A 133,955-nucleotide genomic window follows, 5' to 3' on the forward strand; every position below is an offset into this window, starting at 1 on the left:
CTTGAATTGCAAGCTGACTTAAAGGCTGGCCCCGGGTCCGAGTTACAGAGGAGACTTTCTAAGTATTCAGGGCTCGGGCCAGGACAAATGTCTTCCATGCCACCCTTAGATGGAGTTCCCCGCCTCAGCCCACCCTCCCACCGAGAGTCCAGTCCTTCCTGGTCTTGGAGTCTCAGTGCTAACCTCGCCCAGGTCCCGGCCTGCTCTCCCATGTCTCGTGGCCGCTGCAGTGCAAGCTCTTGGTGCCCCGGACGAGCGAGCAGCCCCAGGGCTGTGACATCAGTGCTACCCAGCACGCTGGTTGTCCGAGTCTTTTTCATTTTTGGCCAATGGACTTTTCTCTTCGCTAGGATCCCGATTAAGGATTAAAGGACTTTTGTTATAGTTCATCAAAAGTTCTAAATGTTTCCCTCAGGAAACTTCTTAGGGACCCCAACATCCCTGGCTTCTGGGATGGCATGTGGCACAGGTCTTGCAGTGGTGCCTATATGCTGTGTCTGGATGGAGGCCCTTTGGCAGAGGAGCCTGGGGGTGGGGGGAGTCCCCCTATGCATGGGAACTGAGCCCCCCAGCCCCAAACGTGCCCTTTCTCTCTGCAAATGCCAGCAGCTCCGCTGTCCACGCGCCACTGCCTGTGCGTCTGCAGAACTGCGCGAATGCACTTAAAGACTTGTCTGCTGGTCGCAATAGCATCGCCCAGCTGGATGAGACCTGGGGACCCTCCCCCACAATTCCCCAGCAAGCCAGGGGCCCAGGTCTCAGGCCTTGGGGACTCATGAGTCAACAAGGTCTTTGGACAAAGCTGTAGCTGGAGAAGCTCACAGCAGTGCAGGAGGCAGGTCCAAGGGAGCAGCCTGTGAGGATGCCTGTTTTGTGACCTGGCATCAGGGACTTATCCTCCTAGGCCACGTGAGTCATCAGAATCCCCGTGGGCAGGGCCAGGGTGCAAATCAGCCCCAGCCTCACCCGCAGGCTGTTCTGATTCAGTGGCTGCCGGGGCCTAGTTCTGGGTCCTGGAGGAGCCCCTGGGGTTCTGGAGCACAGCCCAGCACTGGGCCCCCGCAGCAACGAGCAGCCTGGGGTGTTTCCAGGGACTGAGGGTGAACACAAAACCACTGAGTCATTTCTTCAGGTCCCCCATACTCCTGGCACCAAGGGGGAAGGGAGAGAGCCTGACTTTAGGTAGAGTTGTCTTTGCAAATCTCCGGGCAGTGGCCACACACCTGTGCCATTGCCAAGCAGTGGAATTCAGTTGCTGGTGAACTGCAGAGTTCCACCTCTTAGTGTCTGGTTTTGTTTTGTTTTGTTTTGTTTTGTTTTTTTAGCTCTCAAAACTTGAACAACTGGTTAGAAAGAAAACTTTTCACTCTCTCATCTTCCTTTTGAAGCAGAAGTCATCAGTAATTTCTGCCAGTTAAGAGTTGAACAGAGTCAATTCAAATTTTAAAAGACAGGTTCCCAACCCCTTTAAAAATTGCACCAAAGACGAAAAACTTAGGAATAAATCTGACCAAGGAGGTGAAAGATTTATATGCTGAGAACTCTAAAATATTAATAAAGGAAACTGAAGATGATTCAAAGAATGGAAAGATATCCCATGCTCTTGGATTGGAAGAATTAAAATAGTTAAAATGGCCATGCTACCCAAAACAATCTATAGATTTATTGTGATTCTTATGAAGTTACCATGACATTTTTTTACAGAACTAGAACAAATAATCCTAGAATTTATATGGAATCATAAAAGACCCAGAATTGCCAAAGCAGTCCTGATGAGAAAGAACAAAGTAGGAGGCATAACTCTTCCAGACTTCAGATGATACTGCAAAGCTACAGTAATCAAAATGGCATGGTATTGGCACAAAAACAGACATGAGGATAAATGGAAGAGAATATAGAGGCCAGAAATAAATCCAGACACCTCTGATCAATTGATCTTCAGCAAAGGAGGCAAAAATATACGATGGAGAAAGACTGTCCCTTTAGCAAGTGGTTCTGGGAAAGTTGGACAGTTGCATATAAACCAATGAAGTTAGAATACTCCCTCATACTATGCAAAAAAATAAACTCAAAATGGCTTAAAGACTTAAACATGAGACAAGACACCATAACAGTCCTAGAAAACAACATAGGCAAAACATTCTCTGACATAAATTGTAAAATGTTTTCTTAGGTCAGTCTTGAAGCCAATAGAAAGAAAAGCAAAAATAAACAAATGGAACCTGACTTTTACTAATAAAAATATGTCTGCCTGTAAAAAAAAAAAAAAAAAAAAAAAGAAAAAGAAATTGCAAGCTTTTGCACAGCAAAGGAAACCATAAACAAAACAAAAAGGCCATCTACAGACTCGGAGAAAATTTTTGAAAATGACGCAACCAGCAAGGGCTTAATTTCCAAAATACATAAACAGCTCATACAACTCAACAATGACAGAAAGCAGACAACTCAATTGAAAAATGGGCAGAATGAAATAAACATTTCCCCAAAAAAGACATACAGATGTTCAACATTGCTAGTTATTAGAGAAAAGCAAATCAAAACTACAATGAAATAGCTTCTCACACCAGTTAAATTGGCCACCATTAAAAAGTCTACAAATAACAGATGATAGAGAGAAAAGGGTGGAGAAAAGGGAACCCTTGTACAAAAACTCAGCAGTGGCCACAGGACTGGAAAAGGTCAGTTTTAAGACGGTAGGCACTGAGAGAGGGCATCAGAGGGCAGACAGACTGAAACTGGGTGGCCAAAGTATTGGAGCTTCAGCTTCAGCATCAGTCCTTCCAGTGAATATTCAGGGCTGATTTCCTTTAGGATGGACTGGATTGATCTCCTTACTGTCCAAGGGTCTCTCACACACACACGTGTGTGTGTGTGTGTCTGAATCACTTTGCTGTACAGCAGAAATTAACACAACGTTGTAAGTGAACTAGAATTTAAAAAAAAAGAAGAAGATAGGCTCCCAGACTCTGTTTAAAAACAGGCTGGCTTCTCTGATGATGCGGTAGTTAAGAATTCACCTGCCCATGTGGGCCACACGGGTTCCATCCTTGTTCTAGGAAGATCATCCACGCCTCGGAGCAGCTAAGCCTGTGCACCACAACTCCTGAGCCCAGTCTCTAGAATCCACAAGCCTCACTACTGATCCCACAGCCACTGAAGCCCGAGTGCCTGGAGCCCCTGCTCTGCAACGAGAAGCCACTGCGACGAGAAGCCTGAGCACCGCAACTGGAGAGGAGCCACCGCGCGCTGCAACTAGAGAAAGCCCGCCCAGCAACGAAGATCCAGAGCTGCCAAAAAGTAAAAGTCAGCAAAACCAGTAAAGAACTCTTTCAGAAAAAAACAGGCAAGAGGACATCTGATCTTATTTAAGATGGAAGAGCAAGGACCAGGTTTATGCTCTGAACCAAACAACCGAAAACCTCAGCAAAGCTAGCAGACAACAGCTTTTAAGACACCAGGCACCACGCCGTGAAGGACAACAGAAAACGAGGGAGGTGCGCCCTCTGCTGTGGAACGAGCGCCAGCTGGAGTATTTCCAGGACGAGAGGCAAGGACGGGACCGGGCGTCTCGTGAGCGGAGCCCAGGAACCAAGCCCGGGACCCAGCGTCTCCTGAGCGGAGCCCACAGGGCGGAGTGCTGAAGAGGAGAGAGACTCACAGAGAGTTCTGGAGGCCTGCAGACGGCGCCCTGCAGTGTCGGCCGAGCACCAGTGAGCACAGGCCGGTTCAGGACAGGGGGTGAGGGGCCGGTGAGCCACCGGAGGCTGGGAAAGAACCACCACGAGGACTGGAAACAGCGCAGCTTGCGCTCACACAAGGTGGCGAGTAGTCGTTTGTACCATCAGCCAGAGTAGGCATGTCTCAACTCAGGAGCAGGGAAATTACCCCCGACCAAACGCTTCTCGGACCCCACCTGTGAAAAGTGAAAATGTTAGTCACTCAGTCGGGTCCGACTCTTTGCGGCCCCAGGCCCCTCTGTCCATGGGATTTCCCAGGCAAGAACACTGGAGTAGGTTGCCATTCCCTTCTCCAGGGGATCTTCCTGACCCAAGGATCGAATCAGTGTCTCCGGCATTGCAGGTGGATTCTTTATCATCTGAGCCACCAGGGAAGCCCTGGACCCCACCTAACAGAGCTTAAATGCAAATCCCAAAAAAGATCAGACTGTTTCCAAGTAACTCAACCGCAAACAGAACAAATACCAAGAATATTTGCAGGAGCAGAAATATCCAGCACCAAAAGATAAACTTCATATGGTCTGATTTCCCATCAGAAAGTATCAGGCATGCAAGAAATAGGAAAAGAGAACCATAAGGAGGAGAAAAAAAAGCCATCAAGATAGACCCATAAATAATACAGTTGAAGGAATTAGTCGATAAGGATGTTGTCACATAAAACTCAATTGTCAAAGATATACGCCCCCCCATACACCCAGAGTTCACTGCAGCACTATTTACAACACTCAGGACGTGGGAGCAGGAGCAGCAGCGGCGCCAGAGGATGAGATGGTTGGATGGCAGCGCTGACTCCATGGACATGAGTCTGAGCAAGCTCGGGGAGATACTGAAGGACAGGGAAGCCTGGCCTGCTGCGGTCCATGGGGTCCCGAAGAGCTGAACGCGACTTAGTGACCGAACACCAACAAAACTAAATAACTAATGAAAAAATTTAAACATTAAAACCCCAAAAAGTTGATAACAATGAGAGCCTACTGTAAAGCACAGGGAACTCTATTCAGTGCTCAGTGGTGACCAAGAAGGGGAGGGAATCCAGAACAGAGGGAATTGTTGTGTGTCTGTGGCTGATTCACTTTGCCGTACAGGAGACATTGACACGGCAGTGTCAAGCAGCTACATACTCTTTGAAAAAAAACCCCAGTGGTCTACACTCCTGTATAAAAGGTAGAAATTGTGGAATTGGTTTAAAGAAACAAGACCCAATAGTATGCTACCTATAAGAAACCCACTTTAAATGTAAAGACGCAGCAGCTTAAAAATAATAGGAGGGAGAAAGATAAGCCACATCAAATCAAAAGAAAACCGGTGTGACTCCTACAACATCGGACAAGATAGATTTCAGAGAAAAGAATATTATCAGAGACAGAGGACAAAGGAGTCTATTAGAGAACATGACAATTCTGAACATACGTGCACCTGCCAGCGAGCTGCAAAATATGGCATAATGAAGCCAAAACTGATGCAGCTACTGAGAGAAAGAGATGAATTCACACTTACAGCAGGACATCCCAGCACCCCTCTTTCAATACAAGGACACCGAAATTCAGGAAGGAAATAGAAGATATGACTAACACTATCAACAAATTTGACATTTATAGAACGTTATTACCAACAACAGCAGAATACACCTTATTGGCAAAGGCACACAGAACATTTGCCAAGAGAGATCATATTCTGGGCCATAAAACAACTGTCAAAAATTTTTAAAGTGCTACAAATACTTAAGTCATACAAAGCATGTTTTCTAACCACAGTGGAATTAAATTAATAAGCAATAACAGGAAGATCTCTGGACAAAAACAATCCTCAAATATTTGGTAATGAAAGTCATGCTTCTGGGACTTTCCTGGCAGTCCAGGGAATTCTGAGTAACTAGTAAACACACGCTATGATGCTACCCTCAGCACCACGGTGACCAGAATTCTGCGTGTAAACAAGATACAGATTTCCCAGCATAAATAAGGCACAAGGACTGACCCATGATCTTGAGGCAGTGGTCGGCTGGGTGACACAGAGCTCCAGCCCTGGGTGCTGTTGGCACCTCAAACGAAGCTTTTAAAATGACACCTATTCCCTTTGATATCTGGGAAGGTGTCCATTTTCTGCCTTGAGCAGGGAAAGGGGCACGTTCAAACCTCCCACTTGACAGCTCCAGCCCGTCAACTACAAACTGGCATTTGCCAAGGTGGTTCAGAGGGCAGAGAATCCATCTGCAACGCAGCAGAGCCGGGTTTGATGCCTGGGTCAGGAAGATGCCCTGTGGAAGTAAAGAACCGACTCCAGTATTCTTGCCTGGAGAATCCTATGGACAGAGGATCCTGGTGGGCTACAGTCCAAAGGGTCACAAAGAGTTGGACGCAACTTGGCAACTAAACGGCCACAGTCTGCCTCTCTAAGGATTAAGTCATGCCCTGCTGAACCTGCTGACCTGAAGGAGTTCAGGGTGCAGAGCGGAAATGTGGCACCCTCTGCTGCGGTGGGGGGAACTGCCAGGACAGGTCTTCACATAGTTAGATATTTTCCGGAGCCGATTTTACGAGCCCAGTTCTTGTATCTCCCCGTATGTGGAAAAGCACTAAAGTCCTCCATGGTGACCACTGTTCCGCGTGACGCGCAAGGCTTCACGAGACCTGTAGAGACTTTCCGGGAACATACGTGCGCCGTGGCGCGTATCCCCCTTCAGCAGAATCACATGCATCCTGACCTTCCCCCTTTCTCCTTGGAGCAGTCTCTCAGAGCTCTCTGAGGTGCTGGCTCCCAGGCTGCCATCCTCATTGTGCCCCAAGTAAAACTTCACTCCCAACTTTCAAGCTGTGTGTTTCTTAGTTGACAAGCCCTAAGGGCTCCTACTGCTCTGGTCACGATGGGCCCAGGGCAAGTGTACGTCCGGCACCGGGGAAATGGCCCGTCAACCTCTCAGGAGCCTGTGTGGGCCCGTGCTCCAGAGCCCCCTGGAGCTGGGGTTGTGGTGGCATTTCCTCCAGAACTGAGCAGCAGGACAAGCTCTGGACACCCCGTCCTCAAAGTCTGGACCCGCCCCCTCCCCCAGCCCTTTGGAGGATGCTGGGCAGGGAGCCCCAGGGCCCCTGGTCAAGGGCCCCAGATGTGCGTCTACCTGCCGCCTTTGGACCTGAGAAATGTCCTACATCCAGAGCTTGCGAGGAACCATGATTTTTCCAAGGACAAGCCAGTTACCATCAGCCTTCTGCTTGCTGGCTCCGGAAGCTGTTACTGTCCAAAATGCTACCTCATCGCTGGCACGACACTCTCCTGGACATCACTGGGGGCCCCACCGCGCCCTGACTGCCGCTGTGGCCTGCTCTTCATCTCAGTAATCGTGTCCATCCTGTCTCCAATGGTGAACCCAGGGCAGCCTCTCTTGCCAAGCGCGGTCTGCAGACGACAGCCATCTAACGGGTGCCGAAGCCCGTCCAGTTCAATGCCTGATGCAGAGCCTTCTCCAGGACCCCGGGTCTGGTGGAAGCTCTCCAGCCTCTCCTTGCAGCCCATCCTGCAGGGCCTTCAGCGCCCCGCACTCAGTCCTCCGCCAAGGAGGCCCCGGTGTCTCCACCTCCTTACTGAAGGCTGCTGTCACAGGCTTCAAGCCGCCCTCCCAGCGGTGAATGTTGACTGTGTCCTTGCCAGGCACTGAACTGAGTCCCGGGTGAGTGACTCCGTGTGAGTCATTCATGTCTATCCATCTGTAAATGTCCCCTGCCCCTCCCCCTGAGAGTCTCACTGCTCTCAAGCTCCGCTCCCAGAGTCCTCTTTCTGCAGTTCGGGTGCCTCGGCCCCTTTGGTCAGGAAGCAGTTTGCTCCCAGAGATGATGCTTCCCTGATGGGCTGCTTTCAAAGCTGACCCTGTTTATCTGGGCTTCCCTGGTGGCTCAGATGGTAAAGAACCTGCCTCCAGTGCAGGAGACGCAGGTTCGATCCCTGGGTCGGGAAGATCTCCTGGAGACCCGCTCCAGTGGAGCATGGTGACCTGCTCCAGTGTTCTTGCCTGGAGGATTCCATGGGCAGAGGGGCCTGCGAGCTACAGTCCACGGGGTCGCACAGAGTCGGACACGTCTGCGCATGCGCACGCATACGCTAGGTTAGTCCAGTTGATCCGCTTGGAGGTAACGAGGCACGACAGGGACAGGCCTGTAGAGAGACCCGTGACCTCCTTTTCCTTAGAGTATTTGCTCTGGAAGTCTTGTCATTGTACACCCTTTCTCTGCCCCCTTGAAATGTCTGAAGGTTATTCAAGTTGAGGAAGACGCTCAGGTTATCTCGGCCACCTGCCAGGGCAGGGAGTGGGCAGCCATTCGTGCGGGGACGAGCTGCCACCAGGGAAGCCCGCAAACATCGCATTGGCCAAGATTCCGTTCCTCAGCAGTTTCACCTACTGGTTTTAGCATTCCTCACGTCTTTGGTAGATCATTGTATTCAGGACTGTCCCCAGGGGACAGTTAGTGGTGAGGTGAAGCTCTCCCAGCAGGGCTGGAGGGGAGAGGGAGAGGTCTGCGGTAAGGATATACTGATTCCTGGGCGGTGGTGAATGGCTGGCTGTTGGTTTGGGATAAGAAAGGGGCGAGACTGGAAGACTAGTGATGAGGAGGCCTGGGGAAGAGGCATACAAGTGTGAGGGGGCTGGGCGGAAAGCAGGCAGATCTTTGTGCCACCCGAGCCCGCCTGAGACCCCTCCCCTCTTTTAAGGAAGTACTTGACCACGTGGTAGACAAGATGGCTTGTCCAATAGTCGTCAGGGGCCTCTTTCCTCAGCCACACCAGGGTTTACACAGGGGGCCATGACCAGGGACAATGGCAGCCAGGCTGGAGGCTGGGTGGGGGCTTCCTCTCCCTGAGACTTAGCTTACTGATGACCCTCCAAAGGCCGACATGTCATCATAAGAGCTGCTGGCCCTCAGTGTGACACTGTCCCTTGAGAAGACAAGCCACTCACTTGGCCAGTTTATTACATCAGACCTCTTCCAAGCAGGAGGCGGAGAAATGCTTCCTCAACAGAAGCAATGCCTATTCTGGATATAGATTTTTTTCTGTGCCCACAGTTGCTCTGCCAGGTTACCCGACATCTGATTGATCTTTCGTAACATCACCTCAGAGTCAGAAGATCTGTGACATCGGGGTGTGACTGCAGGCTCTTCTGTTCTGATACAGATCATATCGCTGAAGCAGCCGGTCAGAGAGATCAGGATTACCTTCAGCTAAGACATGGGGCTGGGGACGTCACCCTGCAGGGTTGAGGCTCTGTCCCCCAGCGTGTGGGGTAAGCCCTGAACCGATGGCCCATATATGATACTACATCCAAGTAGCTAGAGGCACTGTGGGGAGGTGGGAACAGCCACTCTCATCACTCCTGGAAACCCAAGGGAAGCACTTTTACTTCTGGTCCCCGAACATTTAGGTCCCCCTACACTGTTATCCAGGGGATGAAGTCTTCCCCCAGGAACAGTGTTCCTCTGAACTTAAACCTGTGAACACCATCTGGTCACTTTGAGCTCTGTATTCTGATGGACCAGCAAAGAAAGGAGTTACTTTCTTGGTGGGGGTAGTTGACCCTGGTTATCCTGAGAAGGTACAGTGCTGCTATTCAATGAAGACAGAAAGGAACATATCTGAACTCAGGGCATTCTCTGGGGTATCTCTGGGTGCTTATATCCTAAGGGAAAATGGAGAATGGCTAACTGTAGCAACCATATTTTGACAAAAGAAAGGTGACTACGACTCAAGTCTGAAAGTCTTGGTCACCCTACGAAGTGAGCGACCTGAGCCAATATAAATGATTGTTGAAGGTGAGGAAAATCTCGTGGGAGTGGTGGAGGAGGAAGATGACTTTCAATTGCATCTCTAGTCCAGTTGCACCAGTGACTTGGCCATCATCCCCTAATTTTTGTGCAGTTAGCCTTTTGTGGAGATTGAAAGAAACTGAAAAATCAGACTTCAAATGTGGCATGAGAGGGTCTGAGTGGTACAAGAGGCTGACCGTACGTAGCTGACCCCTCTGATGCCCTGTGTCCCACCATCAGCCCCCTCTGTCTTCAGATGGAAGTGTAACAGGCAGTTCCATGCAAGCTCAGGGTGATAGCATCCCAAGTCAAGTGGGTACCATGCAACTTATCCACTTCTTATAACAAGGCTGTGCGTGCTAAGTCGCTTCAGTTGTATCTGACTCTCTGCAATCCCCTGAACTGTAGCCCTCCAGGCTCCTATGTCCATGGAATTCTCCAGGTAAGAATATGGAGTGGGCTTCCATGCCCTTCTCCAGGGGATCTTCCTGACCCAGGGAGAGAACCTACGTCTCCTGTGGCTCCTGCCTTGCAGGTGGATTCTTTACTACTGAGCTAGTGGGGAAGACTTTTTAAAAAGTACTTTATTTTATTTTTGGCCATGCTCTGTGGCATGTGTGGTCTTAGTTCCCCAACCAGGGGTCAAACCTGTTCCCCCTGCACTGGAAGTACAGAGTCCCAGCCACCTGGAGCACCAGGGAAGTCCTGGAATAGTTGCTGTTGAGGTTTTTGTTTTTTTTTTTTAATGACCACAAAGTCTTTCATGCTCCTCTTTTCAAAAAGCACATCTCTCTGCTCCTTGATTTCAGGCTGGACATGTGGCTTGCTTTGGCTGAGTTGATATTAGCCAACACATCATCAATCGAGGCTTGAACACTCCTTGCTTGTTGTGATTTAACTTTTTAATAATTTTGTACCTATGGTGTATAGGTTGCTGAAACTGAAACTCCAGTACTTTGGCCCCTGATGTGAAGAACTGACTCACTGGAAAAGACCCTGATGCTGGGAAAAAAATGAAGGCAGGAGGAGAAGGGGATGAGAGGATGAGATGGCTGGATGGCATCACCGACACCATGGACGTGAGTTTGAGTGACCTCCGGGAGTTGATGATGGACAGGGAAGCCTGGCGTGCTGTAGTCCATGGGGTCGCAAAGAGTCGGACACGACTGAGCAACTGAACTGATGGTTTATAGGCCAATATAGTCGGAAGAGTCAAGTAAAATCACCACCACCAAACACTTAAAAGATGCATGGATGGTGGTCTCTTCAAAACATTTATTTGATTCACCTTTCTGGCATCTACAGCACACATAGCCTAGATCAATCTTGGCAGATGCTGATGGGCTAATGGGAACTCAGACAGGTGTAGTTCCAATAACAGCTGATGTGCTGGGCATGGTTAGTTTTCAGCTGAAGCAGACTGACCAACCCTCTGGAATGTGATACACAGCTATTGATTCAGTGAGTGGTTTAGTCTCAATACTTATGAAGACAGAGAAGCAAAAGCAGTTCAACTCTATGCGCCAAGGAAATCAATATCCCTCCTCATCTCGCCTCAGCTCCATGTTATTAATAACTCTGCTGCCCTCTGTTCCACGGTCAGGAGAGCTCTAATCCTCTTGATATTTTGCATGATGTCACAGTGGTTCCTGGAGAAGGAAATGGCAACCCATTCCAGTATTCTTGCCTGGAAAATCCCATGGACAGAGGAGCCTGGCAGGCCACAGTCCATGGGGTCACAAAGAGTCGGACACAACTTAGCAACTGAACATGCACGCATAAGCTAATTCACTAGTACATTGACGACACCGTGCTAATTGGATCTGTTACACAGGAAGAGGCGGGACTGTGGGTATTCTAGTGGGTCTTCTGTGTGCCAGATAAGGGAACGTAAGGACTACTATTGGCACATGAGCCGTCGGTCAGGTCCAGTCTGAGCATGCTGAAACACTCTCTCAGGGAAGGGGAGGGAAAACTGTGCCTCTTGTGTCTCCACCGCCGAGGAAGAAGTACAGCTGGGTCAGGGGCTCTTTGTATTTCGGAGGCTACAGATACTGCAGCCCCTCACTGAGTGGTCCATAGACTTCCAGCTTTGACTAGAGGAGATCGGCACATTCAGGGTGCTATGGCCATAGACTTCCGGCTTTGACTAGGACCCAGAGCCAAAGCAGGCTTTGCGGCACATTCAGGATGCTTTTTGAGCCACAAGACCCAGGACATCCAGTGGAAATAAAAGCATCAGGATTGGACTTGAATGCTACTTGGATTCTCTGGTAAGAGACGCGGCAAAGCCCCCTCAGAGCACGGGGGGTGGGGGGGTCCACGCCTTCCCAGAACTTACACAACAGCTTCTGGAAGCTGTCAGCGCTGGTCGGCTGACAGCGGAGGGTCATGTCCACAAGGACTGGGCAGAAGAGCTCCCTGTCATGAACTGTTACCTGACCCACTGAGTCATAAGAGAGTCACGGGAGGCAGGCCCAGGAGCCATCTGTAATGTAATGAAAGTGCTACTTTTGAATCAGCCTCAAGCCAGGGGCTTCCCAGGTGGTGCTGGGAATATTGCATAGGAACCTGGAATGTCAGGTCCATGAATCAAGGCAAATTGAAAGTGGTCAAACAGGAGATGACAAGAGTGAATATCGACATTCTAGGTATCACCGAACTGAAATGGACTGGAATGGGTGAATTTAACTCAGATGACCATTACATCTACTACTGTGGGCAGGAATCCCTTAGAAGAAATGGAGTAGCCATCATGGTCAACAAAAGAGTCCCACATGCAGTACTTGAATGCAATCTCAAAAACGACAGAATGATCTCTGTTCGTTTCCAAGGCAAACCGGTCAATATCACGGTAATCCAAGTCTATGCCCCAACCAGTAACGCTGAAGAAGCTGAAGTTGAATGGTTCTATGAAGACCTACAAGACCTTTTAGAACTAACACCCAAAAAAGATGTCCTTTTCATTATAGGGGACTGGAATGCAAAAGTAGGAAGTCAAGAAACACCTGGAGTAACAGGCAAATTTGGCCTTGGAGTACAGAATGAAGCAGGGCAAAGGCTAATAGAGTTTTGCCAAGAAAATGCACTGGTCATAGCAAACACCCTCTTCCAACAACACAAGAGAAGACTCTACACATGGACATCACCAGATGGTTGACATAAAAATCAGATTGATTATGTTCTTTGCAGCCAAAGATGGAGAAGCTCTATACAGTCAGCAAAAACAAGACCAGGAGCTGACTGTGGCTCGGATCATGAACACCTTATTGCCAAATTCAGACTTAAATTGAAGAAAGTAGGGAAAACCACTAGACCATTCAGGTATGGCCTAAATCAAATCCCTTATGACTATACAGTGGAAGTTAGAAATAGATTTAAGGGCCTAGATCTGATAGACAGAGTGCCTGATGAACTATGGATGGAGGTCCTTGACATTATACAGGAGACAGGAATCAAGACCATTCTCAAGAAAAAGAAGTGCAAAAAAGCAAAATGGCTGTCTGAGGAGGCCTTACAAATAGCTGTGAAATAAAGGGAAGCGAAAAGCAAAGGAGAAAAGGAAAGATACACCCATTTGAATGCAGAGTTCCAAAGAATAGCAAGGAGAGATGAGAAAGCCTTCCTCAGCTATCAATGCAAAGAAATAGAGGAAAACAACAGAATGGGAAAGACTAGAGATCTCTTCAAGAAAATTAGAGATACCAAGGGATATGTGTATACCTATAGCTGATTCACATTGTTGTAGAGCAGAAACCAACACACCCTTGTAAAGCAATTATCCTCCAATTAATAATTAAAAAAGAGAGAAAAGAAGTAACTCAGGTGGCCACGGAGGGCCTGAGCAGGCATGTGCCCAGGAGCGGTCCATCCCTAGGTGCCACCACGAGGGGGCACAGCCAGCTCGCTGGAAGAGGAGCTTCCAGATCTTGGCTCCTGGCTGGAGTCCGCAATCCCAGGGAGCCTCCTGCGAAGCCCAAGCGGGCTGCGGTCCTCTCCCTCAGGGGGCCCTGCTCACCGAGGCGCTTCTGCTCTAGGGGTCCCCCACCCATGCCCCAGGGCCTTCTTTCCAGTCCTGGTCCCTGTTGACTGACATATGGCATCCAGAGGCACCCAGCCTGTGAAGCTGAGAGTCCCGCCGTCCCGGGTAGTCCCAGGGGCCACTGCCTGCTGGTCCCCCTCCCTGCAGCTCTCTGGCCCCGAGGCTGGCCCACCTTTTCCGGGACATCACTGGGGTCATGGGACTTCAGAGCAGCCAGGGCTGCCGGCCGCCCCTGGGCCACACACGGCACCCAGGAAAGGCTGGGCAGCATGAACTGTGTGCCCTCGTCCCCAGGGCCAGGGATCTGAGGGGTGGGTCATGGGAGCAGAGTGGGCACAGGGCGGACCCATGTCACCAGATGTCACCGCGGTGGCTTCTGGAGGGGGCTCAGAGTAACGACAGCCGGGGACTGACAGGGTGTTGTTGCCACTGGCCAGTAGGGGGCGTGCTGGGCGGTAGGGAAGGCACGTGGAGGGGAACAACGAAGCGGGGCCCGGCGAGCCCCCTACCCGGTCCTCTGTCCACCGTGTCCCGGGAATGACCCTGCCCGCTGACGCCCCCTCCTCACAATGTGAAGGGGAGGGGCTGGCCTGGGCCTGGCAGCCCCTGCCCTCTGCAGACACCCTGCAGCCCACCTGGCTCGCCTCCCCCCAGCTCGGAGTGCCCTGTGTCCTCCGTAAGTCCCTCTCAGCCCTTGCTAAACATTCGGGAGGAGTCCTTGGATTACTTTGGAAAAAAATCCGAGTTCTCATCCTCCCTGATTCCGTTTGTTGGTAGAGTGGTGTGGACTGGGATGCTCACTGCCCTCGGGGAAAGGCTTGAGGGGCAGAAGCAGTGACGGACACCCTCCCCCGGGGATGAGAAGCAGCTGCCCTCCGGGTCCAGGAGCCCCTCTGCTGACCAAGCCTGACCCCACCGTCCTTTCACCCTGTGACCCCAAGGACAGCTTCCTGGCAAACACTCTCCCCGCCCCACACCCCGGGGGAGCATGGCAGCCCCTCGCCTGGCGGCTCCTTCAGGGGTCTGCTCTTAACCCCCCACCCCCAGCCCAGGGCCCAGGCCTGGTGGAGAGGGGTGAGATTCCTGTCTGTTCTGGGGGCCCAAACCGGGTCCCCTCCAACTGCTCCTGGCTGCACTTTGGGAAGCTGCAGCCCTGGGGTCTGGCCAAGCTCTAGGGGGGCCCTGGCCCCCAGTCCCCCCACCTGGGCTTCCCAGCCCCTCAGTCCTCCACCTGGATCCACTCTCATGGAATAACTGGAGGAGGCATTGGCCAGTCACTCGGGGGAGGGGGGGGCAGAGTTCCGGCCCCAGCCTTGGGCCCTCACACAACATGCCAGTGTGACCAGTCTCATTTTTAAGTAAAACCTCAGGCATCCTTTCCTCTATTATGCAGACTTGAAAGTGAAAGTGTTAGTCTCTCAGTCATGTCTGACTCTGTGACCCTGTGGGCTGTAGCCTGCCAGTCTCCTCTGTCCCTGGGGTTTTCCAGGCAATACGGGAATGGGTTGCCATTTCCTACTCCAGAAGGAAAAAAAAAAAAACCCATTTTCTAGTTTCAAAAGTATTTCACTGTAGAAAATATTCAAGTTAAAATAGCAAATAAGAAATTTAAAATCACACATAATGCCAACAGACTCAGGCACTGCAGACATGACACATATATATGAAAGTCACTCAGTTTTGTCCGACTCTCTGCAACCCCACGGACCGTAGCCCACCAGGCTCCTCTGTCCATGGAATTCTCCAGGTAAGAATACTGGAGTAGGCAGCTGTTCCCTTCTCCAGGGGATCTTCCCAATCCAGGGTTCGAGCCCAGGTCTCCCACATTGCAGGCGGATTCTTTATCATCTGAGCCACCAGGGAAGTCCTGGGTACGTGCTAAACAAACTCTTATCCAAGCTATGTTTGTACAAACTACTTTTTGTTTTTTTTTTAATTTGCCAATGGGGAACATGGTTTGGATTCCTGGTCTGGGAGGATCTCACGTGCTGTGGGGCAGCTAAGCCACTGCACCGCAACTTCTGAAGCCCTAACCCTAACCCTAACCCTAACCCTAGAGCCTGTGCTCTGCAGCAAGAGAAGTCAGTGCAATGAGCAGCCCATGCACCGCAAGAGAGAGTAACCAGCTCGCCACAATAGAGAAAAGCCTGCACGCGGCAATGAAGACTCTATAATAATAAAAAAAATAAAGGATTATGTGAAGGACACACTGGACTGCACCCACTCCCCGCTCAGCCCGTCTGCTCCTCTAACCCCTCCCCAGGCGGCACTCCTGCCACAGATACTGTGCGGCAAATAAACATTTGTCACTTAAGGTCAGGTTATGGATGTTTTCTTCGATGAGTGGAAGTGGACCTAGCTCATTCTGCGGCTTGCAGGATCTTAGTTTCCTGGTCAGGGATCGAACCCAGGCCCCGAGCAGTGGAAGTGCAGAGTCCTACCCACTGGACCGCAGCTCATTTTCTACAAAATGGCCACACTGTCATGTGATTATTTTCCTCTTTCTCTCTTGCTGGATATTTTGAGATTTTCCAGTTTATCCTACAGCAAGAATCCTTGTGCATATTATTTCTGATACATAGATTTTCCAGAAGTAGAATCCTTACCTCAAAGATCTTGTTGAAGGTAAGATAAGAGTCTTAATCTCTTTATTAAGATAAGAAATCTAGCAGAGGCAAGCAGTCTACTGTTTGTCCGAGAAATGTCTTAAGTACTTAACACTGTTTCGGAATCCAGAAATGTGATTACACACGGTTACCAGCTAAGATCAGCAAGCAGCCTTCAGTTTTCTATGGAAAGTTGTTCTCATGAGTCATGGCAACAAATTCTAAAGTCTTAGAAACATTCTAAGATCCTTCTGTTTAAATAACAGATTCATTGTAACTGAGAAATGAGAAGCTGGTAACAGTATAAATGTTCAGACAAGTCCCATTTTATACCAGAAATCAAGACTTACACATGTGTAAGAGGTCTGAATTCAACACTTTATCAAATGGAAGTCTTCCATGAAGTTTTAAAATTCAGAATTATATCCTTCCCTTCATGATTCCGGGGGAAAGGAGACATCTTTAACTCTTTCTCAGCTTCCTTTTGTTGACTATATACTCTTTCGTTTTTCAGGCCAGGCTCTGGAAATTAACTAGTCGGCCTTTGAGAAGCAAAAATCAGATGTGTGGAGCTCCATTTTACTGAGCCAAAAAGAGAAATAAATGAATAAGATATTAATTAATAACAGCTGAATAAGGAGCGCACACGATTTCTCTTCATCAAAGAATAGAAAAGCTTTTTAGTGCAGTAATTAATTCAAAAAAGACTAAGGCCAATTCATTCTTCCACCAATAGGGAGCCAGTTTCCTCACAATTTTGCTGGTACTGGAGGCAATTATCTAGTTTATTTTTGGACAATCTGATGGGACACAAACACACCAAATATGCATGTTTTCATGCTTTTTAAAAGGGGGCTTTATTGAGATGTAACTGACATGCAACAAACTGCACATATTTGAAGTTCACAGTTGAGTAACCTTTCATATGTATCCTCATGAAACTGTCATGGCAATAAAGGTAACACATCCAGCACCACTAAAAGCTTCTTCATGCCCTTTGTCATCACTCTCCTCGCCCACCCTGCTCACCACCCTTGGGCGAGGACAGATTCCTTCTTAGCAAGATCAGCTACTATTTCCCAGCAGTGAGGCTGACAGCAACCAGGAGCTTCCCCTCCCGCTCTGGAAGTGTAATTTCAAACCCTCTGTGGAGGGCCCTTTGACAATATCAGTCAAGGTAACACATGCACAACTGAACGAGCCATTCTAGGAATGAATCTTATGAGCACTCTAATATCCATCGAAAATGACACAGGTGCCAGGATAGTCTCTTCAATCGTAGTAGCAAAACACTGGAAACTCCCTAAATGTCCAGCAGTAGACACCAAGGAAATAATCCAGTGACTCAAACAATGGAATAATATGCAGCCATGAAAGAGAATGAGGAAGCTTTATTAGTTCTGGTGCAGAAATTATCCCCAGATATGACGTAAAGGGGAAAGTGTGTGTGCAGAGCGGTGGGTCTTCATTCTTTGTGGACCATCATGAGAGCTATGACCCTGACCTCGCCTCTCACCCTCCCCTGTCCCTTGCCTCTGGAGAAAGAGGAAGCACTTACCTGGCTGGCAGTAGGGTAGTGGTATTAAGCCTCTTTCTCTCTGTTGTTGATTAATTTTGTTCCACTGTCTCCTTCTGTCTCCAAGCGGGGAATCTGCCTGGAGGGAAGCACCACTGCCCATGTCCAAGGGGCTCTGTGTGTCCAGGAGTGGTGGTCAGTGTTGTACAGCCCACAGCCTGAACTGAAAGCCACATCCTCCCCACCAGCTTTTTCAGTGGTCATGAGGATGATCTTCACCTGCCTGCCAGACTCAGGTTGAGCCCAGGCAGGTCACCCCCAACAATGAGGTTGTGTGCCAGCAGGGTATACACATGACATGCATGCATCCTACAAGGCGTGTGTGTATTTCATGTATGTGGGAAATGCACATAACATAAAACTTACCATCTTAACCATTTTAAGGTTACTGTGGTATTAGATACATATGCTCACATTGCTGCGCAAGCATCGTCACCATCCATTCCTGTAACTCTTTTCGTCTTGTAAAACGGGTACTTTATACTAAACAATAATTCCCCATTCTCTCCCTCAACCCCTAGCCCATGGCAACCACCATTATTCTTCCTGACTCTTTCAAATACTCTAAATACTTCATCTAAGTGGAATCGCACAATATTTGTCTTTTTGTGACTGGCTTCTCTCACTCAGCATGATATCCTCAAGGTTCATCTATGTTGTAGCATGTGTCGGAATTTCCTTCCTTTTTAAGACTGAATAATTAGTTTTGCTTTAATTCAATGGAACCCCTTCGAATTCAGTTTTAATTCCACTGTGTGGGTGTGCTGCACTGTGCTTATCCATCCATCCATCAGTGGGGCTGGGGTTGCTTCCATGCTTTAGCTACTGTGAATGCTGGTCCTGTGAACGGGAGTGTGAGAGTCTCTCTGAGCCCCTCCTCTCACTTCAGAGCATGTACCCAGAAGTAGAATAACGGAGCACAGGGTAGTCTTTAAAAAAATTTAAGGACCACCATATGTTCCCCCAGTACACTTACATTCCCACCCACAGTGCCCAAGGGTTCCAATTTCTCTACATCCTCACCAGCTGCTTTTTGATTTTTTGATAGTAGCCATCCTGGTGGGTATGAGGTTGATATCTCATTGTAGCTCTGATTTGCATCATCACTAAGGATTAGTGATATTGAGCGTCTTTTCATGTGCTTATTGGCTATTTATATATCTTCTTTGGAGAGATGTCTGTTTAAGCCGTTTGCCCACTTTTGAACCAGCTAGTGTGTGCAGGGGGGTTATTTCTATTATTGTTGAGTTTTAGAAGTTCTTGACATATCCTGGATATTAATCCCTTGCAATGCAGAACACCGGAGTTCAGTCCCTGGGTGGGGAAGATCCCCTGGAGAAGGGAATGGCTACCCACTTCAGTATTCTTGCCTGGAGATTTCTGTGGACAGAGGACCCTGGCAGGCTATAATCCATGGGGTGGCAAAGAGTTGGACATGACTGAGTGGCTAACACTTTCACTTTTTCACCAGATACATGGTTTCCAAATAGTCTCTCCCATTCTATGGTAGTATTTTTACTCTGTGGATAGTGACCTTTGAAGAAAGACAAATTTTAAAATTTTAATGAAGTCCAGCTTGTCTCTTTCTAATTTCATTACCTATGCCTTTGGTAATATGCCAAGAAATCATTGCCAAATCCAGTACCATGAAGCTTTTGACCTGTGCTTCCTTCTAACAGATGTATAGTTTCAGGTCCATCATTTAGGTCTTGATCTATTTTTAGCTAATTTTTGTAAATAGTGTTAGGTAAGTGAGTGACTGAACTGAACTGAAGGGTATAATTTCATTCTGTTGCATGTGGGTATCCAGTTTTCTGAGCATCATTTGTTGAAAAGACTGTCCTTTCCCTGTTGAATGGTCTTGGCACGCTCAGCAAAAATTATTTGATATATGAGGATGTATCACTGATCCTTTTCATGATGCCAGTTGTTTTGCTGTTCACACTGTCTGCACTGTTCGCTGAACCCAGCGTAGGCCAGGCTCAAACTAAGAGACTGGAAGGAGACTGGAGGAACCATAGGAATGTCTATTCTCCCCTGGCTGGCACGGCGGCCGTAATGCAGCCTCTCTCCTGGCTGATGCAGCAGTGGTAGCAGCAGCCATAGCTTAACCATAATGTAGCAATAAGGTAGCCACGACGCAGGCTCATGTAGCGTAACCACGGTGTCGCTCCCGTGCAGCCCCAGTGCAGCAGCACCAGCCAGGGCTTTCATGGTGAAACTCATACAGGCGAACCAGACAAAGCAGCCTGTGAGCAAGTGAGTGCCTCATGACACGCATGCATAGTGCTGTGAGTGAGCTTGGCTGTTACATAACCATGCAAAGTCACCGTTTACAGAGGGTGTGAGAGCGTGGGTGAGAGAGCATGACTGGCACCATCGTCTTAATTTCCCCACAGAGGGCTTCTATCCGCACTCTCCATTTTATTCCACTGACCTATGTCTGTCTTTATGCCAGAGCCACGGCTATTACTATAGCTTTGTAGGAAAGTTTGAGATCAGGATGTGTGAGTTCTCGGTTTTGTTCTTTTTCAAGGTTATTTTGGCCATTTGGGCTCCCTTGAGCGTTCATGCGCTTTTTAGAATGGGCTTTTCTATTTCTGCATATTCTACAGTGTCATTAGTTTGAAGAATTTGAGATTTTGGTAGGGATAGCGTTGGCTCTGTAGATCACTTTGGATAGTATTCGTATCTAACAATGTTAAGTTTTCCAATCCATGAACATGGGATGCGTTGCCGTTTATTTGTTTCTTCTTTAATTTCTTTTGACGGTGTTTTGTTGTTTTCACTGTACCCCTCCTAGGTTAGGTAAATGCTTAAGAACTTTCTAGATGTCTCGTAGCTCGTCTGTCCCTCATTTCCTGCACTACCGTCTTCTTTTATGATTGGTTGATTTTTTTTTATAATGAAATGTTTACATTCTTTTCTCATTTCCTTTTGCATATATTATATAGCTGGTTTCTTTGTGGTTACCATGGGGATTACATTTAACATCCTAAAGTTATAACACCCAAATTTAAATGTATACCAGCTTAACTTTAATAACATACGGAGCTCTGCTCCCTTACAGCTCTTCTTTCATGGTCAGTATCACAAAACTACATCATTAAAGGTTGTTGTGTCTGTCCCAGGCTGTTAACGCTCTTGGCCAGGAGGATCTGGGGCACTGGCTGGGGGCTGTGCTACAGTGAACACCACAGGCCTTCTGCCACCAGGACCAGTGTTGTGAGTGGGCTGGCCTTGTGTTTCTTGTTACAATTGGAGGACACACTTCAGCAAAAACCCACCAGGGAACTTTGAGGAACAAGCTTTATTACTCACAGGTCCTGGAGGCTGCATAGCACACCGAGGACCACACAGGTTGTGGGAGCGAAAGAGAAACAGAGACAGAGACCTTGGGGCCTTGCCCTTGTTGTGGTCTGAAGATGGTGTCTGGGGTTGTATGGGTCACTCGTCACTGAAACGTGAGAGCAGGAGTTACGGTTTAGTTTTCTTCCAGGTTGTAGGTTTTCTAGTTTCCCACAGGGCTCCGAAAGGGGAACTTCCTGAGTGTGGGAGGCCTAGTGCCTTAGCTTGTTGTTTTGATAGTAGCTGTTTCACACAGCTGGTAATATGTTTACTTAAAATGGGTGTCTTCCGAAATGGATGCCTCAGCACTTACATTGCAATCAAAAGCTTAATGTTATGTGCTTACACTACACTTGTCTTCCCCCAAATCAGTTCAGTTCAGTTCAGTCGCTCAGTCGTGTCCGACTCTGCGACCCCATGAATCGCAGCACGCCAGGCCTCCCTGTCCATCACCTCATCCTCTGTCGTCCCCTTCTCCTCCTGCCCCCAATCCCTCTCAGCATCAGAGTCTTTTCCAATGAGTCAACTCTTCGCATGAGGTGGCCAAAGTACTGGAGTTTCAGCTTTAGCATCATTCCTTCCAAAGAAATCCCAGGGCTGATCTCCTTCAGAATGGACTGGTTGGATCTCCTTGCAGCCCAAGGGACTATCAAAAGTCTTCTCCAACACCACAGTTCAAAAGCATCAATTCTTCAGCGCTCAGCCTTCTTCACAGTCCAACTCTCACATCCATACATGACCACGGGAAAAACCATAGCCTTGACTAGACAGACCTTTGTTGGCAAAGTTAATGTCTCTGCTTTTCAATATGCTATCTAGGTTGGTCTAAGCGTCTTTTAATTTCATGGCTGCAGTCACCATCGGCAGTGATTTTGGAGCCCAAAAAAATAAAGTCTGACACTGTTTCCACTGTTTCTCCATCTATTTGCCATGAAGTGATGGGACCAGATGCCATGATCTTCATTTTCTGAATGTTGAGTTTTAAGCCAACTTTTTCACTCTCCTCTTTCACTTTCATTAAGAGGCTTTTTAGTTCCTCTTCACTTTCTGCCATAAGGGTGGTGTCATCTGCATATCTAAGGTTATTGATATTTCTCCCGGCAATCTTGATTCCAGCTTGTGCTTCATCCAGCCCAGCATTTCTCATGATGTACTCTGCATAGAAGTTAAATAAGCAGGGTGACAATATACAGCCTTGACGTACTCCTTTTCCTATTTGGAACCAGTCTGTTGTTCCATGTCCAGTTCTAACTGTTGCTTCCTGACCTGCATATAGGTTTCTCAAGAGGCAGATCAGGTGGTCTGGTATTCCCATCTTTTTCAGAATTTTCCACAGTTTATTGTGATCCACACAGTCAAAGGCTTTGGCATAGTCAATAAAGCAGAAATAGATGTTTTTCTGGAACTCTCTTGCTTTTTTGATGATCCATCGGATGTTGGAAATTTGGTCTCTGATTCCTCTGCCTTTTCTAAAACCAGCTTGAACATCTGGAAGTTCACGGTTCACTTATTGCTGAAGCCTGGCTTGGAGAATTTTGAACATTACTTTACTAGCGTGTGAGATGAGTGCAATTGTGCGGTAGTTTGAGCATTCTTTGGCATTGCCTTTCTTTGGGATTGGAATGAAAACTGAGCTTTTCCAGTCCTGTGGCCACTGCTGAGTTTTCCACATTTGCTGGCATATTGAGTGCAGCACTTTCACAGCATCATCTTTCAGGATTTGGAATAGCTCAACTGGAATTCCATCACCTCCACTAGTTTTGTTCGTAGTGATGCTTTCTAAGGCCCACTTGACTTCACATTTCAGGATGTCTGGCTCTAGGTGAGTGATCACACCATCGTGATTATCTGGGTCATGAAGATCTTTTTTGTACAGTTCTTCTGTGTATTCTTGCCACCTCTTCTTAATATCTTCTGCTTCTGTTAGGTCCATATCATTTCTGTCCTTTATCGAGCGCATCTTTGCATGAAATATTCCCTTGGTATCTCTAATTTTCTTGAAGAGATCTCTAGTCTTTCCCATTCTGTTGTTTTCTTCTATTTCTTTGCATTGATCGCTGAGGAAGGCTTTCTTATCTCTTCTTGCTATTCTTTGGAACTCTGCATTCAGATGCTTATATCTTTCCTTTTCTCCTTTGCTTTTCGCTTCTCTTCTTTTCACAGCTATTTGTAAGGCCTCTCCAGACAGCCATTTTGCTTTTTTGCATTTCTTTTCCATGGGGATGGTCTTGATCCCTGTCTCCTGTACAGTGTCACAAACCTCAGTCCATAGTTCATCAGGCACTCTATCTACCAGATCTAGGCCCTTAAATCTATTTCTAACTTCCATTGTATAATCATAAGGGATTTGATTTAGGCCATACCTGAATGGTCTAGTGGTTTTCCCTACTTTCTTCAATTTCAGTCTGAATTTGGCAATAAGGTGTTCATGATCTGAGCCACAGTCAGCTCCTGGTCTTGTTTTTGCTGACTGTATAGAGCTTCTCCATCTTTGGCTGCAAAGAATATAATCAATCTGATTTCGGTGTTGACCATCTGGTGATGTCCATATGTAGAGTCTTCTCTTGTGTTGTTGGAAGAGGGTGTTTGCTATGACCAGTGCATTTTCTTGGCAAAACTCTATGAGCCTTTGCCCTGCTTCATTCTGTATTCCAAGGCCAAATTTGCCTGTTACTCCAGGTGTTTCTTGACTTCCTCCTTTTGCATTCCAGTCCCCTATAATGAAAAGGACATCTTTTTTGGGTGTTAGTTCTAAAAGGTCTTGTAGGTCTTCATAGAACCATTCAACTTCAGCTTCTTCAGCGTTACCAGTTGGGGCATGGACTTGGATTACTGTGATATTGAATGGTTTGCCTTGGAAACGAACAGAGATCATTCTGTCATTTTTGAGATTGCATCCAAGTACTGCATTTCGAACTCTTTTGTTGACCATGATGGCTACTCCATTTCTTCTGAGGGATTCCTGCCCACAGTAGTGGATATAGTGGTCATCTGAGTTAAATTCACCCATTCCAGTAATATAAACCATTAATTCTTTTAAATGCATTATTCTCCTAAATTTCATGGAAAACAAGATTTGGAGTTCCAAACCAAAGTTACAGTAATACTAGCTTTATGCTAGAAACTGTTTGTTTGTTTTTAGTGTATCCATCACTTAATTAGGTAGAAAACAAGCAAAGGTACAGGCACAAACCATTCTTACAATAATACTGGCTTGTATAATTGCTCATGTATTTATCTTTATTGAGATCTGAATTTTCCCATGTGGCTTCAGGTTACTGTCTAAAGCCCTTTCACTTCGTCTTGGATGACTCCTTTGAGCATTTCATGCAGGTCAGGTCTAGTGGTCATGGAGTCTTTCAATTTTGTTTATTAGGGAATATGATCATTCCTGGTCTTCCCAGGTGGTACTACTGGTAAAGAATCTGCCTGCCAATGCAGGAGACATAAAAGAAGCAGGTTTGATCGCTGGGTCAAGAACATCTCTTGGAGGAGGCCATGACAACCCACTCCAGTATTCTTGCCTGAATAATCCCGTGGACAGAGGAGTCTGCTGAGCTACAGACCATGGAGTCACAAAGAGTCCGACCTGCCGGGGTCCAGCCCTGGCTGATCCAGGGTATTCGAAGGAGAGACGGCATTGGCGACCTATTTATCTAAATATTCATCAAAGATATAAAGAGTAGTAGAATGAGGATAGTTCAGTGAGGAAATTCAGTGGAGAAAAAAGGCTGAATAATTCAGCCAGAAGGTAAGAGAAAGAACGACATGGGGAGACCAAGTTTCGGTGAACAAGGCCCACACTTTATTTTCCAAAGTAGTTTTTATACCTTAAGTTATGCATAGAGGATAATGGGGGAAGGGATAGAGTCATGCAGTAAGCCAGGCTTTCTTCCTGCAAACTTATCATATGCAAAAGTTTAGGTGATTTGCATCATCTTCTGGCCCAGAGGCCTGTTAACATTTTAAGACCCTTTCTTCAGAAAACTTATTTTTCTGTAAAGGTGATTAGGCAGGTGCCACCCTCCAAAAGCATTAAAGTTGCATTCCTATAGGGCAAAGGTGTGGTGGGCTACAACAAAAAAGAATTAACTCAAGGGTCCAAGATTACAAACATTAAAGCTACTACTTACACCAGTTATATTAATCAATACACTGCCAGGGACACAGCAGGTAAGGGATATGGAGACTTAGCAGCAAACATTGGCCCAATAAGTGAAAAACCCTTCACCAATACAATTTCTAATCAATCTTTTAACTGCTCAAAGGACTCTGTATTTAGACAGTTTAGAACATCTCATGCCTCTCACAGTTGGGAGGCTCTGAGCAATCACATGTGGCCGGAAAAACCTATTCAGGCAGGCTAGAGGACTTCCAAAGGAGTTTGTAGGTTGAAACACTATCACACCCAGGAACTTTATTAACTGGAGCTATAAGTTAACTCTTTTTTCATAGAGAGGTAGTGGGAGACAGCCACCCCCCCTTAAAGTCAGAGGTGTAGCTGAGAGCACAAAGCAGAAAGTAGGCAGACTCTGGTTTTGGGGGTAGATGCTCAAGCATTTCCAGGGGGACTCCTGAGGCTTGATCCCACCTTTACGTATGCCGAGCCTCCTTCCTCATGACCTTTGCCATGGGCGGAGTTCCTCACACTGGTTCCTGGCAGTGATAGACTTCCAGTTGAGCTATTCCAGATCCTGAAAGATTATGCTGTGAAAGTGCTGCACTCAATATGCAATATGCACTCAATATGCAATATGCTAGCTCCCAGCACCAACACAACTAAAGCAACTTAGCACATACCCACATGTTCATTTCTCTCTCTTTTGAAGGACAGTTTTGCTGGATATACGATTCTTGGTTGACAAGTTTTTAAATTTTAGCATTTGCATATATTGGCCCACTGTCTTCTGGCTTACAAAACTTTATATATATATTAGGCTGTGCCAGGCTTTAGTTGCAACATGTAGGACCTTTAGCTGTGGCATGTGGGACCTAGTTCCCTGACTCGGATGGAACCTGAGCCCCCTGCATTGGGAATGCAGTCTTAGTCACAGGGCCACCAGGGAAGTCCCATGGCCTCCAAAACTTCTGATAAGAAATCTGCTGATGATCTTATTGAAAATCCCTTGTATGTGATGATGTGATGATTCACTTCTCTCTTGCTGTTTTCAGGAGAGTGAAAAAGCTGGCTTGAAACTCAACATGGAAAAAAAAAAAGATCATGGCATCTGGACCCATCACTTCATGGCTAATAGAAGGGGGAAAAGTGGAAGCAGTGACAGATTTTCTTTTCTTGGGCTCCAAAATCCCTGCAGATAGTGACTGCAGCCATGAAATTAAAAGACACTTGCTCCTTGGAAGGAAAGCTATGCAAACCTAGACAGTGTATTAAAAAGCAGAGACATCACTGTGCAGACAAGGTCTGTATAGTTAAAGCTATGGTTTTTCCAATAGTCATGTACAGATGTGAGAAGTGGACCATAAAGAAGGTTGAGTGCTAAAGAATTGATGTTTTTAAATTGTGGTGCTAGAGAAGACTCTTGAGAGTCCCTCGGACAGCAAGATCAAACCAGTCACTCCTAAGGAAATCAGCCCTGAATATTCATTGGAAGGACTGACGCTGAAGCTGAAGCTGCAACGCTTCGACCACTTGATGTGAAGAGGCAACTCACTGACCCTGCTGCTGGGAACGACTGAAGGCAGGAGGAGAAGGGACGCAGGATGAGACGGTTGGATGGCATCACTGACTCACTGGACATGAATTTGAGCAAACTCTGGGAGATAGTGAAGGACAGGGAAGCCTGGCCTGCTGTAGTTCATGGGGTTGCAAAGAGGTGGACATGACTTAGCAGCTGAACAACAATAAATTGTACTTTTCAGCTCCAGAGTTTTGGGGAGGAGGGAGTTCTTTTTAGGTTTTCTCTTTACTGATATTTTCGTTTTGTTCCCACATTGTTTTCTTGACTTTCTTCACATCTTCCTATCTTTGAGCTTCTTTAAGATAATTGTTTTAAAGTCTTGGTCTAGTCTATCTGCTATCGGGTCTTTTCCAGGGGTAGTTTCTGTTGGTTTGCTTTTCTCCTGTGAATAGGCCGTATGTTCCTGTTTCTTTCTATGTCTTGTGATATTTTGGTTGTACAGTGGGCATTTCCATTTCATAATGTAGTAACTCTGGAAATCAGATTTTCCTCCTTCCCCAGGGTGTGCTGGGTTTTGTTATTGTTTTTATTTTTATTCTTGCCAGCTGTCTCTGCGCAGCGGATTAGCCCGAGGTGTGGATATAATATCTGTCTGATTCTTTCCTGGGTATGTGCTGTCACTTCCGAATTTCCCCCAACTATGCAGTTCAGGCTCCTAAAAGGGGAAAAAGCACAAAATGAAGGTGGGAAGGGCAATGGCTCTTTGAGTCCTCTGCAAGTCACTTCAGCTAGTGGGGCAGGTCTTACAGCAATGGAGAGGGAGGCGTGCAACAATGACTGCTGCCTCTTTGTGCACCTCTGATCAGATAGCATCCGTGATGAGAGCACAGGTTCCCAGTGTTTGCAGGGCAGAGTCCTTTTTGCCCACCTAAGCTCCCACGTGCTATGTGCAGGCTGCTCCAAGAACATGTAAATAGCTAGCTGCTGAATGGCTAAGAGAGGAGGATGGGTAGCCGCTACCGTGCTAAGAGCTGAAATTTCCCAAAACTAATCACCAACCAAAATTTATCATCCAAATATTCCCCTAGAACTTGGATACCTTCAACAGACTCCAGAGTTCCAAAATAATTGCATCAGAAAGACTCTGTCTGTGTGATTGTTGTCTAGGTGGGGAGACAGAGTTCTTGTTCTTCTTATTCTATCATCTTCCCAGAATCTTCTCCAAGGTGTATTTTGTATAGAGGTTACACAATGCACATATACGTGTATAATGTCCCCAGATGACAGTATTGTTCACTCAGAAAATCAAAGAAACTAAAAGCCCTTTAGAACAAATAATACAATCTGTTAAGTTCACTGATTAGAAAACAAATGTCTGTACAAAACTCATTAGGTTAACACTTTTTGCCCAGGACCTTATAAAATAATTTTTATAGGAAACGGTCTGCTTCACAATATTGGCTAAAACCATGAAAAGCCTAGTAACAAGTTTGAAAAGAATTGTTTAAGACCTATATGATAGCAACTCAGTAGAGAACACTTAAAACTAAAAATCAAGGAGGAGGACCAGAATTCACCGATAGAGTGAAAAGGGCTGCCTGTGGCAGTGAGGGTGGCAGGGGGTGGAGAACTGACATTTTAATTATAAGCTTAGAACTGTTATTTGATTTTTTTGAACAATAGTTGCATTGCTGACCTGGTAAAAATATAAATTGAAACTTAAAAATTTCACCAGACAGAACAAATCTGGTGAGGAAGTTACAAGATAATTTTGAAACCTTGGAACTAGATTTTTAAAAATAAGTATTCCAATGTCCTTGAGAAATTTTGTGCTAAGTTACAGTCACACCAATGGTGGGTGCATGTCTTAATTCCCAACACTTCTGTCATGTAACCCTGGGAATGAGTGTAATCTTAGGAGTGAGGTACCCAGGGCACCAGTTTTATGTGCTGGCTTAGTGTTTGTGTGATCCTGAGATGAGCAGCTCTTTAAATTTTGTGCCCTGGTGCTTCCCTGTTTGATCCTAGTTCTACCCCTCATTGTGTCCCTGGGCAATTGCAAAGATTACTGCCACCACTGGAGACTTGAAAGAAGCAGGAATGGGAATGCATATTTCATTCCAGCACTCCGAACTAGCCAGCTTAGCCTGTGAAAATGTTGAATGGATCTTGGAGAAGGACTCCGAACTGTGATAAATGGAATCAAGCAGGGACTCCACTTGTATCTGCTGTCCCAGATGTAGTGGGTTTACTGGGGCAAATCAAAACGGCCCTGGCACTAGGCATGTGACTATTAGACTCGTTATTGTCTTCTTCTCTGTACTAATTATCAAGGACCATCAGAAACAGTTTGCTTTTACCTGGCAGGGCCAACAGTATACCTTAACAATGTTCCCTCTTAACTATGGAAATTCTTCTGCTCTCTGCCACAATATATCCCACTGAGATCTCTACTACCTTTCTTATTATTTGTAACCGGTGCTTGCTTAAAAGCTGAGGAAAATATTTAATTTGCATATGAGTCACCTAGGAATTCTTCCTTTATGAATTCTAATCCAGAAAGTCTAAAGCAGGCATTCTGCATTTCTAAAAATGTTCAGGGGAATGCCATGCTGCTACTCTTTTGGCCACTCTACTAGTATCAAGGTCTTAACACACTGACTTTTAAAAATACAGTCACACAAAAACACAAAAATTTTCTATTTTAATCTATGCTTAGCTTACTTTTTCAGAAAGAAATTCTTTTTTAAATTGTGGTGATATATGCATAACATCTATTTCTGCTTTATTGACTATGCCAAAGCCTTTGACTGTGTGCATCACAATAAACTGGAAAATTCTGAAAGAGATGGGAATACCAGACCACCTGATCTGCCTCTTGAGAAACCTATATGCAGGTCAGGGAGCAACAGTTAGAACTGGACACGGAACAACAGACTGGTTCCAAATAGGAAAAGGAGTACATCAAGGCTGTATATTGTCACCCTGCTTATTTAACTTCTATGCAGAGTACATCATGAGAAACGCTGGGCTGGATGAAGCACAAGCTGGAATCAAGATTGCCGGGAGAAATATCGATAACCTCAGATATGCAGATGACACCACCCTTATGGCAGAAAGTGAAGAGGAACTAAAAAGCCTCTTAATGAAAGTGAAAGAGGAGAGTGAAAAAGTTGGCTTAAAGCTCAACATTCAGAAAACTAAGATCATGGCATCTGGTCCCATCACTTCATGGCAAATAGATGGGGAAACAGTGTCAGACTTTATTTTTGGGGTTCCAAAATCACTGCAGATGGTGACTGCAGCCATGAAATTAAAAGACTCTTACTCCTTGGAAGAAAAGTTATGACCAACCTAGATAGCATAATCAAAAGCGGAGACATTACTTTGCCAACAAAGGTTTGTCTAGTCAAGGCTATGGTTTTTCCTGTGCTCATGTATGGATGTGAGAGTTGGACTGTGAAGAAGGCTGAGCGCTGAAGAATTGATGCTTTTGAACTGTGGTGTTGGAGAAGACTCTTGAGAGTCCCTTGGACTGCAAGGAGATCCAACCAGTCCGTTCTGAAGGAGATCAGCCCTGGGATTTCTTTGGAAGGAATGATGCTAAAGCTGAAACTCCAGTACTTTGGCCACCTCATGCGAAGAGTTGACTCATTGGAAAAGACTCTGATGCTGAGAGGGATTGGGGGCAGGAGGAGAAGGGGACGACAGAGGATGAGATGGCTGGATGGCATCACTGACTCGATGGACATGAGTCTGAGTGAACTCCGGGAGTTGGTGATGGACAGGGCGGCCTGGCGTGCTGTGGTTCATGGGGTCGCAAAGAGTCGGACACAACTGAGCGACTGACCTGAACTGATGCATAACATAAAACTTCCCGTTTTAACCAATTTTAAGTATACAGTTTAGTAGCACTAAGTACATTTATGCTGTTATGCAACCATCACCACAAACTATCTTGAGAATTCCTCTTGCAAAACTGAAAGTCAGTTCCCATTAAATAATAACTCCCCATTCCCTCCTCATCCTAGCCCCTCACAACCACCATTCTATTTTTCATCCCTATGAATTGATCTTATTCAACTGAACATTACAACTGGTCGACCACATTGATGACATCATGCTGATTAGGTCTGATAAACAGGAAATAGGAAGTACTTCAGATACCTTAATAAAATACATGTGAACTATAAGATGGGTTATAACCCCTCCCCTGTCAAAAAAATTTAGGGGCCTGTGATTTTCAATTTCTGGGCATTATTTGGTCTGGAGAATTTTAAAACATCCCCTCTAAGATGAAAGGCAAATTGCTGCATGTTTTACCAGCTACCATGAAAAATGGGCTTCCCTTGTGGCTCAGCTAGTAAAAAACTTGCCTGCAATGTGGAGCCCTGGGTTTTTTCCCTGGGTTGGGAAGATCCCCTAGAGAAGGGAAAAGCCACCCACTCCAGTATTCTGGCCTGGAGAATTCCATGGACTGGATAGTCCACGGGGTTGAAAAGAGTTGGACATGACTGAGCGACTTTCACTTTCATGAAAAAAAAAGAGGCAAATTCTTGGTAGGTCTTTTTAGACTTTGGAAGCAACACATCTTGGTGTGCTGTGAGATGACCCATCTGCAGAGTTCCCTGTTGGTAGCTGGTTTCAAGAAGAGACCAGAGCAAGGGAAGGCTCTGCAGGTTCAGGCCACTCTTCCACACAGGCCGTTCTGCCTGTTGTATAGATTACCACCTATAATCCAGCAGATCCAGTGATGCTCAAAATACCCATGACAGCATCTGTAGGAAAAGCGCAGCCAGATCTCTGGAGCAACCCTCTGCTGTCTTCTTCAGCTGACTATTTTCCTTCTGAGAAACAGCTTCTGGTTTGCATTTGGGATTCAGTGGAGACTGAATCCCCATCCATGGACACCCAGTGACCACTCAGCATGAGTTTCCCATCAGGAGCTAAGTGTTATTAGACCCACTTAGCCAGAAGGGTTGATGTGTCCAGTAGCTTTTCCATCATCACATGGTCTGAATGAAAGACTCAAGCTCAGGCAGGCCCAGGAGGCATAAGCATTGGACTGGCCAAAAAGTTCATTGGGCTTTCCTGGAAGATGCTACAAATGAACTCTTTGGCCAACCTAGTAACAAGAGTAGAAAGTGACTCCAACACCAATTCCTGTTGCATCGCCTCGCCTCCCTTCTCTCAGCCTATGCCTAAGGCCTCTTGGGCTGTTGAGTAAGAAAAACTCAAGTCTGATTGTCTGAGCGTCTGTCGACACGCTGGGTCTCCCTGGAAGTGGACGGCTGCTGCTCTGCAGCCCCACTCAGCAGCGACCCTGAAGGATGCTGGAGAAGCGGCATCCGCCCAGGCTGCAGAGCTTGGAGCAACATGTTTGGCTGTCTACTATGTGTAGAGGGAGAGATGGCCAGAGAGACGGATTTACACTGATTTAGACAGTGGCTAACACTTTGGTTGGAGGACACCACACAGAATTGGGGGTTTGTTGACAAGAAAGCCTGGGGAAGAAGTGTGTAGATGGACCACCTCTCAGAGTGGGCAGACAGATCTGTTCCCCGCATGAAAGCGTATCAGAGGGCATCCACCTCGGAAGCGATTCGTTAATCAGGTGAGAGGACTCAGGTCTGTGTGGTTGTCATCAACCTCTGTGATAGTTTGCTCGAGTTTCCTTGACGAAGTACCACAAACTGGGTGAACAACAGAAGTGTGTGTCTCACGGTTCTGGAAGCTAGAAGTCCAGGAGTTGTTGCGAGGGTGCTTCCTTCTGAGTGCTGACAAGAAATTTGTTCATGCTTCTCACCTCGTTTCTGGAGGCTCTCTGGGGACCTTTGGTGCTCCCTGGCTTGTAGGAGCATTGCCCCAGCCTCTGCTTTCATCTTCACATGTATTCTCTGTGTATGTGTGTGTGTGTTTCCAAATCTCTCTTAAAATATATATATTAATTAATTTATTTTTGGCTGTGCTGGGTCATGGTTGCAGCATGCAGGTTCTTCAGTTGCACTGTGTAGGGCTTAGTTGCTCCACAGCATGTGGGATCCTAGTTCCCGGTCCAGGGATAGAACCCATGTCCCCTGCATTGGAAGGCATATTCTCAACCACTGGAGCATCAGAAAAGTCCCTCACCTTTCTACTGATATAAGATCAGCAGTCATATTGGACTAAGACCCACCGTAATGACCTTATTTTAGCTGATTAGGTGTCTCCAAATGAGGTCACTTTCTTGGGTACTGGGCATCGGGACTTCAATATGAAGTGGGGAGGGGGACACAAATCAAACCAGAAGAGCTTCTTTCCCCCCAGTCACCCCAGTGGGTTCGCTATGGCCCCATGAACACAGCAGCTATGGTGACAGGGATGCGGGCTCTGTTGGGGTCAGCAGCACAGACTTCCTCTTCCCAGGCAGCTCTGGCAACTGCCCAGTGCCTCATCTTCACAGTGGCGGAGGTCAGCACTTGGCTCTTGGTGGCACCATTCCCCAGGGACAGCAGCCGGCTGCCTGGCAGCAGGTGGCTTACACTGGCCCTCTCCCATCATGCAAGGGCCATGATTCATCCTCCTGGAATAGATGCATTCTGGACAGAGATGTGGCTTGGCTTCCTTGACTGTAACTCATCAGCACCACGACTCACGGACTCACAAAATGCCTTATCTGCCATCATGGTTCTCCACGCTGCATGGCTTCTCAGGGAGGGATTCATGTCACAGCCAAGGGGGTGCAGCGGTGTGGGCTCCCGGCCATGGACTTCACTGGTCTCATTGCACATCTGGAAGTGACCAGCCCAATGGAGGGGCTGAGTGACTTAAGGAAGATTCAGTTGTGGTGCCAGATGGGCGACAACATCCAGGAAGGACAAGGCTCTCTCTGCTTCACAGGCTTCCATAAGGGTTTGGGTCAGAGACAATTACATGGGTCTGTTTCTGCCGTGGCAAAATGCATGGGTCCAGGGACCCCCCTGGTGGTCCAGTGGCTAAGACTCTGAGCTCCCCATGCAGGAGGCAGGGCTCGATCCCTGGTGGAGGCACTAGATCCTACATGCCACCACTAAGAACTGGTGCAGCCAGATAAATAAATAAGTACTCAAAACGCACAGGTCCAGGGCCAGGGAGTGGAGCTGCAGTGGACCCTCTCTTACCCCCAACCTTGAGCTCTGCTGACTTGAGGGTCTCAGTCCTCCATGGGGAATACTGCAGCCACGGGGCACCCAGCCGCTTTATCAAATTGAAAGGCAATACTACCACCTGGCTCTTTGGGGTTCATTATGCAAAAGGCCGGCAAGAGATTGCTCTATGGCTGGCGTGATCAATTCTGTTCCCGGGGTCCACTGTGTGGCCACTTTGCAGTGAGGACGGGAGGGCTGGCCTGCAGAGCAGGGTGTTCTCTGGAGCTTTTCTGACAATTTCTACAACCTGCAGGAAGGGCTAATGGAAAACCACATCAACCATAGCAGGGCAGGAGAGCCAGGACTCAGACCCCTCGGGGACCTTCCTTCAGGTCATTTCATCACTTCCTTGTTCTGCAGCCAGCCCACCAGCTGAGGTTCTGGCTGCGGGTGGGGGAAATCCAGGCTGAGTAAGGAAAGAAGAATGAGTAACGGGAGAAGGAGACATGGCTTCCCAGCTGTTACAGAAACTAGGGCTGTGGGAGCTTCGCCTGAGAGTCTTTGCTGCTGCTGCTGCTGCTGCTAAGTCGCTTCAGTCGTGTCCGACTCTGTGTGACCCTATAGACAGCAGCCCACCAGGCTCCCCTGTCCCTGGGATTCTCCAGGCAAGAATACTGGAGTGGGTTGCCATTTCCTTCTCCAATGGATGCATGCATGCTAAGTCGCTTCAGTTGTGTTCGACTCTGTGAGACCCCATGGACAACAGCCCACCAGGCTCCTCTGTCCACAGGATTCTCCAGGCAAGAACATTGCAGTTGGTTGCCATTTCCTTCTCCAAGTCTTCGCTAGTTTAATGTGTTTGTCTGTTTTGCGAACTGTTTCCCTCTTGTCTCTCCTTGGCTTTGTGATTGTACCTGCCGTCTGTTGGAGGTTAACTCTACAGTTCAGACTGCAGGTAACAGAGCATCCAGGGGGCTGTGACTGAGTGTGGGAAGCATTTAGCACAGCCGGGACAGCACATCCTCATTCTGGGGAAGAGAGAGTACCCCCGCTTGTGGGAAGGCTGGGTGGATGGCGTTGAGTGAAAGCGTTCAGGGGAGGCTGAGTCCGCAGGAGGTGCATCTGGAAGCCAATCGCCTGTCATCAGTCCATGTGCCCCAGCTCCAAACTCCTCTGTCATTGCCCTATGTGAGGATTTTGGAATTTTCTCCCTTGCAGAGTGCTAAGCTTCATCAGTGGCGGGTGCCGGAGGGACCATGAAGCAGGAAGGGGATCGTCTGTGTCACACCCACCTGCTGGCGGCCACCTGGCGCATCTCGCCCTGGACCGCTGCCCCCACCACCTCCCAGGAGGCTCTGCAGCAGGTTCCGAGCGGAGCACCTACCAGTGCCTGGCTCACCTAGCATCCCAGGGCCTGCCTTTCCAGCAAGTTCTGCAGGCGGAGCGCCTCACTGAACTTTCCTGGGGCTGAAGCCTCCCCACTGAGGCCTGAATCCAGGCCAGGAGCTTGTGCGGGGGTCGGGGTGGGAAGAGGGGCTCTTCCAGACTCGCTCCTTCCTTGGGGCACTGCTCAACCCTCAGCACCCCGGCTCCGCCTGTGCTGTGGCTTCTCCATCCTCAGTAGCCATCTCCACACTCTGATCCCTGCTGCCGTCCCTAAGTGGCCCCCTCCCAATTACAGCGTGGTCCTTGACTGGACCCCGAATGATCCGAGACCACAAAGGTGCTCAGCTACAAGCCTGAGCCAATGTCACGGAAGGCTGCTCAGAGGGCAGACCATGAGCAGAGAGATGGTGGAGTCCAGAGCTGATGAGAAGAATGGATGCTCGAGGGTGCCGCACGCCTGTGCCTGCACCCCAGCCCCCTGGGGCCCCATCCTCTGACCCAGCCCCTCCCCTCTCACACCCCCCAACCCTTCCACCCTCTGAGACCCCAGTTCACTGTTCTAACCTCTCGTGGGGGTACCCTCACGTCTCAGCTCTGCTCACCCTCTGTGTGACCGTAGGACCTGAACCATGGAAGAAAGTTGCTCAGTCGTGTTCAACTCTGCGACCCCATGGCCTGGAGTCACCAGGCTCCTCTGTCCAGGGAATTCTGCAGGCAAGAATACTGGAGTAGGCTGCCATTTCCTTCTCCAGGAGATCTTCCCCACCCAGGAACCAAACCCAGGTCTCCTGCATTGCAGGCAGATTCTTTACCGCTGAGCCGCCAGGGACGCCGACCCAAACCGTGTTCTCCTTTGAAGCCCACTCTGTGACTGCAACCGGCCCCTGAGCACTGAGCTTGGTTGGACAAAATCACCGGCCACTGACAAAACCACTTCCACAGTCTCAGCATCGCTGGACCACCTCACACTCGAGACTCACAAGTCTCATCTCCTCCTGGAAACTACAGCATCTCAATGAGATGTTAGATTGTAAAATGTGCAACACATTCACATGTCTCAATAATTGAAAAAATTAAAGTTGGACACACAGTGACGTATCTCCTCCAAAACCTCTGCCTCCCTCCCCATCCCCTCCCCACCCTCTCCCCTCCACCCACGTGCACACACACACTCACCAGCAGGCACGCTCTGTTCCTGGTATGTTCTTCTAGGCCACCTTAAGGCACATACATTGTTGTTCAGTCGCTAAGTCGTATCTGACTGCAGCACGCCAGGCTTCCCTGTCCTTCACTATCTCCCAGAGTGTGGTCAAACTCATGTTCATTGAGTCAGTGATGCCATCCAAACATCTCATCCTCTGTTCCCCCCTTCTCCTTCTGCCCTCAATCTTTTCCAGCATCACAGTCTTTCCCAGTGAGTTGGCTCTTTGCATCAGGTGGCCAAAGTATTGGAGCTTCAGTGCAGTTCAGTCGCTCAGTCGTGTCCGACTTTTTGCGACCCCATGAATTGCAGCACGCCAGGGCTCCCTGTCCATCAGCAACTCCCAGAGTTCACCCAAACTCATGTGCATCGGTGATGCCATCCAGCCATCTCATCCTCTGTCGTCCCCTTCTCTTCCTGCCCCCAATCCCTCCCAGCATCAGAGTCTTTTCCAATGAGTCAACTCTTCACATGAGGTGGCCAAAGTTTGGAGTTTCAGCCCCAGCATCAGTCCTTCCAACAAACACCCAGGACTGATCTCCTTTAGGATGGACTGGTTGGATCTCCTTGCAGTCCAGGGACTCTCAAGAGTCTTCTCCAACACCACAGTTCAAAAGCATCAATTCTTCGGTGCTCAGCTTTCTTCACAGTCCAACTCTCACATCCATACATGACCACAGGAAAAACCATAGCCTTGACTACATGGACCTTTGTTGGCAAAGTAATATCTCTGCTTTTTAATATGCCATCAAGGTTGGTCATAACTTTCGTTCCAAGCAGTAAGCATCTTTTAATTTCATGGCTGCAGTCACCATCTGCAGTGATTTTAGAACCCCCCAAAATGAAGTCAGCCACTGTTTCCACTGTTTCCCTGTCTATTTGCCATGAAGTGATGGGACCTGATGCCATGATCTTGGTTTTCTGAATGTTGAGCTTTAAGCCAACTTTTTCACTCTCCTCTTTCACTTTCATCAAGAGACTTTTCAGTTCCTCTTCACTTTCTGCCATAAGGGTGGTGTCATCTGCATATCTGAGGTTATTGATATTTCTCTCGGCAATCTTGATTCCAGCTTGTGCTTCTTCCAGCCCAGCCTTTCTCATGATGTGCTCTGCATGTAAGCTAAGCAAGCAGGGTGACAGTGTACAGCCTTGCTGAACTCCTTTCCCATTTGGAACCAGTCTGTTGTTCCATGTCCAGTTCTAACTGTTGCTTCCTGACCTGCATATAGGTTTCTCAAGAGGCAGGTCAGGTGGTCTGGTATTCCCATCTCTTTCAGAATTTTCCACAGTTTATTGTGATCCACACAGTCAAAGGCTTTGGCATAGTCAATAAAGTAGAAATAGATGTTTTTCTGGAACTCTCTTGTTTTTTCCATGATCCAGCGGATGTTGGCAATTTGATCTCTGGTTCCTCTGCCTTTTCTAAAACCAGCTTGAACATCTGCAAGTTCACGGTTCATGTATTACTGAAGCCTGGCTTGGAGAATTTTGAGCATTACTTTACTAGTGTGTGAGATGAGTGCAATTGTGCGGTAGTTTGAACATTCTTTGGCACTGCTTTCTTTGGGATTAGAATGAAAACTGACCTTTTCCAGTCCCGTGGCCACTGCTGAGTTTTCCAAATTTGCTGGCATATTGAGTGCAGCACTTTCACAGCATCATCTTTCAGGATTTGAAATAGCTCAACTGGAATTCCATCACCTCCACTAGCTTTGTTCATAGTGATGCTTCCTAAGGCCCACTTGACTTCACATTCCAGGATGTCTGGCTCTAGGTGAGTGATCACACCATCGTGATTATCTGGGTCATGAAGATCTTTTTTGTATAATTCTTCTGTGTATTCTTGGAGCTTCAGGCAGACACAAATGTCTATTTTTTTCTACTTTTGTTTATCCATGGCTGCACACCATCAACTCTTCTACACTGTGTGTTTTTGGTTATTTTTCTCAACATTATATGTTGGGACAATTTTCAAATTGGAACCAAGACAACTTCCTCATTCTCTCTCGCAGGCACATAGCACTCCACTGTCTGCACCATGGCACTAATTTCCCTGGTGTCTACTGATGGACACTCAGGGAGTTCCCAGTGCTTTGCTATGACAATGGAAGTGACTGTCCTGCTGCCTGTCGTTTCTCATGGATGTTAGAGAGTTGATAAGATTCATTCATAGGAGCAGAATGGTTCCCAGGAATCTCTGTGGGTTTCACTGATCTTGCTGAGTGGCCCTCCGTGGGGGCTGTGAAATCACACGTCCAGAGTAGTTTTGGGGGTGGCTCCTGGTGACTGTCAGCCTCGCCAGACACTGTCGTCACCCACACACTAGGGGTTTGGGCAGTCTATTCTTTTTAAATATTTTTAATTTTTTGACCATGCCATGTGGCATGCGGATCCTAGTTCCCCAACCAGGGACCAAACCCATGACCCCGCAGTGGAAGCTCTGAGTCTTAACCACTGGCCCACCAGGGAAGACCCGGGAGATTTGGGCAGCCTAAAGAGCCACCCTCCCTTCCTGCGCATCTTTCAAACCAGAAACCCCAGGCGTCCCCCCAGGACTCCCCTGGCTGCAAGGAGGCCTCGAGGCCCCGCGGTCCCCGTTGGGATGGAAATAAGGCTTCCCCTGCCTCCCTGCCCTGGGCCAGTCTCATCTCCCCGTCCCAGCCCTCACAGACCAGGCCTCTCCCTCAGCACCCTGGCACTCCTCAAGGGCTCCCTGGCCTCCCTACGGCATCCCCGCTCTCCCTACAGCAGCCAGAGTTCTTTCCCAGTCACAGATCACAGCAGACTGCCTCTTCAGAGTCTCTAGTGCTCCCCTCTTTACAGTGAGTGGGGTGGAGTGAGTGGAGTGAGTGAACCCCAAGGCCCAGCCCCAACCAAGGCCCCCTCGGTGCCAGCCTGCCACTTCGGGGGGGCTTGCTTGACTCCCCACTCCCGGCCAACCCTGCCTTGAGCTCTTTCTTTCCCCAAAACCTGAGCCCTTCCCAGGTCCTAGGCTGTTTCCCTTCCGGTGCTGCCCCTCCCCGCTCTGTGCACATGCCTGTCCCCTGCCACGGTCCCCACCCCGCAGTGAGTACTGCCCGTGGCCACAGCGCGACTGCCCCACCCCATAACCGCTGCATCACCCCACGCCATCTGCTGGGCACTTGAACCTGGACTGTTTATTAACTTGCTCCCTGTTCCTTCCGGGCCTCCCAGGGATGTGAGCCCTTCAGGGAGAGCCCGGCCTGCCCTCCCCACTGCCCCCCTGCAGGGACGGGGCGGGGTTGGAGGGTCCCATCCACGCTTGTCCCACTGCTGACCATGGCCTCCCTCCCAGTTCACAGGAGCCTGGATGGGGGCCGGGGCTGGGGGCCCTCACCCACGACCTGCCCTCTGTCCCCTCTGCCCAGCGACCCACTCCGCGCCTCTGGGGTGAATCCTTCCCTTAAAGGAATTTTCCTTCCATGACCACAAAGTTACTGATGCAGAGCCCTTGGTGGAGGGGCCGGAGCTGGTGACCCCGCGGGACCTTAGCGGCTCTCCCCCTCCTACAGGGACAGCATGGATGGTGCCCCCCACAGCGCCAGCATGGAGTCCACCTGGCCTGCTCCAGGGTCCCGCCTCTGACCGCCGCTGTTCTCCTTGGACCCTGGCCCACCTTGCTGCAGGGAGGCTGGGGGGTGCATCTCAACACCCTCTGCATTTTGGGGCCCAAATCCATTCTCTTTGGTCCATGAATATCTGCCTGGATCAGAAACTTTCCATCTGGTCCTCAGCTTCCATGAGCTCCTCCCTCCCCCTGCCCCCTCCTCCCGAGCTCCGAGCTCCGCAGGGGGAACTCAGCTGAAACCCACCGGCCATCCCCATCCCCCTACCCCGAGGCTCCAACCTGCCCAGGGCCCACACTCGCAGCTCAGCCTGGGGCAGCCTATCCCTCCCACTCCCCTGGGTGCTCCCCAGGACCAGTGGGTCCATCCCTCCCGCATCTCATCCCAAAGGGCCTTCCCTCTGGCTCCAGCCGCTGATGTCCAGGCTTTTCCAGCTGGACTTAGTCATCCCTCCCCCAACCCCTCACCCCACACGCCTCCAGCTCTGTGGAATGAGTTCACCAAGGTTCCCCTTTGCCTCCCAGGGACTCTGCCCTTCTCCAAATCCTGGGCCAGGATGTGGGTGTGGAGGAGAGCTGGGGCCAGTTGTAATCACAGCTGAGCCCTTCGAGGTCAGTTCCAGGAATACAAGAGCCAGTCCCCGCTGGGCCCGATGCATAGAGCTGAAATGTCGCCATCCCCCTCTTCTGTGAAGGACTGCGGGGGAAGTCAGACAGGTTCGTGATCACCACCTCCAGGTGAGGAAACTGAAGGGTGGAGTGAGGGGCCTTGGCCCACAGCAGACCCTCCCAACGGTCATGCTCACAGGTGAGAGGTGGGCAGGAGGCGCTGGGGGACAGAGTCTGCCAGACCCCAAGAGGCTGAGAAAGCCTCTCCCAAGAGAAATCACTCCACAGCCACTTTTGAAATCAGCTTTATATTAAGCTATAAAAACCAAGAGTTTGTTCTTAAAAAAACATACAAAAGCATACTATCAAAAATAATAATAACATCAAACATGCAAAGTTCTACAAATGTACAAAGGCCTTCATGAACCATCTACTCGGGCCAATTTCTGGCCACAGTACCTGGAAAGAGGGGGACAAGTCCACGAGAGCCAGCTACAAACCCAGTCACAGAGGGGCGTTCCCGCAGGCACAGGCTGGGTGGGTCACGCCTGCATCTCAACTGCCCCAGGCCGAGGAGGTCGAGTGAACCTTTGCTTTCCTGGGTAGGATAAGGCACTCCACAGGGCAGGGGATGGGTGAAGGCTGTGGGTGGCAAAATAGTGTCCACCCCATAAAGATGCTCACATCCTAATCCCTGGGCCTGTGACTGTGTTAGTTTCCACGGCAGAGGAATTAAGGTTGTCAGGTGGAATTAATAATCAGCTGACTTTAAACATCAGAAAAGGATCCTGGAGTGCCTGGGTAGGTCAAAGGTCATTGTCCGGTGGGTTAAAGGTCACCACCAGGGGCCTTAAACCAGAAGAAGGAGGTAGGAGGGGAGTGCTGAATGCAAAAAGGATTTGACTGGCCGTTGCTGGTTTTGGAAATGGAAGGGGGCCATGAGCCAAGATATATGGGAGGCTGGCCTCTAAAAACTGGAACAAGCAAGGAACTTCCCCACAAGAGCTTCCAGAAGAACCGCCTGGGTCAGCCCACCAAACCCACGTCAGACTGCTGACCTCCAGAACTGAAAGCAAGTTCTCGTTTTAGGCTCCCAAGCTGTGGAAGTTTGTTAGCCTGGCAACACGGAACTGACCCAGAGCCCAGGGGTCAGGAGTCAAGATGGCCCTGCCCGGACCTCAGCCTGACTTCCAGGGCAGGACCCACAGAGGCATCCCCGGGTCTGCCCCTTGTCGGGGGAGGCAGAGCCCGAGAAAACCCAGCAGGTCCTGGCCCTCCCAGGCCCGTCCTCAGGGGACACCCGAGGGGAATCAGAGAGGGGGTTAGGGGCTCGGACACTGGCTTTGCCCCCACTTGCCTGTCATCCCACAGGCCCTTTTCCAGTCCCCCCACGCCTTCAAGATAAGAGCTCATCTTTTCCTTTTTCCTCCTCCAGTTCTTCCTTCTGTTCTACTCAGAGGCTGAGGCCGGCTCGACGCGACCCTGCACCACAGGAGGCAGGAGGGGTGAGGCTCGGGCCCCGGTCAGGAGCTGGGGAGGCCGGAGACCCAGCCTGAGCAGGGCGGTCCTCAGGCAGGTGTGGCAGGACCTCGCGGACAGGCGGTGATCCCGGAGCTGGGTCCCCGAGCCACACACCCTCCTGACCCCTTCTTCAGGGCGTGCAAGCTGCACTCTCATCCACAGAGCTTCCCCCCACGGCTCCTGCCCCACAGGAGGGGTCAACACGCCATGGCTTGTCCAGTTCCAGTGGCCCCGGGGCCCACACCTAGGCCAGGCCTGGGCAGAAGCAGCAGCAGAAGGCAGGACCCCCAGGGGGGCCGCATGAAGCTGACGCTGGTGCTGGTCTGACGGGCCCGACATGGAGTGGCACCCCATGCTCGCCAGGCGCTCCTCAGCAGGTCAGTACGCAGGAAAAGCTAACCAACCTTTATAAGCGAAAATAGGGCCTTGGAGGGCTCGTGTGCCCCCGTGTTGATGTCCAGAATGCTCCGGATGCTCTTGGCGTCACTGCTGGACAGGTTCCCCTTGATGGCCAGGATGGCACTCAGGTGGCCCTTGCTGGCAAAGAGAGGGTCCCGTCAGTCCGGCCCGCTCACCAACAACCCTGCTCACACCCCTCCCCAGCTCCCAGACTCCTGGCCGGAGCCACAAGGCCCGGCAGCCAATCCCCTTGCCTACGAGGGTGCCCCGATCTGCTTAACGCAATGTGCTCGGGTGGCACCGGCCACAGTGCCTACAGAGGGTGCCAAGCTCCTGCCCGGTCCAGCCTTTGCACTGGCTGTTCCTCCCAGAATGCTCGTCCCCAGGCCCTTGAGGGAACCAGCTCCTTCTCACCCCTTAGCGCTTAGCTAACATGTCACCTCCCCATCAAGAAGCCACCTGCCAGTACAGCAGACACGGGTTCGACCCCTGATCTGGGAAGATCCCAAATACCACCAAGCAACTAAGCCCTTGGACCACAGCTATTGAGCCTGTGCTCAAGAGCCCTCAAGCCCTAAAGCCCACGCTCTGCGATAAGAGAAGTTACTACCATGAGAAGCCCATGAGCTGCAACTCAAGAGCAGTCCCCACTTGCTGTAACTAGAGAAAAGCTCATGCAGCAACAAAGACCCAGCACAGCCAAAAGTAAACAATAAAAATTGTTTTAAAAAGTCACCTCCCAAGAGAGGATTTTCCAGCTCTCAAGTCAGGACCTCCTGCCATTCACAACCTTGGTTAAACAATCTTTAAAACTTGCAAATAGTACTCCTTCGCCGGATGACCTCATCATCGCTAACCCTCATCTGACTATCTGTCTGTCAGAAGGCCTGGTCTGTCTTGTACCTCCTCCCATCCTGGTGCCTAAACACAGCCGGGTAGCTAGTAGGAGACCACTTGATAACTGTTGGCGGGCTGGGTGGATACAAGGATCCATGAATGGATAGACAGATAGGTGGGCAGGTGGATGACTAGATGGGTGGGACAGACAGATGGGTAGATGAGTGAGTGACCAGATGGTTGGATAGCTAGATGGGCGTCCAGATGGGTAAGCGGGTGCCTGTATGATGGGTAGATGGACGGATGAATGTGTAAGTGGATGGGTGGCTGAACAGGTGGACTAGACCAGCCAGCGGCTGGACCAGGCTATGCTGGGACAGGCCAGCGACACCAGAGGACTCAACCCACAGAGACCACTGCCCTGGCTCACCAGATCCTCAAGCAGTCAGGGATTGAGCCTGCACTCTAGAACAGAGGCCCCAGGACACAGGTCAGCCTCTGAGGACCCCTAGGCTGACCGGCGGACCCCAGCTTCACTACAGATGTGCCACGGCCTCCAGCAGGTCCGTGGTCCCTCTGGCCTCGGATCCCCCTATGAAGGAAAGGCTCAGAGGATGCAGTTGGAGCCGGATGCCTGGCTTTGCTGTCTCGGCTCTACGGCTGACCAGCGCGTTACCCTGGACACATTCCTCACAGCCCCCGAAGTCTCATCTGGACGATGGAGATGAAGAGTGTCAGCCCCACCAGGCGGCAGCGAGGACCGAGTGAAGAGCCACTGTAAAGATCTGGGGACAGTGGCCAGTATCTATCTGCGCTCTGCCCACCCTCAGGGACTTACTCTAACCGCCCCCCCAGGCTCCGACCGCAATGGGAAACCACAGGGCCATGCTGCCTTGCCCGGGTTCTGGAGGCCCCGGTTCTCACCTGAAGTCAGGGTACAAGGTGGCGTAGGTGGCCACCTCAATCTTGATGGCACTGGGGTCTTGCAGGCGAATGATCTCTGCGAGCGTGGGGAGGGCGTCCTGCAGCCAGGTGGCCGGGGAGCCCTGCAGGCACAGGCTTGTTGAGAGAGGCAGGCCCTGTCCGGAAGTGCTCCCAAGGGCCCAGAGAGACTCAGGTTGGACCTGATCAAGTCTGGAGAGGCCCAGAGAGGATGTCCTAGCCCGTGACGAGCTTGGAGCAGGAGGACAGCCCACCGCCATGGGAGATTGGGAGAGGGGGCGGGGGCTTACGTTCTGGGTGCAGAACTGCTGGATGAGCTGGGCGTTGGCCTGGACGTGCCCCGCCAGCTGCTGCTGCTGCTCTGCCGTCTTGAGGACCAGGCGCCGCTTGCAGAGGCGGGCGATGTACTCCTTCACCAGGTGCAGATGGACCGCCTCCAGGAGCTCCTGGGTGGGCGAGCAGGCAGGGCCATGGGAACCCACCACCTCCCTGAAGGCCAGGGTCCAGGGAGGGGCGGTGGCCAGAGCAAAAAGCGCATCCGGGTGTGCGCACACACACGTCTGCCTGCGTGTCCCCCACCAGCAGCCCAGCACCCCCTCACCTCCCGGAAGCAGTCCTGCAGCTCTGAGAACTCAGGCATCCTCTCGGCCACGGCGGAGACGATTTCCTCCAGGGTCTGCTGGGGGGCAGCCCAGCGGGTCTGCGTGAACCTCTTGAACAGCGGCTGCGAGAGAGGGTCAGGCTGTGTGGCCACACCCGGCAGAGGAAGGGCCAGTCCAGTAGACAGGCACGCACAGACACACACACAGGGGTTGGGTTATATTAAAGACTCCCCGGGTGCTCCAGCAGGAAGTGGAGGCCGGATCTGCGTCCCTTTCTCCAAGGCCGACCAGCCAGGACTGCCATCTGCCTGCCCTGAGGCCTTCTCCAGCATCTCCCTCCTTAAATAAATACATTCCTGCATAAACAAAGCCCTGTGCTTGGCTGGGCCTATGATGATGGCCCTGCCGAGTCATCCAGGGTCACGGCCTGGCCACCCACAGCCGCCGGGAACTAGGGTCAAGGGGGGCTCCCCCGGGGGGCAGGCAGGGAGTGCCCCCGTTCCTCCCCTAGGACCCCCGCCTCCTCCTGCGGTACAGGCACTAAGGGTTTCTGGGGATGCCCTGGCCCCCTCAGATATGGCGGGAGCCGCCAGAGGCTCTGAGCCTCCTGGCTGGGAGGCAGGGTCTGGCAGGAGGGCCTGGGGGCGTCAGGGGAAACTACAGGCAAACTTGAGGACTAGGTGGAGTCCCAACAGGGAGGGGCGCTGAGGCTTCTCTTCTGCACCCCAGGGCCCAAGGCGGCCCTCTGAGGCCAAGCCCGAGGCTGAAGGGGGGGTGATGTCAAGGACGGATCACAGCCCCATCATGGGGGCCACCAGCCTCCCTGCAGCTGCCCTGTGCCGCGCCTTCCTCGAGCCAGGTCTTCATTTCTGTCACCGACCCCTCCACCCCACCCTTCCAGTCTCTCCCGCAGCATCCCCCAGCACTAGACTCAGCACGTGCAGCGGGGCAGGAGGCTGGACTACCTTCAGGTCCCCAAACAGGCTCTGGAGCAGGGTATCAAAGCCGCAGCTCTTGAGCTCATTCAGAGGCCTCAGCAGGGACCTCTGGAGGTCTGGAGGTGTCTGCCACCGCTGCTCCACGGACGTCCTGGAAACACAGGAGGCAGGGAGGTCACGCCAGCTCCAGCCCCCCCCAGCCTGCAGCCCTAAACCCAGAAAGCCCGGGAGCCCCAGGCCAATCTCCCTAAACCATTGCTCTAGAACCCTCGCTGGCTCTCCAGGCCCGGTGGGAGCAAGACCAAGGCACTCCATCCAGGCTCCCTAGGCGGTACCCAGCCTTCCCACCTAACACCCGCCTAACACCACATCCTGTTCTAACTGAGGACAAGTGGCTCAGCCTCTCCATAGCTCAGGGTGCTCATGGTTCAATGGACCCAGTCACTGTATCTACTTAACAAGGTTGCTAACAGGATAAATGAAACCCTTTGCGTGAGTGCCTGACCCACAGGCACTAGACAAATGTTTGCTGTTGCCGCTGTAAGCCTGGGTATTTCCTTTCCACCCTGCTCATTTTAATTCAACATCTCTGCTTAGGCCGCTCCTCCTCCCTCCCCCATCCCAGGCACCACCCCCCTCCTCTGCACCCCACCCCCTGCCGGCTTCCCCGCGCCCCCCACCAACACAGGCAAGCAGCCGCAGCGACTCCCCCCACTGTCCAGCGCCCTTACCGGAAAGGGAGGCAGTTGTTGATGTTAGCGATGACGTTGGCCCTGTAATTTCGCAGCTGTCTGCATCTCTCCAGAAACCCATCAAAGGCGCGCTGGTAGCTGGTGAAAGGGAAAGGGCACACGTAGGAGCAGCACAAACACTGGGGCAATGGCAGCCTCGGCGGCTGCCCGATCACCCTCCTGCTCCACACGTGGGCCCCACGGCAAACAGCGGACGCAGTAGGCATTCCGGAACTGGCTTCACACGCTCAGCGCTCAGCCAGGAGGGGCCAGGGCCCCTGCAGAGCTCTTGGAGAGGGTGCGGCAGAGCCCCCAGGCCCCTCTAGAGCTGCAGGCAGAGGCGGGGAGGCTGGCAGCCATGAGAACTCTGGGGTCGCAGACTGGGGCCATCACCTGAAGAGGGGGCCAGGGCCTCAGTCCCTCGGGGGGCATCTTTGCAGTTGGAGGCTGCTCTTCCAGGGGCTTCGCTGAGCGGGGTGGGGGCAGGGTGGTCAGATGACCTGAGGCTCAAAGCGCCCAGGTTTGTGGTGCAGGGGGACAAGGACTCCTGCTCACAATAACAGACACCCTAGGGGCAGGGAGGGGGTGCTGGTCTGGCTAAGATCCCCACCTGGGGCCCAAGGGAGGGATTGGGGCTCTGAGAGGTGGTGGCAAGGACCCCTCAGCCCCCAGCACCGCTCCAGGCACGTATGCCCATCACCCACCTCCTGAGGAACCTGGCCAGCTCTTCCAACAGCAAGGGCTTTATCTGCACGCCCAGGTCCAAGGTGATGCTCTCGGCCTTGGCCTGGCCCTGGGAGATGATCTGCAGGGGTAGGGGGTGAAACTGAGCAGAAGCCCGCCTGCTCTAGGGCTGGGACAGGGGTGGGCATGGGTAAGACATGGAGCAAGGGGGTGTGTGCTCAGTGGCGGGCCCGTCTGCCCACAGGGACGAGGCCGGTGCAGGCAGCGCAGCGGGCGCTACCTGGATGATGTCGATGGCCAGCTCACTGTGGCAGCGGCCGTCCAGCCTCTGCGGGGCCTCATCGTTGGTCCAGCGGTTTGACTCCAGCTCCAGAGCTCGGGCCGTCAGCTCCCTCACGCTGGCCTGGGGGGGAGGAGGGGCCCGCTCAGGGTAGGGTGAAGCTCACGGGGGCATCCCTGCCAGGCTCCCTGCCCGCTCCCCCGCTCCTCTTCCTTCCCACCACCCCTCAGCCCCGCCCAGCACAGGCCCTGGACTCACCACCTCGTTGGAGAGGAACGTGGCCTCTAGCAGCCGGATCTGGGTTGGGGGCAGAAGGGTCCCCAGTCTGACTCCCTGCAGCTCAGGTGCCAGCTTGGGGCTGTTGAGGATGTCACTGTAGGCAAATGGGCTGGCGTGAGGAAAACCAGCACCGTCCCCCCACCCCCAGCCCCACCCCGGCCAGAGCCCTGCACACAGCTCAGTCGCCTTCCCTCCTGTGCCTCCCACCCCTGCCTCTCCATCTCAGTTCGATCCAGGCCCAAACCCCGGAATCACCCTGCCTCCCTTCACGCTCTCGCCCGTGTCCACTCTTACTCCAGGTTATGCTCCCGAAACCCATCAGCCTCGAGCCACGCCTCCAGAGGCACCCCACGGCCCAGCCCCCATCTCCCGCCTGGCACACCAAGGACCCTCCTCCCGGGCTCCCTGCCTTGCCTCCAACAGTCCCTCCTCCCTGCTGGGGCGGGCAGAACCACATTTCCGGTCTGATCGTCCTGCTCCAAAGGCTCCCACTCCCCTTCTCACCCTCTGTCTCCTTCCCACCATCCCCCACAGTGCTCCCACTGCATCCCACCAGCCCTGCCCCGCCTCCCCCCACCCCCAGACCGGCTATGCTGCCCCCAGAGGAGGGCCAGTCCCAGCAGGAAGGGCTGTCTGCCCCTCCCCGACCTCACCCTGGACAGAGGCATATCCACCCATCCTTGTGGCACTTCCCTTGGGTCCCAGAGCCTCCTGGGGACTGCCCAGCCCTGGCACTTCCTCAGGGCCTTTGTCTGCCAGGAGGCTCAAGAATAGCCCATTCTGCCACCCGGCACCCACCCCCCCACCCCAGCCTGGATGCGCTGTGTCCCTTTGCTCCCCAGACTTCTGGCCACACGGGCCTCCATGGAGCCACCCTGGTCCCCCTCTCAGGGCTCAGCGTCCCGCTGCACTGACCCCAGGGGGCCCCAGGTCAAAGCCCCAGAGGTCACCGGGACAGGAAGGTAGAGGGGCAGAGGGGACAGGCCTGGCACTTCCTGGTGAGTCAGGACCAACAAGAAGGAACCGGTTCGGCTGGCGGGACTCTCCTGCATCCCCTGCCCTGGGCCAGCTTCCCTGCTCTCCTTGACTCCTCACCCACCACCCCTGCCTGGTCCTTCCTTGGGCCCCTGCTGGAGGCTGACCCACCAGCACCAACCGAGACCACTGACATCCCTGAGAGCCTCAGACATCGCTCACAGGGTCTACACTTCCAGGCTTCCTGCAGGCTTTATGCTACAGGCTGGGGCCAGCCCCGAGCTGATCCACACTGCAGTTTAAGTCTCTCCCCAACCAGCATGTACGAATGACAGACATGCTTATTGCAGTAAAATAAGGGAAAAAAGAAGAAAAAAGAGGTGTTGTGCTGTTTTTTTCCTCCAGTTCTTTACCTGTTCCTGATCTGCAGTCTGTAACTAAGTTTCTTTATCAAAAGATTAAACCTGATTTGAGAATTACATGCCGCACCTATCGTCCCCTCAAAACATTTTGTATCTGGGGCTCAGCTTCATAGCACCCTCTCTGCAAACCACCCCTTTGAGTTTTTCTCTCCTTCTGCATTATAGAAAGAAAGTCTCAGTACAGTCCACAAAAGACAACGGACCCAAATTGGACCAAAATGGCAGCAAGCAGACTGCCAGACCCAAATTACCAGGCGACCCAACGCCAGCCTGATGACTGTTTTTGAAACAGCGTGAGGAGAAGCACGCAGGATCCTTACCCCTCTGTTCATCTCCAACCCCAGACTGCGAGCCCCCAGCTATACGATCCCCTAGGTTCCTCATGGAGGCAGGGACACAGTTCTGAGGCAGGAGCCTGCTGTGTTCTTGCCTCTGTCTCCGGATTTTCTTATCCAGCTTCGGTGGGCAGAGAAAGCCAAGATACTGGCAGCAACATGCTCAGGGATGCATGGGGTCTGAGTGTATCAGGGGATGCCCGGATCTGAATACAGTTGGTACCAGGGATTCTCCATGGCAGTACCAGGCGCCTCCCAAACTGAGAGCTCCAGGCCTTGGTGGCCAGAACTCAGCTCTGCCACTAGGGGAGACCGTGCACAATGGGGATTTCCCCAACAGGCCCAGTGCCCCCCATCTTGCCTGGGAGTGCTCCCTAGGCCTGCTGGGTGTTGAACCACAGTGCTCCCAGAAGGCCTCCCAGCCCAGCCTTGGGCCCTGTAGGGCGGCTCCCTTTGCCAGGAACACCATCTCCCGCTGCCTCTCCCAGCCTGTCCTCGCTTCCCCTCCGCCTGACTCCCTTACTTCTATTAGACTGTCAGCAGCCCCAGAGCAGGGCCGCTGCCTCCTGCGGCTTGTAGAATCCTGCACCTCCTCCGAGCTGGCTTCCTGGGCTGACCCAGGCCAAGCCAGGGCCCCTGCTCCTGGCCACAGCCCTTCCTGACTCTGGATCACAGGCAGCTTCACCCCCTAACCCAGACTGGAAACTCAGCAATGAAAGATGAGGTCCTTGCCCCCATTCTCTGTGCCTCAGTTTCCCCAACTGTGGGATGCTGCTGAGGCCGGTGAGACTAAGGATTCCTGGGGCAAAGCAGGCCCAGCGGAGGCCCTGCCCCTTTGATTCCAGGCCGGCCTGGGCCGTTCTCCCAGGGGACTCCCTGCTCTTGGTGACACCCAGGCCCTGCCCGCCCAGGGAACCCCAGCCCAGCACCCCGCGCCCAAGCTCACTTGGGGTAGAGGTTCTGCACCCATAACAGCAGCATGTAGGTGTCTCGCGGGCACAGCTCAAACTGCGCCAGGGCTGCCAGCTGGGACGCGAATTCTCCGTGGTAGCTCTCGGCGTAGGTGGCCACCACGCGGAAGTCGGCGGGGAAGAGCGGCTTGAGGCGCTCCACCACGGCCTCCAGGTCCTCCTTCATGGTGCGGCCCATGTGCAGGAAGGCGCGCTCGGCCTCCGTGAGGCCCTCGGCGTCCGCGGCCGGCTGCTGGCTCAGGCGCTCCGCGGCCGCCTGCGCCACGCCGTCCCGCCACAGCTGCAGCCAGCCCCGGGGCCGCGTGGCCGCCAGCCCCGGGCACCCCGGGGGCCCCGCCGCCGCCGCCGTCGCGCGGTCCTGGCGCTCCTGCTCGGCCAGCACGGCCAGCGCCTGGCGCAGCCGCTCGGGCTCCGCTTCCAGCGGCCGGCGCAGCGGCCCTAGCACCTGGTCGCGCAGCAACGCGTACAGCGCCTCCACCTTGCTCTGGCGCCGCACCAGCTCCTCCGCGCTCGCGCGACCCGCCGCCGCGGCCTCCTGCAGCTCCAGCTCCAGCCCCAGCAGAGGCCGCGCCGCCTCCAGCCGCCCGCGCTCCAGGTCGGCCTTGAGCTCCTCCACTGCGGCCAGAACGCGGCATTAGCGCGGCCTGGGGTTCTGAGACCCGCCCCCCGCCCCGGTCACCTCCCGGCGACCGAGACCCCCCAAAACATGCGGGGTGTCCCAGCCCGGGCAGGGCACACCAGGCTCAGATCCTGAGATCAGGGGCAGCAGGTGAAAGCAGGGAGGGGAGGCCCTTCACGCCCACGTGCCCTGCCCTCTCTGTCCCGGCTGAGCGGGGCATCCACTCCAATGAGCCCCCATGCTGCCCAGACCCTGCCCACCTGGAGAGGGGCTCCCGCCTACCTGTGGGCAGCTGGGCAGGCGGCTGCAGACTGGACTCAGACTCGCCCTCAGTCTCTGCTAAGCTCGGTTGACCCTTCTTCTTCCTCCCTTTGGTGAAGACGCTGATCATGGTGGCCAGGCCTTTCGACTTCTTCTTCTTCTTGCCGGCCTCTTCTTCATCCCTGTCTGTGGCCACCTCGGCCTCCAGGGATGGCACTAGGTCCTCGGAGGAGGCCTCCGACATGGAAGCCTCAGACTCTGCCTCTGAGGTAGAGGGCAACTTCTGGGCGCTTCTGGGGAAGTCAGGGGCCCCGGACACAGGCTGCTGGCCTGGAAGTCCTTGGAAGAAGGTCAGCATCTTCAGCATCACCCCGACTCAGGCCTACAGGTTGACAAGCGGAGGGAATGAGAGGGTCAGTGGTCGCGGGGGACTGGCCCCTGGCTCCCCAGCCCAAGCATGCAGCCAGGTTGATCTCTTTTCACCTGTATGACCACCAGGGCTCTGGCTGTCTCCTGGCCCAGATGGATACCAACAACTCAACTTTCCCCCTGGGACACCACTTCCGCAGAACTCGCAGGCCCTCCCAGAATCTCCAGACAGAAGGAGACTTCATTTTGGCAAATCCTTCCTTGTCAGCCCATCCTCTGGGCAGGGAGGGGGACCACAGGCTCACTGGGGACCCTGGGGGAGGGGGCAGAGCTCGGCTGCTGGCCCATTGCACAAAGCGAGAACCAAGGTCCAGAACAGTCGCAGGGCACTAGAGGCTGGGCTGAGGCAGGAATCCAGCCCCAGCTGCATCCTCCATCCTGCTCTGTTTTCTTGACTCATGTGGCTTGGGGTCCCAGGGGAACGCGATGAGCAGAAACAGGGCTGCTCCCACTGGGACCACGAGGCAGGCAGGGCCAGACCCCAATTATGACCTTGGGGGGCTCAGGTCTACAGAAACCACAGTGCCCCCTCAAGCCCTTTCCCAGGTCGGAGGGACAAGAGGCCCAAGGAGGCACAGGCCTGTCTGAGGTCACACAGCAGCTCAGACAGGAAACGAGCTTCCCAGCTCCACCGCACCCTGCCTGCTCCCCAAGTGGGGTGACGTAACCACCACAGAAGCTTCCATTTCCTGGGCCCTTCCTGAGTGCCTGTCCCATCACTTCTGCACTGCCTTCCAGGAGGGGTGTTATTTTCCTCATCTCACGTAACTAGCTCAGAGAGGCTTAAAATGCCCCCATGGTCAACAGCTTGGAACTCAGCTCACCAGGCACTGGGCACCCTCACCATCCAGAGAGGCAGCACCTCCCCCAGCGCCTTGACCGTGGGGTGAGCCAGGCCAGGACCGGTGGAGGGGAACATGGCTGACCTGAAAGGAGGGAGCGGGCAGGGCTGGGAAAGGGGAGCAGAGGAGAACGGGCCTCCTTGGTAACTGGGGTGACCCATACAGGGCCTGCCCCACCACCCAAGAGTAAATACACCAAGTCGTGACTCATACAGCATGACTTCAACTCGCCCCTGCAGCAGCCCTGCAAGGCAGACAGGGTGATCCACCCCTGCAGAAAGGGAAACTGAGGCGGCAGGAGGTGGGGGGGTGGAATTAGGCCTGTCAGAGTTTCCACATCCCCTGCTGCCCTCCCAGCAGCCCAGCCACCTTCGCCCATCCTCCCAGGAATGCTTCCCAAAGCCCCAAGCTTGACCAGAGCCACTCAGTGGCCAGGAAGCCGGGCTTTCTCCCCTCCCACAGCCTCACCAGATACTGGGGCAGATTCCTACACTGCTGGGTCTCAGCTGCCATCCAGTGCCATTTGAACTGCAAGTTCCCCTCCAGAACCAAGCTGAGGGTCCTCCGGGGAGCCCCAAAGCCAGGGTCCCCAGGTGCAAGGTCACTGGGCACTTCTGCCCTGCCCATCCCTTCCCCCAGCATCCCTCCCAATCCATCTCGCTTTCATGCCGGACACCCACAGGAGCTGGTCCGGCTGGTTGGCAAGGGCCGCTCAGCCTCACCCTGGGCCCAGGCCCCACCTCTCCCCGCACACCCTCCCCTCCGCTGCCACAGGAGGGGGAGGGCCCTCCTGAGTGGCTGCGGACCACCTTCCTCACTTCTGCCCTCACTGCCCCGCCTCCTCCATCCCCCACGGGCGAGGCTCCCGCTAGACTCCAGACCTGGTTCCTGCAGGTCCCTGCAGGGCATAGCCACCTCCTCCTCACCTCTGGGGCACAAAATCTCCTCCCCAGCCAAGGTCCGCAGCAGCCCCTTTGGCCCCCACCCAGGCCTTCACTCTGAGGCCGCTGGTGCAGCAGAAAGAGAGACCATTGTGGGCTTGGCTGTACCATCCGCTAGGGTGTAGAGCAGACCCCACCCTGCCTTCATAGACCTCAGTCTTCCCATCTGTGCAATGGGGAGGAGAACCCCACCTCACAGTGCTGCTGAAAGCAGGATGTGAGGGAAGCTGATGGGCCTAATCCCACCCCACCAGGCCTCAGTAAGGGTCTGAGTCTTGTGTCCCAGTGTCTGTCAGGCTAACCCTGGTGGCCGGACACAGCAGAAGAGGGCAGGAGAGGCATTCCTTTCAGCCGAGGCCGGTGGCTGGGCACACTCGGACAGGAAGGGGTATGCTCCGAGTCACACCGTGTGGCCACAGCCTGGGGCACCTCCCTGGTCCACCCAGCTCCCCCAGTTTCTATGTGGGCACACACACTCTCACTCTCCTTGCCCGGGTCAGGGCTGAGGTCCACGCCAGCCTCCCTGGTCCCTGAACATGAAGACATTCAAGCTCAGGCAGGTGAAGTGACTCGGCCTCTGTCATACAGCCAGCCGCCCCCCCAACCCGCCCTGGGCCACTTCCGCCCCTCCTACTGCAAAGGAAGGGACACTAGGGCCCCTTCCCACAGCCCCTCCTCCCGGCTTCCCCAGGACAGAGCCCTCCGCTGGGAGCATCTAACCCGACCCTCTGCACCCTGACACAGCAGCTCAGCCATAGGGCTTCAGTTTCCCTAGAAGGGGGACTGAGGAAGACCTGGGGTTCTCCGCGCGGGGTACCCTCCATCGCGCCAGCCGCTCCCTACCGGGATCGGCCGGAGAGGCGGGTCTCGTCGGGGCGGGTGGGCGGCCGCGCGGAGAGTTTGGGGACGGAAGCACGGGACGCACCGCAAGCGCAGGTCACTTACTGTGTCCGGGCCGAGCCTGTCGCCGTAGAGCCGGGCGCCGCCTGAAATAGACGCAGGCTCCACCCCCGTCGGGCCGGCCGGCCCCGCCCGCCGCCCCCGCGGAAAACCCCCGGGCGGAGGCCAAAGCCGAGAGAGTGTGACGGCAGGCTGCCCGGGTCCCCGCGTACGGTGCCGCGCGCGCGCACCCCCTGATCGAGGCGAAGACTGCCAAGCTGGGGTGTCCGGGAAGGGCTCACTCTCTCCCACCAGCCTGGGCGGGGTGTCGGGGCTGGCTGTTGCCAGGCCTGAGTGGGGCCCCAGACCCGCACCCCCCAGCGGACAAGATGGGTTCGGTGCTGACCCATTGTCCGACAACAGCTTCTGATTGGCTGACTGGAAGGGGCCCTGCACTCAGGACCACTTTCCGAGCGTCACAGAGCCAGCACCTCGGGCAGCTCAGAGGACCTCCTAGCAACCCAGCTCACCCCTAACTGTGGGGAGTCCCCTTCCTCCCGCGAGGTGCTGGGGACTGTCCCACCTAACTCTGAGGCTGACCGCTCAGAGGATCACCCCTTCGGGAGAGAGTGTTCCCACCCTGGGGGTCACTGTGGCCACACACATCCCTGGGGAGGTGGCCCCCATGGAAGAGGCTCCCTAAGGGACCGGGTGCTGGTCAGCCTTTGCCAGAGCACCCGCGCTGGTGCCTGGCATACACTCTCATCACCCAGCCTTCCTTAAAAAGGGGAAACGGCTCACAGAGGGTCCAAACCCACACCCAGGCCTGCAGGACTCCCACTGAAGCGCTTTCCCTTTCTGGGACCCAAGCTGGGTCAGGCCAGGTTCCTAAAGGCACCAGGTGGGGATCCCAACAGCTCAGGCTTGAGTCTCACTTGGCCTGGCTTTGTCCTCATTCAACGCATCCTTGAGCAGGTCACACTGCTTTCTGGGCCTCAGTTTCCCATCTGAGGCCTGTTTCTCTGGGTCAGTCAAGGGGCCGGAGGGGAGCTGGGGAAGAGGACCTCTTCCTTGTTTCACATCCTAGAAATTCCTGCCCTCTGAAAAGGACCTTGCAGCTCAGGAATTTCCCGTCTGGGCACCGGCTTCCTTTTTGCTCCTTAATAGAGCTTCTGCTCCTCCCTCCCTTTTGTGTGCCCCCCTCCCCCCTCTCCTCTTGTTCCCTGCTCCCCCTGGAAACTGGGCACAAAGCTATGCAGCCTGGGAGGCACAGCCAAGTGGGCAAGGCAGGGGGGAGATGGGGGTGCCCCTTGGAACTGAAAACTTCCTCTTCCTCCTTGGGAAAGGCAGCCGGGGACCAGTTTGGGGCTTGGACATTGATCCTGTCTCTGGACAGGGTAGGAGGGGGGTGGGGGGGTTGTTGTGGGAAGAGGGGGCTTCAGGAGGCTGCAGTAAGACAGACTCTACCCCCTTCTCGCCTCGTGGCCTCAGGGGTGACATTTTTCAGATCTGAACCAATGGTCACAGGGGGTCATTCCAGCTGCTCCCAGTGCATAGAGGGGAAGATTAAAGGACTGCCCCCCGCACCACAGCAAGTTCATCCAGCCAGAGAGGGTGATGAGGACATGATCCAAGGGGTCCTGGCCCACTGCCTCCGTGGCTGTCTGCTGTGGCCTCATTGTGCAATCCTCAGTCCTCCCTGCCAGCCTCCTCTTTAACTCCAGATTGGGAAATCGCTGGAGAATCCAAAGTGCTCTGGGTCATGGAGGAGGGGACAGCGTCAGGCTCATAGACCCACCGCCCCCTCAGAGCCCCAGACCCTGATGGGCAGGGGCAGGAAGAACGCACCCGGGCAGGCTAGGCACCCCCTTACCCAGCTGCCATGATGCCTGCACTCCCTCCCCGGGGCCTCACCCAAGCTCCAGGCTGCAACTGGGGCATGGGAGATGCTGCCTCGCCCTCCTGTGGTTGCCCCAGTCACTTCCCCTTTCCCTGAGTTCCGGCATGAGGGTCAAGGGTCACTTCTGTGAAGCCCCCAGCTCAAGGGCAACCCTCTAACAATAGGGCTGCGTGGAGAGCCAAGGGGTGTGACCGTCAGTGGGGCCCAGGGGGCAGGAGCTATTCTTACCTGCTCTTGACAGATGAGGAAACAGTCCTCAGGAGACCAGACACTTCCAGAAGGAGCCACAGGCCAGCCAAGAATTCCACCCTCAGCAGGAAATGAGCATCAGATGCGAGTTGGGAGTGTCCCTGGTCAGCTGCTGTCCCATTACCCTCCTCCCCAGGGGACTGGGCCTCAGGCTGCAGGCCGGTTCCACCTGGCAGGAGGGCAGCAGGCAGGGGTGGACTGGCAGCAGACCCCCTAAGTCCAGCCCAGACATCAAGTGCCCCCACACCTGGCCCAGAGCTGTGGTCGGCTCCTTGCATGCAACCCAGGACTTGGGAGGACTTGTCATTTCTGCTTGGAAATGACAGGTGACTTTTTTTTCATTGTTGTAAAATTCTCGTAACCACATGCCGTGTTGGGACTATTGTCCGCCCACAGTGCAGCGGCGCTGAGTTACACGCTGTTATGCAGCCAGCACCGCCATCCATCCCCAGGATGGTTTTCACTTTGCAAAACTGAAACTCCATACTCATTAAACACCACCTCCCCTTTCTCAGCCTCCCACCAGCCTGGCATCCGTCATTCGACTTTCCATCTCTCTAAACTTGACCACTCAAAGTAGCTCATACAAGTGGAATCAAAGGGACAGTGTTTGTTTTTGTGACTGGCTTACATAACTTCACATAATATCCTCAAGGGTCACCCATGTTGCGGCATGTGTCAGAATGTCCTTCCTTTTAAAGCTTGAATAGCGTTTCGTTGTTTATCTTTTCATCTGTCCCCAGACACCTGGGTTGCTGCCACCTCTTGGCTGTTGTGAATAATGCTGCTGTGAGCCTGGGAACTCAACCAGCCCTGCCAAACCCTGCTTTTGGTTCTTTTGAGTAGACAGCTGACTTTTGTCCCCCTCCAGAGGCGTCAGGCTCTTTCCTAAGTGTTTGTATGCGTTAACTGGTTGCATCAGACAATCTGATGAAATGGGTGCTTCTTAATTATCTCCTTACCACAGATGAAGAAATCAAGGCACAGATAGGTCCAGTCACGTGACGTTCAGTGGTGGAGCTGGGAGCCCGCACTAAACATATTGTGGTTCGGTCGTTCATTCATTTTCCACGCTTTGCAACCCCACGGACTGCAGCACACCAGGCTTCCCAGTCCTTCACTATCTCCTGGAATTTGCTCCAACTCATGTCCATTGAGTCAATAATGCCATCCAACCATCTCATCCTGTCACCCTCTTCTCCTGCCCTCCATCTTTCCCAGCACCAGGCTCTTTTCCAATGAGTGTGCTGTTCAGTTCAGTTCAGTTCAGTCACTCAGTTGTGTCCGACTCTTTGCGACCCCATGAACCGCAGCACGCCAGGCCTCCCTGTCCATCACCAACTCCCGGAGTTCACCCAGACTCACGTCCATCGAGTCAGTGATGCCATCCAGCCATCTCATCCTCTGTCGTCCCCTTCTCCTCCTGCCCCCAATCCCTCCCAGCATCAGAGTCTTTGCCAATGAGTCAACTCTTCGCATGAGGTGGCCAAAGTACTGGAGTTTCAGCTTTAGTATCATTCCTTCCAAAGAAATCCCAGGGCTGATCTCCTTCAGAACGGACTGGTTGGATCTCCTTGCAGTCCAAGGGACTCTCAAGAGTCTTCTCCAACATCACAGTTCAAAAGCATCAATTCTTCGGCGCTCAGCCTTCTTCACAGTCCAACTCTCACATCCATACATGACCACAGGAAAAGCCATAGCCTTGACTAGCAGACCTTTGTTGGCAAAGTAATGTCTCTGCTTTTGAATATGCTATCTAGGTTGGTCATAACTTTTCTTCCAAGGAGTAAGAGTCTTTTAATTTCATGGCTGCAGTCACCATCTGCAGTGATTTTGGAGCCCCCAAAAATAGAGTCTGGCACTGTTTCCACTGTTTCCCCATCTACTTCCTGCTGTTACTTATCCCCTAATGTTGATCAGGGCTTCCCAAGTGGCTCAGCGGTGAAGAATCCACCTGCTGATGCAGGAGACTCAGGAGACATGGGTTTGCTCCCTGAGTCAGGATAAGCCTCTGGAGGAGGAAATGACAACCCACTTCAGGATTCTTGCCTGAAGAATCCCATGGACAGAGAAGCCTAGCGGGCTCCAGTCCATTGGGTTACAAAGAGTCAGATAGGGCTGAGAACGCGCACACACACACATCAACTGAAATACAGCTTGATGCATTTAAGCCAGCCGCAAGGAAGGACTGTCCGCCTGGCTTAGATGCAGAAATGGAAGGGTTTTTTGTTGTTTTTTTTTTTTTTTACTGCCCTCTACTCCTTTTTCATCTTTGAAAAAAAGAAGTATTTCCCAATCTGTTTCATGACCTCAATTAACCCTGCGGTCGGGTAATTGAGTCTTCGCCCTCAGCCTGCGCGGCAGCAAGAGGGGCTGATGCGGGCCAGAGAATATAACGCGGGTGGTGTGTGCTGAACGTCCTCCCTCGATTTCCACTCCCGGAGCTCCCAGGACGAGGGGGAGGAGACGGCAGAAGGGCGCGCATCCTGCCACAGGGCTCGGCAGGTGCCAGAAAGCCCGGTGCGTGCGAGAGATGGGACTGGAACAAACGGGGCTGTGGGTCGCTGGGTCTGGCCGCCCCTGGACGACCGCCGGGAGGGCAGGGCCGGGGGCGGGGCTCCTGCACGGCCCCGCCCACTTCTCTCCGGGCGATGACTTTGCACTTCCCAAGGCCCCAGCCCGGCTCGCGCGCTGCTTCACCCCGCACTTCGCAGGGTCAGGTGACCCGGGACCCTTGCTGGGGCCTCCAGTTTCTCGGGGCTGTCCCCCTTCGCTCCCGAAGTGCGCTGGGCAGAGCCATCGGATCCTCTGTTGACAGGTGAGGAAACCGAGCCTTGGAGGCAACAAGTGGACGCAAAACGCTGAGGCCTTGAGGCTGGGATCTCTGCTGCCACCCAGCCTCTCCCAAAGGGGAAGTCACTTGCTCAGGGTCATTGGCAGCTGCACCTGACCTCGGCCCGAGTCTCCTGACCACCCCGAGGACCACGAGTGGTCAGGCCAGCTGACCAGGAGCCAGCCTCCCAGGCCAGCCCACCCCAGGAGAGCCCCATCGGGGCAGTGCACGCGACAGGCAGTGTCCCCCCAGGCGCCCACAGAGCTGCCTCCTTGTTAATAGCCCGCCCTTCCTCCAGGGAGGAAGCCAGGCCCTGCACTCCCGTCTGTGTTTGGCTGATGGGGAAAATGAGGCCTGAGGAGAAAGGGCTGGAGGTGCTAGAGGTGGGTGGGGCCACATGGGACAAAGCAGGGCCCGCTGGGCATAAGGACCCCAATCCCAGTGGCCTGCTAAGGAAGACACCACCTCCAGGGCACCAGGGACTCTCCACACTGGCCCCAGTGCCCTGGGTTCTTTCCTAAAAGGGCCTGGCTTTCCACAGCAGTTTTTGGTGGTGATCCAAGATGACCTGCTTCAGACCCGGGACTGCCCCGAGCCGGCAACCCGGCTCTTCTCCTCCAAGGCACAGTTTCCAGGAAAACAGCCACATACAGTCCCACCAGGGACAGAGCAGGTCACGTGGCAGGAGTTGTGGGAATCCCAGTGCTGCGCAGGGCCAGCCAAGGCTGAGGAGGAGGGAACCTGCCCCAAACCACCACCGCGCCTTCCCTTTCCTCCAGTCTGGGTGCTGGAACACCTCCTCATCCGGGGAGCTCTGCCCTCTGCACTTTGGAGAAGGAAGGCACGATGGTGGGGCCTGGGCACGGACCACTTGGACCCTGGGGCATCCCACCACCTCCATCTATGGTTCCTGTTTTTGGCTGAACTGAGCAGCTTGTGGGGGGCTCAGTTCCCCTGAGGAGGGATGGAACCCGAGCCCTTGGCAGTGACAGAGCAGAGTCCTAACCACTGGACTGCCGGGAAGTCCCCCAGCTGGGGCTTTAGACACATTGCTTCACCCCTGTGGCCTCAATCCTTTCTGGAAACAGAGCAGACACTCGCTTAGGGGGCTGCCAGAAGGGCTTCAAGGAGAGGGAGCATGTAAATAGCAATAATTGCCATCCTGAGGGAGTGCAAACAGGCAGGCCGGCCCTGGTCCTGCACATTTGCACTTTCTCCCCTAATGCTCCCAACATTATACCAGGAGCTGGGGCCCAGAGAGGTGGAGTAACCTGCCCAACGTCACACAGCTAGCAAGGTGCAGAGCTGGGCTCCCAGCTCCCAGCTGAATCCACAGCCTAATCCTTTATTAAAAAAATTTAAATACAGTTGATTTACAATTGATCTGCAATCAACTAATCTATATTAATTTTGATCACCCTGCCCAGTACAGGCGCACAGGCTGGCCACCCAGCGCTCCACACTGGGAGATGGCTGGAGAAGCACCATCTAGCCCAGGGTGGCCCAGTCCCAGCTCCTCCCCCCGGGGCCAAAGGATGGTGGGCAGACATTGACCTTGGTGGGAGGGGGACCCTCTGACCTGCTAGAGGTCCCTAAAGGACTCTGAGGTAGAAAAGGAGGAGGCGAGAGAGGGGACAGCGCGGCCTTGGGCATCCTGCAGCCCCTTCTTCCCCCTGGGGCAGCGATGGGGGCTCTGTGAGGACTGCAGCCCGGCCGCCAAGGGGGCCGCCCAAGTGTCCAGGGGCCCATGAAGTCCAGGAAGGAAGGGGCCACGGTCAGCAGACCAGGGAGGAGGAGGGAGCGGCTGCGCGGGCACGGAGGTGGCAGGCCGGCTGCCCCTCCTGGCGCCCCAGCTGCAGGGTCTCTGGCCAATCCCACCTACCCCTGAGCTCCACTCCTGCTGGGCACAGCCTCCCAGCATCTCCTGTCACAGAGGAGGGGACAGAGCCTCAGAGAGGACCGGGCCGGCTCACCTGCTGCGGGAGACAGCAGCTGAGACCCGAACACCCTTGAGCAGGGTTGGCCCCAGGCTGGGCGAAGGGCCACAGAGGGAACGTGCCCAGGTGGAGTGAGGGGGACACCAGGTCCCTCCTGTCGCCCAGGCTGTCTTGGGTCAGCAGGTTGGGTTTCCTGTCCTTGAAGCTGAGCATCCTGCCTTGGGCAGGCTGGCCCCCGCACCCTCTCACCCCTAGCCTCATCAAGGAGCCACAGGCTCAGGGCCAGAGACGACCCTCCATCCACAAAGGAGCCGCAGGAAATGTGGGCAATGGCAAAGCCAAGCTGAGCCCAAGGGGGAAGAGCAGGGGGCGGCACAGGGAGAAGGGGGTGGCCAGGCAGAGGTGGGGCCTGGGACCCGAGCTCTGGGGGCATGCAGGGTGTCTGCTGCACAGAGGAACAGACACTGGGCAAGCCCCCCCCCTCCACCATCCCTGGGCGCTGACAGGGGCTGGCACCTTCCAGGAACACACACATACGTGAACACACACACACGTGAACGCACACACACACACACACGCACATGCTTCCTTATCAGCCAGACAACCTGGTCCGCAAGTCCGGAAGCAGCTCAGAGAGCCAGCCCTCTCCCCCACCCATGCTTGGCCCAGACAATAGAATGGCCAGGGAAACACTTGGCTCTTCGCGAGGCCTCCTGGGACCTGGCGGTGGGCAGGGTCCTGAGCACAGCCCCCCAGCCCGGGACAGAATGGCCAATGGCCAGGGCCCTGGAACCGAGCCAGCTGGGGTGCCCTGGCCTCAGCCCTCCTTGCAGTCCCCGGCCTCCCTGGCTGCACCCCTCATATGAGCTGCCATCTGGCCTCCTATTCACCCCAACTCGGCCTTGGGAAGCTGACCCCAGCCCCTCACGCTCTGCTGGGCTCACAGGAACACAGCCGGGGCACACAAGCCACCTGGGCACAGAGGGTCCAGCCAGGAAAACCCTGCCTTTCTGGCTCTGGGCCTGGGTCTCTGCCTACATCCTTCCCGCTGCCACTCAGAGGCTGCTTAGCCCCTGCTTCCTCCCCGACTCCCCTGGGGCTGTTCCCCACTCGCACGCCCCACCCACTTCAGGATTCACTGGTGGACCCCCCACCTCCACATCCAGGGTCTTTGCTGCTTTTTCATGCCAGGCCCAGTGGAACATGGGGTCATAGGTCCGCAAACCTGGCTTTATGGCAGGCCCTTGCTTCACTCCTGGCCTGGGAGGCACAGACAGCACCCCCATTTTGCAGCTGGAAAAAACAGGTGCAGAGAGGTGAAGAAACTTGCCTACAGTCTCCTGACTGGAAAGCAAGTGGCAGAACAAGGACTACGCCTGGCTCAGAAACCAGCCTGGACCCTCTGCCTGCAGCCCAGGGGCTCAGGCAGGGCCAGGCCCATCGGTCAGGGCCGCGGCCGGGGCTGCAGGAGGGGTCTCTTTGAGGGGCCGGGGACGCAAAGGTGTCGGGGGTGGCAGGGGCTCCCTGTGGAGAAGCTGGCCAGGACCGAACCAGGGCAAGGCTTCCTGTAGCACGGCCCTACTCGACCTCTGCCGGCCACCGGGCTGATCGTGGGGTCAGGCTGGCCTGTCAGTCCCCTGCCGCTCCCAGGGAAAGAGGCACCCCTTGGATACCTTCCCGCCGCCCCGCCAGCTATAGGACTTCAGGCCACCCGTGCTAGGGCCTGGTGTGAAGCGGCACAGACCTCCATCCTGTGCTGGCCTCAGTTTCCCCACTGACACTAGGGCTGGCCACCAGCGTCAGCACTCACACGCCCTGCCCCCACCCCACCCCAGTTCACGGGGCCTGGAACCCCAACCTCTCCTCTTCTTCCTTCTGGCCCTGTGCCCGGGCAGGCTGTGCCTGGCACTTGCTCCTGACCCCCCAGGATCCCAACAGAGGGGAGGGTGGGGGAGAGGCAGCTGGTGTGGCCTCCCTCAGCGCCTCGCTGTCAATCCCCATCTCAGCGCTCTGCTTTCCTGGAAAGCCCCAGGTTGCCAACGCAAACGGGGTTTCCTAGCAGGCTTGCCTGCAGGCTGGAGCCAAATTTCAGTGCCACGTGTTCGAGAGAGAAAGACGAAGAGGGAGGTTTGAAGGGGTCAGGCCGGAGTAAGCTCCTTGCAGCCTCACGTCCAGAGCCAGGACCTGCAGGGTCCACCTCCACACACGCAGTCCAGGCTGACACTTGCCCTGCAGCAGCACACAACTTTCACTGCTGGGAAGTCCCTCGCACATCTAACCCAAACACCTCAAGCTGTAGAACAAGCTTTGGCCTTTCCTTGTCTGCCAGGGCGCAGGCTTGCTTAGAACAGGACAGAGCAGTGCCCACCCCTGCTGGGCGAGGCTTACTTGGCACGTGAGGTCAGGGCCCCTGGGGATCCGGGGTCGAAGTTTGTTTTGCTCTGTAACCACAGCGGTGGGCCTTCCCGGTTCAGACCTGCCTCAGTCTCCCCGTTGGTACAGTGGGCAGGAAAAGGGAGTCACCACGGAACCTCTGGCCGGCCCCTGGGTGCGTGGGGACACAGACCTTCTGTCTGAAGTCAACTTGGCCCCCCCCCCTTAGAGAGATACCATTTTAATTCATGTTTATTTAAAAAATAAATACTCTGTTCATTTTCACATTCAGGTGGGTGGGACAGTTAGGCAGGGAGGCCTTCCCGGGTGGGCAGTACCAAAGGGAACTTCTGCGCCAAACCCCCCTCCAAATGCCTGGAATGCCTCTCAGGCTTGCTGGCATGCCTGGCATGACCTCCTCCTGGCCATCAGAAGGAGGAGGATGGACGGTCCACCACTGGGGGCTTCAGGCCTGGGGTTGAGCTGAGGCTGCCTTCCAGGTGTCCCAGCTTGGGGCTCGGTGCCAGGGGAAGGTGGCCGCCCCTCCGTCCACTGGGGTCAGCCCCTTCTCAGGCTAGCAGCACTATATGCAGGTAACCAGCACGTTTATGGAGGTGGACAACTCGATCTCCTCGAAGAGCACGCGGCCCCCCGCAGCCCCGGAGCTGCCGGCCTTGGCCGCAGCCCTCAGCAGGGCCTGGGCGTGGCGCAGGAAGTGCTGGTTCCGACGGCGGCCCAGTCGGCGCAGCGCCAGGATGGCCAGCACGTGGTCCCGCCTGCAGAGACACGCGGGCCCCCTCTGCAGACTCGACAGCTCCAGTGACACCCCGGACCCCAGGGCGAGGGGGACCCCGGGGCTCGGACTGGAAGCGTTAGGGCACCCAGCATTCCTGGGGGGTGCCGGGGTCTTGAAGGGTGCAAAGCCCGGCGGAGACGGGAAGAAGCAAGCCTGATGGGAACGGCCTCTGAGGCCCAGGCAGAGGTTCCGGAAAACTATTGCGCTAAGGGAGGCAGCAGGGGGCCGCGGTGCCGAGGCCTTGATGCCGGAGGGGGCAGGCAGGGGAGTCAGAGCCGCCCGGCCCAGCGGCAACAGACAGGCGCGTGCGGGTGGGAGGCTTGGCCCAGTGTGCCGCCCCTCCCGCCCCGAGCACCCCAAGGAGCTGGAAGCACTGTCTCCCGCAGCGAGGGAGGGCCGGCCAGCCTGCGCAGGGAAACCCCGAGGGTCCAAAGGGAAACCTTCCAAACAGACGGCGCGGGCTGGGATCAGAGGATTCTCCGGGGGGCGGGGCGAGGCAGGGGACCGGGAAGGGGCTAGGCCCGGGCTTTCTGTAGCCTCCCCATCCTGGAATCTCCAAGGCCATGGAGAGATTCAGCTGGGATTTCCACGTGCGTGATGACTCAGCACCCCCCAAACACACACCCTAGGATCAAAGCCTTCTTCCTTCTGGCAGGTGTCGGGGCTTCCAGAAAGGGCTTTCTCCCGGAGCTGGGGGCCTGTGCCTTCCCCTAAGACTCGCTGGAGGAAGGGCTCCGGCTCCCTTCAGACTCCAGGGACCACAAGAGTGAATGAGGACAGCGAGATTAGAACACCGGGGAAGGGCAGAGACGATCCCACCAGGGCCCCCGCAGCCTGAGGGTCCGGGCCCGCAGGTTGCGCAGCCCGCACCTGCGCACGGAGGCCGGGGCTAGTCCGAGCCCCGCCCGGCGGCTCCCTCCCCGTCTCCTGTCCCCAGAACCAGCTCCAGGGTATGAACCTGATGTCGGGGTAGCTTCTGATGAGCGTCTGCAGGTGCCGCCCTATATCGTCTTTGTAAGTCTCGCCCAGTATGTCAGCCACGAACGGGATAGCTTGGCCCAGCCACGTGGCCTCGGAGCCCTGCGGAGACGCGGGAGCGGTGGGCCACCCTCGCCCCCAGCCCCCTTCCCGCCCCCGCCTGCAGACCCTCGGTTAGTGCCCGGTTTAGCCCTCCTGCAGCCACCACCGCGGCCCTACCGGGACCGCCTCCGGCCCCGCGGAAGGGGACATGGCCCCGGCTCAGGATTCCTCTTCCCTCCTCACAACACGGCGCAGAGGAGGCTTTCCGTGTCTGCTCAGGTGAGTGAGCCCAGGCCCCGCGGGGAAGGCCTGCCTGGCATCAGACGGGGAGTCGGGGACCAGCGGCCCAGATGAGGGGTGTCTGTGTGGGGAGGACATGCCTGAGCTCGCTCTGCTGGGGGTGGGGTGGAGGAGAGTTCCGACACAGTCCCCGCCCATCGGACGCGGCTGCGACCCTCATCCCTCCCCTACACCGCCCTCAAAGTACATGCAAATAAACGCAAATATATGCAACGAGTCCTCCCCACCTGGCCCCTCCCCGGCACGCGGAAAGTGGGGCGATCCGCTTGTCAAAGCTGCCCACCGGGGGTCTCTTACAGAGATGAAACCAGATGAGGGGGGCGCTATTGCAGGGTCCGCGGGCTGGAGAACCCCCAAGAAGGCCAGCGCCCCGGGGCAATCGGGTGATGCTCCTACCAAGCCCTGGAAGGTGCTGCCGATGGCCTGCGCCTCGAGGCCCATCTTCTGAGAGCGGCTCCGTTGGTCGACACCCCGGAGCCGTTCGCAGGGTCTCAGGGTCTGCTCCAGGTACTCGGGGACGACATAGCTGTGCGCCTGCTGCAGAGTCTCCTGTGGGGGGCCCGCAGGGTCACAGGGAGGAGCCCTGGGCACGCCCCCACCAGCGCCCGCCCCGCCCCCGGATACCTGGGCCAGGGGTGGGGCCATGTGCTCCAGGAGGCCCGAGAAGGCCACCACCTTGTCCATGACAGGCTGCAGCAGGTCCTGGGTCAGCCAGGCCTTGGTGCACAGGTCCCAGAAGAGCGGCTGGGGGCAGAGTGGTGGGCAGTCTGCCGAGAGCTGACCCCCAGCACACACTAGACCCTCCCCTGGGCACCCAAGGCATGGCTCCGGACAGAGATGAATCAGGCCAAAGGGCAAGTTGGCATCAGGAAGAAAGTCTGGGGAGCTGACCCCCTTCTCTAAGGTATCTTGGGGACAGCCCCTCTCCTGGCTCTAGACCTTTCCCTGAGACTGCCTCCTCCAGGCCCGGAGGCCCCTCAGGGAAGGTTGGAGTTTGAGCCTCTAGCCAGGCCTCGCCTCGGGAGTTCTGGGGGCACCTTGAGGGGCTGGATGAGGCGCCGTTCCCTGGAGGCACCCTCTCTGAGGAGAGAGTCCTCAGAGAGTCTCAGAGTTTGTCTCTGAGAGGAGGAGACTGAAAGCGTTAGTCTCTTAGTCATGTCTGACACTTTGTGACCGCATGGACTGTACCTCCGTCCATGGGATTCTCCAGGTAAGTATACTAGAGTGGGTTGCCATTCCCTTCTCCAGGGGATCTTCCTCACCCAGGGATCGAACCTGGGTGTCCTGCAATTATAGGTGGATTCTTTACCATCTCAGCCACCAGAGAAGCCCAAGGAGAGTGAAGGATGCAGGTAATTGTTTCCCAACTGTTCTTGCTCAGCTGGGAACGTGTCTGGGTTCCCTGCCTGCACCCGAAACACCACCCCAACACGCCCCTATGGTAAATGAGTGCTGTGACTTGGGCCCCCAGGCTCCAGGACACAGGGCGCACCTGCTGGGCAAGGAAAGTGGGGAGAAAGGGCCCGCCCCCTCACCTGCACAGCGCCCTGCAAGCCCTGGAGCAGCCGCTTCTAAAAGGTATGGGCGGCAGCCCCCAGGGCCTTCTCCAGCTCTCCAAAGCTTTCTGGGAACTTGGCCAGAAGGTGAGTCCTGGGGAGGGGGGAGGGCCAGGAGGGGGCAAAGTGGGCAAGGGGTCACGGCCTGGCATACAGCCGTGAAGGCTGGGTGCCACCCCAGCTCCGATCACTCAGACTATAGTGTGAAGGGCAGCCCCCTGGGGCGGCACAGTGGAGAAGCCCTGGGAGCGGTCATGTGAGGGGGCAGCACTGAGCCCGGGAGCCGAGCACAGGGGGGTGGGCCAGGGAGTGATTGAGGTCCCACCGCATGGCAGGGCCCCCCTGTGGCAGGGCTGAGCCAGACCTCCATCCCTCCTGGTGACAGAACAGTGCAGCACAGCCCTTCCTGGCCCAGAGGCCCTGCTCAGATGCTGTGAGAGTCGCTCAGTCATGTCCGACTCTTTGTGACCCCGTGACTGTAGCCCGCCAGGCTCCTCTGTCCACGGGATACCCCAGGCCAGAATATTGGAGTGAGTTTCCATTCGCTTCTCCAGAGGATCTTCCCGACCCGGGGACTGAACCCAGGCCTCCTATATTGCAGGCGGATTCTTTATCCTCTGAGCTCCCAGGGAAGCCCTTTGAGCCTCATAACTGCCTCTCCAAATATCACAATGTCCCCATTTCATCATAGAGGAGGCAGGGCTAGGCTCTCCCAGTTTGCAGCCCAGGGACACCGAAGTGAAGTCTTTCAGTCGAGTCCAACTCTTGGTGACCCCATGGACTGTAGCTCACCAGGTTCCTCCATCCATGGGATTTTCCTGGCAAGAGTACTCGAGTGGGTTGCCATTTCCTTCTCCAGAAAGACAGGCTAAATTTCTACCAGGGGCTTGATCAGAGATGGCCTACACCAGAGTCCCCTGTGCCCAGGACCAGCCTGGCACAGTCTAGGGACAAAAGAGTGTTCGAGAGCCAGCACCTTATCACGGTCGTGCTTTGGGTTCCCAGATGCAGCAAGTACTGCCTGCGTGACCGTGGAGCAGCGGCGATGCCTCTCTGAGCCCCCACACTGCAGTCCCGTCTGGCCGTGGGGACATCACACCATCAGCAGTAGCTGATGCATCTTCAGTTGGGGGACACTACGGCTTGGCCTGGGGTGAAGGCTCTGGCCGCCCAGAGCGGAGGGCCACTGCCCCCTGGAGGCAGAGGAACCCAGGCCCCGGCACCAGCAAGGCCCTGGGGGTTGGGGAAGGGGGAGTGTCAGGGAGGGCTTCCAAGAAGAGAGAGGGTCCCTAAAAGGAAGAAGGCTGAGCGGGATGAAGGGAGGAGAGCATGGAGCCCTGGGTGGCAGGGATGAGCCGGGCAAGGGTGGCTGGAACCTTGGCCTCTGCTCAGCCCTGAAGCTTCCCGCGTCCCTGCCAGGGCCTCAGCTCTGCGGGGCCAAGGGAGGACCCCACAGGGGGGACAGGGACGGGGACGAGCACGGAGAGGGGGTCCCCTCTGGGAGGCCTTCGGGCAAGGCCACCAAGGGGCCGCAGGGTCTGTGTCTGCGTCGCGGTTTCCAGGGCTCTCTCGCCCCCTGCCGGTCGCGCTGGGCACCGCGGGACAAACCCACCTGAGCTCCTGGCAGGCATTGATGCTGGCGCACAGGTTAGGCTCGCTCACCGCCCCCGATTCCAGAAAAGCCTTTTCGAACCTGGGGGGCGGGGTACGCAGGGGCCTTGGAGACTCTCCCTGGCTGCTAAGACCCCGAGTCCGCCCTCCAGGCTTCTCCCTCCCAGTCGTCCAGAGTCTCGGATTCCGAGGAAACAGGATGTGTGGGTTCCTCCCCAGGGACAACCAGCGTCCACACCCTGGCCACCCCGCCCACCACATCCCGGCCCAGGATTCGCCCGCACCTGTGCAGGAAGAGCCCCAGCGCCCGCGCGCAGATCCCCAACGTGGTGGCCTCCAGCTCTGCGGAGATGGCGCCGGCCGCCTTCACGTGCTCCGCCATGACCTGCGAGCCAGCGCCTCTGAGCCCTCGGTCCCGATGTCCCCAGCGCCCACCTCGTGGCGCAGGGACGTCTCTACCCTCCCTGATCTGCCTCCCAGTCTTGGCTCCGACTTCCAAGGGGCCCGATTTCCAGAGGGTCAGCCCTCCCAGCTCCGGACACTCACGTGGTCCACCCGCCCCCCACCCCCGCTAAGCTGGGAGCTGTGGCCTCGCTCTCCCAGCTTGGCTATGAGACCTGAGGACCTCTGACCGTGCACCCAGGTGGGGCCTCAGGCTCCTGTGCGATTGGGAGAGGCGGTTGTGACTGTGACTTTTAAGAGAGTCTCCACTGCCCGAGGCCCAAACACACGTCCTTCCCTCCAGCGCACCATGCAGACGTCAAAGGACAGCGACGTGTGGTAGAGGCCCTGCAGCACGTCGGGGGCATCTGCAGCCGCCTAGGGCTCTGCTCCAGCTGCAGGATGCCATCGAAGCAGCTTGTGACCTTGGTCTTTGAGGGCCAGAGAAGGGGCCACGGTGAGTGAGACCCTCCCAGGAGGGAGGCCCCCCCCCCACCTCCAAGCCCTAGGGCGCGCCCTTGGAGGCAAGGGCAACCCTGCCGGGACACAGGCCCACGCCCGAGGCCGCAGGGCGCAGAGAGGCTCAGACTCTGGGCACTGCGCCTCCCTAGCCCACTGGCATTGACCACGCTCTACCTGGACCCCGGCCCCTCCGACCCAGCCCTGCCCTGGTCTCACCTCCAGGAAGCTGGTGTAGTCCTCCAGTCGGGCCCAGACGTCCGGTGCCAGGAGAGGGGGCAGCGGCTCCCAGGGCAGAGCCTGGTCCTGGGAGCCCAGGAAATCAGGACTGAAAGGCAGGGCGGGGCCTGAAGGTCCGGGCAGGACTCTGATGCGGCCGCGGCTGCCCCCACTGCCCTCTGCCTTGGCTCAAAGCCTAAGGCCATCGCTGTGAGGCCCGGAATCTGGGCTTCCGTTCACACGCCCGGCCCCCCACCCCGCCCTCCAGGATTCCGTGCCAAACGCCCCTTCGCCTGACTTCCCACCTCAGGATTTCCTGGCTAAGCAGTCGGTGGAGCGTGCCCCGAAAGCATAAAGATGGCAGTGCAGATGGACCTCGACCCGCTTGCTTCGGGAGTGACCTCCACCCTCACGCTCGGATTCACCCAGGATTGAGCTCTAAACGACCCCAGGACCTTGCAGTTCAGGGTCCAGCTAGGATCCAGCCCACACCGGGGCGGGTGCCTGTCTGCAGCCACACAGAATATTAAGGAGCCCAGCACTTTGGCGCCCCCTCCAACTGCCCGTCGTCCTGGGGAGCTGGGGAGCGCTCAGGGAGACGGGCGACCCACCCAATCACGTTCTGCAGAGCCCTGAACCTAGGCGTCCATCCAAAGCAAGAGTTGGGGTGAAAGCCAGCCCTCAAGGAGCGCGGTGAGCCCGTGGTTGTGTCCAGCCTGGAGGGGGCGCCCTTGGCCAGTTCACTCAAAGGCCCCGCGTGGACTAGGGGGGACTCATTGGGCTCACCGCCTCAGAAGCAACCCCGCCCGGAGCTCTTTCCAGCTTCGGAACCCGAGAGGGAGAGCACCAGGCTCTGGGATGGGGAAGAGAGAATGTCAAAGGGCTCCCGGATCTCGGATCTTGGGTGCCTAACAGCCAGCACTCTCCTGGGGAGGAAAAGGTGCCCTGTGCCCTTCAGAGCAGGTTCCTGAAGGCTTCGCGCGCGGGCAATGCCAGCCCCTCCTTGCCCTCGCCCCACCCCGCGGCCTCCGGCCCAGGCCTCACCTGCTGTAGACGTTGGCGGCCCAGTCCAGCAGCACGTAGAGCTACTCGCAGCCGCGGGTGTCGTGTGCGAGCTTCTGGAGGCGCCCGGCCACTGCGCCGTGGAAGGCACGCAGGTAGGCCTCCCAAGCCGGGAAGCCGTGGGCTGCATTAGTGGGGTGCACCTCCCGCTGCACCTTCTGCAGGTTGCAGCAAACCAAAGCACCGAGCTAGGCCAAGAGCCTAGCCAAATTGGGGGCAGGGTCGGCCGCCCCCAGGGCCTCCCTGGCACCCGCCTGCTGCACGGCGTCCTCCCAGTACTGGCGCTTCTGCTCAAAGCGGAGCTCAACAGCCCTCGAGGAGGACGTCCACCCCTTTTTCTGGATATTCCAGCACTGGACGGGGGTGAGGCCAGTCTGGAGGGGGCTGGCCAAGGCCACCGGGGGCTTATCGAGGCCTTGCAGCCTGCAGGGAAGGCTGTGGGAGGGGCCTTGCTGCTGATGCTGCTGCGGCTCAGTGGCTTCAGTCGTGTCCGACTCTGTGCCACACCAGAGACGGCAGCCCACAAGGCTCCCCTGCCCCTGGGATTCTCCAGGCAAGAACACTGGAGTGGGTTGCCATTTCCTTCTCCTTGGTTCTATATTTAACCAGGGGCTGATGGCTCCCAACTCTCTTCCCCACTGCACGCCCCCCCCCCAACCCCTCAGCCCCGTAGAGGACCAGGAGGGGGTCTCTAGGGCCTGGGGGCCTGGGCACAGGGCCCTCATCACCCCCAAGCTCCCCCAGGCTCTGCTCACTCCCCACCGACTTTCAGCCCCGGCCTGGCTACTGGGGAAAAAGAAGAGAAACTTCTTGGCCTGCTGGGACCTCCCACCCACCCCACTGTGTAAAGACAAGTTGAAGGTGGTGGGGGCCAGCAAGTTCTCACTTCAGCCCAAGGAACTAGGGCCCAAAAGAGGGCAGGATCTGCTGAAATCACAGACCAACCAGAGGCTGAGCCACCCCCCATCCCCAGGCCACCCCCCACCATGGGGACAAAGGCCAGGCTGGAGCCAGCACCTGACCCTTGGGTGATATTGGGCTGGAGCGGCCTCTCCCCAGGCCTCGGTGTGCCTGGGGTGATTGACACCAGGACGGGCAGGGCCCAGCCCCTAACCCACCCCCCTCCCCCCACCTGCCAGCAAGATTGTCCATCCAGGGGACAGACATGCAGGGGGTCACTGAGGCCTACCTTCCTCTCCCACAGGTGGCTGAGCAGCTGGAAGGAGGCTGCCTGGAGGGAGGGGCCGGCCCAGGTGCTCCATGCGGGCCTTATCAGCTCCGCTCTGGCCACAGGTCGTGGTTCTCCCAGATGCCAGGACTCAGGGACCGTGCCCTCAGATCAGCCCCAACACAGCAGGGAGCATCGTGCCAGCGGCCATCTGTCTCCCCCTGCACCCTGCACCATGCCCCCCAGCGCCCAGCAGGGGCAGGAGTGGTGATGAAGGATCCATTCCGGCCGGGCCCAGCCTGCCCCGCTCTGGGCTCTGTCTCCAGGGAGTGTGGGGGCAAGACGAGCCAGCCTACCTTGGTTGGCAAGAGCTCACACTTAGGAAGCACCTACTGTATGCTCGGTCCAATGCCTGGCACGTGTCAGATCCCCATGACAACAAAGTGACAGGGTGTCATTCACCCCACTTCATAGATAAGGAAACAGGCTCAGAGAGGGGCAGGGTCTTGCCTTAAGCCACACAGCTCAGGGGCTGGGAGTCAGGACCAGCCCGGGTCTGGCTAGGAACCTGGGAGCAGAGGCTGAACCCTGTCTCCCAATACCAGCAGCCCAGCATTGCTGCCCAGGGAACCCTTTCTTCTGGCAGAGGGTCCGAAGGTGGGCAGGCTGCCAGATGCCAGGAGTAGCATCAGACTTGAAATTCTCCCAGGAAGCCGAGGGGAAAATTCTGGGGGAAGAGGGGCAGCTGCCGGCTGGGTCTCACGGGAGGTAACAGAGGCAGAGACTTGAAACCCAGCCACCCTGCCTGACCACCTCGTCCCAAAGCCCATCAAGGCCCCCCTGGTGTTCCCTCTGTCCCCTGCTCCCTGAATCCTGCTTCAGCAGCTTCCCAAGTCATTCTTGACCTTCACGAGGCACAAGTCAATCAGGTCACTCTCCTGCTTTAAACCCTTCCGTGGCTCCCCACAGCCTGGCATTTGAAGCCCCCTCGCCCCCCATCATGGTCTGTACTTCCTCCAGCCTCATTCCTGGGCCTCCTGGGCCTGCACCCAGCCAGTCTCCCAGCTTCTGCTCAGGCAGCTCCTTCTCCCAGCCTCTCCCTCTGCTCCCCACAGCTGACCTGGGTTTCAGAGGCTGGGGTGCAGTTGCCTCCACCTCCGAGCAGTCCTGGGGCTGTGCTGTAGCACCTGCCTGCTCATCAGGCCCCCGGACTGGCCCCTGGCGATGGGGCCTCCTCACTGGCCTGGGGACCTCTGCCCATCCACCCCTCCATCTCCCCGGAGGCAGCCTGCGGGGGCAGTGAGCCTTCAGTGTGAGGGTCACCCCTGCCTGTGCGGGCCCTCTCGGGCATCAGGCTGGTGTCTTCTGGGCTGCAGACTCCCTGCTGGCTCTGCCGTGGCCCCTGCCCCGGGCCTGCCTCCCCACCCATGGGGCCTCTTCCTGGCTCTTTTCTCTCTGTTCTATTGCCCTGAGTGTTCAGAGGCCCTGGCCCCTGCACCTTGGCCTCAGCTGAGCTTCAGGAGCCAGGAGACGCAGGCCTGGGCTGCGCCCTGAGGCCCATGTTCTCCAGGTCAGGGCATCACCCCCACTGCAGGGCCAGGAGCAGGGGTGGGAGCACCACCCAGAGGCCATGCTTACTCGAAGCTCCCAGCTGAGGCCACCCTGTCTGTGACCAAGTCAGGTCTGGGCTCCCCTCAGCACTGGGTATCTCCACCCCAGCTTCCCCCCCCCCTTTTCCCAGGCCTGCCCTCCTATAGTGGCCCCTCCCAGGTATCCCATCGCAGTCCCAATCTTGCCACCTCCCCAGGGCCTGGGCCAGCACCCCATCCTTCAAAGCTCCAAAGTAGCCAGCTGGGGCAGAGGACGGCATCTCCCTCATAGTCACAGGTCCTAACTGTACTCCTTCCTATACCCCCTGGATTCCATCTCCTTAGAGGGGTCGGGGGTCTTGCCAGAATATAAACCTCCTTTAAAGCCCTTCTCTGCTGGGTAAGATTCTTCTGAAATAAGGAAGAAGACAAGCATGTGTGTTCTGAGGGCATTCAACATTTGCCTAAGGAACTAGTTAAGTCAATAAGGCAAGAAAAATGAATAAGAGGTATAAATATTGGGAAGGACCTGATAAGAATGTCATTATTTGGAGGTGCTATGATTACCTGCTTAGAAATAGCTTTCTGACACTCCAGAAAAGCCTATTTTCAAAAAGTTCTTAACCGGACATGGAACAATGGACTGGTTCAAAATTGGGAAAGGAGTGCGTCAAGGCTGTATATTGCCACCCTGCTTATTTAATGTCTAAGCAGAGTCCATCGTGTGAAATGCTGGGCTGGATGAAGCACAACTGGAATCAAGATTGTCGGGAGAAATATCAATAAACTCAGCTACGCAGATGACACCACCCTTATGGCAGAAAGTGAAGAAGAACTAAAGAGTCTCTTGACGAAGGTGAAAGAGAGTGAAAAAACTGGCTTAAAATTCAGCATTCAACAAATGAAGATCATGCCATCCAGTTCCATCACTTCATGGCAAATAGATAGGGAGAATGGAAACAGTGACAGACTATTTTCTTGGACTTCAAAATCACTGCAGATGGTGACTGTAGCCGTGTAATTAGAAAACGCTTGGTCCTTGGAAGAAAAGCTATGACAAACCTAGACAGCATATTAAAAAGCAGAGACATTACTTTGCTGACAAAGGTCTGTATACTCAAAGCTATGACTTTACAGTGGTCATGTATGGATTTGAGAGTTGGACCACAAAAAAGGCTGAGTGCCGAAGACTCGATGCTTTTGAACTGTGGTGTTGGAGAAGACTCTTGAATCCCTTGGACTGTAAGGAGATCAAAACCAGTGAATCCTAAAGGAAATCAATCCTGAATAATTATTGGAAGGATTGATGCTGAAGTTGAAGTTGTAGTACTTTGGCCACATGATGCAAAGAGTTGACTCATTAGAAAAGACCCTGGTGCTGGGAAAGATTGAAGGCAGGAGGAGAAGGGGACGACAGAGGATGAGATAGTTGGATGGCATCACCGACTCAATGGACATAAATCTGAGCAAACCCCGGGAGATGGCGAAGGACAGGGAGGCCTGGCGTGCTGCGGTCCATGGGGTCGCAGAGTCGGACACGACTGAGCGACTGAACAACAACAACAAAAAGGCACGTAAAAGCCTTCCCTTCTTGAGGCTTTCCTGGTAGCTCAGTGGGAGAAAATCCACCTGCCAATGCAAGAGAAATGGGTTCGATCCCTGATCCGGCAAGATCCCATATGCTGCGGGGCAACTGAGCCCTTGCACCCCAACTACTGAGCCTGTGCTCCAGAGCCCTGAACGGCAGGTACTGAAGCCCGCGTGCCTAGAACCTGTGCTCCACAAGGAAAGAAACCACTGAGATGGGAGAGGCCTGCCCTCCACAACGAGAGCGCAGCCCCCACTGGCCAGAAGCAGAGAAAAGCCCTGCAGCAGTGAGGACCCAGCATAGCCAAAAACAAATCAATAAATACCAACTTTAAAGGCTTCCCTTAGTACAGCCACCAAATAGAGCCCTTGTCCCCACCCCGCACTGCCATCCCCCTCAGGAGAGGCACTCACTCCTCCTTAGCTCGGCATGCAAGGCTGTACCTGGCCCCTCCAGTTTCTTCTACTCTGTCTCTCACTCACTCGCTCACCCACTCTGATCACTCGGATACACTCACATGTCCTCCGCACCTTTGTACAGACTGTCCTCTCTGCCAACAGCGACCTCACCCTCACCTTCTCCAGCTGCTTCGTGGCTCCTCCGGCAAGAAGCCTTCCCCGACCCCCTGAGCCCCAGACCACAGTCAGGACCTCCTGCTCCGCGCCTGGTTCCTGACCTGCGCATGCCTCCTCCCATGACGGAGGGGCACTTCCAGGGTCGGGGGCATCTTCCCCTTGACCAGGAGCCCCCCAGGGCAGGGAGTGGGGCTGACCCAGCGTCCAACCATGGCAGGTGCCCAAGGAACACAGAGAAGCAGTTTCATGCAGGCGCATCCGCCCGTGGGTGTGCAGCCACTTTTGTGACTGGTGTCCCCTGGTGTGTGTGCCTCAGAGGGTCTGTGAGTGGCTGTGTCCGTGCATCTCCATCTGTCTGCGTGTCTTCATGTCCCTGTCTGTCTGCTTCTGTGTGTGTGTGCACGTGTTCACTATGACTTGAGCTGGCATTCTGGTCTGGGCTCTCAGCTGAAGCCATTAGCCTGGAAGGCCACTGGCAGAACCGGAATTTTCCCTAAGCCCTTGAATCCCCGCCTCCTGCCCACAACACCCCAGAGGCCCTCCTCCTCTACCTGCGTGGACATACCTGCGGGGTGAGTAGACGCTGGGCCCCAGGCAGAGCAGGGCCACCAGGAGAAGCCGGCGGGGCCGGGCCCTCAGAGCGGGACCCGGGCGATGGGGCCTCTGGAACAGCCAGGGGGACTGACCCACAGCTGGGGCTTTCCAGCTGCGGTCACATCGGCCGGCCCCCGCCCCACCCCCAGCTCCACCCTCCACCAGGAGCCCCGCTTTCACTTTCAGATGTCCGCCCCCTGCCCCCCGCCCTGCTCAGAGGCAATCAGGCCAACCTTTGATTCCTGCAGCAGTGGGAAGCCCAGCCCAGGCTCAGGTCAGGGGCCCTGGTGGCTGTTGGCTTAAAAAATTGGGACTGTCCCAGACAAATTCAGACATTTGATCACTTAAAATGTAAAGTGTGCAGCAGAAACTAACACAGCATTTTAATTCAACTCTACTCCAACAAACAAACAAAACAAGGTAAACTGAAGAATTTGGTCTTTACCCTAAAACCAGCGGGGCATCTTTGGTTTTGGGGCACTTTTGTTGGCTTGGCCTTTTTTTTTTTTAACTGAGGTATAATACATGTGTTTGTGTGATGAGTTGCTTCAGTCATGTCCAACTCTTTGTGACCCTGTGGACTGTAGCCTGACAGGCTTTTCTGTCCACGGGATTCTGCAGGCAAGAATACTGGAGTGGGTTGCCGTGCCCTCTTCCAGGAGGTCTTCCTGGCCCAGGGATTGAATACGCATCGCCTGCATTGGAGGGTAGATTCTTGACCACTGAGCCACCTGGGCAAGCTCCATAACACACACAAGAGTACAAATATTTAAGAGCATGGTTTCTTGTTTTGTTTTGTACCCTGGTGGCTCAGTCAGTAAAGAGTCTGCCTTTAGCATGGGAGACCTGGATTCGATCCCTGGGTCAGGAAGATCCCCTGGAGAATGAAATGGCAACACGCTCCCATATTCCTGCCTGGAGAGTTTCAAGGACAGAGGAGCCTGGTAGGCTACAGTCCATAGGGTCACAAAGGGTCGGACAGGACTCAGTGACTTCTAAAAAAAATTTTTTTTTCCTTTTTCTTGATTAAACTTTATGTATGTATAGACCCATATAGCAAGATGGATCAAGATATAGAATGTTCCTAGTCCTGCAGCACATATTTCCCCTGACGTATCCACTACTCTGAGCTTTAACACCAAAGATTGTTTATGCCTGCTTTTTAAAAATTAAGGTATAATAGCAGTGACATGCCCTACTCAAGTGTACAGTTTAAGACTGTTCTTTATATGGAGTCCTGCATAACCACCATCCAAGTCAAATTACAGAACATTCCTAGAAGCCCACAAGGCTCGCTGCTACCCAGGGCACTCAATGCCTCCCCAACAGAGGTAGCCGCTATTTTGGTTTTATGTCCGTAGGTTAGTTTCCTCACAGGCTTCTTTAGTGCGCCGTCTGCAACGCTGTCTGCAACGCCGTCTGCTCGGCCTGGCTGGCGAGGCTCCTCCTGAAGCTGCCCGCTCGCCCCTCCTCCCACTTCAGGGATTCCCTAAGTTTGGGTGAACTCCGGGAGTTGGTGATGGACAGGGAGGCCTGGCGTGCTGCAGTTCATGGGGCCGCAAAGAGTCGGACACGACTGAACTGAACTGAACTGAACTGAACCCTACATAGTCACTGGAAAAGACCCTATGCTGGGAAAGATTGAAAGCAGGAGAAGGGAACGACAGAGCATGAGATGGCTGGATGGCATCACCGACTCGATGGACATGAGTTTGAGTAAGCTCCAAGAGATGGTGATGAACAGGGAAGCCTGGTGCGCTGCAATCCATGGGGTCGCAGAGTCGGACACGACTGAGTGACTGAACGGAACTGAACCCTACATCCTGGCTCCCCAGCCCTTGCCTGATCATCCCCACGCCTCAGTGACCCCCCAAAAGTTCTAGGCTGCCCCTCCTCTTCCAACGCCAAGGGTTTCTCTGGGTGCAGATATTCACCATCACCCTCCTTCCCCAGACACACGCATAAACCCGCAATCTGAGTACCAGCCCAGAGGGAACGGCAGGCCGCTTCCTACCAAACTGCCACCCCAAGGCATCTATCTGCGAGGAGGGGATGGTGGGCAGTAGAGTTTGAAGCGGCCGTTAGGGGTGTATCACGAATTCATGGGGCGCTGGGTGGCCCCTCTGCGGCAGCCCCCACCCAGCCCGGGCCTCAGTCTCCCGCCCGTTAAGTAGGAGCAGGGCTCGCCTTTTCCCAAAGGCCGCTCCCAGCTCAGAGGAGGCCCGGCTTTAAAACACCCCAACGTGCGGTCGAAGTCGCCAGCACTGCGGCAGCGGGGCAGCCTTGACGCGCGTCTCAGCGCACCAACCCCGAAGCCCCCGGGCAGGCCAGAGCCCGCGGGCGTCCCCTCGCGCGCCTCGGGGGCCCCTCCTGAAGCCGCGTCACACGGGCCCCGCACACAGGCGCCGGGTCCCTCACCACGTGCCGCGTAGCACTCCACTGCCTGCACCACGGCAGTAATTTCCCTGGCGTCTACTGATGCACACTCAGGGGGTTCCCAGTGCTTTGCTACGACAAGGGAAGTGACTGTCCTGCTGCCTGTCGTTTCTCATGGATGTTAGACAGTTGATAAGATTCATTCATAGGAGCAGAATGGTTCCCAGGAATCTCTGTGGGTTTCACTGATCTTGCTGAGTGGCCCTCCGTGGGGGCTGTGAAATCACACTTCCAGAGCAGTTTTGGGGGTGGCTCCTGGTGACTGTCAGCCTCGCCAGACACTGTCGTCACCCACACACTAGGGGTTTGGGCAGTCTATTCTTTTTAAATATTTTTAATTTTTTGACCATGCCATGTGGCATGCGGGATCCTAGTTCCCCAACCAGGGACCAAACCCATGACCCCGCAGTGGAAGCTCTGAGTCTTAACCACTGGCCCACCAGGGAAGACCCGGGAGATTTGGGCAGCCTAATGAGCCACCCTCCCTTCCTGCGCATCTTTCAAACCAGAAACCCCAGGCGTCCCCCCAGGACTCCCCTGGCTGCAAGGAGGCCCCGAGGCCCCGCGGTCCCCGTTGGGATGGAAATGAGGCTTCCCCTGCCTCCCTGCCCTGGGCCAGGCTGACCTCCCCGTCTCAGCCCTCACAGACCAGGCCTCTTCTTGGGCACCCTGGCACTTCTCAAGGGCTCCCTGTCCTCCCTGTGGCATCCCCACTCTCCCTACAACAGCCAGAGAGTTCTTTCCCAGTCACAGATCACAGCAGACTGCCTCTTCAGAGTCTCTAGTGCTCCCCCCTTTACAGTGAGTGGAGTGGAATGAGTGAACCCCAAGGCCCAGCCCCAACCAAGGCCCCCTCGGTGCCAGCCTGCCACTTCGGGGGGGCTTGCTTGACTCCCCACTCCCGGCCAACCCTGCCTTGAGCTCTTTCTTTCCCTAAAACCTGAGCCCTTCCCAGGTGCTAGGCTGTTTCCCTTCCGGTGCTGCCCCTCCCCGCTCTGTGCACATGCCTGTCCCCTGCCACAGTCCCCACCCCCCAGTGAGTACTGCCCGTGGCCACAGCGCGACTGCCCCACCCCATAACCGCTGCATCACTCCATGCCATCTGCTGGGCACTTGAACCTGGACTGTTTATTAACTTGCTCCCTGTTCCTTCCGGGCCGCCCAGGGATGTGAGCCCTTCAGGGAGAGCCCGGCCTGCCCTCCCCACTGCTTCCCTGCAGGGACAGGGCAGGGTTGGAGGGTCCCATCCACGCTTGTCCCACCGCTGACCATGGCCTCCCTCCCAGTTCACAGGAGCCTGGATGGGGGCCGGGGCCGGGGGCCCTCACCCACGACCTGCCCTCTGTCCCCTCTGCCCAGCGACCCACTCCGCGCCTCTGGGGTGAATCCTTCCCTTAAAGGAATTTTCCTTCTGTGACCAGGAAGTTACTGATGCAGAGCCCTTGGTGGAGGGGCCGGAGCTGGTGACCCCGCGGGACCTTAGCGGCTCTCCCCCTCCTACAGGGACAGCATGGATGGCGGCCCCCACAGCGCCAGCATGGAGTCCACCTTGCCGGCTCCCCGACCCCAGGGCCCCGCCTCTGACTGCCTCTGTTCTTGGACCCTGGCCCACCCTGCTGCAGGGAGGCTGGGGGGTGCATCTCAGCACCCTCTGCATTTTGGGGCCCAAGTCCATTCTCTTTGGTCCATGAATATCTGCCTGGATCAGAAACTTTCCATCTGGTCCTCAGCTTCCATGAGCTCCCCCTTCCCCCTGCCCCCTCCTCCCATGCTCTGCAGGGGGAACTCAGCGGAAACCCACCAGCCATCCCCCTACCCCAAGGCTCCAACCTGCCCAGGGCCCACACTTGGAGCTCAGCCTGGGGCGGCCCTTCCCTCTCCCTCTCCTGGATGCTCCCCAGGATCAGTGGGTCCATCCCTCCCACATCTCATCCCAAAGGGCCTTCCCTCCAGCTCCAGCCGCTCCAGCCGCTGATGTCCATGCCTTTCCAGCTGGACCCCAGACTCCGCCCACCCTCCGCTTAGTCATCCCTCCCCCGCCCCCCACCCCACATGCCTCCAGCTCTGTGGAATGAGTTCACCAAGGTTCCCCTTTGCCTCCCAGGGACTCTGCCCTTCTCCAAATCCTGGCCAGGATGGGTGTGGAGGAGAGCTGGGGCCAGTTGTAATCACAGCTGGGCCCTTCGAGGTCAGTTCCAGGAATACAAGAGCCAGTTCCTGCTGGGCCCGATGCATGGAGCTGAAATGTCGCCATCCCCCTCTTCTGTGAAGGACTGCGGGGGAAGTCAGACAGGTTCGTGATCACCACCTCCAGGTGAGGAAACTAAAGGGTGGAGTGAGGGGCCTTGGCCCACAGCAGACCCTCCCAACGGTCACGCTCACAGGTGAGAGGTGGGCAGGAGGCACTGGGGGACAGAGTCTGCCAGACCCCAAGAGGCTGAGAAAGCCTCTCCCAAGAGAAATCACTCCACAGCCACTTTTGAAATCAGCTTTATATTAAGCTATAAAAACCGACAGTTTGTTCCTAACAAACATACAAAAGCATACTATCAAAAAATAATAATAACATCAAACATGCAAACTTCTACAAACGTACAAAGGCCTTCATGAACCATCTACTCGGGCCAATTTCTGGCCACAGTACCTGGAAAGAGGGGGACAAGTCCACGAGAGCCGGCTACAAACCCAGTCACAGAGGGGCGTTCCCGCAGGCACAGGCTGGGTGGGTCACGCCTGCATCTCAACTGCCCCAGGCCGAGGAGGTCGAGTGAACCTTTGCTTTCCTGGGTAGGATAAGGCACTCCACAGGGCAGGGGATGGGTGAAGGCTGTGAGCGGCAAAATAATGTCCACCCCATAAAGATGCTCACATCCTAATCCCTGGGCCTGTGACTATGTTAGTTTCCATGGCAGAGGAATTAAGGTTGTCAGGTGGAATTAAAAATCAGCTGACTTTAACATCAGAAGAGGATCCTGGAGTGCCTGGGTAGGTCAAAGGTCATTGTCCGGTGGGTTAAAGGTCACCACCAGGGGCCTTAAACCAGAAGAAGGAGGTAGGAGGGGAGTGCTGAATGCAAAAAGGATTTGACTGGCCATTGCTGGTTTTGGAAATGGAAGGGGGCCATGAGCCAAGATATATGGGAGGCTGGCCTCTAAAAACTGGAAAAAGCAAGGAACTTCCCCACAAGAGCTTCCAGAAGAACCGCCTGGGTCAGCCCACCAGACCCACATCAGACTGCTGACCTCCAGAACTGAAAGCAAGTTCTCGTTTTAGGCTCCCAAGCTGTGGAAGTTTGTTAGCCTGGCAACACGGAACTGACCCAGAGCCCAGGGGTCAGGAGTCAAGATGGCCCTGCCCGGACCTCAGCCTGACTTCCAGGGCAGGACCCACAGAGGCATCCCCGGGTCTGCCCCTTGTCGGGGGAGGCAGAGCCCGAGAAAACCCAGCAGGTCCTGGCCCTCCCAGGCCCGTCCTCAGGGGACACCCGAGGGGAATCAGAGAGGGGGTTAGGGGCTCGGACACTGGCTTTGCCCCCACTTGCCTGTCATCCCACAGGCCCTTTTCCAGTCCCCCCACGCCTTCAAGATAAGAGCTCATCTTTCCCTTTTTCCTCCTCCAGTTCTTCCTTCTGTTCTACTCAGAGGCTGAGGCCGGCTCGACGCGACCCTGCACCACAGGAGGCAGGAGGGGTGAGGCTCGGGCCCCGGTCAGGAGCTGGGGAGGCCGGAGACCCAGCCTGAGCAGGGCGGTCCTCAGGCAGGTGTGGCAGGACCTCGCGGACAGGCGGTGATCCCGGAGCTGGGTCCCCGAGCCACACACCCTCCTCACCCCTCCTTCAGGGCGTGCAAGCTGCACTCTCATCCACAGAGCTTCCCCCCACGGCTCCTGCCCCACAGGAGGGGTCAACACGCCATGGCTTGTCCAGTTCCAGTGGCCCCGGGGCCCACACCTCGGCCAGGCCTGGGCAGAAGCAGCAGCAGAAGGCAGGACCCCCATGGGGGCCGCATGAAGCTGATGCTGGTGCTGGTCTGACGGGCCCGACATGGAGTGGCACCCCATGCTCGCCAGGCGCTCCTCAGCAGGTCAGTACACAGGAAAAGCTAACCAACCTTTATAAGCGAAAATAGGGCCTTGGAGGGCTCGTGTGCCCCCGTGTTGATGTCCAGAATGCTCCGGATGCTCTTGGCGTCACTGCTGGACAGGTTCCCCTTGATGGCCAGGATGGCACTCAGGTGGCCCTTGCTGGCAAAGAGAGGGTCCCGTCAGTCCGGCCCGCTCACCAACAACCCTGCTCACACCCCTCCCCAGCTCCCAGACTCCTGGCTGGAGCCACAAGGCCCGGCAGCCAATCCCCTTGCCCACGAGGGTGCCCCGATCTGCTTAACGCAATGTGCTCGGGTGGCACCGGCCACAGTGCCTGCAGAGGGTGCCAAGCTCCTGCCCGGTCCAGCCTTTGCACTGGCTGTTCCTCCCAGAATGCTCGTCCCCAGGCCCTTGAGGGAACCAGCTCCTTCTCACCCCTTAGCGCTTAGCTAACATGTCACCTCCCCATCAAGAAGCCACCTGCCAGTACAGGAGACACGGGTTCGACCCCTGATCTGGGAAGATCCCAAATACCACCAAGCAACTAAGCCCTTGGACCACAGCTATTGAGCCTGTGCTCAAGAGCCCTCAAGCCCTAAAGCCCACGCTCTGCGATAAGAGAAGTTACTACCATGAGAAGCCCATGAGCTGCAACTCGAGAGCAGTCCCCACTTGCTGTAACTAGAGAAAAGCTCGCGCAGCAACAAAGACCCAGCACAGCCAAAAGTAAACAATAAAAATTGTTTTAAAAAGTCACCTCCCAAGAGAGGATTTTCCAGCTCTCAAGTCAGGACCTCCTGCCATTCACAACCTTGGTTAAACAGTCTTTAAAACTTGCAAATAGTACTCCTTCGCCGGATGACCTCATCATCGCTAACCCTCATCTGACTATCTGTCTGTCAGAAGGCCTGGTCTGTCTTGTACCTCCTCCCATCCTGGTGCCTAAACACAGCCGGGTAGCTAGTAGGAGACCACTTGATAACTGTTGGCAGGCTGGGTGGATACAAGGATCCATGAATGGATAGACAGATAGGTGGGCAGGTGGATGACTAGATGGGTGGATGGATGGATAGATCGAAGGACAGACAGATGGGTAGATGAGTGAGTGACCAGATGGTTGGATAGCTAGATGGGCGTCCAGATGGGTAAGCGGGTGCCTGTATGATGGGTAGATAGACGGATGAATGTGTAAGTGGATGGGTGGCTGAACAGGTGGACTAGACCAGCCAGCGGCTGGACCAGGCTATGCTGGGACAGGCAAGCCACACCAGAGGACTCAACCCACAGAGACCACTGCCCTGGCTCACCAGATCCTCAAGCAGTCAGGGATTGAGCCTGCACTCTAGAACAGAGGCCCCAGGACACAGGTCAGCCTCTGAGGACCCCTAGGCTGACCGGCGGACCCCAGCTTCACTACAGATGTGCCACGGCCTCCAGCAGGTCCGTGGTCTCTCTGGCCTCGGATCCCCCTATGAAGGAAAGGCTCAGAGGATGCAGTTGGAGCCGGATGCCTGGCTTTGCTATCTCGGCTCTACGGCTGACCAGCGCGTTACCCTGGACACATTCCTCACAGCCCCCAAGTCTCATCTGGATGATGGAGATGAAGAGTGTCAGCCCCACCAGGCGGCAGCGAGGACCGAGTGAAGAGCCACTGTAAAGATCTGGGGACAGTGGCCAGTATCTATCTGCGCTCTGCCCACCCTCAGGGACTTACTCTGGCCACCCCCCCAGGCTCCGACCGCAATGGGAAACCACAGGGCCATGCTGCCTTGCCCGGGTTCTGGAGGCCCCGGTTCTCACCTGAAGTCAGGGTACAAGGTGGCGTAGGTGGCCACCTCAATCTTGATGGCACTGGGGTCTTGCAGGCGAATGATCTCTGCGAGCGTGGGGAGGGCATCCTGCAGCCAGGTGGCAGGGGAGCCCTGCAGGCATAGGCTTGTTGAGAGAGGCAGGCCCTGTCCGGAAGTGCTCCCAAGGGCCCAGAGAGACTCAGGTTGGACCTGATCAAGTCTGGAGAGGCCCAGAGAGGATGTCCTAGCCCGTGACGAGCTTGGAGCAGGAGGACAGCCCACCGCCATGGGAGGTTGGGAGAGGGGGCGGGGGCTTACATTCTGGGTGCAGAACTGCTGGATGAGCTGGGCGTTGGCCTGGACGTGCCCCGCCAGCTGCTGCTGCTGCTCCGCCGTCTTGAGGACCAGGCGCCGCTTGCAGAGGCGGGCGATGTACTCCTTCACCAGGTGCAGATGGACCACCTCCAGGAGCTCCTGGGTGGGCGAGCGGGCAGGGCCATGGGAACCCACCACCTCCCTGAAGGCCAGGGTCCAGGGAGGGGCGGTGGCCAGAGCAAAAAGCGCATCCGGGTGTGCGCACACACACGTCTGCCTGCGTGTCCCCCACCAGCAGCCCAGCACCCCCTCACCTCCCGGAAGCAGTCCTGCAGCTCTGAGAACTCGGGCATCCTCTCGGCCACGGCGGAGACGATTTCCTCCAGGGTCTGCTGGGGGGCAGCCCAGCGGGTCTGAGTGAACCTCTTGAACAGCGGCTGCGAGAGAGGGTCAGGCTGTGTGGCCACACCCGGCAGAGGAAGGGCCAGTCCAGTAGACAGGCACGCACAGACACACACACAGGGGTTGGGTTATATTAAAGACTCCCCGGGTGCTCCAGCAGGAAGTGGAGGCCGGATCTGTGTCCCTTTCTCCAAGGCCGACCAGCCAGGACTGCCATCTGCCTGCCCTGAGGCCTTCTCCAGCATCTCCCTCCTTAAATAAATACATTCCTGCATAAACAAAGCCTTGTGCTTGGCTGGGCCTATGATGATGGCCCTGCCGAGTCATCCAGGGTCACCGCCTGGCCACCCACAGCCTCCGGGAACTAGGGTCAAGGGGGGCTCCCCGGGGGGGCAGGCAGGGAGTGCCCCCGTTCCTCCCCTAGGACCCCCGCCTCCTCCTGCGGTACAGGCACTAAGGGTTTCTGGGGATGCCCTGGCCCCCGCAGATATGGCGGGAGCCGCCAGAGGCTATGAGCCTCCCGGCTGGGAGGCAGGGTCTGGCAGGAGGGCCTGGGAGCGTCAGGGGAAACTACAGGCAAACTTGAGGACTAGGTGGAGTCCCAACAGGGAGGGGCGCTGAGGCTTCTCTTCTGCACCCCAGGGCCCAAGGCGGCCCTCTGAGGCCAAGCCCGAGGCTGAAGGGGGGGTGATGTCAAGGACGGATCACGGCCCCATCATGGGGGCCACCAGCCTCCCTGCAGCTCCCCTGTGCCGCGCCTTCCTCGAGCCAGGTCTTCATTTCTGTCACCGACCCCTCCACCCCACCCTTCCAGTCTCTCCTGCAGCATCCCCCAGCACTAGACTCAGCACGTGCAGCGGGGCAGGAGGCTGGACTACCTTCAGGTCCCCAAACAGGCTCTGGAGCAGGGTATCAAAGCCGCAGCTCTTGAGCTCATTCAGAGGCCTCAGCAGGGACCTCTGGAGGTCTGGAGGTGTCTGCCACCGCTGCTCCACGGACATCCTGGAAACACAGGAGGCAGGGAGGTCACGCCAGCTCCAGCCCCGCCCAGCCTGCAGCCCTAAACCCAGAAAGCCCGGGAGCCCCAGGCCAATCTCCCTAAACCATTGCTCTAGAACCCTCGCTGGCTCTCCAGGCCCGGTGGGAGCAAGACCAAGGCACTCCATCCAGGCTCCCTAGGCGGTACCCAGCCTTCCCACCTAACACCCGCCTAACACCACATCCTGTTCTAACTGAGGACAAGTGGCTCAGCCTCTCCATAGCTCAGGGTGCTCATGGTTCAATGGACCCAGTCACTGTATCTACTTAACAAGGTTGCTAACAGGATAAATGAAACCCTTTGCGTGAGTGCCTGACCCACCGGCACTAGACAAATGTTTGCTGTTGCCGCTGTAAGCCTGGGTATTTCCTTTCCACCCTGCTCATTTTAATTCAACATCTCTGCTTAGGCCGCTCCTCCTCCCTCCCCCATCCCAGGCACCTCCCCCCCTACCCCCCTACCCACCGCCTCTCTGCACCCCACCCCCCCACCCTCCCCACCCCCTGCCGGCTTCCCCGCCCCCCCCACCAACACAGGCAAGCAGCCGCAGCGACTCCCCCCACTGCCCAGCGCCCTTACCGGAAAGGGAGGCAGTTGTTGATGTTAGCGATGACATTGGCCCTGTAATTTCGCAGCTGTCTGCATCTCTCCAGAAATCCATCAAAGGCACCCTGGTAGCTGGTGAAAGGGAAAGGACACACGTAGGAGCAGCACAAACACTGGGGCAATGGCAGCCTCGGCGGCTGCCCGATCACCCTCCTGCTCCACACGTGGGCCCCACGGCAAACAGCGGACGCAGTAGGCATTCCGGAACTGGCTTCACACGCTCAGCGCTCAGCCAGGAGGGGCCAGGGCCCCTGCAGAGCTCTTGGAGAGGGTGCGGCAGAGCCCCCAGGCCCCTCTAGAGCTGCAGGCAGAGGCGGGGAGGCTGGCAGCCATGAGAACTCTGGGGTCGCAGACTGGGGCCATCACCTGAAGAGGGGGCCAGGGCCTCAGTCCCTCGGGGGGCATCTTTGCAGTTGGAGGCTGCTCTTCCAGGGGCTTTGCTGAGCGGGGTGGGGGCAGGGTGGTCAGATGACCTGAGGCTCAAAGCGCCCAGGTTTGTGGTGCAGGGGGACCAGGACTCCTGCTCACAATAACAGACACCCTAGGGGCAGGGAGGGGGTGCTGGTCTGGCTAAGATCCCCACCTGGGGCCCAAGGGAGGGATTGGGGCTCTGAGAGGTGGTGGCAAGGACCCCTCAGCCCCCAGCACCGCTCCAGGCACGTATGCCCATCACCCACCTCCTGAGGAACCTGGCCAGCTCTTCCAACAGCAAGGGCTTTATCTGCACGCCCAGGTCCAAGGTGATGCTCTCGGCCTTGGCCTGGCCCTGGGAGATGATCTGCAGGGGTAGGGGGTGAAACTGAGCAGAAGCCCGCCTGCTCTAGGGCTGGGACAGGGGTGGGCATGGGTAAGACATGGAGCAAGGGGGTGTGTGCTCAGTGGCGGGCCCGTCTGCCCACAGGGACGAGGCCGGTGCAGGCAGCGCAGCGGGCGCTACCTGGATGATGTCGATGGCCAGCTCACTGTGGCAGCGGCCGTCCAGCCTCTGCGGGGCCTCATCGTTGGTCCAGCGGTTTGACTCCAGCTCCAGAGCTCGGGCCGTCAGCTCCCTCACGCTGGCCTGGGGGGGGAGGAGGGGCCCGCTCAGGGTAGGGTGAAGCTCACGGGGGCATCCCTGCCAGGCTCCCTGCCCGCTCCCCCGCTCCTCTTCCTTCCCACCACCCCTCAGCCCCGCCCAGCACTGGCCCTGGACTCACCACCTCGTTGGAGAGGAACGTGGCCTCTAGCAGCCGGATCTGGGTTGGGGGCAGAAGGGTCCCCAGTCTGACTCCCTGCAGCTCAGGCGCCAGCTTGGGGCTGTTGAGGATGTCACTGTGGGCAAACGGGCTGGCGTGAGGAAAACCAGCACCGTCCCCCCACCCCCAGCCCCACCCCGGCCAGAGCCCTGCACACAGCTCAGTCGCCTTCCCTCCTGTGCCTCCCACCCCTGCCTCTCCATCTCAGTTCGATCCAGGCCCCAAACCCCGGAATCACTCTGCCTCCCTTCACGCTCTCGCCTGTGTCCACTCTTACTCCAGGTTATGCTCCCGAAACCCATCAGCCTCGAGCCACGCCTCCAGAGGCACCCCACGGCCCAGCCCCCATCTCCCGCCTGGCACACCGAAGGACCCTCCTCCCGGGCTCCCTGCCTTGACTCCAACAGTCCCTCCTCCCTGCTGGGGCAGGCAGAACCACATTTCCGGTCTGATCGTCCTGCTCCAAAGGCTCCCACTCCCCTTCTCACCCTCTGTCTCCTTCCCACCATCCCCCACAGTGCTCCCACTGCATCCCACCAGCCCTGCCCCGCCTCCCCCCACCCCCAGACCGGCTATGCTGCCCCCAGAGGAGGGCCAGTCCCAGCAGGAAGGGCTGTCTGCCCCTCCCCGACCTCACCCTGGACGGAGGCATATCCACCCATCCTTGTGGCACTTCCCTTGGGTCCCAGAGCCTCCTGGGGACTGCCCAGCCCTGGCACTTCCTCAGGGCCTTTGTCTGCCAGGAGGCTCAAGAATAGCCCATTCTGCCACCCGGCACCCACCCCCCTACCCCAGCCTGGATGCGCTGTGTCCCTTTGCTCCCCAGACTTCTGGCCACACGGGCCTCCATGGAGCCACCCTGGTCCCCCTCTCAGGGCTCAGCGTCCCTGCACTGACCCCAGGGGGCCCCAGGTCAAAGCCCCAGAGGTCACCGGGACAGGAAGGTAGAGGGGCAGAGGGGACAGGCCCGGCACTTCCTGGTGAGTCAGGACCAACAAGAAGGAACCGGTTCGGCTGGCGGGACTCTCCTGCATCCCCTGCCCTGGGCCAGCTTCCCTGCTCTCCTTGACTCCTCACCCACCACCCCTGCCTGGTCCTTCCTTGGGCCCCTGCTGGAGGCTGACCCACCAGCACCAACCGAGACCACTGACATCCCTGAGAGCCTCAGACATCGCTCACAGGGTCTACACTTCCAGGCTTCCTGCAGGCTTTATGCTACAGGCTGGGGCCAGCCCCGAGCTGATCCACACTGCAGTTTAAGTCTCTCCCCAACCAGCTTGTACGAATGACAGACATGCTTATTGCAGTAAAATAAGGGAAAAAAGAAGAAAAAAGAGGTGTTGTGCTGTTTTTTTCCTCCAGTTCTTTACCTGTTCCTGATCTGCAGTCTGTAACTAAGTTTCTTTATCAAAAGATTAAACCTGATTTGAGAATTACATGCCGCACCTATCGTCCCCTCAAAACATTTTGTATCTGGGGCTCAGCTTCATAGCACCCTCTCTGCAAACCACCCCTTTGAGTTTTTCTCTCCTTCTGCATTATAGAAAGAAAGTCTCAGTACAGTCCACAAAAGACAACGGACCCAAATTGGACCAAAATGGCAGCAAGCAGACTGCCAGACCCAAATTACCAGGCGACCCAACGCCAGCCTGATGACTGTTTTTGAAACAGCGTGAGGAGAAGCACGCAGGATCCTTACCCCTCTGTTCATCTCCAACCCCAGACTGCGAGCCCCCGGCTATACGATCCCCTAGGTTCCTCATGGAGGCAGGGACACAGTTCTGAGGCAGGAGCCTGCTGTGTTCTTGCCTCTGTCTCCGGATTTTCTTATCCAGCTTCGGTGGGCAGAGAAAGCCAAGATACTGGCAGCAACATGCTCAGGGATGCATGGGGTCTGAGTGTATCAGGGGATGCCCGGATCTGAATACAGTTGGTACCAGGGATTCTCCATGGCAGTACCAGGCGCCTCCCAAACTGAGAGCTCCAGGCCTTGGTGGCCAGAACTCAGCTCTGCCACTAGGGGAGACCGTGCACAATGGGAATTTCCCCAACAGGCCCAGTGCCCCCCATCTTGCCTGGGAGTGCTCCCTAGGCCTGCTGGGTGTTGAACCACAGTGCTCCCAGAAGGCCTCCCAGCCCAGCCTTGGGCCCTGTAGGGCAGCTCCCTTTGCCAGGAACACCATCTCCCGCTGCCTCTCCCAGCCTGTCCTCGCTTCCCCTCCGCCTGACTCCCTTACTTCTATTAGACTGTCAGCAGCCCCAGAGCAGGGCCGCTGCCTCCTGTGGCTTGTAGAATCCTGCACCTCCTCCTCCGAGCTGGCTTCCTGGGCTGACCCAGGCCAAGCCAGGGCCCCTGCTCCTGGCCACAGCCCTTCCTGACTCTGGATCACAGGCGGCTTCACCCCCTAACCCAGACTGGAAACTCAGCAATGAAAGATGAGGTCCTTGCCCCCATTCTCTGTGCCTCAGTTTCCCCAACTGTGGGATGCTGCTGAGGCCGGTGAGACTAAGGATTCCTGGGGCAAAGCAGGCCCAGTGGAGGCCCTGCCCCTTTGATTCCAGGCCGGCCTGGGCCGTTCTCCCAGGGGACTCCCTGCTCTTGGTGACACCCAGGCCCTGCCCGCCCAGGGAACCCCAGCCCAGCACCCCGCGCCCAAGCTCACTTGGGGTAGAGGTTCTGCACCCATAACAGCAGCATGTAGGTGTCTCGCGGGCACAGCTCAAACTGCGCCAGGGCTGCCAGCTGGGACGCGAATTCTCCGTGGTAGCTCTCGGCGTAGGTGGCCACCACGCGGAAGTCGGCGGGGAAGAGCGGCTTGAGGCGCTCCACCACGGCCTCCAGGTCCTCCTTCATGGTGCGGCCCATGTGCAGGAAGGCGCGCTCGGCCTCCGTGAGGCCCTCGGCGTCCGCGGCCGGCTGCTGGCTCAGGCGCTCCGCGGCCGCCTGCGCCACGCCGTCCCGCCACAGCTGCAGCCAGCCCCGGGGCCGCGTGGCCGCCAGCCCCGGGCACCCCGGGGGCCCCGCTGCCGCCGCCGCGTCCACGCGGTCCTGGCGCTCCTGCTCGGCCAGCACGGCCAGTGCCTGGCGCAGCCGCTCGGGCTCCGCTTCCAGCGGCCGGCGCAGCGGCCCTAGCACCTGGTCGCGCAGCAACGCGTACAGCGCCTCCACCTTGCTCTGGCGCCGCACCAGCTCCTCCGCGCTCGCGCGACCCGCCGCCGCGGCCTCCTGCAGCTCCAGCTCCAGCGCCAGCAGAGGCCGCGCCGCCTCCAGCCGCCCGCGCTCCAGGTCGGCCTTGAGCTCCTCCACTGCGGCCAGAACGCGGCATTAGCGCGGCCTGGGGTTCTGAGACCCGCCCCCCGCCCCGGTCACCTCCCGGCGACCGAGACCCCCCAAAACATGCGGGGTGTCCCAGCCCGGGCAGGGCACACCAGGCTCAGATCCTGAGATCAGGGGCAGCAGGTGAAAGCAGGGAGGGGAGGCCCTTCACGCCCACGTGCCCTGCCCTCTCTGTCCCGGCTGAGCGGGGCATGCACTCCAATGAGCCCCCATGCTGCCCAGACCCTGCCCACCTGGAGAGGGGCTCCCGCCTACCTGTGGGCAGCTGGGCAGGCGGCTGCAGACTGGACTCAGACTCGCCCTCAGTCTCTGCTAAGCTCGGTTGACCCTTCTTCTTCCTCCCTTTGGTGAAGACACTGATCATGGTGGCCAGGCCTTTCGACTTCTTCTTCTTCTTGCCGGCCTCTTCTTCATCCCTGTCTGTGGCCACCTCGGCCTCCAGGGATGGCACTAGGTCCTCGGAGGAGGCCTCCGACATGGAAGCCTCAGACTCTGCCTCTGAGGTAGAGGGCAACTTCTGGGCGCTTCTGGGGAAGTCAGGGGCCCCGGACACAGGCTGCTGGCCTGGAAGTCCTTGGAAGAAGGTCAGCATCTTCAGCATCACCCCGACTCAGGCCTACAGGTTGACAAGCGGAGGGAATGAGAGGGTCAGTGGTCGCGGGGGACTGGCCCCTGGCTCCCCAGCCCAAGCATGCAGCCAGGTTGATCTGTTTTCACCTGTATGACCACCAGGGCTCTGGCTGTCTCCTGGCCCAGATGGATACCAACAACTCAACTTTCCCCCTGGGACACCACTTCCGCAGAACTCGTAGGCCCTCCCAGAATCTCCAGACAGAAGGAGACTTCATTTTGGCAAATCCTTCCTTGTCAGCCCATCCTCTGGGCAGGGAGGGGGACCACAGGCTCACTGGGGACCCTGGGGGAGGGGGCAGAGCTCGGCTGCTGGCCCATTGCACAAAGCAAGAACCGAGGTCCAGAACAGTCTCAGGGCACTAGAGGCTGGGCTGAGGCAGGAATCCAGCCCCAGCTGCATCCTCCATCCTGCTCTGTTTTCTTGACTCATGTGGCTTGGGGTCCCAGGGGAACGCGATGAGCAGAAACAGGGCTGCTCCCACTGGGACCACAAGGCAGGCAGGGCCAGACCCCAATTATGACCTTGGGGGTCTCAGGTCTACAGAAACCACAGTGCCCCCTCAAGCCCTTTCCCAGGTCGGAGGGACAAGAGGCCCAAGGAGGCACAGGCCTGTCTGAGGTCACACAGCAGCTCAGACGGGAAACGAGCTTCCCAGCTCCACCGCACCCTGCCTGCTCTCCAAGTGGGGTGACGTAACCACCACAGAAGCTTCCATTTCCTGGGCCCTTCCTGAGTGCCTGTCCCATCACTTCTGCACTGCCTTCCAGGAGGGGTGTTATTTTCCTCATCTCACGTAACTAGCTCAGAGAGGCTTAAAATGCCCCCATGGTCAACAGCTTGGAACTCAGCTCACCAGGCACTGGGCACCCTCACCATCCAGAGAGGCAGCACCTCCCCCAGCGCCTTGACCGTGGGGTGAGCCAGGCCAGGACCGGTGGAGGGGAACATGGCTGACCTGAAAGGAGGGAGCGGGCAGGGCTGGGAAAGGGGAGCAGAGGAGAACGGGCCTCCTTGGTAACTGGGGTGACCCATACAGGGCCTGCCCCACCACCCAAGAGTAAATACACCAAGTCGTGACTCATACAGCACGACTTCAACTCGCCCCTGCAGCAGCCCTGCAAGGCAGACAGGGTGATCCACCCCTGCAGAAAGGGAAACTGAGGCGGCAGGAGGTGGGGGGGTGGAATTAGGCCTGTCAGAGTTTCCACATCCCCTGCTGCCCTCCCAGCAGCCCAGCCACCTTCGCCCATCCTCCCAGGAATGCTTCCCAAAGCCCCGAGCTTGACCAGAGCCACTCAGTGGCCAGGAAGCCGGGCTTTCTCCCCTCCCACAGCCTCACCAGATACCGGGGCAGATTCCTACACTGCTGGGTCTCAGCTGCCATCCGGTGCCATTTGAACTGCAAGTTCCCCTCCAGAACCAAGCTGAGGGTCCTCCGGGGAGCCCCAAAGCCAGGGTCCCCAGGTGCAAGGTCACTGGGCACTTCTGCCCTGCCCATCCCTTCCCCCAGCATCCCTCCCAATCCATCTCGCTTTCATGCCGGACACCCACAGGAGCTGGTCCGGCTGGTTGGCAAGGGCCGCTCAGCCTCACCCTGGGCCCAGGCCCCACCTCTCCCCGCACACCCTCCCCTCCGCTGCCACAGGAGGGGGAGGGCCCTCCTGAGTGGCTGCGGACCACCTTCCTCACTTCTGCCCTCACTGCCCCGCCTCCTCCATCCCCCACGGGCGAGGCTCCCGCTAGACTCCAGACCTGGTTCCTGCAGGTCACTGCAGGGCATAGCCGCCTCCTCCTCACCTCTGGGGCACAAAATCTCCTCCCCAGCCAAGGTCCGCAGCAGCCCCTTTGGCCCCCACCCAGGCCTTCACTCTGAGGCCGCTGGTGCAGCAGAAAGACAGACCATTGTGGGCTTGGCTGTACCATCCGCTAGGGTGTAGAGCAGACCCCACCCTGCCTTCCTAGACCTCAGTCTTCCCATCTGTGCAATGGGGAGGAGAACCCCACCTCACAGTGCTGCCGAAAGCAGGATGTGAGGGAAGCTGATGGGCCTAATCCCACCCCACCAGGCCTCAGTAAGGGTCTGAGTCTTGTGTCCCAGTGTCTGTCAGGCTAACCCTGGTGGCCGGACACAGCAGAAGAGGGCAGGAGAGGCATTCCTTTCAGCCGAGGCCGGTGGCTGGGCACACTCGGACAGGAAGGGGTATGCTCCGAGTCACACCGTGTGGCCACAGCCTGGGGCACCTCCCTGGTCCACCCAGCTCCCCCAGTTTCTATGCAGGCACACACACTCTCACTCTCCTTGCCCGGGTCAGGGCTGAGGTCCACGCCAGCCTCCCTGGTCCCTGAACATGAAGACATTCAAGCTCAGGCAGGTGAAGTGACTCGGCCTCTGTCATACAGCCAGCCGCCCCCCCCAACCCGCCCTGGGCCACTTCCGCCCCTCCTACTGCAAAGGAAGGGACACTAGGGCCCCTTCCCACAGCCCCTCCTCCCGGCTTCCCCAGGACAGAGCCCTCCGCTGGGAGCATCTAACCCGACCCTCTGCACCCTGACACAGCAGCTCAGCCATAGGGCTTCAGTTTCCCTAGAAGGGGGACTGCGGAAGACTTGGGGTTTTCCGCGCGGGGTACCCTCCATCGCGCCAGCCGCTCCCTACCGGGATCGGCCGGAGAGGCGAGTCTCGTCGGGGCGGGTGGGCGGCCGCGCGGAGAGTTTGGGGACGGAAGCACGGGACGCACCGCAAGCGCAGGTCACTTACTGTGTCCGGGCCGAGCCTGTCGCCGTAGAGCCGGGCGCCGCCTGAAATAGACGCAGGCTCCACCCCCGTCGGGCCGGCCGGCCCCGCCCGCCGCCCCCGCGGAAAACCCCCGGGCGGAGGCCAAAGCCGAGAGAGTGTGACGGCAGGCTGCCCGGGTCCCCGCGTACGGTGCCGCGCGCGCGCACCCCCTGATCGAGGCGAAGACTGCCAAGCTGGGGTGTCCGGGAAGGGCTCACTCTCTCCCACCAGCCTGGGCGGGGTGTCGGGGCTGGCTGTTGCCAGGCCTGAGTGGGGCCCCAGACCCGCACCCCCCAGCGGACAAGATGGGTTCGGTGCTGACCCATTGTCCGACAACAGCTTCTGATTGGCTGACTGGAAGGGGCCCTGCACTCAGGACCACTTTCCGAGCGTCACAGAGCCAGCACCTCGGGCAGCTCAGAGGACCTCCTAGCAACCCAGCTCACCCCTAACTGTGGGGAGTCCCCTTCCTCCCGCGAGGTGCTGGGGACTGTCCCGCCTAACTCTGAGGCTGACCGCTCAGAGGATCACCCCTTCGGGAGAGAGTGTTCCCACCCTGGGGGTCACTGTGGCCACACACATCCCTGGGGAGGTGGCCCCCATGGAAGAGGCTCCCTAAGGGACCGGGTGCTGGTCAGCCTTTGCCAGAGCACCCGCGCTGGTGCCTGGCATACACTCTCATCACCCAGCCTTCCTTAAAAAGGGGAAACGGCTCACAGAGGGTCCAAACCCACACCCAGGCCTGCAGGACTCCCACTGAAGCGCTTTCCCTTTCTGGGACCCAAGCTGGGTCAGGCCAGGTTCCTAAAGGCACCAGGTGGGGATCCCAACAGCTCAGGCTTGAGTCTCACTTGGCCTGGCTTTGTCCTCATTCAACGCGTCCTTGAGCAGGTCACACTGCTTTCTGGGCCTCAGTTTCCCATCTGAGGCCTGTTTCTCTGGGTCAGTCAAGGGGCCGGAGGGGAGCTGGGGAAGAGGACCTCTTCCTTGTTTCACATCCTAGAAATTCCTGCCCTCTGAAAAGGACCTTGCAGCTCAGGAATTTCCCGTCTGGGCACCGGCTTCCTTTTTGCTCCTTAATAGAGCTTCTGCTCCTCCCTCCCTTTTGTGTGCCCCCCTCCCCCCTCTCCTCTTGTTCCCTGCTCCCCCTGGAAACTGGGCACAAAGCTCTGCAGCCTGGGAGGCACAGCCAAGTGGGCAAGGCAGGGGGGAGATGGGGGTGCCCCTTGGAACTGAAAACTTCCTCTTCCTCCTTGGGAAAGGCAGCCGGGGACCAGTTTGGGGCTTGGACATTGATCCTGTCTCTGGACAGGGTAGGAGGGGGGTGGGGGGGTTGTTGTGGGAAGAGGGGGCTTCAGGAGGCTGCAGTAAGACAGACTCTACCCCCTTCTCGCCTCGTGGCCTCAGGGGTGACATTTTTCAGATCTGAACCAATGGTCACAGGGGGTCATTCCAGCTGCTCCCAGTGCATAGAGGGGAAGATTAAAGGACTGCCCCCCGCACCACAGCAAGTTCATCCAGCCAGAGAGGGTGATGAGGACATGATCCAAGGGGTCCTGGCCCACTGCCTCCGTGGCTGTCTGCTGTGGCCTCATTGTGCAATCCTCAGTCCTCCCTGCCAGCCTCCTCTTCTAACTCCAGATTGGGAAATCGCTGGAGAATCCAAAGTGCTCTGGGTCATGGAGGAGGGGACAGCGTCAGGCTCATAGACCCACCGCCCCCTCAGAGCCCCAGACCCTGATGGGCAGGGGCAGGAAGAACGCACCCGGGCAGGCTAGGCACCCCCTTACCCAGCTGCCATGATGCCTGCACTCCCTCCCCGGGGCCTCACCCAAGCTCCAGGCTGCAACTGGGGCATGGGAGATGCTGCCTCGCCCTCCTGTGGTTGCCCCAGTCACTTCCCCTTTCCCTGAGTTCCGGCATGAGGGTCAAGGGTCACTTCTGTGAAGCCCCCAGCTCAAGGGCAACCCTCTAACAATAGGGCTGCGTGGAGAGCCAAGGGGTGTGACCGTCAGTGGGGCCCAGGGGGCAGGAGCTATTCTTACCTGCTCTTGACAGATGAGGAAACAGTCCTCAGGAGACCAGACACTTCCAGAAGGAGCCACAGGCCAGCCAAGAATTCCACCCTCAGCAGGAAATGAGCATCAGATGCGAGTTGGGAGTGTCCCTGGTCAGCTGCTGTCCCATTACCCTCCTCCCCAGGGGACTGGGCCTCAGGCTGCAGGCCGGTTCCACCTGGCAGGAGGGTAGCAGGCAGGGGTGGACTGGCAGCAGACCCCCTAAGTCCAGCCCAGACATCAAGTGCCCCCACACCTGGCCCAGAGCTGTGGTCGGCTCCTTGCATGCAACCCAGGACTTGGGAGGACTTGTCATTTCTGCTTGGAAATGACAGGTGACTTTTTTTTCATTGTTGTAAAATTCTCGTAACCACATGCCGCGTTGGGACTATTGTCCGCCCACAGTGCAGCGGCGCTGAGTTACACGCTGTTATGCAGCCAGCACCGCCATCCATCCCCAGGATGGTTTTCACTTTGCAAAACTGAAACTCCATACTCATTAAACACCACCTCCCCTTTCTCAGCCTCCCACCAGCCTGGCATCCGTCATTCGACTTTCCATCTCTCTAAACTTGACCACTCAAAGTAGCTCATACAAGTGGAATCAAAGGGACAGTGTTTGTTTTTGTGACTGGCTTACATAACTTCACATAATATCCTCAAGGGTCACCCATGTTGCGGCATGTGTCAGAATGTCCTTCCTTTTAAAGCTTGAATAGCGTTTCGTTGTTTATCTTTTCATCTGTCCCCAGACACCTGGGTTGCTGCCACCTCTTGGCTGTTGTGAATAATGCTGCTGTGAGCCTGGGAACTCAACCAGCCCTGCCAAACCCTGCTTTTGGTTCTTTTGAGTAGACAGCTGACTTTTGTCCCCCTCCACAGGCGTCAGGCTCTTTCCTAAGTGTTTGTATGCATTAACTGGTTGCATCAGACAATCTGATGAAATGGGTGCTTCTTAATTATCTCCTTACCACAGATGAAGAAATCAAGGCACAGATAGGTCCAGTCACGTGACGTTCAGTGGTGGAGCTGGGAGCCCGCACTAAACATATTGTGGTTCGGTCGTTCATTCGTTTTCCACGCTTTGCAACCCCACGGACTGCAGCACACCAGGCTTCCCAGTCCTTCACTATCTCCTGGAATTTGCTCCAACTCATGTCCATTGAGTCAATAATGCCATCCAACCATCTCATCCTGTCACCCTCTTCTCCTGCCCTCCATCTTTCCCAGCACCAGGCTCTTTTCCAATGAGTGTGCTGTTCAGTTCAGTTCAGTTCAGTTCAGTCACTCAGTCGTGTCCGACTCTTTGCGACCCCATGAACCGCAGCACGCCAGGCCTCCCTGTCCATCACCAACTCCCGGAGTTCACCCAGACTCACGTCCATCGAGTCAGTGATGCCATCCAGCCATCTCATCCTCTGTCGTCCCCTTCTCCTCCTGCCCCCAATCCCTCCCAGCATCAGAGTCTTTGCCAATGAGTCAACTCTTCGCATGAGGTGGCCAAAGTACTGGAGTTTCAGCTTTAGCATCATTCCTTCCGAAGAAATCCCAGGGCTGATCTCCTTCAGAATGGACTGGTTGGATCTCCTTGCAGTCCAAGGGACTCTCAAGAGTCTTCTCCAACACCACAGTTCAAAAGCATCAATTCTTCAGCGCTCAGCCTTCTTCACAGTCCAACTCTCACATCCATACATGACCACAGGAAAAGCCATAGCCTTGACTAGCAGACCTTTGTTGGCAAAGTAATGTCTCTGCTTTTGAATATGCTATCTAGGTTGGTCATAACTTTTCTTCCAAGGAGTAAGAGTCTTTTAATTTCATGGCTGCAGTCACCATCTGCAGTGATTTTAGAACCCCCAAAAATAAAGTCTGGCACTGTTTCCACTGTTTCCCCATCTACTTCCTGCTGTTACTTATCCCCTAATGTTGATCAGGGCTTCCCAAGTGGCTCAGCGGTGAAGAATCCACCTGCTGATGCAGGAGACTCAGGAGACATGGGTTTGCTCCCTGAGTTAGGATAAGCCTCTGGAGGAGGAAATGACAACCCACTTCAGGATTCTTGCCTGAAGAATCCCATGGACAGAGAAGCCTAGCGGGCTCCAGTCCATTGGGTTACAAAGAGTCAGATAGGGCTGAGAACGCGCACACACACACATCAACTGAAATACAGCTTGATGCATTTAAGCCAGCCGCAAGGAAGGACTGTCCGCCTGGCTTAGATGCAGAAATGGAAGGGTTTTTTGTTGTTGTTGTTTTTTTGTTTTTTTTTTTTTTTTTTACTGCCCTCTACTCCTTTTTCATCTTTGAAAAAAAGAAGTATTTCCCAATCTGTTTCATGACCTCAATTAACCCTGCGGTCGGGTAATTGAGTCTTCGCCCTCAGCCTGCGCGGCAGCAAGAGGGGCTGATGCGGGCCAGAGAATATAACGCGGGTGGTGTGTGCTGAACGTCCTCCCTCGATTTCCACTCCCGGAGCTCCCAGGACGAGGGGGAGGAGACGGCAGAAGGGCGCGCATCCTGCCACAGGGCTCGGCAGGTGCCAGAAAGCCCGGTGCGTGCGAGAGATGGGACTGGAACAAATGGGCCTGTGGGTCGCTGGGTCTGGCCGCCCCTGGACGACCGCCGGGAGGGCAGGGCCGGGGGCGGGGCTCCTGCACGGCCCCGCCCACTTCTCTCCGGGCGATGACTTTGCACTTCCCACGGCCCCAGCCCGGCTCGCGCGCTGCTTCACCCCGCACTTCGCAGGGTCAGGTGACCCGGGACCCTTGCTGGGGCCTCCAGTTTCTCGGGGCTGTCCCCCTTCGCTCCCGAAGTGCGCTGGGCAGAGCCATCGGATCCTCTGTTGACAGGTGAGGAAACCGAGCCTTGGAGGCAACAAGTAGACGCAAAACGCTGAGGCCTTGAGGCTGGGATCTCTGCTGCCACCCAGCCTCCCCCAAAGGGGAAGTCACTTGCTCAGGGTCATTGGCAGCTGCACCTGACCTCGGCCCGAGTCTCCTGACCACCCCGAGGACCACGAGTGGTCAGGCCAGCTGACCAGGAGCCAGCCTCCCAGGCCAGCCCACCCCAGGAGAGCCCCATCGGGGCAGTGCACGCGACAGGCAGCCCACAAAGCTGCCTCCTTGTTAATAGCCCGCCCTTCCTCCAGGGAGGAAGCCAGGCCCTGCACTCCCGTCTGTGTTTGGCTGATGGGGAAAATGAGGCCTGAGGAGAAAGGGCTGGAGGTGCTAGAGGTGGGTGGGGCCACATGGGACAAAGCAGGGCCCGCTGGGCATAAGGACCCCAATCCCAGTGGCCTGCTAAGGAAGACACCACCTCCAGGGCACCAGGGAATCTCCACACCGGCCCCAGTGCCCTGGGTTCTTTCCTAAAAGGGCCTGGCTTTCCACAGCAGTTTTTGGTGGTGATCCAAGATGACCTGCTTCAGACCCGGGACTGCCCCGAGCCGGCAACCCGGCTCTTCTCCTCCAAGGCACAGTTTCCAGGAAAACAGCCACATACAGTCCCACCAGGGACAGAGCAGGTCACGTGGCAGGAGTTGTGGGAATCCCAGTGCTGCGCAGGGCCAGCCAAGGCTGAGGAGGAGGGAACCTGCCCCAAACCACCACCGCGCCTTCCCTTTCCTCCAGTCTGGGTGCTGGAACACCTCCTCATCCGGGGAGCTCTGCCCTCTGCACTTTGGAGAAGGAAGGCACGATGGTGGGGCCTGGGCACGGACCACTTGGACCCTGGGGCATTCCACCACCTCCATCTATGGTTCCTGTTTTTGGCTGAACTGAGCAGCTTGTGGGGGGCTCAGTTCCCCTGAGGAGGGATGGAACCCGAGCCCTTGGCAGTGACAGAGCAGAGTCCTAACCACTGGACTGCCGGGAAGTCCCCCAGCTGGGGCTTTAGACACATTGCTTCACCCCTGTGGCCTCAATCCTTTCTGGAAACAGAGCAGACACTCGCTTAGGGGGCTGCCAGAAGGGCTTCAAGGAGAGGGAGCATGTAAATAGCAATAATTGCCATCCTGAGGGAGTGCAAACAGGCAGGCTGGCCCTGGTCCTGCACATTTGCACTTTCTCCCCTAATGCTCCCAACATTATACCAGGAGCTGGGGCCCAGAGAGGTGGAGTAACCTGCCCAACGTCACACAGCTAGCAAGGTGCAGAGCTGGGCTCCCAGCTCCCAGCTGAATCCACAGCCTAATCCTTTATTAAAAAAATTTAAATACAGTTGATTTACAATTGATCTGCAATCAACTAATCTATATTAATTTTGATCACCCTGCCCAGTACAGGTGCACAGGCTGGCCACCCAGCGCTCCACACTGGGAGATGGCTGGAGAAGCACCATCTAGCCCAGGGTGGCCCAGTCCCAGCTCCTCCCCCCGGGGCCAAAGGATGGTGGGCAGACATTGACCTTGGTGGGAGGGGGACCCTCTGACCTGCTAGAGGTCCCTAAAGGACTCTGAGGTAGAAAAGGAGGAGGCGAGAGAGGGGACAGCGCGGCCTTGGGCATCCTGCAGCCCCTTCTTCCCCCTGGGGCAGCGATGGGGGCTCTGTGAGGACTGCAGCCCGGCCGCTAAGGGGGCCGCCCAAGTGTCCAGGGGCCCATGAAGTCCAGGAAGGAAGGGGCCACGGTCAGCAGACCAGGGAGGAGGAGGGAGCGGCTGCGCGGGCACGGAGGTGGCAGGCCGGCTGCCCCTCCTGGCGCCCCAGCTGCAGGGTCTCTGGCCAATCCCACCTACCCCTGAGCTCCACTCCTGCTGGGCACAGCCTCCCAGCATCTCCTGTCACAGAGGAGGGGACAGAGCCTCAGAGAGGACCGGGCCGGCTCACCTGCTGCGGGAGACAGCAGCTGAGACCCGAACACCCTTGAGCAGGGTTGGCCCCAGGCTGGGCGAAGGGCCACAGAGGGAACGTGCCCAGGTGGAGTGAGGGGGACACCAGGTCCCTCCTGTTGCCCAGGCTGTCTTGGGTCAGCAGGTTGGGTTTCCTGTCCTTGAAGCTGAGCATCCTGCCTTGGGCAGGCTGGCCCCCGCACCCTCTCACCCCTAGCCTCATCAAGGAGCCACAGGCTCAGGGCCAGAGACGACCCTCCATCCACAAAGGAGCCGCAGGAAATGTGGGCAATGGCAAAGCCAAGCTGAGCCCAAGGGGGAAGAGCAGGGGGCGGCACAGGGAGAAGGAGGTGGCCAGGCAGAGGTGGGGCCTGGGACCCGAGCTCTGGGGGCACGCAGGGTGTCTGCTGCACAGAGGAACAGACACTGGGCAAGCCCCCCCCTCCACCATCCCTGGGCGCTGACAGGGGCTGGCACCTTCCAGGAACACACACATACGTGAACACACACACACGTGAACGCACACACACACACACACACGCACATGCTTCCTTATCAGCCAGACAACCTGGTCCTCAAGTCCGGAAGCAGCTCAGAGAGCCAGCCCTCTCCCCCACCCGTGCTTGGCCCAGACAATAGAATGGCCAGGGAAACACTTGGCTCTTCGCGAGGCCTCCTGGGACCTGGCGGTGGGCAGGGTCCTGAGCACAGCCCCTCAGCCCGGGACAGAATGGCCAATGGCCAGGGCCCTGGAACCGAGCCAGCTGGGGTGCCCTGGCCTCAGCCCTCCTTGCAGTCCCCGGCCTCCCTGGCTGCACCCCTCATATGAGCTGCCATCTGGCCTCCTATTCACCCCAACTCGGCCTTGGGAAGCTGACCCCAGCCCCTCACGCTCTGCTGGGCTCACAGGAACACAGCCGGGGCACACAAGCCACCTGGGCACAGAGGGTCCAGCCAGGAAAACCCTGCCTTTCTGGCTCTGGGCCTGGGTCTCTGCCTACATCCTTCCCGCTGCCACTCAGAGGCTGCTTAGCCCCTCCTTCCTCCCCGACTCCCCTGGGGCTGTTCCCCACTCGCACGCCCCACCCACTTCAGGATTCACTGGTAGACCCCCCACCTCCACATCCAGGGTCTTTGCTGCTTTTTGATGCCAGGCCCAGTGGAACATGGGGTCATAGGTCCGCAAACCTGGCTTTATGGCAGGCCCTTGCTTCACTCCTGGCCTGGGAGGCACAGACAGCACCCCCATTTCGCAGCTGGAAAAAACAGGTGCAGAGAGGTGAAGAAACTTGCCTACAGTCTCCTGACTGGAAAGTAAGCACAACAACAAGGACTACGCCTGGCTCAGAAACCAGCCTGGACCCTCTGCCTGCAGCCCAGGGGCTCAGGCAGGGCCAGGCCCATCGGTCAGGGCCGCGGCCGGGGCTGCAGGAGGGGTCTCTTTGAGGGGCCGGGGACGCAAAGGTGTCGGGGGTGGCAGGGGCTCCCTGTGGAGAAGCTGGCCAGGACCAAACCAGGGCAAGGCTTCCTGTAGCACGGCCCTACCCGACCTCTGCCGGCCACCGGGCTGATTGTGGGGTCAGGCTGGCCTGTCAGTCCCCTGCCGCTCCCAGGGAAAGAGGCACCCCTTGGATACCTTCCCGCCGCCCCGCCAGCTATAGGACTTCAGGCCACCCGTGCTGGGGCCTGGTGTGAAGCAGCGCAGACCTCCATCCAGTGCTGGCCTCAGTTTCCCCACTGACACTAGGGCTGGCCGCCAGCGTCAGCACTCACACGCCCTGCCCCCACCCCACCCCTGATCACGGGGCCTGGAACCAAAACCCCTCCTCTTCTTCCTTCTGGCCCCGTGCCCGGGCAGGCTGTGCCTGGCACTTGCTCCTGACCCCCCAGGATCCCAACAGAGGGGAGGGTGGGGGAGAGGCAGCTGGTGTGGCCTCCCTCAGCGCCTCGCTGTCAATCCCCATCTCAGCGCTCTGCTTTCCTGGAAAGCCCCAGGTTGCCAACGCAAACGGGGTTTCCTAGCAGGCTTGCCTGCAGGCTGGAGCCAAATTTCAGTGCCATGTGTTCGAGAGAGAAAGACGAAGAGGGAGGTTTGCAGGGGTCAGGCCGGAGTAAGCTCCTTGCAGCCTCACGTCCAGAGCCAGGACCTGCAGGGTCCACCTCCACACACGCAGTCCAGGCTGACACTTGCCCTGCAGCAGCACACAACTTTCACTGCTGGGAAGTCCCTCGCACATCTAACCCAAACACCTCAAGCTGTAGAACAAGCTTTGGCCTTTCCTTGTCTGCCAGGGCGCAGGCTTGCTTAGAACAGGACAGAGCAGTGCCCACCCCTGCGGGGCGAGGCTCACTTGGCACGTGAGGCCAGGGCCCCTGGGGATCCGGGGTCGAAGTTTGTTTTGCTCTGTAACCACAGCGGTGGGCCTTCCCGGTTCAGACCTGCCTCAGTCTCCCCGTTGGTACAGTGGGCAGGAAAAGGGAGTCACCACGGAACCTCTGGCCGGCCCCTGGGTGTGTGGGGACACAGACCTTCTGTCTGAAGTCAACTTGGCCCCACCCCCCCCTTAGAGAGATACCATTTTAATTCATGTTTATTTAAAAAATAAATACTCTGTTCATTTTCACATTCAGGTGGGTGGGACAGTTAGGCAGGGAGGCCTTCCCGGGTGGGCAGTACCAAAGGGAACTTCTGTGCCAAACCCCCCTCCAAATGCCTGGAATGCCTCTCAGGCTTGCTGGCATGCCTGGCATGACCTCCTCCTGGCCATCAGAAGGAGGAGGATGGACGGTCCACCACTGGGGGCTTCAGGCCTGGGGTTGAGCTGAGGCTGCCTTCCAGGTGTCCCAGCTTGGGGCTCGGTGCCAGGGGAAGGTGGCCGCCCCTCCGTCCACTGGGGTCAGCCCCTTCTCAGGCCAGCAGCACTATATGCAGGTAACCAGCACGTCTATGGAGGTGGACAACTCCATCTCCTCGAAGAGCACGCGGCCCCCGGCGGCCCCGGAGCTGCCGGCCTTGGCCGCAGCCCTCAGCAGGGCCTGGGCGTGGCGCAGGAAGTGCTGGTTCCGACGGCGGCCCAGTCGGCGCAGCGCCAGGATGGCCAGCACGTGGTCCCGCCTGCAGAGACACGCGGGCCCCCACTGCAGACTCGACAGCTCCAGTGACACCCCGGACCCCAGGGCGAGGGGGACCCCGGGACTCGGACTGGAAGCATTAGGGCACCCAGCATTCCTGGGGGGTGCCTGGGTCTTGAAGGGTGCAAAGCCCGGCGGAGACGGGAAGAAGCAAGCCTGATGGGAACGGCCTCTGAGGCCCAGGCAGAGGTTCCGGAAAACTAGTGCACCGAGGGAGGCAGCAGGGGGCCGCGGTGCCGATGCCGCGATGCCGGAGGGGGCAGGCAGGGGAGTCAGAGCCGCCCCGGCCCAGCGGCAACAGACAGGCACGTGCGGGTGGGAGGCTTGGCCCAGTGTGCCGCCCTTCCCGCCCCCGAGCACCCCAAGGAGCTGGAAGCACTGTCTCCCGCAGCGAGGGAGGGCCGGCCAGCCTGCGCAGGGAAACCCCGAGGGTCCAAAGGGAAACCTTCCAAACAGAAGGCGCAGGCTGGGATCTGAGGATTCTCCGGTGGGGCGGGGCGAGGCAGGGGACCGGGAAGGGGCTAGGCCCGGGCTTTCTGTAGCCTCCCCATCCTGGAATCTCCAAGGCCATGGAGAGATTCAGCTGGGATTTCCACGTGCGTGATGACTCAGCACCCCCCAAACACACACCCTAGGATCAAAGCCTTCTTCCTTCTGGCAGGTGTCGGGGCTTCCAGAAAGGGCTTTCTCCCGGAGCTGGGGGCCTGTGCCTTCCCCTAAGACTCGCTGGAGGAAGGGCTCCGGCTCCCTTCAGACTCCAGGGACCACAAGAGCGAATGAGGACGGCGAGATTAGAACACCGGGGAAGGGCAGAGACGATCCCACCAGGGCCCCCGCAGCCTGAGGGTCCGGGCCCGCAGGTTGCGCAGCCCGCACCTGCCCACGGAGGCCGGGGCTAGTCCGAGCCCCGCCCGGCGGCTCCCTCCCCGTCTCCTGTCCCCAGAACCAGCTCCTGGGTATGAACCTGATGTCGGGGTAGCTTCTGATGAGCGTCTGCAGGTGCCGCCCTATATCGTCTTTGTAAGTCTCGCCCAGTATGTCAGCCACGCACGGGATAGCTTGGCCCAGCCACGTGGCCTCGGAGCCCTGCGGAGACGCGGGAGCGGTGGGCCACCCTCGCCCCCAGCCCCCTTCCCGCCCCCGCCTGCAGACCCTCGGTTAGTGCCCGGTTTAGCCCTCCTGCAGCCACCACCGCGGCCCTACCGGGACCGCCTCCGGCCCCGCGGAAAGGGACGCGGCCGGGCTCAGGGTTCCTTTTCCCTCCCCACGACACGGCGCAGAGGAGGCTTTCCGTGTCTGCTCAGGTGGGTGAGCCCAGGCCCCGCGGGGAAGGCCTGCCTGGCATCAGACGGGGAGTCGGGGACCAGCGGCCCAGATGAGGGGTGTCTGTGTGGGGAGGACATGCCTGAGCTCGCTCTGCTGGGGGTGGGGTGGAGGAGAGGTCCGACACAGTCCCCGCCCATCAGACGCGGCTGCGACCCTCATCCCTCCCCTACACCGCCCTCAAAGTACATGCAAATAAACGCAAATATATGCAACGTGTCCTCCCCACCTGGCCCCTCCCTGGCACGCGGAAAGTGGGGCGATCCGCTTGTCAAAGCCGCCCACCGGGGGTCTCTTACAGGGGGCGAGATGAAACCAGACTGAGGGGGGCGCTATTGGAGGGTCCGCGGGCTGGAGAACCCCCAAGAAGGCCAGCGCCCCGGGGCAATCGGGCGATGCTCCTACCAAGCCCTGGAAGGTGCTGCCGATGGCCTGCGCCTCGAGGCCCATCTTCTGAGAGCCGCTCAGTTGGTCGACACCCCGGAGCCGCTCGCGGGGTCTCAGGGTCTGCTCCAGGTACTCGGGGACAACATAGCTGTGTGCCTGCTGCAGTCTCCTGTGGGGGGCCCGCAGGGTCACAGGGAGGAGCCCTGGGCACGCCCCCACCAGCGCCCGCCCCGCCCCCGGATACCTGGGCCAGGGGTGGGGCCATGTGCTCCAGGAGGCCCGAGAAGGCCACCACCTTGTCCATGACAGGCTGCAGCAGGTCCTGGGTCAGCCAGGCCTTGGTGCACAGGTCCCTGAAGAGCGGCTGGGGGCAGAGTGGTGGGCAGTCTGCCGAGAGCTGACCCCCAGCACCCACTAGACCCTCCCCTGGGCACCCAAGGCATGGCTCCGGACAGAGGCGAATCAGGCCAAAGGGCAAGTTGGCATCAGGAAGAAAGTCTGGGGAGCTGACCCCCTTCTCTAAGGTATCTTGGGGACAGCCCCTCTCCTGGCTCTAGACCTTTCCCTGAGACTGTCTCCTCCAGGCCCGGAGGCCCCGAGGGCAAGGTTGGAGTTTGAGCCTCTAGCCAGGCCTTGCCTCGGGAGTCCTGGGGGCGCCTTGAGGGGCTGGATGAGGCGCCATTCCCTGGATGCACCCTCTCTGAGGAGAGAGTCCTCAGAGAGTCTCAGAGTTTGTCTCTGAGAGGAGGAGACTGAAAGCGTTAGTCTCTTAGTCATGTCTGACTCTTTGTGACCGCATGGACTGTACCTCCGTCCATGGGATTCTCCAGGTAAGTATACTAGAGTGGGTTGCCATTCCCTTCTCCAGGGGATCTTCCTCACCCAGGGATCGAACCTGGGTGTCCTGCAATTATAGGTGGATTCTTTACCATCTCAGCCACCAGAGAAGCCCAAGGAGAGTGAAGGATGCAGGTAATTGTTTCCCAACTGTTCTTGCTCAGCTGGGAACGTGTCTGGGTTCCCTGCCTGCGCCCGAAACACCACCCCAACAAGCCCCTATGGTAAATGAGGGCTGTGACTTGGGCCCCCAGGCTCCAGGACACAGGGCGCACCTGCTGGGCAAGGAAAGTGGGGAGAAAGGGCCCACCCCCTCACCTGCACAGCGCCCTGCAAGCCCTGGAGCAGCCGCTTCTGAAAGGCATGGGCGGCAGCCCCCAGGGCCTTCTCCAGCTCTCCAAAGCTTTCTGGGAACTTGGCCAGAAGGTGAGTCCTGGGAGGGGGGAGGGCCAGGAGGGGGCAAAGTGGGCAAGGGGTCACGGCCTGGCATACAGCCGTGAAGGCTGGGTGCCACCCCAGCTCCGATCACTCAGACTATAGTGTGAAGGGCAGCCCCCTGGGGCGGCACAGTGGAGAAGCCCTGGGAGTGGTCATGTGAGGGGGCAGCACTGAGTCCGGGAGCCGAGCACAGGGGGGTGGGCCAGGGAGTGATCGAGGTCCCACCACATGGCAGGGCCCCCCTGTGGCAGGGCTGAGCCAGACCTCCATCCCTCCTGGTGACAGAACAGTGCAGCACAGCCCTTCCTGGCCCAGAGGCCCTGCTCAGACGCCCGTGAGAGTCGCTCAATCATGTCCGACTCTTTGTGACCCCGTGACTGTAGCCCGCCAGGCTCCTCTGTCCACGGGATACCCCAGGCCAGAATATTGGAGTGAGTTTCCATTCGCTTCTCCAGAGGATCTTCCCGACCCGGGGACTGAACCCAGGCCTCCTATATTGTAGGTGGATTCTTTATCCTCTGAGCTCCCAGGGAAGCCCTTTGAGCCTCATAACTGCCTCTCCAAATATCACAATGTCCCCATTTCATCATAGAGGAGGCTCTCCCAGTTTGCAGCCCAGGGACACCGAAGTGAAGTCTTTCAGTCGAGTCCAACTCTTGGTGACCCCATGGACTGTAGCTCGCCAGGCTCCTCCATCCATGGGATTTTCCTGGCAAGAGTACTCGAGTGGGTTGCCATTTCCTTCTCCAGAAAGGCTAAATTTCTACCAGGGGCTTGATCAGAGATGGCCTACACCAGAGTCCCCTGTGCCCAGGACCAGCCTGGCACAGTCTAGGGACAAAAGAGTGTTCGAGAGCCAGCACCTTATCACGGTCGTGCTTTGGGTTCCCAGATGCAGCAAGTACTGCCTGCGTGACCGTGGAGCAGCGGCGATGCCTCTCTGAGCCCCCACACTGCAGTCCCGTCTGGCCGTGGGGACATCACACCATCAGCAGTAGCTGATGCATCTTCAGTTGGGGGACACTACGGCTTGGCCTGGGGTGAAGGCTCTGGCCGCCCAGAGCGGAGGGCCACTGCCCCCTGGAGGCAGAGGAACCCAAGCCCCGGCACCAGCAAGGCCCTGGGGGTTGGGGAAGGGGGAGTGTCAGGGAGGGCTTCCAAGAAGAGAGAGGGTCCCTAAAAGGAAGAAGGCTGAGCGGGATGAAGGGAGGAGAGCATGGAGCCCTGGGTGGCAGGGATGAGCCGGGCAAGGGTGGCTGGAACCTTGGCCTCTGCTCAGCCCTGAAGCTCCCCGTGTCCCTGCCAGGGCCTCAGCTCTGCGGGGCCAAGGGAGGACCCCATCTGGGGGACAGGGGCGGGGACGAGCACGGAGAAGGGGTGCCCTCTGGGAGGCCTTCGGGCAAGGCCACCAAGGGGCCGCAGGGTCTGTGTCTGCGTCGCTGTTCCCAGGTCTCGCGCGCCCCCTGCCGGTCGCTCTGGGAACCGCGGGACAAACCCACCTGAGCTCCTGGCAGGCATTGATGCTGGCGCACAGGTTAGGCTCGCTCACCGCCCCCGATTCCAGAAAAGCCTTTTCGTACCTTGGAGCGGGGTACGCAGGGGCCTTGGAGACTCTCCCTGGCTGCTAAGACCCCGAGTCCGCCCTCCAGGCTTCTCCCTCCCAGTTGTCCGGAATCTCGGATTCCGAGGAAACAGGATGTGTGAGTTCCTCCCCAGGGACAACCAGCGTCCTGGCCACCCCGCCCACCACATCCCGGCCCAGGATTCGCCCGCACCTGTGCAGGAAGAGCCCCAGCGTCGGCACGCAGATCCCCAACGTGGTGGCCTCCAGCTCTGCGGAGATGGCGCCGGCCGCCTTCACGTGCTCCACCATGACCTGCGAGCCAGCGCTTCCGAGCCCTCGGTCCCGATGTCCCCAGCGCCCACCTCGTGGCGCAGGGACGTCTCTACCCTCCCTGATCTGCCTCCCAGTCTTGGCTCCGACTTCCAAGGGGCCCGATTTCCAGAGGGTCAGCCCTCCCAGCTTCGGACACTCACGTGGTCCACCCCCCCCACCACCCTCGCTAAGCTGGGAGCTGTGGCCTCGCTCTCCCAGCTTGGCTATGAGACCTGAAGACCTCTGACCGCGCACCCAGGTGGGGCCTCAGGCTCCTGTCCTATGGGGAGAGGCAGTTGTGACTGTGACTTTTAAGAGAGTCTCCACTGCCCGAGGCCCAAACACACGTCCTTCCCTCCAGCGCACCATGCAGACGTCAAAGGACAGCGACGTGTGGTAGAGGCCCTGCAGCACGTCGGGGGCGTCTGCAGCCGCCCAGGGCTCTGCTCCAGCTGCAGGATGCCATCGAAGCAGCTTGCGACCTTGGTCTTTGAGGGCCAGAGAAGGGGGCCGTGGTGAGTGAGACCCTCCCAGGAGGGAGGCCCCCCCCCACCTCCAAGCCCTAGGGCGCACCCTTGGAGGCAAGGGCACCCCTGCCGGGACACAGGCCCACGCCGGAGGCCGCAGGGTGCAGAGAGGCTCAGACTCTGGGCACTGCGCCTCCCTAGCCCGCTGGCATTGACCACGCTCTACCTGGACCCCGGCCCCTCCGGCCCAGCCCTGCCCTGGTCTCACCTCCAGGAAGCTGGTGTAGTCCTCCAGTCGGGCCCAGACTTCCGGTGCCAGGAGAGGGGGCAGCGGCTCCCAGGGCAGAGCCTGGTCCTGGGAGCCCAGGAAATCAGGACTGGAAGGCAGGGCGGGGCCTGAAGGTCGGGGCGGGACTCTGATGCAGCCGCGGCTGCCCCCACTGCCCTCTGCCTTGGCTCAAAGCCTAAGGCCATCGCTGTGAGGCCCGGAATCTGGGCTTCCGTTCACACGCCCGGCCCCCCACCCTGCCCTCCAGGATTCCGTGCCAAACGCCCCTTCGCCCGACTTCCCACCTCAGGATTTCCTGGCTAAGCAGTCGGTGGAGCGTGCCCCGAAAGCATAAAGATGGCAGTCCGGATGGACCTCGACCCGCTTGCTTCGGGAGTGACCTCCACCCTCATGCTCGGATTCACCCAGGATTGAGCTCTAAACGACCCCAGGACCTTGCAGTTCAGGGTCCAGCTAGGATCCAGCCCACACCGGGGCGGGTGCCTGTCTGCAGCCACACAGAATATTAAGGAGCCCAGCACTTTGGCGCCCCCTCCAACTGCCCATCGTCCTGGGGAGCTGGGGAGCGCTCAGGGGGACGGGCGACCCACCCCATCACGTTCTGCAGAGCCCCGAACCGAGGTGTCCATCCAAAGCAAGAGTGGGGGTGAAAGCCAGCCCTCAAGGAGCGCTGTGAGCCCGTGGTTGTGTCCAGCCTGGAGGGGGCGCCCTTGGCCAGTTCACTCAAAGGCCCCGCGTGGACTAGGGGGGACTCATTGGGCTCACCGCCTCGGAAGCAACCCCGCCCGGAGCGCTTTCCAGCTTCGGGAACCCGAGAGGGAGAGCACCAGGGTCTGGGATGGGGAAGAGAGAATGTCAAAGGGCTCCCGGATCTCGGATCTTGGGTGCCTAACAGCCAGCACTCTCCCGGGGAGGAAAAGGTGCCCTGTGCCCTTCAGAGCAGGTTCCTGAAGGCTTCGCGCGCGGGCAGTGCCAGCCCCTCCTTGCCCTCGCCCCACCCCGCGGCCTCCGGCCCGGGCCTCACCTGCTGTAGACGTTGGCGGCCCAGTCCAGCAGCACGGAGAGCTGCTTGCAGCCGCGGGTGTCGTGTGCGAGCTTCTGGAGGTGCCCGGCCACTGCGCCGTGGAAGGTACGCAGATAGGCCTCCCAAGCCGGGAAGACATGGGCCGCATTAGTGGGGTGCACCTCCCGCTGCACCTTCTGCAGGTTGCAGCAAACCAAAGCACCGAGCTAGGCCAAGAGCCTCGCCAAATTGGGGGCAGGGTTGGCCGCCCCCGGGGCCTCCTTGGCACCCGCCTGCCGCACGGCGTCCTCCCAGTACTGGCGCTTCTGCTCAAAGCGGAGCTCAACAGCCCTCGAGGAGGACGTCCACCCCTTTTTCTGGATGTTTCAGCACTGGACGGGGGTGAGGTCAGGCTGGAGGGGGCTGGCCAAGGCCACCGGGGGCTTATCGAGGCCTTGCAGCCTGCAGGGAAGGCTGTGGGAGGGGCCTTGCTGCTGATGCTGCTGCGGCTCAGTGGCTTCAGTCGTGTCCGACTCTGTGCCACACCAGAGATGGCAGCCCACAAGGCTCCCCTGCCCCTGGGATTCTCCAGGCAAGAACACTGGAGTGGGTTGCCATTTCCTTCTCCTTGGTTCTATATTTAACCAGGGGCTGATGGCTCCCAACTCTCTTCCCCACTGCATGCCCCCCCCCAACCCCTCGGCCCCGTAGAGGACCAGGAGGGGGTCTCTAGGGCCTGGGGGCCTGGGCACAGGGCCCTCATCACCCTCAAGCTCCCCCAGGCTCTGCTCACTCCCCACCGCCTTTCAGCCCCGCCTGGCTGTTGGGGAAAAAGAAGAGAAACTTCTTGGCCTGCTGGGACCTCCCACCCACCCCACTGTGTAAAGACAAGTTGAAGGTGGTGGGGGCCAGCAAGTTCTCACTTCAGCCCAAGGAACTAGGGCCCAAAAGAGGGCAGGATCTGCTGAAATCACGGACCAACCAGAGGCTGAGCCACCCCCCATCCCCAGGCCACCCCCCACCATGGGGACAAAGGCCAGGCTGGAGCCAGCACCTGACCCTTGGGTGATATTGGGCTGGAGTGGCCTCTCCCCAGGTCTCTGTGTGCCTGGGGTGATTGACACCAGGACGGGCAGGGCCCAGCCCCTAACCCACCCCCCTCCCCCCATCTGCCAGCAAGATGTCCTTCCAGGGGACAGACATGCAGGGGGTCACTGAGGCCTACCTTCCTCTCCCACAGGTGGCTGAGCAGCTGGAAGGAGGCTGTCTGGAGGGAGGGGCCGGCCCAGGTGCTCCATGCGGGCCTTATCAGCCCCGCTCTGGCCACAGGTCTTGGTTCTCCCAGATGCCAGGACTCAGGGACCGTGCCCTCAGATCAGCCCTAACACAGCAGGGAGCATCGTGCCAGTGGCCATCTGTCTCCCCCTGCACCCTGCACCATGCCCCCCAGCGCCCAGCAGGGGCAGGAGTGGTGATGCAGGATCCATTCCAGCCGGGCCCAGCCTGCCCCGCTCTGGGCTCTGTCTCCAGGGAGTGTGGGGGCAGGACAAGCCAGACTACCTTGGTTGGCAAGAGCTCACACTTAGTAAGCACCTACTGTATGCTCGGTCCAATGCCTGGCACGTGTCAGATCCCCATGACAACAAAGTGACAGGGTGTCATTCACCCCACTTCATAGATAAGGAAACAGGCTCAGAGAGGGGCAGGGTCTTGCCTTAAGCCACACAGCTCAGGGGCTGGGAGTCAGGACCAGCCTGGGTCTGGCTAGGAACCTGGGAGCAGAGGCTGAACCCTGTCTCCCAATACCAGCAGCCCAGCATTGCTGCCCAGGGAACCCTTTCTTCTGGCAGAGGGTCCGAAGGTGGGCAGGCTGCCAGATGCCAGGAGTGGCATCAGACTTGAAATTCTCCCAGGAAGCCGAGGGGAAAATTCTGGGGGAAGAGGGGCAGCTGCCGGCTGGGTCTCACGGGAGGTAACAGAGGCAGAGACTTGAAACCCAGCCACCCTGCCTGACCACCTCGTCCCAAAGCCCATCGAGGCCCCCCTGGTGTTCCCTCTGTCCCCTGCTCCCTGAATCCTGCTTCAGCAGCTTCCCAAGTCATTCTTGACCTTCACGAGGCACAAGTCAATCAGGTCACTCTCCTACTTTAAACCCTTCTGTGGCTCCCCACAGCCTGGCATTTGAAGCCCCCTCGCCCCCCATCATGGTCTGTACTTCCTCCAGCCTCACTCCCGGGCCTCCTGGGCCTGCACCCAGCCAGCCTCCCAGCTTCTGCTCAGGCAGCTCCTTCTCCCAGCCTCTCCCTCTGCTCCCCACAGCTGACCTGGGTTTCAGAGGCTAGGGTGCAGTTGCCTCCACCTCCGAGCAGTCCTGGGGCTGTGCTGTAGCACCTGCCTGCTCATCAGGCCCCCGGACTGGCCCCTGGCGATGGGGCCTCCTCACTGGCCTGGGGACCTCTGCCCATCCACCCTTCCGTCTCCCCGGAGGCAGCCTGCGGGGGCAGTGAGCCTTCAGTGTGAGGGTCACCCCTGCCTGTGCGGGCCCTCTCGGGCATCAGGCTGGTGTCTTCTAGGCTGCAGACTCCCTGCTGACTCTGCCGTGGCCCCTGCCCCGGGCCTTCCTCCCCACCCATGGGGCCTCTTCCTGGCTCTTTCTCTCTGTTCTATTGCCCTGAGTGTTCAGAGGCCCTGGCCCCTGCACCTTGGCCTCAGCTGAGCTTCAGGAGCCAGGAGACGCAGCCCTGGGCTGCGCCCTGAGGCCCATGTTCTCCAGGTCAGGGCATCACGCCCACTGCAGGGCCAGGAGCAGGGGTGGGAGCACCACCCAGAGGCCATGCTTACTCGAAGCTCCCAGCTGAGGCCACCCTGTCTGTGACCAAGTCAGGTCTGGGCTCCTCTCAGCACTGGATATCTCCACCCCAGCTCCCCCCCCCCCTTTTCCCAGGCCTGCCCTCCTATAGTGGCCCCTCCCAGGTATCCCATCGCAGTCCCAATCTTGCCACCTCCCCAGGGCCTGGGCCAGCACCCCATCCTTCAAAGCTCCAAAGTAGCCAGCTGGGGCAGAGGACGGCATCTCCCTCGTAGTCACAGGTCCTAACTGTACTCCTTCCTATACCCCCTGGATTCCATCTCCTTAGAGGGGTCGGGGGTCTTGCCAGAATATAAACCTCCTTTAAAGCCCTTCTCTGCTGGGTAAGATTCTTCTGAAATAAGGAAGAAGACAAGCATGTGTGTTCTGAGGGCATTCAACATTTGCCTAGAAGAACTAGTTAAGTCAATAAGGCAAGAAAAATGAATAAGAGGTATAAATATTGGGAAGGACCTGATAAGAATGTCATTATTTGGAGGTGCTATGATTACCTGCTTAGAAATAGCTTTCTGACACTCCAGAAAAGCCTATTTTCAAAAAGTTCTTAACCGGACATGGAACAATGGACTGGTTCAAAATTGGGAAAGGAGTGCGTCAAGGCTGTATATTGTCACCCTGCTTATTTAATGTCTAAGCAGAGTCCATCGTGTGAAATGCTGGGCTGGATGAAGCACAACTGGAATCAAGATTGTCGGGAGAAATATCAATAAACTCAGCTACGCAGATGACACCACCCTTATGGCAGAAAGTGAAGGAGAAGTAAAGAGTCTCTTGACGAAGGTGAAAGAGAGTGAAAAAACTGGCTTAAAATTCAGCATTCAACAAATGAAGATCATGCCATCCAGTTCCATCACTTCATGGCAAATAGATAGGGAGAATGGAAACAGTGACAGACTATTTTCTTGGACTTCAAAATCACTGCAGATGGTGACTGTAGCCGTGTAATTAGAAAACGCTTGGTCCTTGGAAGAAAAGCTATGACAAACCTAGACAGCATATTAAAAAGCAGAGACATTACTTTGCTGACAAAGGTCTGTATACTCAAAGCTATGACTTTACAGTGGTCATGTATGGATTTGAGAGTTGGACCACAAAAAAGGCTGAGTGCCGAAGACTCGATGCTTTTGAACTGTGGTGTTGGAGAAGACTCTTGAATCCCTTGGACTGTAAGGAGATCAAAACCAGTGAATCCTAAAGGAAATCAATCCTGAATAATTATTGGAAGGATTGATGCTGAAGGTGAAGTTGTAGTACTTTGGCCACATGATGCAAAGAGTTGACTCATTAGAAAAGACCCTGGTGCTGGGAAAGATTGAAGGCAGGAGGAGAAGGGGACGACAGAGGATGAGATAGTTGGATGGCATCACCGACTCAATGGACATAAATCTGAGCAAACCCCGGGAGATGGCGAAGGACAGGGAGGCCTGGCGTGCTGCGGTCCATGGGGTCGCAGAGTCGGACACGACTGAGCGACTGAACAACAACAACAAAAAGGCACGTAAAAGCCTTCCCTTCTTGAGGCTTTCCTGGTAGCTCAGTGGGAGAAAATCCACCTGCCAACGCAAGAGAAATGGGTTCGATCCCTGATCCGGCAAGATCCCATATGCTGCGGGGCAACTGAGCCCTTGCACCCCAACTATTGAGCCTGTGCTCCAGAGCCCCGAATGGCAGGTACTGAAGCCCGCGTGCCTAGAACCTGTGCTCCACAAGGAAAGAAATCACTGAGATGGGAGAGGCCTGCCCTCCACAACGAGAGCGCAGCCCCCACTGGCCAGAAGCAGAGAAAAGCCCTGCAGCAGTGAGGACCCAGCACAGCCAAAAACAAATCAGTAAATACCAACTTTAAAGGCTCCCCTTAGTACAGCCACCAAATAGAGCCCTTGTCCCCACCCCGCACTGCCATCCCCCTCAGGAGAGGCACTCACTCCTCCTTAGCTCGGCATGCAAGGCTGTACCTGGCCCCTCCAGTTTCTTCTACTCTGTCTCTCACTCACTCGCTCACCCACTCTGATCACTCGGATACACTCACGTGTCCTCTGCACCTTTGTACAGACTGTCCTCTCTGCCAACAGCGACCTCACCCTCACCTTCTCCAGCTGCTTCGTGGCTCCTTCACGGCTCAGCTCAGGTGGTTCCTCCAGCAAGAAGTCTTCCCCGACCCCCTGAGCCCCAGACCACAGTCAGGACCTCCTGCTCCGCGCCTGGTTCCTGACCTGCGCATGCCTCCTCCCATGACGGAGGGGCACTTCCAGGGTCGGGGGCATCTTCCCCTTGACCAGGAGCCCCCCAGGGCAGGGAGTGGGGCTGACCCAGCGTCCAACCATGGCAGGTGCCCAAGGAACACAGAGAAGCAGTTTCATGTAGGCGCATCCGCCCGTGGGTGTGCAGCCACTTTTGTGACTGGTGTCCCCTGGTGTGTGTGCCTCAGAGGGTCTGTGAGTGGCTGTGTCCGTGCGTCTCCATCTGTCTGCGTGTCTTCATGTCCCTGTCTGTCTGCTTCTGTGTGTGTGTGCGCGTGTTCACTATGACTTGAGCTGGCATTCTGGTCTGGGCTCTAAGCTGAAGCCATTAGCCTGGAAGGCCACTGGCAGAACCGGAATTTTCCCTAAGCCCTTGAATCCCCGCCTCCTGCCCACAACACCCCAGAGGCCCTCCTCCTCTACCTGCGTGGACATACCTGCGGGGTGAGTAGACGCTGGGCCCCAGGCAGAGCAGGGCCACCAGGAGAAGCCGGCGGGGCCGGGCCCTCAGAGCGGGACCCGGGCGATGGGGCCTCTGGAGCAGCCAGGGGGACTGACCCACAGCTGGGGCTTTCCAGCTGCGGTCACATCAGCCGGCCCCCCCCCCCCCCCCAGCTCCACCCTCCTCCAGGAGCCCCGCTTTCACTTTCAGATGTCCGCCCCCTGCCCCCCGCCCTGCTCAGAGGCAATCAGGCCAACCTTTGATTCCTGCAGCAGTGGGGAGCCCAGCCCAGGCTCAGGTCAGGGGCCCTGGTGGCTGTTGGCTTAAAAAATTGGGACTGTCCCAGACAAATTCAGACATTTGATCACTTAAAATGTAAAGTGTGCAGCAGAAACTAACACAGCATTTTAATTCAACTCTACTCCAACAAACAAACAAAACAAGGTAAACTGAAGAATTTGGTCTTTACCCTAAAACCAGTGGGGCATCTTTGGTTTTGGGGCACTTTTGTTGGCTTGGCCTTTTTTTTTTTTAACTGAGGTATAATACATGTGTTTGTGTGATGAGTTGCTTCAGTCATGTCCAACTCTTTGTGACCCTGTGGACTGTAGCCTGACAGGCTTTTCTGTCCACGGGATTCTCCAGGCAAGAATACTGGAGTGGGTTGCCGTGCCCTCTTCCAGGAGGTCTTCCTGGCCCAGGGATTGAATACGCATCGCCTGCATTGGAGGGTAGATTCTTGACCACTGAGCCACCTGGGGAAGCTCCATAACACACACAAGAGTACAAATATTTAAGAGCATGGTTTCTTGTTTTGTTTTGTACCCTGGTGGCTCAGTCAGTAAAGAGTCTGCCTTTAGCATGGGAGACCTGGATTCGATCCCTGGGTCAGGAAGATCCCCTGGAGAATGAAATGGCAACACGCTCCCATATTCCTGCCTGGAGAGTTTCAAGGACAGAGGAGCCTGGTAGGCTACAGTCCATAGGGTCACAAAGGGTGGGACAGGACTCAGTGACTTCTAAAAAAAATTTTTTTTTCCTTTTTCTTGATTAAACTTTATGTATGTATAGACCCATATGGCAAGATGGATCAAGACATAGAATGTTCCTAGTCCTGCAGCACATATTTCCCCTGATGTATCCACTACTCTGACCTTTAACACCAAAGATTGTTTATGCCTGCTTTTTAAAAATTAAGGTATAATAGCAGTGACATGCCCTACTCAAGTGTACAGTTTAAGACTGTTCTTTATATGGAGTCCTGCATAACCACCATCCAAGTCAAATTACAGAACATTCCTAGAAGCCCACAAGGCTCCCTGCTACCCAGGGCACTCAATGCCTCCCCAACAGAGGTAGCCGCTATTTTGGTTTTATGTCCCTAGGTTCGTTTCCTCACAGGCTTCTTTAGTGCGCCGTCTGCAACACCGTCTGCAACGCCATCTGCTCGGCCTGGCTGGCCCGGCTCCTCCTGAAGCTGCCCGCTCGCCCCTCCTCCCACTTCAGGGATTCCCTAAGTTTGGGTGAACTCCGGGAGTTGGTGATGGACAGGGAGGCCTGGCGTGCTGCAGTTCATGGGGCCGCAAAGAGTCGGACACGACTGAACTGAACTGAACTGAACTGAACCCTACATAGTCATTGGAAAAGACCCTATGCTGGGAAAGATTGAAGGCAGGAGAAGGGAACGACAGAGCATGAGATGGCTGGATGGCATCACTGACTCGATGGACATGAGTTTGAGTAAGCTCCAAGAGATGGTGATGAACAGGGAAGCCTGGCGTGCTGCAATCCATGGGGTCGCAGAGTCGGACACGACTGAGTGACTGAACGGAACTGAACCCTACATCCTGGCTCCCCAGCCCTTGCCTGATCATCCCCACGCCTCAGTGACCCCCCACAAGTTCTAGGCTGCCCCTCCTCTTCCGACGCCAAGGGTTTCTCTGGGTGCAGATATTCACCATCACCCTCCTTCCCCAGACACACGCATAAACCCGCAATCTGAGTACCAGCCCAGAGGGAACGGCAGGCCGCTTCCTACCAAACTGCCACCCCAAGGCATCTATCTGCAAGGAGGGGACGGTGGGCAGTAGAGTTTGAAGCGGGTGCATCACGAATTCATGGGGCGCTGGGTGGCCCCTCTCCGGCAACCCCACCCAGCCCGGGCCTCAGTCTTCAGCCCGTTAAGTAGGAGCAGGGCTCGCCTTTTCCCAAAGGCCGCTCCCAGCTCAGAGGAGGCCCGGCTTTAAAACACCCCGTCGTGAGGTCGAAGTCGCCAGCACTGCGGCAGCGGGGCAGCCTTGAGGCTCGCCTCAGCGCACCAACCCCGAAGCCCCCGGGCAGGCCAGAGCCCGTGGGCATCGCCTCGCGCCTCGGGGGCCCCTCCTGGACCGCGTCACGCGGGCCCCGCACACAGGCGCCGGGTCCCTCACCACGTGCCGCGTAGCACTCCACTGTCTGCACCACGGCAGTAATTTCCCTGGCGTCTACTGATGCACACTCAGGGGGTTCCCAGTGCTTTGCTACGACAAGGGAAGTGACTGTCCTGCTGCCTGTCGTTTCTCATGGATGTTAGACAGTTGATAAGATTCATTCATAGGAGCAGAATGGTTCCCAGGAATCTCTGTGGGTTTCACTGATCTTGCTGAGTGGCCCTCCGTGGGGGCTGTGAAATCACACTTCCAGAGCAGTTTTGGGGGTGGCTCCTGGTGACTGTCAGCCTCGCCAGACACTGTCGTCACCCACACACTAGGGGTTTGGGCAGTCTATTCTTTTTAAATATTTTTAATTTTTTGACCATGCCATGTGGCATGCGGGATCCTAGTTCCCCAACCAGGGACCAAACCCGTGACCCCGCAGTGGAAGCTCTGAGTCTTAACCACTGGCCCACCAGGGAAGACCCGGGAGATTTGGGCAGCCTAATGAGCCACCCTCCCTTCCTGCGCATCTTTCAAACCAGAAACCCCAGGCGTCCCCCCAGGACTCCCCTGGCTGCAAGGAGGCCCCGAGGCCCCGCGGTCCCCGTTGGGATGGAAATGAGGCTTCCCCTGCCTCCCTGCCCTGGGCCAGGCTGACCTCCCCGTCTCAGCCCTCACAGACCAGGCCTCTTCTTGGGCACCCTGGCACTTCTCAAAGGCTCCCTGTCCTCCCTGTGGCATCCCCACTCTCCCTACAACAGCCAGAGAGTTCTTTCCCAGTCACAGATCACAGCAAACTGCCTCTTCAGAGTCTCTAGTGCTCCCCCCTTTACAGTGAGTGGAGTGGAATGAGTGAACCCCAAGGCCCAGCCCCAACCAAGGCCCCCTCGGTGCCAGCCTGCCACTTCGGGGGGGCTTGCTTGACTCCCCACTCCCGGCCAACCCTGCCTTGAGCTCTTTCTTTCCCTAAAACCTGAGCCCTTCCCAGGTGCTAGGCTGTTTCCCTTCCGGTGCTGCCCCTCCCCGCTCTGTGCACATGCCTGTCCCCTGCCACAGTCCCCACCCCCCAGTGAGTACTGCCCGTGGCCACAGCGCGACTGCCCCACCCCATAACCGCTGCATCACTCCATGCCATCTGCTGGGCACTTGAACCTGGACTGTTTATTAACTTGCTCCCTGTTCCTTCCGGGCCTCCCAGGGATGTGAGCCCTTCAGGGAGAGCCCGGCCTGCCCTCCCCACTGCTTCCCTGCAGGGACAGGGCAGGGTTGGAGGGTCCCATCCACGCTTGTCCCACCGCTGACCATGGCCTCCCTCCCAGTTCACAGGAGCCTGGATGGGGGCCGGGGCCGGGGGCCCTCACCCACGACCTGCCCTCTGTCCCCTCTGCCCAGCGACCCACTCCGCGCCTCTGGGGTGAATCCTTCCCTTAAAGGAATTTTCCTTCTGTGACCAGGAAGTTACTGATGCAGAGCCCTTGGTGGAGGGGCCGGAGCTGGTGACCCCGCGGGACCTTAGCGGCTCTCCCCCTCCTACAGGGACAGCATGGATGGCGGCCCCCACAGCGCCAGCATGGAGTCCACCTTGCCGGCTCCCCGACCCCAGGGCCCCGCCTCTGACTGCCTCTGTTCTTGGACCCTGGCCCACCCTGCTGCAGGGAGGCTGGGGGGTGCATCTCAGCACCCTCTGCATTTTGGGGCCCAAGTCCATTCTCTTTGGTCCATGAATATCTGCCTGGATCAGAAACTTTCCATCTGGTCCTCAGCTTCCATGAGCTCCCCCTTCCCCCTGCCCCCTCCTCCCGTGCTCTGCAGGGGGAACTCAGCGGAAACCCACCAGCCATCCCCCTACCCCGAGGCTCCAACCTGCCCAGGGCCCACACTTGGAGCTCAGCCTGGGGCGGCCCTTCCCTCTCCCTCTCCTGGATGCTCCCCAGGATCAGTGGATCCATCCCTCCCACATCTCATCCCAAAGGGCCTTCCCTCCAGCTCCAGCCGCTCCAGCCGCTGATGTCCATGCCTTTCCAGCTGGACCCCAGACTCCGCCCACCCTCCGCTTAGTCATCCCTCCCCCGCCCCCCACCCCACATGCCTCCAGCTCTGTGGAATGAGTTCACCAAGGTTCCCCTTTGCCTCCCAGGGACTCTGCCCTTCTCCAAATCCTGGCCAGGATGGGTGTGGAGGAGAGCTGGGGCCAGTTGTAATCACAGCTGGGCCCTTCGAGGTCAGTTCCAGGAATACAAGAGCCAGTTCCTGCTGGGCCCGATGCATGGAGCTGAAATGTCGCCATCCCCCTCTTCTGTGAAGGACTGCGGGGGAAGTCAGACAGGTTCGTGATCACCACCTCCAGGTGAGGAAACTAAAGGGTGGAGTGAGGGGCCTTGGCCCACAGCAGACCCTCCCAACGGTCACGCTCACAGGTGAGAGGTGGGCAGGAGGCACTGGGGGACAGAGTCTGCCAGACCCCAAGAGGCTGAGAAAGCCTCTCCCAAGAGAAATCACTCCACAGCCACTTTTGAAATCAGCTTTATATTAAGCTATAAAAACCGACAGTTTGTTCCTAACAAACATACAAAAGCATACTATCAAAAAATAATAATAACATCAAACATGCAAACTTCTACAAACGTACAAAGGCCTTCATGAACCATCTACTCGGGCCAATTTCTGGCCACAGTACCTGGAAAGAGGGGGACAAGTCCACGAGAGCCGGCTACAAACCCAGTCACAGAGGGGCGTTCCCGCAGGCACAGGCTGGGTGGGTCACGCCTGCATCTCAACTGCCCCAGGCCAAGGAGGACGAGTGAACCTTTGCTTTCCTGGGTAGGATAAGGCACTCCACAGGGCAGGGGATGGGTGAAGGCTGTGAGCGGCAAAATAATGTCCACCCCATAAAGATGCTCACATCCTAATCCCTGGGCCTGTGACTATGTTAGTTTCCATGGCAGAGGAATTAAGGTTGTCAGGTGGAATTAAAAATCAGCTGACTTTAACATCAGAAGAGGATCCTGGAGTGCCTGGGTAGGTCAAAGGTCATTGTCCGGTGGGTTAAAGGTCACCACCAGGGGCCTTAAACCAGAAGAAGGAGGTAGGAGGGGAGTGCTGAATGCAAAAAGGATTTGACTGGCCGTTGCTGGTTTTGGAAATGGAAGGGGGCCATGAGCCAAGATATATGGGAGGCTGGCCTCTAAAAACTGGAACAAGCAAGGAACTTCCCCACAAGAGCTTCCAGAAGAACCGCCTGGGTCAGCCCACCAGACCCACATCAGACTGCTGACCTCCAGAACTGAAAGCAAGTTCTCGTTTTAGGCTCCCAAGCTGTGGAAGTTTGTTAGCCTGGCAACACGGAACTGACCCAGAGCCCAGGGGTCAGGAGTCAAGATGGCCCTGCCCGGACCTCAGCCTGACTTCCAGGGCAGGACCCACAGAGGCATCCCCGGGTCTGCCCCTTGTCGGGGGAGGCAGAGCCCGAGAAAACCCAGCAGGTCCTGGCCCTCCCAGGCCCGTCCTCAGGGGACACCCGAGGGGAATCAGAGAGGGGGTTAGGGGCTCGGACACTGGCTTTGCCCCCACTTGCCTGTCATCCCACAGGCCCTTTTCCAGTCCCCCCACGCCTTCAAGATAAGAGCTCATCTTTCCCTTTTTCCTCCTCCAGTTCTTCCTTCTGTTCTACTCAGAGGCTGAGGCCGGCTCGACGCGACCCTGCACCACAGGAGGCAGGAGGGGTGAGGCTCAGGCCCCGGTCAGGAGCTGGGGAGGCCGGAGACCCAGCCTGAGCAGGGCGGTCCTCAGGCAGGTGTGGCAGGACCTCGCGGACAGGCGGTGATCCCGGAGCTGGGTCCCCGAGCCACACACCCTCCTGACCCCTCCTTCAGGGCGTGCAAGCTGCACTCTCATCCACAGAGCTTCCCCCCACGGCTCCTGCCCCACAGGAGGGGTCATCAGGACACAGCTGTTCCAGTTCCAGCGGCTCAGGGGCCCACTCCTCAGCCAGGCCTGGGCAGAAGCAGCAGCAGAAGGCAGGACCCCGGGAGGGGCCACGTGGGGCTGTGACGCTGGTGCTGGTCTGACGGGCCCGACATGGAGTGGTGCCCCATGCTCGCCAGGCGCTCCTCAGTAGGTCAATACACAGGAAAACATAACCAACCTTTATAAGCGAAAATAGGGCCTTGGAGGGCTCGTGTGCCCCCGTGTTGATGTCCAGAATGCTCCGGATGCTCTTGGCGTCACTGCTGGACAGGTTCCCCTTGATGGCCAGGATGGCACTCAGGTGGCCCTTGCTGGCAAAGAGAGGGTCCCGTCAGTCCGGCCCGCTCACCAACAACCCTGCTCACACCCCTCCCCAGCTCCCAGACTCCTGGCTGGAGCCACAGGGCCCGGCAGCCAATGTCCCTGCCCACGAGGGTGCCCCGTTCTGCTTAACCCACTGTGCTCGGGCGGCACCGGCCACAGTGCCTCCAGAAGGTGCCAAGCTCCTGCCCGGTCCAGCCTTGGCACTGGCTGTTCCTCCCAGAATGCTCGTCCCCAGGCCCTTGAGGGAACCAGCTCCTTCTCACCCCTTAGCGCTTAGCTAACATGTCACCTCCCCATCAAGAAGCCACCTGCCAGTACAGGAGACACGGGTTCGACCCCTGATCTGGGAAGATCCCAAATACCACCAAGCAACTAAGCCCATGGACCACAGCTATTGAGCCTGTGCTCAAGAGCCCTCAAGCCCTAAAGCCCGTGCTCTGTGATAAGAGAAGTTACTACCATGAGAAGCCCGTGTGCTGCAACTCGAGAGCAGTCCCCACTTGCTGTAGCTAGAGAAAAGCTCGCGCAGCAACAAAGACCCAGCACAGCCAAAAGTAAACAATAAAAATTGTTTTAAAAAGTCACCTCCCAAAAGAGGATTTTCCAGCTCTAAATTCAGCACCTCCCATCATTCACAACCTTGGTTAAACAGTCTTTAAAACTTGCAAATAGTACTCCTTCGCCGGATGACCTCATCATCGCTAACCCTCATCTGACTATCTGTCTGTCAGAAGGCCTGGTCTGTCTTGTACCTCCTCCCATCCTGGTGCCTAAACACAGCCGGGTAGCTAGTAGGAGATCACTTGATAACTGTTGGCAGGCTGGGTGGATACAATGATCCATGAATGGATAGACAGATAGGTGGGCAGGTGGATGACTAGATGGGTGGATGGATGGATAGATCGAAGGACAGACAGATGGGTAGATGAGTGAGTGACCAGATGGCTGGATAGCTAGATGGGCGTCCAGATGCGTAAGCGGGTGCCTGTATGATGGGTAGATGGACGGGTGAGTGTGTAAGTGGATGGGTAGCTGAACAGGTGGACTAGACCAGCCAGTGGCTGGACCAGGCTATGCTGGGACAGGACGTTCACACCAGAGGACTCAACCTACAGAGACTGCTGCCCTGGCTCACAAGATCCTCAGGCACTCAGTGATTGAGCCTCCAGTTTAGAACAGAGGCCCCAGGACACAGGTCAAGCCTCTGAGGACCCCTAGGCTGACTGGCAGACCCCAGCTTCACTACGGATGTGCCAGGGCCTCCAGCAGGTCCGTGGTCCCTCTGGTCTCGGATCCCCCTCTTAAGGAAATTCTCAGAGGATGCAGTGTGGAGCCGAATGCCTGGCTTTGCTGTCTCGGCTCTAGGACTGACCAGCTGCGTTACCCTGGACACATTCCTCACACCCCCCAGGTCTCATCTGCACGACGGGGATGAAGAGTGTCAGCCCCAGCAGGCAGCAGCGAGTACCGAGTGAACAGCTGCTGTAAAGATCTGGGCACAGTAGCCAGTATCTATCTGCGCTCTGCCCACCCTGCAGGGACTCACTCTGCATCCCCCACAGGCTCTGACCGCAGCAGGTAACCACAGGGCCACGCTGCCTTCCCCGGGTGCTCGGAGGCCCCGGTTCTCACCTGAAGTCAGGGTACAAATTGGCGTAGCTGGCCACCTCAATCTTGATGGCACTGGGGTCTTGCAGGCGAATGATCTCTGCGAGCGTGGGGAGGGCGTCCTGCAGCCAGGTGGCCGGGGAGCCCTGCAGGCACAGGCTTGTTGAGAGAGGCAGGCCCTGTCCGGAAGTGCTCCCAAGGGCCCAGAGAGACTCAGGTTGGACCTGATCAAGTCTGGAGAGGCCCAGAGAGGATGTCCTAGCCCGTGACGAGCTTGGAGCAGGAGGACAGCCCACCGCCATGGGAGATTGGGAGAGGGGGCGGGGGCTTACGTTCTGGGTGCAGAACTGCTGGATGAGCTGGGCGTTGGCCTGGACGTGCCCCGCCAGCTGCTGCTGCTGCTCCGCCGTCTGGAGGACCAGGCGCCGCTTGCAGAGGCGGGCGATGTACTCCTTCACCAGGTGCAGATGGACCGCCTCCAGGAGCTCCTGGGTGGGCGAGCGGGCAGGGCCATGGGAACCCACCACCTCCCTGAAGGCCAGGGTCCAGGGAGGGGCGGTGGCCAGAGCAAAAAGCGCATCCGGGTGTGCGCACACACACGTCTGCCTGCGTGTCCCCCACCAACAGCCCAGCACCCCCTCACCTCCCGGAAGCAGTCCTGCAGCTCTGAGAACTCGGGCATCCTCTCGGCCACGGCGGAGACGATTTCCTCCAGGGTCTGCTGGGGGGCAGCCCAGCGGGTCTGCGTGAACCTCTTGAACAGCGGCTGCGAGAGAGGGTCAGGCTGTGTGGCCACACCCGGCAGAGGAAGGGCCAGCCCAGTAGATATGCACGCACAGACACACACAGACACACACGGGGCCGGGACAGGAGTCGGGTTATATTAAAGACTCCCCGGGCGCTCTAGCAGGAAGTGGAGGCCGGGTCTGGGTCCCCTTCTCCAAGGCTGACCAGCCAGGACTGCCATCTGCCTGCCTGAGGCCTTCTCCAGAATCTCCCTCCTTAAATAAATACATTCCTGCATAAACAAAGCCCTGGGCTTGGCTGGGCCTATGATGATGGCCCTGCCGAGTCATCCAGGGTCACTGCTTAGCCACCGCAGCCTCCAGCAGTAGACTCAGCACCTCCTGCGGGGCAGGAGGCTGGACTACCTTCAGGTCCCCAAACAGGCTCTGGAGCAGGGTATCAAAGCCATGGCTCTTGAGCTCATTCAGGGGGCTCAGCAGGGAGCTCCGGAGGTCTGGCGGTGTCTGCCACTGCTGCTCCACGGATGTCCTGGAAGTACAGGAGGCAGGGAGGTCACGCCAGCCCCAGCCCTGCCCGGCCTGCAGCCCTAAACCCAGAGAGCCCGGGAGCCCCAGGCCAATCCCCTTAAACCATCGCTCTAGAACCCTCCCTGGCTCCCCAGGCCCGGTGGGAGCAAGACCAAGGCACTCCATCCAGGTTCCCTAGGCGGTACCCAGCCTTCCCACCTAACACCCGCCTAACACCACATCCTGTTCTAACTGAGGACAAGTGGCTCAGCCTCTCCATAGCTCAGGGTGCTCATGGTTCAATGGACATAGTCACTGTATCTACTTAAAGAGGTTGCTAACAGGATGAATGAAACCCTGTGCGTGAGTGCCTGACCCACCAGCACTAGACAAATGTTCACTGTTGCAACTGTAAGCCCGGGTATTTCCTTTCCACCCTGCTCATTTTAATTCAACATCTCTGCTTAGGCCGCTCCTCCTCCCTCCCCCATCCCAGGCACCACCCCCCTCCTCTGCACCCCACCCCCTGCCGGCTTCCCCGCGCCCCCCACCAACACAGGCAAGCAGCCGCAGCGACTCCCCCCACTGTCCAGCGCCCTTACCGGAAAGGGAGGCAGTTGTTGATGTTAGCGATGACGTTGGCCCTGTAATTTCGCAGCTGTCTGCATCTCTCCAGAAACCCATCAAAGGCGCGCTGGTAGCTGGTGAAAGGGAAAGGGCACACGTAGGAGCAGCACAAACACTGGGGCCCAAGGGAGGGGCTGGGGCTCTGAGAGAGGGGGCGGCAGGGACCCCTCAGCCCCCAGCCCTGCTCCCAGCATGCATGCCCATCACCCACCTCCTGAGGAACCTGGCCAGCTCTTCCAACAGCAAGGGCTTTATCTGCGTGCCCAGGTCCAGGGTGATGCTCTCGGCCTTGGCTTGGCCCTGGGAGATGATCTGCAGGGGTAGGGGGTGAAACTGAGCAGAAGCCCGCCTGCTCTAGGGCTGAGGCAGGGGTGGGCGTGGAAAAGACAAGGAGTAAGGGGGTGTGTGCTTAGCGGCAGGCACGTCTGCCCACAGGCAGGAAGCCGGTGCGGGCGGGGCAGTGAGCGCTACCTGGATGATGTCGATGGCCAGCTCACTGTGGCAGCGGCCGTCCAGCCTCTGCGGGGCCTCATCCTTGGTCCAGTGCTTGGACTCCAGCTCCAGAGCTCGGGCCATCAGCTTCCTCACGGTGGCCTGGGGGGGAGGAGGGGCCCGCTCAGGGTAGGGTGAAGCCCATGGGGGCGTCGCTGCCAGGCTCCCCGCCAGCCCCCCAACCCCTCCTATTCCTTCCCACCTGCCCTCAGCCCCGCCCAGCACTGGCCCTGGACTCACCACCTCGTTGGAGAGGAACCTGGCCTCCAGCAGCTGGATCTGGGTCGGGGGCAGGAGGGGCCCCAGTCTGACTCCCTGCAGCTCAGGCGCCAGCTTGGGGCTGTTGAGGATGTCGCTGTGGGCAAACGGGCTGGCGTGAGGAAAACCAGCACTGTCCCCCCACCCCCGGCCCCCGCCCCAGCCAGAGCCCTGCACACAGCTCAGTCGCCTTCCCTCCTGTGCCTACCACCCCTGCCTCTCCATCTCAGTTCGATCCAGGCCCAAACCCCGGAATCACCCTGCCTCCGTTCACTCTCTCAGCCGTGTCCACTCTTACTCCAGGTTATGCTCCCGAAACCCATCAGCCTCGAGCCACGCCTCCAGAGGCACCCCACGGCCCAGCCCCCATCTCCCGCCTGGCACACCGAAGGACCCTCCTCCTGGGCTCCCTGCCTTGACTCCAACAGTCCTCCCTCCCCACTGTGGCGGGCAGAACCACATTTCCGGTCTGATCTCCCTTCTCCAAGGGCTCCCTGCTCCAAGGGCTTCCACTCCCCTTCTCACCCTCTGTCTCCTTCCCACCATCCCCCACAGTGCTCCCACTGCATCCCACCAGCCCTGCCCCGCCTCCCCCCACCCCCAGACCGGCTATGCTGCCCCCAGAGGAGGGCCAGTCCCAGCAGGAAGGGCTGTCTGCCCCTCCCTGACCTCACCCTGGATGGAGGCATATCCACCCATCTTTGTGGGGCTTCCCTTGGGTCCCAGAGCCTCCTGGGGACTGCCCAGCCCTGGCACTTCCTCAGGGCCTTTGTCTGCCCAGAGGCTCAAGAATAGCCCATTCTGCCACCTGGCACCCACCCCCCCACCCCAGCCTGGATGCGCTGTGTCCCTTTGCTCCCCAGACTTCTTGGCCACACGGGCCTCCATGGAGCCACCCTGGTCCCCCTCTCAGGGCTCAGCGTCCCGCTGCACTGACCCCAGGGGGCCCCAGGTCAAAGCCCCAGAGGTCACCGGGACAGGAAGGTGGAGGGGCAGAGGGGACAGGCCCGGCACTTCCTGGTGAGTCAGGACCCACAAGAAGGAACTGGTTCAGCTGGCGGGACTCTCCGGCATCCCCTGCCCTGGGCCAGCTTCCCTGCTCTCCTTGACTCCTCACCCACCACCCCTGCCTGGTCCTTCCTTGGGCCCCTGCTGGAGGCTGACCCACCAGCACCAACCGAGACCACTGACATCCCTGAGAGCCTCAGACATCGCTCACAGGGTCTACACCTCCAGTCTTCCTGCAGGCTTTATGCTACAGGCCGGGGTCAGCCCCTAACAGAAACCCTGAACCGATCCACACTGCAGTTTAAGTCTCTCCCCAACCAGCTTGTACGAATGACAGACATGCTTATTGCAGTAAAATAAGGGAAAAAAGAAGAAAAAAGAGGTGTTGTGCTGTTTTTTTCCTCCAGTTCTTTACCTGTTCCTGATCTGCAGTCTGTAACTAAGTTTCTTTATCAAAAGATTAAACCTGATTTGAGAATTACATGCCGCACCTATCGTCCCCTCAAAACATTTTGTATCTGGGGCTCAGCTTCATAGCACCCTCTCTGCAAACCACCCCTTTGAGTTTTTCTCTCCTTCTGCATTATAGAAAGAAAGTCTCAGTACAGTCCACAAAAGACAACGGACCCAAATTGGACCAAAATGGCAATAAGCAGACTGCCAGACCCAGATTACCAGGCTACCCAACGCCAGCCTGATGACTGTTTTTGAAACAGCGTGAGGAGAAGCACGCAGGATCCTTACTCCTCTGTTCATCTCCAACCCCAGACTGCGAGCCCCCAGCTATACGATCCCCTAGGTTCCTCATGGAGGCAGGGACACAGTTCTGAGGCAGGAGCCTGCTGTGTTCTTGCCTCTGTCTCCGGATTTTCTTATCCAGCTTCGGTGGGCAGAGAAAGCCAAGATACTGGCAGCAACATGCTCAGGGATGCATGGGGTCTGAGTGTATCAGGGGATGCCCGGATCTGAATACAGTTGGTACCAGGGATTCTCCATGGCAGTACCAGGCGCCTCCCAAACTGAGAGCTCCAGGCCTTGGTGGCCAGAACTCAGCTCTGCCACTAGGGGAGACCGTGCACAATGGGGATTTCCCCAACAGGCCCAGTGCCCCCCATCTTGCCTGGGAGTGCTCCCTAGGCCTGCTGGGTGTTGAACCACAGTGCTCCCAGAAGGCCTCCCAGCCCAGCCTTGGGCCCTGTAGGGCGGCTCCCTTTGCCAGGAACACCATCTCCCGCTGCCTCTCCCAGCCTGTCCTCGCTTCCCCCCCGCCTGACTCCCTTACTTCTATTAGACTGTCAGCAGCCCCAGAGCAGGGCCGCTGCCTCCTGCGGCTTGTAGAATCCTGCACCTCCTCCTCCGAGCTGGCTTCCTGGGCTGACCCAGGCCAAGCCAGGGCCCCTGCTCCTGGCCACAGCCCTTCCTGACTCTGGATCACAGGTGGCTTCACCCCCTAACCCAGACTGGAAACTCAGGAATGAAAGATGAGGTCCGTGCCCCCATTCTCTGTGCCTCAGTTTCCCCAGCTGTGGGATGCCGCTGAGGCCGGAGAGACTAAGGATTCCTGGGGCAAAGCAGGCCCAGAAGAGGCCCTGCCCCTTTGATTCCAGGCCGGCCTGGGCCGTTCTCCCAGGGGACTCCCTGCTCTTGGTGACACCCAGGCCCTGCCCGCCCAGGGAACCCCAGCCCAGCACCCCGCGCCCAAGCTCACTTGGGGTAGAGGTTCTGCACCCATAACAGCAGCATGTAGGTGTCTCGCGGGCACAGCTCAAACTGCGCCAGGGCTGCCAGCTGGGACGCGAATTCCCCGTGGTAGCTCTCGGCGTAGGTGGCCACCACGCGGAAGTCGGCGGGGAAGAGCGGCTTGAGGCGCTCCACCACGGCCTCCAGGTCCTCCTTCATGGTGCGGCCCATGTGCAGGAAGGCGCGCTCGGCCTCCGTGAGGCCCTCGGCGTCCGCGGCCGGCTGCTGGCTCAGGCGCTCCGCGGCCGCCTGCGCCACGCCGTCCCGCCACAGCTGCAGCCAGCCCCGGGGCCGCGTGGCCGCCAGCCCCGGGCACCCCGGGGGCCCCGCCGCCGCCGCCGTCGCGCGGTCCTGGCGCTCCTGCTCGGCCAGCACGGCCAGCGCCTGGCGCAGCCGCTCGGGCTCCGCTTCCAGCGGCCGGCGCAGCGGCCCTAGCACCTGGTCGCGCAGCAACGCGTACAGCGCCTCCACCTTGCTCTGGCGCCGCACCAGCTCCTCCGCGCTCGCGCGACCCGCCGCCGCGGCCTCCTGCAGCTCCAGCTCCAGCGCCAGCAGAGGCCGCGCCGCCTCCAGCCGCCCGCGCTCCAGGTCGGCCTTGAGCTCCTCCACTGCGGCCAGAACGCGGCATTAGCGCGGCCTGGGGTTCTGAGACCCGCCCCCCGCCCCGGTCACCTCCCGGCGACCGAGACCCCCCAAAACATGCGGGGTGTCCCAGCCCGGGCAGGGCACACCAGGCTCAGATCCTGAGATCAGGGGCAGCAGGTGAAAGCAGGGAGGGGAGGCCCTTCACGCCCACGTGCCCTGCTCCCTCTGTCCCCGCTGAGCGGGGCATCCACTCCAATGAGCCCCCATGCTGCCCAGACCCTGCCCGCCTGGAGAGGGGCTCCCGCCTACCTGTGGGCAGCTGGGCAGGCGGCTGCAGACTGGACTCAGACTCGCCCTCAGTCTCTGCTAAGCTGGGCTGACCCTTCTTCTTCCTGCGTTTGGTGAAGACGCTGAACATTGTGGCCAGGCCTTTCGACTTCTTCTTCTTGCTGGCCTCTTTTTCCTCCATGTCCGGGGCCACCTCCCTGGGAACCCTGGGGGAGGGGGCAGAGCTGGGCTGCTGGCCCACTGCACAGGGCGAGAACCGAGGTCCAGAACAGTCACAGGGCGCTAGAGGCTGGGCTGAGGCAGGAATCCGGCCCCAGCTCCATCCTCCATTCTGCTGGGTTCTTTTCTTGACTCGCGTGCCTTGGGGTCCCGGAGGAATGCGATGAGCAGAAACAGGACTGGGACCACGAGGCAGGCAGGGCCAGACCCCTATTATGACCTTGGGGGTCTCAGGTCTACAGAAACCACAGCGCCCCCTCAAGCCCTTTCCCAGGTCGGAGGGACAAGCGGCCCAAGGAGGCACAGGACTGTCTGAGGTCACACAGCAGCTCACACAGGAAACTCGCTGCACCCCACCCTGCCTCCTCCCCAAGTTGGGTGACATCACCACCACAGAAGCTGGGATTTCCTGAGTGCCCATTCCATCACTGCCACACTGCCTTCCAGGAAGGGTGTTATTTTCCTCATCTCACATAACTAGCTCTGCTGCTGCTGCTGCTGTTGCTTCAGTCGTGTCCGACTCTGTGCAACCCCATAGACGGCAGCCCAACAGGCTCCCCCGTCCCTGGGATTCTCCAGGCAAGAATACTGGAGTGGGTTGCCATTTCCTTCTCCAATGCATGAAAGTGAGAAGTGAAAGTGAAGTCGCTCAGTCGTGTCCGACTCTTAGCGACCCCATGGACTGCAGCCCACCAGGCTCCTCCATCCATGGGATTTTCCAGGCAAGAGTACTGGAGTAGGGTGCCATTGCCTTCTCCCATAACTAGCTCAGAGAGGCTTAAAATGCCCCCATGGTCAACAGCTTGGAACTCAGCTCACCAGGCACTAGGCTTCCCCACCATCCAGAGAAGCAGCACCCTCCCCAGCGCCTTGACCCCGGGGGAAGACAGGCCAGGACCGGTGGAGGGGAACACGGCTGAATGGAAAGGAGGGAGCGGGGCAGGGCTTGGAAAGCGGAGCAGAGGGGAATGGGCCTCCTTGGTAACTTGAGTGAGCCATAACAGTGCCTGCCCCACCACCCATGAGTAAATACACCAAGTCGTGACTCATACAGCATGACTTCAACTTGCCCCTGCAGCAGTCCTGCAAGGCACACAGGGTGATCCACCCCTGCAGAAAGGGAAACTGAGGCGGCAGGAGGTGGGGGGTGTTGGGATTAGGCCCGTCAGACTTTCCACAGCAGTTTTTGGCAGCAGTTTTTGGTGGTGATGCAAGATGACCTGCTTTAGACCCGGGGCTGCCCCGACCCGGCAACCTGGCTCTTCTCCTCCAAGGCACAGTTTCCGGGAAAATAGTCTTGCTCCACATACAGTCCCACCAGGGACAGAGCGGGTCACGTGTCAGGAGTTGAGGGGAATCCCAGTGCTGCGCAGGGCCGGCCAAGGCTGAGGAGGAGGGAACCTGCCCCAAACCACCACCGCGCCTTCCCCTTCCTCCAGTCTGGGTGCTGGAACACCTCCTCATCCGGGGAGCTCTGCCCTCTACACTTTGGAGAAGGAAGGCACGATGGTGGGGCCTGGGCACGGACCACTTGGACCCTGGGGCATTCC

At 57.1% G+C, this 133,955-nt stretch overlaps 4 protein-coding genes and 1 pseudogene across 10 annotated transcripts; all 5 read right to left on the reverse strand.

Moving 5' to 3' along the window:
- Nucleotides 1-40,917: 40,917 nt before the first annotated feature.
- Nucleotides 40,918-56,662, reverse strand: LOC112577781 (tumor necrosis factor alpha-induced protein 2). 4 transcript variants are annotated; one of them, XM_045163714.1, is made up of 12 exons: nt 56,644-56,662; nt 51,446-51,806; nt 50,520-51,159; nt 47,821-47,935; nt 47,563-47,685; nt 47,303-47,403; nt 46,599-46,697; nt 45,895-46,018; nt 44,929-45,051; nt 44,618-44,773; nt 44,310-44,431; nt 40,918-42,686 (listed from the first exon to the last, which is right to left on the reverse strand). In XM_045163714.1, the coding sequence occupies exons 2-12, from the start codon at nt 51,789-51,791 to the stop codon at nt 42,545-42,547; spliced, it is 2,091 nt and encodes a 696-aa protein (XP_045019649.1). In that variant the 5' UTR covers nt 51,792-51,806; nt 56,644-56,662; the 3' UTR covers nt 40,918-42,544. The 4 variants fall into 4 exon arrangements, with proteins under 4 accessions (XP_045019649.1, XP_044789315.1, XP_025127443.2 ...); XM_044933380.2 differs by lacking the exon at nt 56,644-56,662 and adding an exon at nt 54,582-54,710; XM_025271658.3 differs by lacking the exon at nt 56,644-56,662 and adding an exon at nt 54,480-54,633.
- Nucleotides 56,663-64,043: 7,381 nt separating this feature from the next.
- On the reverse strand, nt 64,044-74,751 carry LOC123465236 (annotated as a pseudogene).
- Nucleotides 74,752-83,317: 8,566 nt separating this feature from the next.
- LOC123465237 (tumor necrosis factor alpha-induced protein 2-like) lies at nt 83,318-97,598 on the reverse strand. 4 transcript variants are annotated; one of them, XM_045163849.1, is made up of 12 exons: nt 97,484-97,598; nt 92,284-92,644; nt 91,355-91,997; nt 88,653-88,767; nt 88,394-88,516; nt 88,134-88,234; nt 87,430-87,528; nt 86,690-86,813; nt 85,724-85,846; nt 85,413-85,568; nt 85,105-85,226; nt 83,318-83,463 (listed from the first exon to the last, which is right to left on the reverse strand). In XM_045163849.1, the coding sequence occupies exons 2-12, from the start codon at nt 92,627-92,629 to the stop codon at nt 83,322-83,324; spliced, it is 2,094 nt and encodes a 697-aa protein (XP_045019784.1). In that variant the 5' UTR covers nt 92,630-92,644; nt 97,484-97,598; the 3' UTR covers nt 83,318-83,321. The 4 variants fall into 4 exon arrangements, with proteins under 4 accessions (XP_045019784.1, XP_045019781.1, XP_045019783.1 ...); XM_045163846.1 differs by lacking the exon at nt 97,484-97,598 and adding an exon at nt 95,421-95,555; XM_045163848.1 differs by lacking the exon at nt 97,484-97,598 and adding an exon at nt 95,319-95,441.
- A 7,644-nt stretch (nt 97,599-105,242) lies between these two features.
- LOC112580933 (exocyst complex component 3-like protein 4) lies at nt 105,243-113,370 on the reverse strand. Its single transcript, XM_045163850.1, is given in 13 exon segments — nt 105,243-105,435; nt 106,417-106,538; nt 107,181-107,333; nt 107,407-107,526; nt 108,318-108,432; nt 109,937-110,017; nt 110,213-110,313; nt 110,680-110,753; nt 110,756-110,801; nt 111,049-111,157; nt 112,094-112,449; nt 113,095-113,180; nt 113,298-113,370. Coding segments are annotated over 13 exon segments (1,629 nt in total).
- Nucleotides 113,371-122,558: 9,188 nt separating this feature from the next.
- On the reverse strand, nt 122,559-132,805 carry LOC102404627 (tumor necrosis factor alpha-induced protein 2). Its single transcript, XM_025271655.3, has 11 exons — nt 132,208-132,805; nt 131,282-131,921; nt 128,548-128,662; nt 128,287-128,409; nt 128,027-128,127; nt 127,791-127,889; nt 127,087-127,210; nt 126,579-126,701; nt 126,268-126,423; nt 125,960-126,081; nt 122,559-124,314 (listed from the first exon to the last, which is right to left on the reverse strand). Exons 1-11 carry the CDS (start codon nt 132,788-132,790, stop codon nt 123,906-123,908), a joined length of 2,595 nt encoding a protein of 864 aa, XP_025127440.3. The 5' UTR covers nt 132,791-132,805; the 3' UTR covers nt 122,559-123,905.
- Between the last annotated feature and the right edge of the window lie 1,150 nt (nt 132,806-133,955).

Source organism: Bubalus bubalis, chromosome 20 (assembly GCF_019923935.1).
Source record: "Bubalus bubalis isolate 160015118507 breed Murrah chromosome 20, NDDB_SH_1, whole genome shotgun sequence".
Classification (NCBI taxonomy): Eukaryota; Metazoa; Chordata; class Mammalia; order Artiodactyla; family Bovidae; genus Bubalus; species Bubalus bubalis.

What these genes read in the sequence shown, in the direction of transcription:
- LOC102404627 (XM_025271655.3), bottom strand. Translation starts at nt 132,790, where the DNA reads ATGTCACCCAACTTGGGGAGGAGGCAGGGTGGGGTGCAGCGAGTTTCC. An exon ending in GGTTCCTCTCCAACGAGGTG is followed by an intron (nt 128,410 to 128,547) that starts GTGAGTCCAGGG and finishes CCTCCCCCCCAG; the next exon opens with GCCACCGTGAGGAAGCTGAT. An exon ending in TGGCCATCGACATCATCCAG is followed by an intron (nt 128,128 to 128,286) that starts GTAGCGCTCACT and finishes CTACCCCTGCAG; the next exon opens with ATCATCTCCCAGGGCCAAGC.
- LOC123465237 (XM_045163849.1), bottom strand. Translation starts at nt 92,629, where the DNA reads ATGCTGAAGATGCTGACCTTCTTCCAAGGACTTCCAGGCCAGCAGCCT. An exon ending in CGTTCCTCTCCAACGAGGTG is followed by an intron (nt 88,517 to 88,652) that starts GTGAGTCCAGGG and finishes CTCCCCCCCCAG; the next exon opens with GCCAGCGTGAGGGAGCTGAC. An exon ending in CTGGCCAGGTTCCTCAGGAG is followed by an intron (nt 87,529 to 88,133) that starts GTGGGTGATGGG and finishes CCCTTTCACCAG; the next exon opens with CTACCAGGGTGCCTTTGATG.
- LOC112577781 (XM_045163714.1), bottom strand. Translation starts at nt 51,791, where the DNA reads ATGCTGAAGATGCTGACCTTCTTCCAAGGACTTCCAGGCCAGCAGCCT. An exon ending in GCCTGCCCAGCTGCCCACAG is followed by an intron (nt 51,160 to 51,445) that starts GTAGGCGGGAGC and finishes TTCTGGCCGCAG; the next exon opens with TGGAGGAGCTCAAGGCCGAC. An exon ending in GTGCAGAACCTCTACCCCAA is followed by an intron (nt 47,936 to 50,519) that starts GTGAGCTTGGGC and finishes ATTTGCCTACAG; the next exon opens with TGACATCCTCAACAGCCCCA.